The sequence below is a fragment of the Saccostrea echinata genome, unplaced genomic scaffold (assembly GCF_033153115.1).
Source record: "Saccostrea echinata isolate AGI-Se365-2 ecotype Australia unplaced genomic scaffold, CSIRO_AGI_Sech_v1 ptg000007l, whole genome shotgun sequence".
Taxonomy (NCBI): Eukaryota; Metazoa; Mollusca; class Bivalvia; order Ostreida; family Ostreidae; genus Saccostrea; species Saccostrea echinata.
In genome coordinates this window covers 623,797-767,975 of record NW_026889756.1, presented here as the reverse complement: position 1 = coordinate 767,975, position 144,179 = coordinate 623,797, and the positions used below count along the sequence as shown (strand labels likewise).

Sequence of the window (144,179 nt, the reverse complement as noted above, 5' to 3'; positions counted from 1 at the left end):
AAAATTTAACCTTCGCCGTAACTTTTCAACGGTTGGTGCTAGGGCTTTCATATTTCACAGGTATATTTCTCTAAACAAGACCTTTCTTTGGGTACCAACATTTTTGATCTCTTGACCTGGAGTTTGACTTGAATTTGAGAAAATTAACCTTCGCCATAAGCTGCCAAACAGGGGCATCAGTGTTTCACAAACACATCTTGTTTTTTTTTTCTTTTCTTTTACTTGTGCGCTTTTTATGATTTGTTTCCGAAACAGCTATATTTTTGCGACTTTAGTTCGTGCAAACAAAAAAGTATATAAATAAATAAAATAAAAAAAAAAAATAAGAAGGGGAAGAGGAAGGAAATGAAAAATTACTTTTACGTTAGAATAGTTCTTATTCATTTCATGCTGATTTCTTCAATTTATGCTATGGACTGCTTTATCGTTTGGTAATATTTATAGACCTGACTCCATAACCCTGCTCATATCCAATAAATCGGCTGAAGTAATGTGTAAGTATAACAAATTTTAATGATAAAATTAAAATTTTTAATATTTTTTCTTTCAAAATTCAAATGTCTTTGCTAACATAGATACCTCTCTGACTGAAGAAATGATATCAGTTAACTAATTAAACTACTTTACGAAATATGATACATCAAATTCTACATTTCTCGTGTGCAAGTGTGTAAAATAATAATATTGGTCACTGGGGTTTACTGGGGTTGAAATTTGTAATCAAGTGATACAAACAAAAATGAGGTTTTCCTATGTGAAATCTAAGTTTCCAAGGTTAGGAAAGTGCATACCATGAGTCTACCATATCTACTAAAATCTACTCATATTCCTGCATTACGCAAGAAAGCTTTATTGCAATATTTATTGAATTTTTACAATATTTTTTTTTTGTCATTTGAGACTTTTAAATTCTGAAAAAAAAAAAAAAAACATTCCACAGAAAAAAAAGAAGTTATAAAGAGGAAAATCCAAAATCTTAAAAATTCAATCTTAACTATCTTTGTTTGAAAAATTAAAAAAAATATATATATATAATAAGATAGCCAGTCCCGTTTCGTATTCTGAGTTAAGTGCTATACAGTAATTTATCGTCCTCCTCTTTTGCATCTTTTTCAGGAAATTTGAAATCCTTGTCATATTTTTCACCCTCGTTTATCAGATTTTGGTCCTGTAAAACATTTCTTCCTTTGATTGTGTATGTGTCTTTTGCTAATATGACAGGTGACAAGCTTTTCTTCCTCACAAGAACACCTATTGACAAAGTTTTATTGGATTGTAAGGAAGCATTGCTTAATCGACTATCGGCCCACTTCCGATTCCATTCCTTGCGTATTTCCTGCTGAACCTAAGAAAAAGTAAATAAATAATTTAAAGTAATTGATAAAGAGGACTTTTGAGCTTGATTACTGTTCGTTATCTCCATATTTGATGTAGCAGAAAGATATAAAAGACATATATTGCGCAATAAATCCTAAAGATAGTGATAATTTTTTGTGTTCAGTAAATACTTTTTTTTTAAAAAAAATTATTTTCAGTTTCATTCCAGTTATAATTATATTTTAAATCAAAATAAGACTTTTGAAATAATACGAAAAACAAATCAATTGATCAAAAAAAAAAACAAAACAAAACAAAACAAAACATATACCATGTATGAAATCTTCATTAAATTTTAAAGGGCAAGGTTCTCTTAGGGCTTTTTTTGGCCCTGTGAATTTCTGAAAAATCAAATCTGCTTAGTTTTAGTTGAAAATGCAATAAATATCACTTGGACACTTGGTGACTGCATATCAATTGAAAATGACGTAATTTTCTCACTAGTCAATATATTATGACGTCACAAAATGGACCATTTTTCCCATATCATTTCTTCAAAAATGGCCAAAAGATGATGAAGGTTTAAATATTTCATCCAAAATGTGCAATTATAAAATAAAAGAACTGCATCTGAAGATTATAAAACATATTTTATTTTCTGGATCGAGGGGTGTGCTCATATTTTAAATCTTAGGTACTCAAATACACCTTTTTTTCTGCAAAATTCAAGAACATTGCAATTTCACACGGTCCGTTTTCCAATATCTGGACTCTTAGAGGATACTTTTTGCCAGGAAATGAAAGCACTTAGTATCTACTTTATATTTAATTATGTTGAAAATGGACATCGGTTGTTAGTCAGTTAAATGGTATATCTCCGGGGTCATTTTATGCTTAAAGTGAACCTAGCTCGTTGCTGGGTCGTTTTCTACTTGTATTTTAAATCAAAGAATTAAAAATGATGTTCAAGATCTGTATTATCAGAAACACTGTGTTCACAAGGGAGATTGCAATGAAGAAAATAAGAAAATAACTCATTTAAGGATAAAGTCTAGTTTTTTTTTCAAACTACGCGTAATCTAAATATAATATTTGACATGATTTTTGTGTGCATAAAAAGATGAATCAGATATTGTAAGAGAGGCAGTCTTTGAACAAAAGGCATTAAGGAAAGACTTTTCAGCGTTTCATGAGTTTTGGTTATTAATCCTCTAAAAATGGTTAATATGACGAAACAGACTAATATAATTATGAAAGATTATTCAATATTCAAACAAGTATAAGATTACTTACTTCTCCATTAAGAAAGCAGAAAAGTAGTGCAACAAGGAACCCCTGCGATAAAAAATTAATTCTATAATGGTAATGTTTCATGTATATAAATCAGATAGCTACCTGATTTAAGATTGCACCACTTTCTTACATACAACTAGACAATCTCTCTACTGGAATCAAAACACTCTGGATATCTATCTGAAATGAGTTGAATCCACTCTTTACAAACCACAAGACAACTACACCACTTTTTCCCATACATACGTGATACCTACTTCATATACATACAACCAAAAAAATTCCACATTCGAGTCATATACCCTGAATTCTTACCTGAAATGAATTAACTCCACTCTCAACATACAACCACACAAGTTCCACACTTGGGTCCATGCATTCTGGCATGACAACAGATATCATATAGTACACACCAAACAGAGGTATAAGAACCAGTGTGGAGCGTGCCAGTTTTCTATACAAACAAGAAACAATTGAAGATGTAATTTATTTGTGGAAAAATACCTCAGTATATAATCATATATTTATAATTTTAATTCTGATTACTGTAGAACTGAATAAAGCATTCTACGTCCGAAATCTTGCAACAACTTGAAAAGAGAATTAAAGGGAAAAACATATCGCAGGAATTTAACAGCTCAGATTTTTTTACGCATGGTTCATACCAAATAAAATCTGCATCGTTCTATTACATTCTTATAGTAGAATGAACTATAATTTGAATACATGTTTAATCACAGAAACAAAAACAAACCTTGAATTTTATATTTTGAGTTTTGATATTTATCAAATGATATTTATCAATATTTTTTTTTCTGATTCAATCTTGTTGGTGAGACAATGATCTGAATGCCTGGTAGAATAACCTACAAATGTTACATGTAACGATTGAATAACATACAAATGTTACCTGTAACGAAAGAATAACCTACAAATGTTACCTGTAACGATTGCCATCATTCACATGAGTTGCTCTCAGCTTCGTGAAAATTACTCGTATAATGTTGATGAAGAACATAAAATTAATCTGCAATAAATACTTTTTTTTGAATATCAATATGTTAAGATTTGTCGAGACATTAAACATAAATATAATGCAAAGATTTTGCTTTAAAAGCATCTTATTCTTCCATGAATTTGATCAAACAACTGGCATGAAGAACTCCAACTCTTCTGAATATTTTTGTAAAAAAATAAAAAAAAAATAAAAAAAAAAAAAAGAAAAAAGATGTGTTGAAATCAAACTTTCAACATTCCTAAATAATAAGAATCAAACTTTACCACAATGGTGGCTACAATGGGTCCCCTTATTAACCAAACAAACTTGTTCTCGGCTGTGTGAGTGCTCCAGCACCTGCAAAGATCATATATTAGTCAATATAGTGCAAAAGTAATAAAATTGCAATTGTGTATTTAAAAAAAAATGTATTGCAAATATTTCAAAAAGGAACCCAGGTCTATAATGACACTCCCTTGTTCATTTTTGGAGAGCTCTAACTTCTTTTCTTCCCAAGTGGATTGTTTTTAATCGTACATTTTTTTATGTTTTTGTACATACAAACACTATCAATTATCATAGTTCTTACTAAGTTACAAATGATAAATGAACTTGTGTTGAAAAACGTAATGGTAGTATTTGTCGTTATTTGTGAATCATGCAATCTTCAATGTTAGTTATTAACACAGATTTTATATTTTGTATCACGGGACCATCGTTAAGTGTAATAATAGAATACATAACTTCCTGAAGCCTATGAAAAGATTCCATATATGAAAGCAACATACCTTCTTCAACTTCAACAAATTATTTTATAAACTTTTAAACAATGAAGATAACATATTGACATTAGGAAACAAAGGGGTTCTTTTTCTGTTAGGAATTTGAAGTAAAATGTATGAAGCGTTAAAAATGCTCTTACATTGTATCCTCTAGAAATCTTCTGACCAGTATCCAAGGTATCACAAAAATTACTGGTAACACTTCAAAAAATAATGAATTAATTAAAAGGTTTCATGAATGGAAAGCTAAAAGCACATGGAGGCGTCATTAACTGTATGTTAACACGTTATGACAAAATGTCTTTAGTAATTCTATGGAAATGTCAGGAAGTTTTGAAGCTATTTCTTATACTCATAAATTGCTTATTCCCCGTAAAGAATTAATTCATGTGTTCTAACCAGATAACTCGACAGAACTTGCTGCTAATGAAATACGAGGTCAAAATGAGATTTGTTTAAATGATTTATGATGCTCAGGGAGAATATAAAACTGCCAAGGAATTTGTATTCAACTGATATTACCAAAACATTGCTAACGTTATGGCCTTAATCTTTTACGAAATTCACATCTGAGATAAAAAAAAAATCGTGGCCTTGCTAATTTCGCAATAAGAGTGGGCTTTATTACAAATTATGTAATTTATAATGACTTTAAACATCCAACAGTGAAATCGGTAACATCACGGAGTCTGTTATTTGATTTCCGCATTTATTTGAGCTATTGTCCATGTAAGGACATTGAAAAGTGCCCTTCTTTCTTTAAATCTGATTTCCGCAGTGAATTGTTGGCCTTCTATTTTATTAGTTTTATACTGTACTTATAATTAATTAAATGACAACAAAATTGCGGAAAACAAACAATACTTACGCCATCCTGCAAGTATGTACAGATAAAATCTTTTGCTTTTTTTGAAAGTGGACAGAAAGATGAGAATGTTGAGATATAATCCTTCTATGAAGATCCACATGTAGTTGGCCAAGATGATGTAGTTGAAGAATGTGAACACCAGTTTACAGTACCAGTTCTACTGAATACATGAGGACGTTAGCAAGATCATGAAAAATGGAAAATCGAATTTCTCTTCTTAAAACAATTTTTAAAATATTAAGTGTTCAGAATGAATGGCAGATATGATAAATTTAGGTTCTGGAAATGTTTAGAATGTTTAAACAAGAAAAACACCTATATTTAAGTAAATATAATTAAAAATCTATGCCTTTTTAAAGGAAATTTGAACTTGGCTTAAAATTAAAGAGTTGAAAAAAGGTATACAGAGGAGACTGCACTGAAGTGTGATCTGATGAAATAATACTACCAAATTAATTAGCAATGGATACTCTTTATTATGCCCCCGTAATAAAAGATTCGGGGGCATATAGTTTTTGCCCTGTCCGTCCGTCTGTCTATCCACAAAAACTTTAATATTGCCCATAACTGTTGATCGTTTGGAGCTATGGCTTTCAAATTTCACATGTGTATTCCGTGTGACAAGACCTTCCTTCGGGTGCCAACATATTTGATCTCTTGACCTTGGAGATTGACCCACTTTTGCCAAAAAATTACCCAACTTTAACCTTGGCAATCACTATTGAACAGTTGGTGCTAGGGCTCTTATTTTTCACATGCGTACGTATTCATTTTGTTCATGGGTGTAAATATTTTTGACCTTTTGACCTTGATCCCTTTTTAAAAAAACTTTAATCTTCGCCATTACTTTTGAACAGTTGGTGCTAGGGCATTTGTATTTTGCATGTGTATTTCTTATGACAAGATCTTCACCTGCATATCAATAATTCTGACCCTTTGACTTGGAGTTTGACCCACTTTAGAAAATATTAACCTTAACCATAACCTCTGAATGGTCTGTCCTTGGGCTTTCATATTTACCAGGTATATCCATTGACACACGTCCTTTCTTTGGATAACAACATTTTTGATCTCTTGACCTTGATGTTGGAGTTTGAATTGCATTTGAGAAACTTAAACCTTCGCCATAAGCTGCCATACGGGGGTATCAGTGTGTCATGATCACAAGCACATCTTCTTGATATTTATGCAGATTGTGCATTTTTTTTTTTTTTTTTTTTTTTTTTGAAAGGGAGATTCTTAGATCTTCTCAACGGATTTTTCTATATTATGCTATTATTGTGTTGCTTTATCATTAGATCCCTAATTATAAATCTGTGAACAAATAAAAATTCTTAGACGTTTACCATGCTTACATACGATTGGTATTAAATACATGCCTTTTATTATGATAGACATATTTAATACAAATTGTTAGGATTTTGTTTTAATACTTAATTTAATTATAGAATATTCCCTCTACCTGATCAATATACAGGGCACGCGGCAGGTGTGACCGGTTGACAAGGGTGCCTTAAATTCTCCATCTAGGCACCTTTATCCTACCTCTGGAATTTCAGTTGGTCCTTGTTTTATGACCTGTTCACAGATTTGTATTGTTTGTAGATTTTTTGAGATCGATCACTGTTCGTTATATTCACCTTTTTCTTTTCATTGTTCAGAAAATGTGTATCAAAAGTATCAGGAAAAGCTTTCATCATTCTATTTTTATATATTTTGTTCCTGTTATATACTAGTAGTAGTGATGGTTTCGAAATATTGAAATAAATCAATATGGAAAAAAAAAATCAGAATTCAATGACTTTACAGCTGTATAACATTTGTTATAGATCAATAATTCACCGATCCTTGTGGAGTGAGAGTCGCCTTGTTGTTTATTACGGATGAACGTCCTTTCGGTGTATGGAACACATCCTTAACGAGACAAATTATGGATCGCAGAATAAACGAAACGAATAAGTTGATATGAATCAGGTTTCTTTGGCAATGCAATCTCCTGAAAGTAACATTATAATCAACTTCTTAACACTTACCACATACAACATAGAGCAATATATAAAAATTAGTAATGAAATCCTGTTGGTGATTATTAACGTCTCCTTCTTTGATTGAAGGAATCAGTCTATTATCGAGTTGGTGGGAAATATTTCTTATTTTTAATTTCTCTCTAAATCCGTAAGGAAGAAATATTAAACTGCTGATCTCTTTATGAATTGTCATACTTATGCATTTTATTAAGAATATTGATTAATATAATCCATCTTCTCTTGTTTCCTTCTCATGCCTCATGGCATTATTATATATCTCCATATACACGTATATTCTATGAGTAGGTATGAAAAACAAGGTGTTAATATAAATTAGGCCATTCCAAGTTTTTCTATGTTTAGCGTCCGCGTGATTTTTGACACCCCATATAAGAAAAAAACATACAAAATCAGGAGTCCTGAAATCAAATGTTATGATTGAAATCACTGAATTATGTCAATTTCTCTAGAAATATTTGTCTACAATATGTCATATTAGAATATTGTAAGCAACAAATACCTTGAATAGTTTTTTTTTCTACAATAAAAGTAGATTAATGAAATCAAATCCTTTGAATGGCTGTATTTTTATTACTTTAAAGTCTGTGTTTTATTTTTTGGTTTGTGTGTTTTTTGCAAATAGGTAGGTAGGTTTTTGATAGATTGGTGGACGCTAAACAAAACACAAGAAAAAACTAGGAATGGCCTTACTAGGAAAAGTTCAAAAGGATAGTTCCATTTTACCCTTATTTTTTTACTGGAGAATATCATGTAACGTTAACAAGTAAATTATATTGATAAACACTCACTTTGTAATCGAAGAAAATATAACTGTTCAATTGTGAACAGTACATAATTGTATATTTCATGAACAAACACAAATTAAATATTAAAAACAGAAAGAACATTAATGCTCACCTGAATCCTATCAAAAAAGCAACAGCGACAAGAAGACATACCAGAGACACGCTATACCCTACGAATGAGATCGTGTCTATCACCGGAAGATGTCGCTGTATTAACAAAAAATATATAAAAAAGAAAGAATCATAATAAAACTTTTAAAATGATAACATTTTTATAGATTCAGTCATTGTTGCTACTACGTATTGATCGATAAAGAACAGAATCTTAGGCTTGCTTTAAGAGTAAAAACTAAAAAAAAAAGGTTTAATAGCATAGTCATTTATCTTGTAACAACATGAATGTGAGTACCATTAGAGTACCGTTAGTACCACGTGGATCTTCCTTAATCTGACAGTTTGTAAAGTCCGTCCATGTCTGGTTGTAGTCGGGGTGTACGTACCATTGTCCATTAGGTAAACACTCCCGTTTTGCCTTAGCTGAAGGGGAAAAAATGAAATATTATATACTATGTATTCCTTTTCCGAGAGTTCTAGACCAAAGGTTTATACTTGCAGTTTTTAACAACTTTGTCTTTTCATTTGCTTATCTTTAGTCTTATAGTTTTTAATAAATTCCTTTCTTTGTATGTTTCGTTATGAAATTGATTTTACAATAACTAACTATAGTTAAATAATATTTGGATAACGTCATTGATCTATGCATATCTTATTTTAGATCTTCAATTCAACAATTAGATGTAACGTTTTATTTATTAACAATATCCATTTTCATTCCCACGTTGATTCGGTATATCCAACTGACCACGAAATAGAAAACACCACAGAGACTGATAGTACTATTTCATATTTGAATAAGACATATATATAATAAATTAACAAATAAACTTTTTTATATGACTGCAACTTCTCTATCGTCAACTTCCTCTATCTATTTACATGTAGTAATGAGCCATATCACTTGCATATGGAGTTGATGTATCCCAGCTGATTCAACAGGCAAGAACATGTGCAAAAATTAGGCAGCCTTTTGACAAATCAGTTGATGATACAAGGATATAAAAAATCTCAATTTAAAGTCAGTTGAATGCTGACTGACGTCTGCCATACAAATTGACAATTTTTCTCACTAATTGTTAGGCCACTATTTTCACACTGAATTGTCTACGAATTTTTCTGTTTATCCGATCATGACAAGGGTGTGAACGGTCTACAGGGGATGTTGAAATAAATAAATATGCACTTTCTTCTTGGTAAAACGGATAATTTTTGTAGTAAGTGGTATTTCTAGACTACACATACGAAACTTATGTTTTCCACAAGTCTCCTGCAAGTATGCAGCAAAAAATTATTCGCAGGGAAAAACTTTCATGTTTGCAGATCATTGCCAAAACATAACAGCAATTGCTTCAAGCTTAAGCTTGCAACGAATTGGAAAGAACTCAACAGGTTCGCAGGAATACTGAATGTAATATACATATGCAAATCTGTTGTTCGAAACAATGTTGAATGAGGTTCGGAAGAAAATAGTACATAAATGGAATCCGCCAGTGAAATGCAGAATGTCCTCAGGTCAACACAATCCGCCATTTTGATTTTTTTGAATGAATTGTAGATATGTGAGTGATGTAAAAGAGAAATGTACATGTACTATTTTGAATGTGAACAAGTCTAGTTCTTCCCTGCAAGTACGTACATGTATTTTGTTATACAGAGCAACTGAAGATCATTAGATTTGGACTTTTTTTATGTTTAAAACTTGGAACATTGCTCTTTTTAAATATGTCAAATAAACTGATACAGATCTTAGCCATTTATACGTTTTAATTTATAGTGAATTCTTACATTTTTACGTTTCTTTGATGCATGACAGGTTCCTAATCAATTATATTAAATGTCAATACAGGGATTTTTTTTCACATTAATAGGTAATGGTTTTAATACAGTCATAAGCTGAAGATTAAACATTTTCTGTTTCATTTTCCCCCATTACCACTATGTCTGCCATCACTACTAGTGATTTTTTTTTTGTTTTCATATATTTTAGTAAAACTTATTTCTATGTTACATTGGACTACATAACATGTTTTGAGAGTGTTTAGTGCAGTAACAATGTACAGATAGTTTTACAAAAATAAGCAAAATGGAGAAGAAAAGGTCCATGGAATGTCTATTAACAATGAAATGATTAAAGATCTCGAGTTGGAGGAAACTCGGTAACTAAATTACAAAGTTTTGGAACCTATGCCTTAATATGAAAAATGTGTGAACATTGTCTGGAAGCGTATAGATTGTGATATTACTCTTTATACCCTTCCAGACAATATTCTCATATTCTTGGATTGTGATATTACACTTCAAGAACTTCCATCGTGTCACATGCTACATTCAAACATGTGAAATGCGTCATCTATCTAATGTGCAATATTTCTACATTCATTTCAAAAGTGTTCTAAACTAATTTTATTTACCTCTTGTGTCAAAGTTGTTAATGTAGTTTGGACAGTTCTGTTCTGCCGTAGTTCCCGCCCTTGTGTCAGGCCAGCAGACGACATTATCAAACGTCTGATTGCAGTAAAGACCTTAATTCAAAGAAACACTATTTTAAAAGGAAATTATTTTGGAATGCAATGAGGAAAAGCAGTTTGTAATACTGGTCGTGTATGATAAAGATAAAGCAAATGTTTTATTAAGGACGGATTATACAACCTTTTTTTAATCTAAAAATAATAACTTGTCATGTTCATATAAATAAAATGAATAACTTAACCGCATAGAATTTCATTTTTCGTTCAAGGTGTCACAATAATGTTTTATTAAGTGATAAAAAGTTATATAGTTTTATAAGAGTGATTGCAGAAAGATAGGTTTTTGCTGAACATCATAAGAAGTCTACAATTTCTAAAAATATTTTTTCTGATTTTGATATTTGCATCATTAACAATCAAAAAAGTCCTAATATATGTACCAATTTTATTTTTCTTGCTTTTTTGTCATCTGCCCTTTAATTTCAGGAAGTGGAAATATTTTGAAATGCACAAGGCAAAGCGTGCCTTTTTACCTGATTTTGATTGATTCATGTTGAAAATTTCCAGGAGACATGTTTCCTTTGCTTTCAGTAGAAGCCTCTGTTGCTTTTCCAAACTTAATGTCACAATGTACACCCTCTGAGATTAAATATAAAATTGTATTTGAAATTTCGTTACATTTCTTTCTTTGGATGTTCGTATTTTTGATTGTTTCTAGTTGTTTATCTTGTTACTTTGTCCCTTCAATGAAAACGCGTTATTTTTAGTTAGATCGAAAGGCTTTGGAAAAAAAGAATCGAAATAGCGGTTTGTACTACTAAGATTAATTGTTTCTTTAATCAAAACTATCTGAAAGAAATAAAACAGCAATCATTGACAGTTTCCCTTTTTGTTTATCTATATTATTGATTACAACAAATATTTCTCATATCAACATTCTGACGCCAATCCCGTCCATTAATAATCAACGAAATAAAATACACTTTGACGTAACTAAAAAAATAATCTTACACTTTTTGGTGTAAGATGTATAAAACCCTGTTTTAACATCAGTATATATAGACATAATGATATAAGAAGAAACATATCAGATGAATTTTAATCTAAACCCCCCACCCCCACCTCCCACAAACACACACACACACACACACACAAAAACATTAAAAATTAAAAAAAAAATAAGGAAATATATAAGGGGAACTTACCGGATCTTGATAACATCCTCTACCAGAAACTGTGTGCAATAATAAAAGGATAGTCCATAAAGCGACGTGACAGAATAAGACGTCCATTTTTGACCATCTGAAGTCAGTATGTCCTCTTTAAAATCATTATCACCGAAATTATCCTACTGGTAAATTCTGGAGGAAATACCGATGTCTCTGTCCTCTTATTTGTGTGTCTTAAACCATTTATATACCATGTATACGCCGGATGGGCTTAATTCCTTAGTAGAGACCTAATAATAAGCCATAATAAATTATCGAACTGCGGAGTCAAGAAATCCTTATATAATTAAATAATTATAATCACATGCGGTTCTATCTCAATGTCATTCGGATAATTCCCTATCTTAAACACGCACGATACAATGACATAATCCGATTTCAATTACACTATCTGAAATATTTGTTTGGCTATCAATACATTTTTGTTTCAGGTCTATCTACATGACAAATGGTTGTAAGCATATTTTAAATGCCAAATCCTTATTGTAGCATCGATCAAACCGGAAATAAAACATCTACTTACCTATTTTTTTTATACAGTTAGCGCCTGTCAGCATCATCTACATTAATTTACCAGCACAGTGTAAATTGATTAATTAGAAACATTTGTCGGCATGCAGATAATTTATTCCTTGCATCAACGTAGATGTAAAATGCATTGAAAGTTATCTGTAATATCAAGAGTTTTAATTTTCATTTATACGTGTTTCAATTTTTTTCACTTTTGACAATTCCTTATTTTTACCGGGTTGTCCAAGTTTTAGTAAGTGGCGTTGAGGTTGTCCGTGTTAATTTGTGATGGTAATTGATTTAATCCTTAGTCACTTGTTTATATCTATAGGAGCCACTAAAAATGTGAAAGTTTCATCTGCATTATATATATATATATATATATATATATATATATATATATATATATATATATATATATATATATATATATATATATATATATATATATATATATATATATATATATATATATATATATATATATATTTATAGGTAGATAGATAGATAGATAGATAGATAGATAGATAGATAGATAGATACAAATGTATATATATGTATATTGTGGCTCGTTACTCGTAAAAGAATAGCGGGCTTTTGTCAAGGTGTTCAACTGGATGTGCTTAACCTTCACACTCAAATTAAATTTTCGCTAAGAAATATAGTGCGTACTCTGAACCTCTGTTGAGACTGCTCAAACACAAAATCAAACAATGTAAAGTAAGTGAATAAAAAACATTGATTTTCATATATTTATCCTGTTCTCAATTGATTTATTATTGCTTAAAATTTGCAAAATGTTTTCACCCCCCCCCCCGGCCTATATGCGTCACAGTCTATCAATTGTTGTTGTGTGCTTGGAGGACGTGACTTGACTTGATTTACAACTTCCTGCAAAACTTACCGCTGAATCCTCATCTGTACCAGTCACGGTAGCCTAGTGGTAGGGCGCTCGCTTCGTGATCAGGAGGCCCGGGTTCGATCCTTGTTCACCACGCCACGTTAAACCTAAGACGAAAACATAGGTAGTGAGTGTTCTTTAGACGAGCGCCCGGCATTAGAAGTGAAGTCACTGGCCTTTCGGATGAGACATTAAAAACCGAAGTCCCGTGTCACGGTTGGCGCTGGCAAGATAAAGAACCCTAACTGTTCAAAGGCCCTAAGTGCCGAGTATAGATCTAAATTTTAAGCACTTCACCGGCATACGATGACGTCTCCATATGAGTGAAAAATTCACGAATGGGACGTAAAACAACATACAATAAATCAATCATTTGACCTTTCAGCATCAAACTTTGTATGACCCCAGAATGTTGCATCTGATATATTGATTACGCTGTTAAAGTCTAAATTTTATTTCAGTCTTTTATTTATGTTATTTGCCATAGAAATATCTTTCTTTGTGTTCTATGTTATTCCAATTTCTGAGCTTCTTGTTAATTTCATCTGTTATTACAAATAATTTGTACAAGGTTCCTTTGCGTGCATATAAACTTTGGTGTCCGGTACACCGCATGCTTAAAGATAAATTAATTAACCCTAGATAATGTGTAAAAGTACATTGCATTCGACAATGACAACAGATTGCCAAGCCCCTAGAATCATGGTACCGATGATAAGGATAATTGCCTGACAGTGTTATTCTCTGAAGACCAAATTTATATTCTTCATAACATACATGATGAACTGATATTAATATATTTTTCGTTGTTTGTGTTGTATATAACTATTGATCCTTAATTTATTTCTTTTCTAGCTTTTAAGGTCACCTGAACCAAAGGTTCAGATTAACTCTCTTATCATATGTTGGCTACAAAATCAAAATCTTATTTTTTTTTTCTTCTGAAGATTCTCAGGACCAGACGTTGGATATCTTATTTTTTCTTCACATATTGAAAATTCAAGCCTGTTTAAGCCATTGACCAAAGGAAAAGAATAAAACCACAAAAAATATTAATCAAAACTTAATTAAAATACATAAGAATAAAAGAATAATAAAAAACAAATCTTTTCAATGGCATCAACGAATGTAGAGTAGATTCTGGTAGAAAAATGAAGTGAAGCTATTTGAAGTTAACATTGACGATGGTATAATGTACCAAAATTCTCAGATAGTAAAAATCATGAAAATTATATTTTGTCCTTAGAAAAATATCTGGAGTTAGGATTTGGCTACTATAATTGTTTTAGTTTTACAAGGAAATCGAAGGGTAAATACTCTTTTAAACAATCTTTAAAAAAAGCAAGTTCATAAGTTCAAATTGTTGCCGACGACAATATGTGCCGATGTGTGACTGTACATTTTGTCCTTTTCTGCAGGAGGAAAAGGGCTCGCCTCAGCACATATTGTCGTCGATGACAATATGTACCGATGGAAGACAATATAAGCAGTGAGGGTCTGTACATATCGTTGTCGGCGACAATATGTACAGAATGACAATATGTACCGTCGCAGATCATCCTTATGTAACGCTGATTCAAGTTTGTTCAAATCACCTATATCCCTGAGGGATGGGGTGTGTAATTATGCCACTACAGATCAGATTTTAATTCATGGATAGATATATCCATATAAGAGTAGCAAGGAACGCTAAATCATACAAATATTCTTGCACTAACAGAATGAATAGATTCTTTTCATTTAAAACGCTAGGTTGGAGCCTTTTTTTAATAAATAGTTAGTGTTTTCAAGGTAAACAATACCTTCCAAATTGCATTTCAGTTACGAAATGCTATAAAATAAAATGAATGCCATTAAATACAGCATTGGCTTTCACTTCTGAAAGAAATAGAAAAGGCTATTTAATTTATAGACTTATGATTTCCAATATGAATTTAATCAACTTGTTGCCATTTTCGTCATTCGTGGGTAAATGCGACAAAATATGGAACACGTCTAGACTCTGAAACATATGTTCAAAATGAATAGAGTTGAGCAACTCGATATAACTTGACATCAAGTTTTGATAAAATATGAAGTCTTGAGACCCTTAGAAGATTCATATTACCTAGTCGTATCCTTGGTTTATCCATGTAAAACTCAGGAAAGGAAAAACACTTCTTCCCGACTACACATCCTGAAGGGCCACTTTAGTTTTCCACAAAAAGAAGCATCTCAGATATCTATGACCTTCTTAAAACAATGAAAATTTAAAAGTATACGGTTCATGATAAAGCCAGAATTGTCGATTTGGAAGGTAAACGTGTAGTGTTTTTATCATTCAAAAAATCAAAGTAATGGAACCTTAGTGCAAGAGATTCCATATGTTCTTACAAAGAACAGCAGAGTGAACACATACAAAAATACCAAACAGTTGAAAATATTTCACAATATGGACAATAGAAAACTATTAAGTGATATCTTCTAAGGTGACGAAGCTCGAGTGCATTTTGTCTGAAGAAAGAAATTTAAAATAATAGTATGGATTCGAAAACATGAAAAGAGCAACCATTATCAGAAGAAACGTGACACTAAAGAAAGCTTTGTACTCTAAAAGTGATTCAATATCCAGTTCGAGATTTCGAAAAGAATTATCTAAAACATATTCTTCAATTCACTTCCACATTTACCAAATAGACGTCCGAATTCCAAACTCAGGGGCATTAAATTTCTCCAGGACAACGCTCCAGTCCATAATGCAAAAGGCATTTAACACTATGTGTGGCGTCACAAAGTTCTTCTGCTCCCCATATTTTGTAAATCCATACGATCTTTCTACTGTGACTTTTTCCTATTTCTGAACCTTAAAGAAGAACTATCTGGTAGAAGATTTGAATAGCAGTCAGGACTGGGATATTTTTGCAGTATATCAGGGGAGTGAATGGCCAAAATTTATTAAACGATTAAAAAAAATTGAAGGCTTCATATTCGTGTAAAATACAAGGAATATTGTGAAGTATATATGTGTTATAAAAATAAAACAAATTTTCAATTTTTGTTTTGTACTGTTGTAACCAGTGTAAGTAATTCAATGTTTTAACTATTTTTCTTGTGTGTGTTTACGTTTGTGTTGCCCATCTATGAATGTCCACGTGTGAGTGTTTATGTACTTGTTGTGACGTACTTGACCATTTCTGGTTTGACCAATTCTATTTCTATCAATAACTTTTTACTAACCTTCCTGCAACTAAATGATTTCCATGCGCACTCGGCGCTACACGCTTTACGGGTATTTATGATTTATTACAAATCAGTAGCGGATTTACAGTGGTGCTTGGTAAATATACTGATTTTATATACATATTTCTTGTTATCTTTATAATTAAATGTAAAGTCATCAAGTATTCATAAATGTTCATTAATTATTATGACTTTATTTCAGGTTTTTCTTGTATAAAACAACCATAATTAAAATCTTGGTCAAACCTTACAACTGATTTATGTCTTTGATGGACCCGTTATCTACCGACATGGTCTACTCTGTGATACCACATATACAAGAAATATTGAAAACTCCCTCTATAATGTTCATAATGCTGAAAAGAGGAAGATTAACTACAATTTAAAAACAAAATAAACTTTGCATTTCTACAATTCGGTAAAGGGCTACAGATTTACAGGGACACTTGTTTGTTGAAGAGTTCAATATTTTACATTCTTTTACATTGATATTCATGCGTAGAGAAACCAATTTCTTTTCCTATTGCTAAATCAAATAATGAAGTCAAAGAACTGATTGTATTGTACGATATTATCAACAATATTATTTATATGCAAAACGAGGCCTGTTTGCCCAATAGTTTGTATAACCTAAACTATGAATAGAGTTTGCAAGGACACATTCATATTTGTAACGATTTTATTTAATTACAAGAGTTTTACACGTATATATTTGAGTGTACAATAAGCTTCGCTGAATGACTTTATAAATATGACTGCTTTTTCAGCGGTTTATATTTACATGCTTATACATAATTATGGAGTGCTTTGCAGGGAAAAAATATCACTAAATAATTAAATAAATATTCAAATTATAAACAAATTTGACTTTAGATGCACTGAGTTAATGTTTGATTTATTTGTGCCATTTAATGTTTTTGTCAGACAGAAGTTAATTTTTTCCCTTCCTTTTTTTGACTGATTGCCTAAAACTTGCATATGATGTGCTAATTGAATAACTTACCAGAAAATATTGAAAACATGCTCGGCTGATTGATTAAAAATTAATTTAGTACAATAAATTCAATTTTGATACACAAAACTTTACTTAGAGGCTCTTTAAAAAAATCACAAACATCTATAATGAGGAATAGAAACAGATAAAACAAGATGTGTTTGTGAAACACTATGCCCCCGAGGGTAACACGGTTCTTGAGTGGGACGTAGAATACAGTGCAATAGTTATGGCCAATGTTAAAGTTTTTTCAAATGTAGGTCAAAGGTCACAGTTGAGGTCACATGATAAAAAATTTCTGTACCAATGGAAAGGTCTTGTCATAATGAACACTCATGTCAAATATTAAAGCCTTACCCTTGACAGCGCAATAGTTATGGGCTAGGTTAAAGTTGACAACAGACAGACAGGACAAAAACAATATACCCCCGGGATCTTTCGATCCAGGGGCATAAAAAATCTTTCCAACAAATCTGGTGATCAATTCACAATACATTATTCTTAGTGTTTCAAAAGCTAATTCTCATATTCATGTTTCTAACATCGTTTTCTTTATTTTGAACAATCCTGATGTTCAAAATGTATATTTTCTAAATATATATTATATTGAGCATCGCGATTTGCAATCGCGAAACGTGTTGCGATACCATACGTATTGACATTACTTATGAACAAATTATATAAATACATGTATATGCTGGAAATCAGTTTTTTCTATCAAATTTCTATCAGTGAAACCAGACACAGAATCTGAACAAAATGTTTATTTTTCACATTAATAACTTAAGAGACAAAAGATTGGTGACGTGATTTTCAAAGTCGTGTTGGAATTGAGTTTGTTGCAAATGACGTCGTCAAACACGTAAGCGGCGCACGGGGATTTAATGAAATTGTTTCAAATGTGCTTTATCCACTTCAGGGACTGATAAAAAATGCAGAAGTGATATTACATACTTGGACGCTAGCAGAGAAGTTGTTTTCATGGTATTAGAGATTCAAGGACAGTTTCCGAAAAAAAAAAAATACGACTGTAAGAAGTAGAGTACTTTATGTTAAATTCAAACGGTGAGGAACATTATTGGTCACGATCGACGTCAAACTTTGGTCCATGTGTATCTCCTGCTACGTACAATGTAAGGCGACCTTTCGAGGACTGAAATTCCAATCTGATGAAAAGAAAAAAAGCTATGGACAATGGTGAATATTAATGAGTTACTCAGTCAAGAGTGGTTTTCCATTTTTTTAAAAAAAGGTAATGAGACGCTTAAGAGACCCTTGCTAAGCACATGTGAAAGTACATAAAAAATGACCACGACGTAAGGAGAAGTAAAATTACGTTTGCTTTCCTGCCTACGATGTACACTTACATGCTTCATTCATTATAACAATAATTTCTTATTAAGTTTGTTATTATCATGAAACGTGAAATTTATGATTAAAAATGTTGCATTTTACTATGACAATCAGTTGTGAGTTTTAAAAATGATGCAAAACCAAATAATACTGACTTGTGATCGTACGTTTTTTGTAACAAATGCATGTTCTTACTTGAATATTAAAGGAAATGCAAATTTTCAATTTGAAAAAAAGAAGTGCCAAAATATACTCTTTGATCTGAGAGGTCAAACGTTAAATTTTAGTTTATGTAAAAATAGTTGCTGTTTTAACGTATACTTAAGATTCTTACTTCTTCATCTTTTAACATTTTAGGAATTTAAAAAAAAAAAAAAAAAAAAAAAAAAAAAAAAAAAAAAAAAACGCTGATTCAACCAGCCCAGGTTTTGGTCCTCTGCATTTATTGCATTATTTTTTTTTTTTACTTGGAGAGTGTATCGTGTCAAATTACCTTTTGAATTTTTAACAAAAAAGACATTACACTTAATCAGCATTATGTCGGACTTATCAGCTATAATACTGCACCGACGCTAAATTAATGCCTTCCGGTCTTTTGTTTCTGTTTACTCATATTACATCACTGGTGCATTAAGTAATGAATCTACATGTATAAACCATTTTTTTAGTTGTTGACATGTTCTAAAAGTACATTCAATTTTCAGAATATCTGTTTGCTTTCAATATCTTCCGGCCATTATGTAACGAACAATCAAATCTCCACCGGATTAATGAAGCTTTTATCTTTCTCTTCATTATTGGTAATGTTTATCTTTCTGTAAACGATATAAAAATATTTCAATGCACTTCTGCAAAGCGTTTGAAAATAAAACTCGCAAGGGAATCCAAGATCCCGATTGATATATGGAATATGAAATTGAGAAAGCATTTGAAAGAAATATAAAGTGTTTTCAGTGAAAAGTCTGAAAGACAAGCAGAAAACTGTTTTCTTGCAGATGCCTGCAGTCACAACTACTATGAGGGCTTAAATAATTGGTATGTAATGTATTCATCTTTAGCTATTTCATCATTGTTTTCAATTCTGTTGAAGACGTAATAAACCAGTGCAATTGCCTAAAAATAACAACCTTTTAAAAAATATATCAAGGAAAACATGCTGCGAAATGAGGGATTTACTCCATCAACACGTCTCCACGCATACTGAAGCATTCCACCCCTCTTAATTGGGTCTATAACAAAATTACCTGATGTTGTTGAGTTATCTCTCGAGAATTTTACACTCATATGTAGACGCCACTACTTGCCGGTGAAGGGATGCAAATTTATACTTGCCACTTAGGTCCATTGAGCAGTGAAGTATCTTTTTCGTGCCAGAAAGTAGAAAACTTCTCAGGTACCTGTAAGATCCCCAACCCTAGCGGAGTGGTTTGAGCTTTTGCTCTAGAGTCGCAATGTAAGGAGTTGATCCTTACTTCGCTGGTTCGAATCCACTGCGGGACGTACAGATCGGTCCTTCGGATGAGACCGTATAAACCGAGGTTCCGTGTCGCAGTAAATCCGTAGAAATATTGATATGAAGTTATCGTACATGTATAATAAGAAATCTAAATCCAGACATTGGGCATTTCAAAGATAGATATATATTTTACTTTACATTTCTTTTCTTCATTTTTTTTTACCACAAATCAAGTAAATATAACTAGAATAGTTCATGCAGTAGGAAATAAGCAAATTTAAAAAAACAAAACAAAACTCTATATCGCTTCCCGTTATATTTTTATATATCTTGTTTGACATATCAACCCTGCAGGATAACCAACAAAATCGTCTGGTCTTTCGTATAAAGATACTGTAAACGTATTACATTTGGCTGTGTATTCTAATTAGCGCCCTTTTGTGAATAGCAACTTCCGATGATAAAGACCATTGCTCAATGCCCTTTGTTTGTTATGCAATACACTCTGATACATACAAAGTCCCAAGATAATGTGATAATACACTAGTACTTTAATTAATCTGATAATGTTTAACTAAATACATTATTTGACATTGTTTGCACGGATCATTTTGCTCTTGCATCAATTATATTATGATTCAGAAAGCGTCAAATCATGTCTTCACTAACTTGCTGAATAATAAATTGCCGTCAAAATACACATGCTAAATATAATACATTCATTATGACTTTTGAGCTTGAATACTGTTCGTTATCTCCATATATTTCATTCACAAAATTACAATAATGTTTTGAATGACGGTGGATAAAGATGCAGGTTGAGAAATAGATGTAAAAAAAAAAACTTCCTGTTACCTTTATAAATGCACGGTTGCATTGATAAGTCAGTTCGTTTGGAGTTCTAGAAGAAATCTTGTCAAGGCCGATGGTGTGAAAAAAGTGCGAATGGATTAATATTTGGATCTTCAGAGCATACACCGACAATGAATGTCAGTGATTCTGAGCATTGATCCATCATGGAACACAGGAGTATGAAAAATTTCCTCTCAGTGGTGAGTTGTATATTTCTATTATAATTGGCTCTCTGGGTTGCCACCATTGTAGGTTTTAATGAAGCAATAAGGCAGAGAATCTTGTTTATAAACATTGTATTTCTTAATTGACGAGTTTACAGCTTCCAGCTTACAGTTAACAAAATAAATTTAAATTACGTTTATTACTTAAACCCGAATAAATCTTGCTTGGAACTAGGTTAGTTTTGTTGAATACCGTAAATCACATATACAGTAAATCACATATCTTCGGGGGTCATATATTTTTTTTTTTTTTTTTTTTTTTTTTTTGATGGAGGATTTAATTTCTTGGTTGAAGTGCTCAGCTGATCCCCCCCTCCCAAAAAAAAAATATATATTAATAAATTAAAAAATAGATACATTTCCTGAAGGAAATGAATTCATAGGTATTATCCTGACTCGGAAACTGCGAAAATTGAACCCCATGAAAAAAGTGATTACACAGTATAATTTTATCGTCCAGAGGCAAGACGTTCAAGATTTTACATATGAAAATCGAACTAGAGATTCCAAACTATCAATAGCTTTTATAAATTCGCAGGATGACCAGAAAATTTCAGATCTTCTAGAGAATTAATTTTCTACGACAAAAGACATCAATGGACATTTCTGGTGAATTAAGCACCAAGCTAGAAATATATCTTAACAGACGGAAACCCAAGTACAATGATTTCTCTTGTTACAAAAAATGAAATTTCCTACAGTTGAACTTCAATTTCATTAAGCCTTGAGTGATTTTTTCATACGGAATTATTCAATGACGTATCTATTAAATATTCTCATCGAATAATCTTATTTACGTCAAGTACAACTTTAGTAATTGATAAAATATGAAAATAAAGGGATTTGGGCATCATAAGGATTTAGCAACGTACCTAGAGAAACCTAACAGTAAATCAAATCAAATAAAGGAAATTCACCTCAGACTATCTTTATCTTATTTGAAACATCAAAACATCACCATTTTTGACGGGAGTCTACAAAAATAACATTCAAATATTCCTATACCCCGAAGAGATCTTTGATTAGATGAGAAACATAAAACTAGGGGTTGTTTACAACATTATATAACCTTATGAATACAATCATTATCCAACCAGACATGATTTTTACAAATTTGTTGGAAGAATGTTTATTTCAATCATGCTAACGAGTCACTTTGTCATGGTCTTCCATAAAGAAGATTTTCACATTATATTGTGTCTAGCTCATCCCTGGGTTCTTAGCCCTTGAACTTAGGGACCTTAATTTCTCACTTTTAGGAAAAGGCTAACTATTCATTGAAATCTTGCAGTGTTTAATTTATGAACCTGGTACAACGGTTCAAGCCCTAAGGAGGGAATAAGTTAGTCATTATTGATATTAAAATTGCAAAACGTTTGCGATCTTTAGTCATGGACATCAAGCAAGCATATTGTTTGCATGGGTGTAATAAAGGTCAGGCCAGAAGATATTAAGGCTAAGTTGTACATACCTTTAAATTTATTATGCAGCGTACTTTATCTCTTTCACTCCTGATTTTCGACACATATGCTCGGATAAAATATGGATATAACGAACAGTAATCAAGCTCAAAAGTCCAAAGGAACAGCAGAAATTTGGGGCGGAGCAAACATTGGCCTCTTAAAGCATAAAGAGTGGGATCAAACGCGATGTAGTGAGTTGTTAAACGGTCATATCCACCCTGTGCTCCTTGTCATGATCAGGCAAATGGAAAACTCCGTAGAAAATTCAGTGTTACAATAATGGATTAATAATTTGTATTAAAAAAGATCAGTTAACATTCGGCTTAACAATTGATTGTATTTACTAACTAGTTCAATGTATCGATTTTATGTTACGTAGGTGTAGAGTCCAGTCAGATCCCAAAGATTTTTTTTATATTCTATTAAATATTCAATTTTGAGTCATAATCTTTAACCCTTGTAGGAGGAACATATACATTTCACACTTTTGATAAAGGGCCCACTGTTTCCTGTAACCATTCATATTCAGGGATTTGTAGCTTGATATCCATGAGGAAAATGATGTATTTGAAAGATGTTTTGTATATTCAACTTTTCCCGACACTTCTCCATTCTCGGAAAAAAAATCTTGGACACAAGGATCACGATTTTCCCAGTTAAATTATTGGTAAAGTAAGAAAAAAAAGGTGCAGTGTGCATGCTGGAATCTGAACCAATAACCAAGAGAACATAATTTCACTGTTGTTCATGAATACCCTAAATCTTTACACTTTTGCCACGTAAACATATATATTACGAAATTTAGAATACTAAAATCCTGGAGAGAATCTCAATTAGTGAAACGAATTTCATTTTGTGAAACGAATTTCATTTTTTTTAAAAACCTTTAAATAAGTCTTTCTCGTATAATAAAGGGTGTTGTAAAGATAATATCTGATAATAAACAGGATTTAAACCAGAAGTCTCTGATGAGACTGTAGCTCTACTGGTTTGTACTTATAACAAAAAGAAAAAGTAAAAGTAGCACTTGGACCTGAAACTATGCAACAGCAAGAAGGAACATAATGATTCTTGGTGTGATCTCTTTTTGTGGCAAAAATTATTGCAATCAGAGTAATTTGTAGGAGGAATAGCCTTTTGAAAGAATGTTTAAGAAATTTCTGTTTTTAGTAACCATAGCAGCACTGTTCATCGAAATCCAAAAAAAGAAAGATAAGAAAATTATGTATCTTAGTAAAGTCCACCTGTGTGCTAAGTTATATTGAAGTCAGACCAGAACTGTAGGAAGAGTAGCGTTTTATAAGAATTTCAGAAAAATTCCTAGATTTAGTAACAATGTCATCATTATTCATTGAAATCAAAAATTGATTCTCAGAATTATGTATCTTAGTGAAATCTATTTGTGTACCAAGTTGTATCAAATTCAGATCAAAACTGTATGAGGAGTAGCGTTTTGAAAGAATTTAACAGAAATTTCTACTTTTAATAACCATGGGAACAAGGTTCATAGGAATAAAAAAAAGACAATAAACAGAGGGTTATATTTAAATCAAACCAAACCTGTAGGAGAAGTATCATTTTGAAAAAAAAAAGTTCTCTGACCGACAGACAGACAGGCCGACGACGGACACCTTGCTATTGCATAATCTCTTCTGGTCTCTGACAAGTAGAGCTAAATATATCAAAACCTTTTCAAATGGAGTAAAGCTGCAAATAAACTTTGACATAATGGTTAAATCCAAAGAGAATCTTTGATTTTAATTAAATTTATTCGGTAATGTTAAATAAATGTGACAGGAAAGATGATTTCTGCAATTGACAGGACTTAGACAACCTTAGTCTAATAAAAAAATCTCCTTACTTATATTTTTACATGATATATCATTAAAATATATATTTAAGGTAGTCCAATCGTCAGGCTCTGAAAATCAGGAGTTTATGTAATTGAAAATGTTTACAGAATCTCTTAATTCTCAAAGAAATATGGTATTTCTTCAAAGATCATTATTGTAGTTAATCATAATGTACGAACCTGCGAAATAAGGATCATCTCCTTACTTCGCGCCTCTAGAGCAGGCGCTCTGACCACTGCGTCACGCGGGCAACCTATTTTAAGCGTAATATTTTCATTAAATAATAATTTCAAGAGTTACCCTCCCTGGCTGGGGAGCGGATAAATATCCTGGCCTCAAGGCCGTAAAATGAGAACAAACTTACGTCAAAATTTCAAACCAATACAATTTTTGAAATAATTTTGATAATGTAAAAAACATTTCACCATATGTTTAAATTTAAATGTTATATAAAAATGCAAATTTGAAAGCAAATACATTCCATAAAACTTAAGATACTAAAAATCTAAATTTTGACTTAAGATGGTCTTGGGGCCTGAGAGAGTTTCTGGAAACACCATTTTACGTTTTTCCTGAAAGCAACAAACTTTGCTTAGTTTGATATCAAGCATGATTATAAAATGACATTGTTCCTTCAAGTCAAGGTAAAGGTTACGAATAGTGATCGATCTTAAAAAAAAATCCACAAACAATACAAATATGTGAGGAGGGCATAAAACACGAACCCCTGGAAATTCCAGAGATGGGATTAGGTGCCTAGGAGGTGTAAGCATCCCCTCACACCCGCCGTGGACCATTTGTAGTGATCAGGTAGACGGTCACCTGAGTAAATTACAACAATTTAGAAGATCCATGGAGTATAAAATAAACTGACAGATGCTTTGTTGCCCAAAAGCAAGAGAAATAGGATGATCAGAATCAATGAAATAATTAGTCTAGTATTCAGTAACAACTCATACATCAAATTCTTACTTATCCCTCATTTAGCACTATCACCATGTAGACTATCAACAAACTATTAGTTCCTCTGTACTACTTTTAACCTCACATTGTGACCTCTCACATTGGCCTCTCTTGGTCTTTGAAGAACATTTAATAAGTTATTTTTGTCCCATTTTTATCTATTTATTATTTACAATTCTATCTGATCATTAAAACTATGAAAGTACTTTTTGTATTATTCAATTATATTTTTTGCATAATTCTCTTATTCTATTAACTTTCAAATACATTATTTACAGTGATTAATTATCAAAAGTAAATGGCCAAGGGAATAACTTCTCTCAGTTGAATACAAATTAATAGAGACCTGATTAGGACCAGAAAACTTGACCAAATGGTCCTGATTTAAAAATCTGGTAAAAATATCCTTGCTTTATAAAACTTTTATTCTATTTGCCTTCGATATGCCAAGGAGCAGAGAAGAATGCATTTCCACTACAGATTCAACACACCCCTACCCTAGCACTAAAACCAATGTCCCAGGGTCATGAAATTCATAAATTTGGTAGAGGTACCCTCATCATCATAACTATGCACTTAGTTGAAGATTTTCAAAGAATTAACGGATTTTCATTTTATTAATAAATATAGCACCCCCCCTCCCCCCTGAGAAACACCAAAACCTGAAGACCACAAGTTTTAAAATTTTGTAAGAAGCACAATTGTTCATCATAACTATGCACTTTATTTATCTGCTCAACAGCAAGGAGCAGAGAGGATTATTTAACAGCATTAATGCATTTTCACTATTTTATTAATAGAGTCCCATCCTTACACCAGAACATTGACTTAGAGGTCATGTTTCATGAAGAAGCACTCTTGTTCATCATAAATGCACACTTAATTAGTTTACTTTCTAACCAGGAGCAGAAAAAGAAGATTTTCAAAGAATTAATGCACTTTCATTATATATTCAATAGAGCCCCCCCCCCCTCCCCAACCCTGGGGCCATAAGTTTCACAATTTTGTAAAAGGATCCTTGTGCATCATAACCACTTAGTTCGTTTAAATAATATCCAGGAGCAGAGAAGAAGATTTTCAAAGAATTAATGCATTTTCACCATATAATCAATAGAGCCCCCCCCCCCCCAACACCAGAACCCCTGACTCAGGGGCCATGAATTTCACAATTTTGGAAAAAGCATCCTTGTGCACCATTACCATGCACTTAGTTTGTTTAAATAATACCCAGGAACAGAGAAGAAGATTTTCAAAGAATTAATGCATTTACACTATATAATCAATAGAGCCCCCCCCCCCCCCCCCAACACCAGAACCCCCGAGCCAGGGGCCATGAACTTCACAATTTTGGAAAAAGCATCCTTGTGCACCATTACCATGCACTTAGTTTGTTTAAACAATACCCAGGAACAGAGAAGAAGATTTTCAAAGAATTAATACATTTTCACTATATAATAAAAAGACCCCCCCCCCCCCCCCACAGCCCCTGATCCAGGGGCCATAAATTTCACAATTTTGAAAAAAGCATCCTTGTGCACCATTACCATGCACTTAGATTGTTTAAATAATACCCAGGAGCAGAGAAGAAGATTTTCAAAGAATTAATGCATTTTCACTATATAATCAATAGAGCCCCGCCCTAGCACCAGAACCCCTGACCCTGGGGCCATGAATATCACAATTTAGGTAGAGGGCCCAATGTTTATTTTACAATCATGCCAACAGTTTGACTGCTTGATGTCCAGGAGTAAAGAAGAAGATTTTTAAAGATTGCATCAATTTTGGTGGTTTTAGCCCCACCCCTGGGGCCCCAGGGGGACAGGGACCATGAAATTCACAATTTGTGCTCTCCTTCACCCAAAGAAGTTATATGCCAAAATTGGTTGAAATTGGTTGAGCGGTTCTAGAGAAGAAGTTGAAAATGATCAAAAGTTAACGCACGACGGATGACGCACGACGACGGACAAAAACGGATAGCAATGGGTCACCTGAGTGACTAAGGTGACCTAAAAACAAAAGCCTAACAATTGGTATGAAACAAGTCTGTCAAAATACGAACCAATGATAGGTTATATTAATAAATCAATCTCTAGAGAGGAAACAGGATTTTTTAAATACCTAATACATGATATTTCTATGAAATTTTTATTCATTTTCATTTTTAAAAACATACAGATCATCATTTAAGGTCTCAATAGAGAGAACCAATCAAAGCTAAAAAAAAAAAAAAACCAACAGCCCTAGATTTGAGACTATAATAATTTAATACATTCATGCTCTTCATCTTTATGTTCTTCGAGATTGCAGTCAGACTGTTTACACAAATTCTTTAATTCAAAATTTTGTTTAACACCGTTTTTATTCTCTTTAGGAATGTCACTCCGAAGAATCATAGCTGGGAGATGCTTGTCTTTAAATAACACTGTTGATCCCATCGAGAGAGTTCTAGTTGATCGAGATGATGCAGTGCTGAACCGGCGTAATTTCCACTTCCGGTTCCACTTCTTACGTATTTCTTGTTGAACCTTGAATTAATGTGAAATAAAATTGTTAAAATATACATAAAGAAGGAATAAGAACATGACGAAAACATGTAAAAATATTTAAAACTAGTTATTCTTAGGCCTACATTTGTCTGAATAACGCTTTCTGAATTTTACGCTCTTCGTTTCTTCAACGTTTCAATGAAAAAATACGTTTATATGAAGATAACGAACAGTATTCAAGCTCAAAAGTCCATTAAACAATACAAAATAGGAGCATGGCAAACACGGACCTCCAAACATCAGAGGTGGGATCAGGTGCCATGGAGGAGTGAGCATCCCCTGCCGACCGGTCAGACCCGCCGTGTGCTCCTGTATTTAATTTAATAGGATCGTGGAATATAGTCCAGATTGTCACACATAAAATAAAATGTTATGCGGGTAACTTTTGAAATTATCGTTTATCATAAGTATCATGTGCGTTTAATTTCCTTACCTCTCCATTAAGAAAACAGAAAAGTAACACCACGAGAAAACCCTACAAAATATAAGCCTATATATTTAAACATGAAAAGGATTATCTTTATGTATCCAGTATAGACAAGACTCGCTTTATTCCAATGATGACATGCGTTGCTGATTTTCAAACAAAGTCTGCGAAACTCAAGATCAGGATAAAAAAAATAAAAATGGCTGAGTGTTCCTGTCACTTATATGAAATGAGTTAACCCATTTCCATAGTTACAACCAGGCAAGTTCCATACATTCCGGATACTAACCTGAAATGAGTTGACTCCACTCTCTACATACAGCCAGATAAGTTCCACACTTGGATCCATACATTCTGGCATTACAACAGATATCATGTAGTACACACCAAAAAGAGGGATTAGAACCAGGGTGGAGCGGGCTAGCTTTCTGAAGTTAAAATGAAATTTATTGAAGTGCTATTCATCAAATTTCTTTCATAAAATTATCGCAAGATACATTTTAAGAAAAAAAGATTATCAGTGTTTACGTAGAAGCGGTGCAAAGGACAAAGTTGGGTATTATGGACCCTAATTTGACATATAAATTTAAAATATATACATTACAATTGATGGGAATTTGTCATTTACAGCCAAACGTAAAGCCTAGAAAAGAGCTTAAACTCAATCCTGCTTAACTTACATGTGTAGCTTGATCTAAAAGGGTATACCTGGGTACTATGACAACATAACAAGAATTTGCTATTTCGTTTTGACTTTTAAAACAGTTACTAAATGTATGTTGCTTTGGAGGTGAAAAAACATAAGCCAATGTTTGATTTTCATTTCAAAATAGCTTGTAAAATGTAACAAATTATAATTAGGTTACTTTCTGAAGTAAAATATTATAGGAACTTAATACTGATGAAATAGTCCATAGAATGGAAAAATTGTATAACTATGCAGTTTTTTTGCTACATAAAAAAAATGGTATGTGCCTTTTCAAAAATAATTTAGTAAGCTATAGTTTACTTCAGTTTATAAATTCCGTTACAAGTTTTATCAAAGTAAATCAAAGTTCTTACCTTAGCCATGTATAAGTATTTTTAATTTGAATAAAAATTGTAATATCGGAATTTTTTCTAGGGTAGACTCCATCTTTAAACATTACATGTATGTTTGAAAAGGGGGAAAATGCCTTGTTAAAAGCAAAACATATCGAGTCAAATGAAGCGATTTTAATGACGAATCTAAAGCCGTCTGCTATACATATACTTAAATATTATTCAGCTGTGAAGACAAAAGTTCAGGAGTACTGTACGACAATATATTTGAGAGATGGTGTTAATCAGATGGAAATACTTAGAAATTCCAAGGAGCTTTTAAAATTTTGAAATCACAAAATTTTAACCAAATTAAATAAAATCAAAACATACGGATTTTCAACACATTTATCAACCATTCCCTACAATAAATTGAATTCGGGACTTTTTGACATCACTGACAGCTGCTTTCTCAATAAAAATGGAATTCTTTAATTTACTTACCTTGTCATTGGTCATTTGCAAAATTATCGTGTATAAAACATTTTGATTTTACACATAAGTACTTTGAAGTTAATATTAAAAGATGCTAGAGTTTGTGACTGACAATATATTTTTTAGAGATGAAATCTTCAAAAAATCTGTTGGAATTCCCTGGGTACTAATTGCGCCTTGTTATTTGCAGATCTATTTTAGAATTCATATGAAGCAGAATTTCTGCAAAATCTTCTACATGAAAAGAAGCCTCTTAATGTGGCCTTCAATTCAACACTTAGATATATCAACCACGTTTTATCAATTAATAATATTCATTTCCGTTCCTACGTTGATTTGACATATCACTATGCACTCGAAATAAACAGACACCACAGAGTCTGACACATCTGTTTAATATTTTGATATTTTACTAGTGAAAGACATTAATGGCAAAGTAATAAAAAATCTTTATGCTAAACGTGATGACTTCAACATTTTTATCGTCAACATTTCTATCATCAACTTATTTCCGTAGCAATATAACACTATCACCTGCATATGGAGTTTATGCTTCCCATTTGATCCGATTAAGTCCGATAAGCAAGAACATTCTCAACGTACGAGTAATTTCTAAAATGGAGAAGGATATTGACAAATAAGTTGATGATACACGGATATCAACGGTCTCGTTAAATGACGTCATTATTACAATTTCTATGGCCAATGCAAAGACTTCATCAGCAAATACAACCTGTCGTTAAATCGAATGTTGACCCAGTTTTTCATAAAAAAAATATTAGGTCATTTATTTTTTTCAATGAATTGTCTTTGGATTCTCCGTTTGCCCTCATAACAAGGAGTACACGACGGGTGTGACCGTTCAACAGGGGATGCTTACTCCTCCATGGCACCTGATCCCACCTCTGATGTTTTTAGAGGTCCGTGTTTGCTCTGCTCCGCATTTGTATTTTTTCCAATGATTTTTGAGCCCGATTACTGTTTGTTATCTATTAGACTAGGGTAGAGTGGGGTAATTTCGACCACTTTTGCTGATTTGTGGCTTTCAATCCACAAAACATGACTGTTTTCAAATGTTCTAGTTAAAAAAGATTCAAGGTAATTGAGATTGATTTTTTTCTTCAGATTTTTCTGTTTTAGGAGTTAAAAATGCATAAAAAATAATGAATTGGTTTAAAAATAAGTAAGCATGTCGCATGGGTTAATTTCAAGCGGCCTCGGGGTAATTTCGACCACAACAAACATCAAAAAGAAAGATAACTCTTGCAATGCAAGTAAACTTTACCTGTCACATTTTATTCAAAATTTATGGTCCGAGAAACTATATTGCTTATTTAGAAAATACGTGTATCTATCTCTATCTCTCTCAATAAACAGAGTAAGATGGATAAGTACTAATATCCATACAGTAAAGATATGGGCTGGGTTACATAAGCTTTTCAATGCTGTCTTATAGACATCTTTCAAAATTCTTATTCTTTATTCTAAATTCTGCTTTTAATTTGCCAACTCTATCATTTAGAATTGTGATATATAGTTATGCAAATAGATAAAATTTCTCAGATCCCACAAATAATTTCTTTGTTGATTTTTAAATTCTCCAACCCAAAAGGAATTTTATTTAATATCGTCTTTTCACAACAGAATCATTCAGATTGTATATATATGTACAAGGTTTCAGCATAACATTAGAATTGCGTATATTTCTAATTTTTACCATATACACATTCATTTGGAATGCATTGTTAATATACGTATTTTACGTGTTTTGTTAATTCTTAAGAGAGATAGATCCTGAGAAATTCGATACGTCAATTAAATAAAGATTTACAGAAGCAAAGTCCTCTGAACCCCCCCCCCCCCCCCCCCCCCCCCGAAAAAAAACCTAACCTCGAACAAATCATTTCAGTATTTCGTGTAACATCATAGTGGTTTTTTTTTTGTTTCAAGATTGTTGCAGCTCTTTTGGTGTGTTGTTCTGATATTTTGGGAACTATTTGGATTTTTTTACCTGGACTTTGTGATACGATCTTAATACGACTGGTTCGTTGGTTTTCGATAGCCTCAGTCTTATTCGTCAAAGTTTACGCATACGTAATAATAAAAAAATTGACAAAAATCTGACTTTTTTTTTTTTTTTTTTTTTTACATATATTTAATATTGCCTGCACCCTCCCTTTTGTTAATTTGACGGGTTTGGAACCTTTTGGATTATATATAGCTAGGCATGCATATGTTAATTAAATAATCTGACATATTTTTTTTAATATTAAAGGTTATGTGTAGATAATATTGTACATATACAGTATAATTATTTAAGATCTAACTCTGCATTGCTTTAAACAGCTGTTGAAGACAATTTACACGTATATTTCAGAATAAGTGGTCGAATTTACCCCGCGTCCTTAAAATCAGTAGGGGTAATTTCGACCAAAATCAAATGGACGTTTCTTGTGCATTTTGAGAGAAATCCAAGATAAATTTATAAAATTCTGCAACTTAAAGATATTCCAAGAAGAAATAAAACAATTTTAATTTAACTCGTGCTGTAGACTGTTGAACAAGGTTAAACTTAAAAAGAGGTTGTACGAGTTGTCTCTCTTGCAATTCCTTGATCAAATCAAGCGCACTGAAGACTGGGACTTCGAATGTCAAACTGGAGACATAAATGATAGTGAAAAATATTATTTATATCTCTGATCGAGCCATATTTGCAATGAACAATTATACTACGGCACACAATTTGAGGAATAGTTTTCTATAATTCCGAATAAATTAAACTTGTCTCAACACTTCCGTAGGTCTTTGTGTGGTTTTGAGTTCCTGTGGTCGAAATTAAACGGTGGTCGAAATTACCCTGACTTACCCTACCCTAAAAAAATAATAATAAATCAGATTTATTTAAAATCTTACCGATAGCGATGGCTGTCATGCATATGCGATGCTGTTAACTTTGTAAAAATAACCCGTATTATGTTGATGAAAAAAATGAAATTGACCTGTCAAAACGAAAAAAAAAACCTATTATGTATTGACAGAAACGTTTAATTTAGTCATTAATTGATAAAAATGTGTCAGGTTATTTATAAGGATAGCTCTGAGTTTTCCAGATCATGTTAAAAATATCATTTTTAAAAAAGCACATTTACCACAATGGTGGCTACTATAGGTCCTCTTATGATCCAAACAAACTTATTCTGAGCTGTGTGAGTGCTCCAACACCTACAAAAGTAAGTGGAATTGAGTAAATGAAGTACCATCTCTGACTAGATTCAGAGCTTTAACATGTTATCTATACGAAAAATGTAAAGACAGCAAATAGTAATCAAACTCAAAATGAAATCTATTCAAAATGACGATTGCATTTCAATCTTCTTTAGTTGATATAGATCACATCGATTTCAGGCTTTATGTTATTGCATTTTCTCGTTCGTACATTTTTGGATTTCTCTTTCTGGATCTCCTAGGCCAAAGGCTGAAATGAGTTTTTTGAAAGAATAAAATCCTACGTTTTCCCGTCTGCCTATTCTCTCTTTTAACTTCCTTTCAAAACTTTTCGTTTAATTTCATCCAAACGTTTATGAAATAAAGTCAATTTTGAACTTGACTATTATTGTCTCAGAACGTGTGCCATCTAATAACTTGCATTTTCATTAAATTCTCTATTAAGTTTTAGATTTATGGGTTTCTTAATGGATGCTGCAAATTTATTGGTAGTGAATAAAACAAGTTTTCACTGAAAAGAAATTCCAAACAAATTCCAAAATGAAATGGAAAACAAAATCCAAACAACAGAAATTAAACACCCTTTTTAGATTTTATTCTGAACTACTTCAGATGTTATTTTATTTTGAAATAACCCAGTCCCGTAGGAAGCAATTTCAGTTGGGGGGGGGGGGGGCACAACCATACATTTTCAGATTTTCAGTGGGGGGGGGGGGGCACTATCAAGGTCATCAGACGTTATTATTGAGGGGGCACAAGTATATAGTAGCTATGTTTTCTGTAGTATTCTATACATCGGCAAAATTATTGGGGGGACACGGGCCCCCCGTGCACCCCCCCCCCCCGGCTCCTACGGCCATCTATCCATTAGGTTTTGTCAACAATTAAGTGTATTCTTTACATCTCTTTACCTTCATCAAATCTTAACTCAGCTGTTTTCTAAAAATAGGTTTAAAAATAAAAAAAGCATCATTCAGGAGTGGCATGAATGCTCATATGTCATTCTTAAATAGGTTAATATATGTTTGTTGTTTAGAATAAGTATATATTTCCATTCTATATAGTGTATATAAATAATCAGGATAAAAATTCACCGTAACAAAGTTAAAGTGCTGCATTATTTTTGTAAACAATTGACACGATGTTTCCTCCGTTGTACAAAGATTACATCGCGTTGCCTAATTGATCTAATGAATTACAAATGCTGGATAGGGTGTCATGTAACATCTAAATTGCATTAAAACAGACATATTTGGCATTGAAACATAAATGCAATTTTGAAATCTTGAAACTAAAAACGGGCAATTATGATAAGTGATGTCTGATAATTAATTGATTCAGCTATTTTGTGAAATCAATTAAAGGACTGCACAGCGTTAAAAGCTGATAACTATCAACATGTAAATTGACGACTCACAATGTGTCTTCTAGGTAACTTCTGACCAGTATCCAGGGAATAACACAAACAACTGGTAACACTGTTAAAATATACTCAAAATAATATAGACATGTATAAAAATCTCTTCTTAGTCAAAATGCTCACTTCAGTCACCATGGCCCTGCTGTTCTTTAGATTTATTTTAATTTCTTAAAGATTTATCCCGCCTCCATTATCACGAAAAATTGAGCTTCTGTTCTGACCCCAACTAGCCCCTTAATCTAAAATGAAGTCAGAACTCCATGGTCATTATACTTGTTTGCAAATACAACCCATCGTTTGCTCGTTTTTTGCTGACGTATTATACCAGTTGTGAGATTAAGCCATTTCTTTTAGCTTTACAACATTTTTGACTACATATTATTCCCATTACCTGATAAATGCAGAGGGCTAAAAGAGGGTGTGACCAGTCGGAAGGGGATTCTTACTTTTTTTAGACACTTATCTACCATGTTTGTGCATTGTTAGGATAAGTTTTGAGTAGAAGATTTATGCGACCTTTAGCTGTTTAGCATCTTCACATTTTTTTTCATATATGAGTAATATAGTCTTATTGTCTCCATGGCACCTGATCCCACGTCTGTTTTCAGAGGTAGGTGTTGGCTCTGCTCATAATTTGGTTTACTGACTTTTGAGGATGAACATTGTTCTTTATCATCATATTTCACTTAAAAGGTAGATTTCTAAAGATTTTTTTCCCTCTATACAAGCTTTATAGAGAATTTTATACCCGATTCAGGTCCCGGTCCACAGGATCCACGGGTCCACAGGAACCATAGATTAAAAGGACCGCACAACTTCAGAATGTCTTTATGTATATTTATGCATTTAAGAGAATAAAATCATTTTCACTGCTATTACATAATGATAATATGATTTGATGTAGCCGAACTACTCTTGAATTTTTCCTCATAAAACTCTGATCCCCGAGTGTAGCCTCAAGAGACTCGGGGAATTATGATGAATCTATACTACCCAGTCATTTTCTTCTTGTTCTTGAGATGAAGATTTTTTAAGATTTCATTACATTTCCCATGTAAATCTCTGACCCTCCATTATGAACCTACCCTACCTCGAAGCCATGCTTTTAGCAAACTCGAATTTAGATTACCTTTGGAGAAAATTGCTTATTAATTTGACCAGAGATCAAAAGATCCTAAAAAAAAAAAATACTTTTAACTCAAAATAACCATTTGTAAAAATTCATTCCCTCTTGTTGTACCCATTTCACTTCTGGTGGATAGGATTTGAACAAATCTACACTATCTGGGAATCCATTTTGCTAAAATTACTATGATTTTAAATAAGTAATTTTTTTACATATAATAAGGTACAACTTTGATTTCCCAAGTTGGCTTTAACTTTTCCACCCGGGGGCCACGATTTGAACAAATTTGGATTTACGCAATGGGCTTGGAAGGAGGTGTTGTCTTTCAATTGTACAGACCTGAATTCCCTATACCCAAAGACATTTTGTGGCAAATCAGAATGAAATTGGTTTTCTGGTTCTGAAGAAGTAGTCGAAATTGTGCAATGTTTAAAGTTTACATGTGGACACACAGACGGACAAACATACTGATGACGGGGAACAGGTGATCAGAAAAGCTTTTGAACTATTTGTTCATGTGAGCTAAAAAATCAACGATTGATATTTAATATCTTAGTCTATCCAAGGTAATCTTATTCCATTAATCCTAATTTTAAAAACAAAAATAGAACTGAATTGAATATTTTTCATGTCCATAAAATCTTAGACTTTAAAAATAAACGGTTTTTGTAAGAGGTGTAATCATTTTTTTTTTTTTTTTGGGGGGGGGGGGGTTAAGATTTGACTTTAAATCAGACTCATAACAACCATGACCCTGATATTTCCCAAATGATCTTGATTTGAGAGCGGTAATACTTATTTCAATACATCAATACATTGTTACTTGATTTTCTCTTTCTGGATAAAAAAAAATATTGTACATTTAAAAAGCAGTTTGATTTTAGAAGATATGCACAAAGACCTTGAATTAAGACTTAAAAGGACGCTTTGTGACCTAGGAAATCGGGAAGTCTGGACTAAATATATCCCTCACACTTTACTTACGCCATCCTGCTAAGATGTACAAATGGAACCGTTTGCTCTTTTTGAACGTTGATATGAAAATGATGTTGTGTAGATACAATCCCTCAATAAAAATCCATATGTAGTTGGCCACAAGGATATAATTAAACGACGTAAACACAAGCTTACACGTCCAGTTCTGTCAATATAAAATGAAACAGTTAAACGACTTGAACATAAGCCTAAAAATTAAAGGACATGAACAAAAGTTTTTGCGACTTGTTCTATCAAGTAAAAATGATTTTAATAGAAAAAATTGAAAATGTCTCTTAAAAAGATGATTGTTTAATATAACCTTTATACAAAATTAACATATCAGTATATCAGTATATATTATATAAAGCATCATCATAATGTCCCATAACAAGAAAAGGAATAAAAAGAATTAAACGAAAAAAAAAAAACCATCCTCATATCCTGGTTGAAGCATGATTTGAACGAATTTAAAACTGCAAACTATTTCCGAAGGTTTTTACAGAAGATTTTCCTTACTGTCTCAATGGTTAATACGATAAAGCTTTTTAAATGACCCGATTACTTTTCCCTTCCCTATATTATTCCATTTGAATGTGTCATTACCCTTCATTGGAATAAATTTCAATTCTATTTAATCATGTTTCTGTTCCAGGTTTGGTTGAAAATGGTCCAAGGGAGGTCGAAAATGTTAAACGTTCACTGTCTCACACGAAAGCTTCTTATAATAGAGAAATATTCAGCAACACATTCCCAAATTAAAAAAAATAGACAGGTGTGCTTATTAGAGATCCTTCATATGCTACTTAAACAAACCTCGAAAAAAAAAATGAATTTAAAAAAAAAAAAACCATTACTTCTGAATTTCGTCATTAATCTCTCTGGCGTATTTCTAAATTTTGTTGATGTAAATTCATTCCTTCTTTTCACTACTGCAGCTCGGATATGGGTTATAGCCACAAACAATGTACTTAAATACTTTAATAGAATTTTATGGTGATTCGTGAAAAAGTTATCAACTGAGATTTTATAATATAGGGACCTTGCCGAGTAAATTTCAATCATGTTGCCTCCGCAAAACACTTTATCTTTTTTAATCTAACAAGAATTTATTTATTTATTTATTTATTTATTTATTTATTTATTTTTTTGCATTTGCTCCAATTATTTTCTACAAAAATCTCATAAGAATCAATCTACGGGAAAACAGAAAACCGAAAAGGGTTAAGAACGCAAAGAAAGGCATAATGATGCCAACTGAAAAGGCGTTGTTTTCAAAAAGTCGTTCTAACACCCTCTTTAAAGCATTCTAACGCCTTTTTAAAAAGGCTTTTTACAAATTTTGAACAGGCGTACTAGCGAAAATGAAAAGATTTTGTAATGCAAATTGAAAAGGTGTTATTGTATGATAATAATTATATAAAAGGTGGGATCAAAGCCATCTTATTTCATGCAATATCTAAAGAAATTTGATAAACTGCTACACATCTACATATAGCAGACAACTATTTGCAAAAAAATATTAAGAAAAGTCACAATTCTTCTTGTGAAAATCTGGGTTTTAGGCCCAAGCATCGTGGGGCTAAGCTGGTCATACCGGTATATTAATTATTATTAAACAATAAACATTTATGTTAAGATTCAAAAATCTTTTTTTTTCTTTCCACTTGGAAAGAAATCGGGCAATCTATTTGAATTGGCATCACGAATATCAGTCTTTCAACAAAATTGTGAAATCATGACTCTTTGTCCAGGTGTCAACTGGCAACAGAAGAGAATTAAAGTTGATAAACTTGAAAAATTTTACTCTCATATCGATCCAGCAGGCAAACTGTTTGTCTGATTTATATGGGTGTTTAACTCCCTTACAATAAAATAAAATAAAATAGAAATAAATAAATCAAAATTAAATAAAAGAAAATGTGAGCAATATACACACATGTGCCCCAAATAATTTTGCAGTCCTCCACCGGCAAGTGGTGGCGTCTCAATATGAGTGAAAACGTAAAACAACAAACAAACAAACAACTGCTGTGTTGGTCAACAATGGAAATCTCATAACATTTGAAAATGTAAACCTGAACATGCAAGCTGTATACCTAATACGCTAAGGTAAGCCATATGTTCTTACAATATCGACTTGAGATGAACATTATTTCGCTTTTGAAAATTATTTATTTCACATAGACGTTATAAAGCCTTTCCATTTCGCATTATTACTATGTGCAAAGGCATTATAATGCCTTTTTATAAGCCTAGTAATGTCATCTGAATAGGCGTTATAACGTCTTTATGAAAGACTTTATAACCCTATTTGAAGAGCATAATAACGTTTTTTTTTGCCCCCGTATCGAAGTTTTTGCCCTGTCCGTCCGTCTGTCTGTCTGTTTGTCTGTTTGTCCACAAAAACTTTAACATTGCTCATAACTTTTGATTGGTTGGAGCTATGGCTTTCATATTGCACATGCGTATTCCTTGTGACAAGACCTTTCTTTGGGTGCCACTATATTTGACCTTTTGACCTTGACCTTAGAGTTTGACCCAGTTTTGCAAAATTTTACCCAACTTTAACCTTGGCCATAACTTTTGAAGAATTGGTGCTAGAGCTTTCATACTTCACATGTTTAATTCTTGTGACAAGACCTTTCTTTGGATAAACAACTATAACCCTTTCACCTTGACCTTGGAGTTTGACCTACTTTTGAAAAACTTTAACATTGGTCATATCTTTTGAACGGTTGGTGCTAATGCTTTCATACTTCACACATGTATTTCTTGTGACAAGACCTTCCTTTGGAAACTAACAACTTTGACCCTTTAACCTTGGAGTCTGACCTACTTGTGAAAAACTTTAACATTGGCCATAACTTTTGAACCGTTGCAGCTAGGGCTTTCATTCTTCACATATGTTATTCTTGTGACAAGTCCTTTCTTTGGATACCAACAACTTTGACCCTTTGACCTTGACCTTGGAGTTTGACCTACTTTTGAAAAAAACTTTAACCTTGGCCATAACTTGTAAACGGTTGATGGTAGGGCTTTCATACTTCACATATGTACATGTAATCCTTGTGACAAGACCTTCCTTTGGATACCAAAATCTTTAACCCTTTGGCCTTGACCTTGGAGTTTGACCTACTTTTGAAAAACTTTAACATTGGTCATATCTATTGAACCGTTGGTGCTAGGCTTTCATACTTCACATATATATTCCTTGTGACAAGACCTTCCTTTGGATACCAACAATAGTAATCCATTGACCTTGACCTTGGAGTTTGACCTACATTTGAAAAACTTAAACCTTGGTTATAACTTTTGAACGATTGGTGCTTCATCTTTCATATTTCACCAGTATATTTCCTGTGAGAAGGCCTTTCCTTAGGACCATTAATTTTGACCATTTGACCTTGACCTGGATGTTTGACTTACTTTTGAAAATAACTTTAACCTTTTCCATATCTATTCAATGGTTGCTGCTAGGGCTCTCATATTTCATAGGTATATTCCTCGACACAAGACCTTACTTTGGGTACCAACTGTTTGATTTGCACTTGAAAAAGTTTAACCTTTGCTGTAAGTTGTCATACGGGGGCATTAGTGTTTCACAAACAGATCTTTTTTTATATTGCATTATAACACCTTTATGAAAGGCGTAATAAGGCATTATAACATCTTTCTGAAAGGCATACATTGTGTAATAACGCATTTTGAAAAAAAAGAATAACACCCTTTGAAAGGTATATTTACGCCGTTTAAAAAAATGCGTTATTACTCCTTCAATATTGCATTATCACTCCTTTCACTTTCCGTTACATGTACCTCTTTGAAAAGAGTATCAATGCCTTTTTACTTCGCATTATAACGCCTTTGGCTATAATTTCACTTTGCGTTATTACGCATTTTCGTTTTGCATTATTGCGTCTTTAGTTAAGCATTGAATCATTATTTTTTGTAAGATGCAACTGTGTTTGCATACAAATTGAGTAACGTGCGTTATAGTGTTAAGAAAATTTATTTGCACACACCGTTGACAGGGCTCGAAATAATTGATGGCCCGCTGGTCTGGGGCCAGTGAATTTTCAATCTGGGCTAGTGCATTGCAGAAGGCATGTGCCCTTTAGGTCAGCATTTTTTTTTATGCATAACAAAATTCATTCAATGTCGGGCTAGTTAACTGGACATGGGTGTGTGTTCCAACGTCTGCTGTTTCTTGTTTTGTTAAGTTGTACATCTAAGTATTACAATATAAAAAATATTACTATTATTATTATGGTTTCGGGCGAGTCTTTTTAAAATTTACTGGCCCAGTGGGACAGTGAAAGTACTAAGCTGACCAGTAAAAATTTAAGGCGATAGCCCGAGTGACCAGTAAACAAAAATAATTATTTCTAGCCCTGCCGTTGCAGTTATGACACTATATCTTTCCAAAAATAATGATTCAAAGCTTATATTTTTCATCTTTGTCAAAATCAAACGCATACTTTAACCTTTTGACCCCCTGTCCGTATAATGGTGTTTTGAATGCCGTAGCTTTCCTCACATTTTATAAACAAAATACAATTGGAATGTAATTTTTTATTTTCATAGATTGATCCTAATAAGCATTAGTAATTTTTCATTCATCATCATCTTCATTATTATATGTGCATGCATCATCATGATGGGAAATTTTGCATTCTGTATATTTTTAATATATTTTGTTTTGCTAATTAAACTTTCTCTTAGAGTATGTGCATGCATAAAAATTTAAAAAGGGGCCACACATTACCGATCCTTCTGATGTCAGTATTGCTGTGTTGTTTACGACGGATGAACGTCCTTCCGGTGTATGAAACACGTCTTTGATGAGACAAATTATGGATCGCAAAATAAACGAAACGAATAAGTTCATGTGAATCACATTTCTCTGGCAGTGCAACCTCCTGAAAACGAACAAATCTGATATTTTTGTCTGCTGTTGGCATTCATAAGATAATAATTCAAAGAGTGTTATTAAATTCCCATTAGGGTCTTTCCATTCTGCCTTTTTCGAGGGAAAAAAAATCCAATGGCATACTAGTCAACGACTATATAGATATATCAGACAGGAGTTATTTCTACTTAATTCAACAATAAAAAAAGTCTTTAACGATAGGTTTTAATAATGTCAACTGAAAAGATAATATTCTGCGTATATATACATCAGAGTTATTGAATTGCAATTGAATGAAGTCCTAAAAACACCACGAAGTACAGCTGTATAGGTATTGTGTTGAACAGGTATTTCATTCATTGTTTGGTTTCAGGTTTCTCCATTTCAATTGTGCATTCTTCTATATTGTTCACTCCAAAGTAGCCTTACTTGACCTTTTGACCTTGACCTTGGAGTGGGGTGGGGGTATTACTATATTCATACGAAAGGTTTTTAGATCTCACTATGTAATAAATGTATAGAAAGAAATTCAAGGATACCATAAATAAATTGCACTGTATTTCTCACCTCAATGTTATCATAAGTCCCATAGCGACAATCAAACATGCTAGAGATATGGAATATCCTATGAAATTGAGTTTGTCTATCCCCGGGAGGTGAAGCTTAAATAAAGGGGAAAACAAATAATCAAAACATGAAATCATATTCCAAAAGAACACGGCCAGGAACACGTTAAGTTCCTAGACAGTACCGTTGTAAGAAACTTTTAAAGTTAAGCACTGAAAATGGTTCGTTGTCATGAACATACAGGTGAGGTTATGATAAAATCCGTCCGGTGTCACGCAAAAGATACAAGAATTAATACAAAATGCCTAAATTTTAACCTTTTTGATAATTCTAAGAATAAATTTGAATTTTGGAAAACAGATACAACATTCAGTATTCCATACTAAGATTTATGTATTTGATATCCACAATACATTTTGAGGAGTTTTGGTTGACGATCACATGCTCATGTGTGAAGCCATGATCGTGAGCTGGAAAATTATAAATTTCTTATATTTAATTCCTCGAAATGGTTGTTTTATTTTAAAATATGAATAGAAACTTCATTTTCAATGTATCAGGCAACTGACAGCCTTTTGTAGCTAACATGTTTAAGAAATCGCAATTTATAAGCAAAAAGTCCGTTGTCAGTACATGTTAAGTTTATCTGGTCCGGTGTCATTTTTCTTAACATGTAAGTAAATCAATAAAATGCAACAGAAATGATCAAATATATGCTTTATTTTAAAAAATACAAAGCATATTACAAATATATTTGAATCTCGGGGTCGTCTTAAAGCAGCTCACACCAACGTGCTAACTATTCACTAATGTTTTTATTTTCAATTCATTTTCTCTTAGGAACCTGCATCCTAGCTAGTATGCAAACATATACAATTTGTTGTATATCATCAGTATAACAAAATTAAAATGTTATGCTCAGGTCACATGCCGATGGTCGGGCGACCAAATTATTTTCGTATCGTCGGCTGAAAAAACATGATCGGCCGACACTAGTATCGGGCGACGCAGAGTAGTCACATTAATTCCTAGGAACACCGATACCTTTAAAAGTAAAAATATTTATAAGTTGGCCAGCCGTCGCCCAATCATCGTTCGCTAGGCCGCAGTTTGATTTTCATCTTCGGCCGACAGTTGTACAAAAAACTCGATTCTTAAATGTCGACTGACTGACGACCGACTTTAAAAACTGTATGCCGATGGTCGGCCGATGATCGAAGGTTGGTGGACGGACTATTCAATGATTGCTTCAATTGAATCGGCCACAGACGCCGAAAATAACTTGACCCGACTGACATGCATAAAATTGGTCGGCCGGCGAAAAAAAAATCGGGCAAGACAACGGCCGATAATATGAAACTTATGTGGAAGCATCCTCAGGTAATGTAGATTCAAGTTTGTTCAAATCATAACTCCGGGGGTAGGATGGGGCCACAGTGGGTTATCAAAATTTTACATAGGATAATATAGGAGAAATCTTTAAAAATCTTCTTCTCAAGAACAGCAAAGCCATAATTGGTCATATTTATATGGAAGAATCCTCAGGTAGTGTAGATTCAAGTTTATTCAAATCAATGTTTAACATAGGAATACATACGGGAAATCATTAAAAAATCTTACTCTCAAGAAACAGCAGAAACGTGATTGGTCATCATAAAATAAAAGCATCCTCAGGTAATGTAGATTCAAATTTGTTCAAATCATGATCCCACAGAGGGGCAAAACAGGGGATCATAGTTTAACAAAGGGTTATAGGGGATATATCAATAAAAATTTCTTCTTTAGAAAACAAAGCCATTATTAGTCATATTAGTTAAAAAGCATCTTTAGGTGGTGTAGATTCAAGTTTGTTCATGCAAATCATACCCCCCCCCCCTCCGCACTTTAATATTTAAACTTTTGAATACCGAACTGATTTCTGCTATTTCCGAACCAAAGTGCTCAGGTGAGCGATGTGGCCCATGCGCCTCTTTTTTTTGGTGGATTTGTAAATGTAATTGGTGTGTAAATCACATTGACGTATCTCGTGTGCTATTCATGCAGCGTGATTGTGACGGTACATTTTGTCGCCCTGTTCATATTGTCGCCGGCGACAATGTGTACATACACTCACTGAGCATATTGTCGTCCATTAGTACATGACAATGCATGGCAATGTTTCCATATAGGTGTGACTAATCATTGCTTTGCTGTTGTTGAGAAAAAAAAATTAAAGAATTTTCCTATATATTCCTGTGTAAAACTTTGATAGCTCTTTTTGGCCCCAACCTGGGCCCGGGGGTAATGATTAAAAGAAACTTGAATCTACACTACTTGAGGATGCTTCCATATAAACATACATCGCTAATCACGGGCTTATTGCTGTTCTCAATATTTGATCCAAAAATTTCAGAACGGGGAAAGGGGGGGGGCTGTTTTTTTTTTTTTTTTTTTTTTTTTTTTTTTTGACAAGCCAAAAAAAAAAAAAAAAATCGTTTGTGTGTGAAGGAGTGTTACTGTATAAGTTAGGTATATTTTTTTGATCATGAAATTTTACCTGTGGACAAAATTGAGAGTATATACAGGTTAAAAAAACCCCAGAATTTACAAAAGCAAATAAAATGAAAAAAAAAAAAACGGAGGGGGCAGGGTGGGATAGGGATGGGGGAGGGGTAGAGGTGCGCCGGTGCTAGATCCGCCTTTGATTCTTGAGAAGATTTTTAAAGAGTTTTTGTATACCGTATATTCCAACGGAAAACTTTTATCACCAATTGTGGCCCCACCCTACCTATGGGGGTCATGATTTGAACAAAATTGATTTTGTTTTTGTTTGTTTGTTGTTTTAATATCCCACTTGCCGGTGGAGGGCCAAAAATTTAGACCTATTCTCGGAACTTAGGGCCATTGAAAAGTGTGGGATCTTTTTCGTGTCAGAATCTAAAAAAATTAAAAGTGCACTTCATGTATGCACTTTCACATAAGTAATATCTCTCCTGATCCAGAAGTTCTTGAGAAGAAAATTTTGAAAGATTCTATTAAATTTTTGATCACCTATTGTAGTCCCTTTCCCAGACATGATCTGAATGAATCTACACTTTATAATAAAGCTTTCACATAAGTTTCAACTTTTCTGACACAATGGTTCTTTAGAAAATTATATAAAGATGTTACTAAATTTTCACTAATTCTTAACTATACATGTACTTTCTTGAAAGAGGTCATGACCATTAATTTGAACAAACTTGACTCCCTCTATCCACGTTTGCTTTCTGGTAAGTTTGGTTGAAATTGAAATTGACCAATAGTTCCTGAAAAGAAGCTGAAAATGTGAAAAGTTTACCGACAGACAGACGGACGACACAAGAAATGTGATCAGAAATGCTCACTAGAGCTATCAGTTCAGGTGAGCTAAAATATTTTACCTCCTACACCAATTATATCGTCACTCGTATGAGAATTAAGCAAAAAAAAAAAAAAAAAAAAAAAAAAAAAAAAAAAGAATTCCAGATAACATTTCTACTGAACAAATAACTTTCAATCTCATATCCATGTATGTATAACGAGAAAAAAAGAATAGACTGATTTTTATCCGGATATCTCAAGAATTACGGTATTCTGACGTATCATAGTCATGTAAACCAATGCTGGACACAATTTTCTGAGCAACACCATTTCTCCCTACAGTAATGCTAAATAAATACAACTTGTTTACTTATTTATCGGCCAAACACTTTGTCTATTCTTCTGTCTGTCTCTCTCTCTCTCTCTCTCTCTCTCTCTTTCTGTGTATGTGTGTCAATCTCTCTCTCTCTCTCTCTCTCTCTCTCTCTCTCTCTCTCTCTCTCTCTCTCTTCACGACCTTAGTAAATATTCAACACAATATATCGGCGACAAAATATGCCAATGGTCACAGTACATATTGTCGCCGACGACAAAACGTGCCGATGCTTGACCGTACATTTTGTCTTCAATTACGCAGGAGGAAAAAAAGGCTCGTCTCGGTACAAATTGTCGCCGTCGACAATATGTATCGATGGACGACGATATGTGCAGTCAGGGTAGGTACATTTTGTCGCCGACGACAATATGTATAAAACGACAATATGTACCATCACACCCCTCTTTTTGATGGCATGCTTAACGATACCTAAAACAACTGAAGATCGTAGTGTATACAATACAGTAACGACAACGGACTGATGACAACGGACTGACTTTTCGTATCTTGTCATGACAACTGACAAAAATTGAAATAAATCAAAATTTTCAGTTTTAATTTGTTTTAAATTTTTCTGTAAAGGCTTACAACATGTCTTGATACTGTCTGCACCAATTGGTGTGTACATGTATATTGTATTCTATTTACGAAAAATATAACATCTCAGTAGGAAAACGAATCAAATCCTCAAGTGATTTCAACAGAGTTAATGTCGCCAACGCAAACTCTTCTTTAATTACTTGTTTTTAACGGCTGAAATTCATACAGCACCAAATAGGGTGTCAGCCCTGTTTCCCATTGCAATTTCAGACATTGTTATAGATAATTTAACTTGAAAAATGAAAAACTTCTTACAGCCTGTCTTCTCAAGTCATGACACCGGACGGATTTTATCATAACCTCACCTGTATGTTCATGACAACGAACCATGCAGTTTAAGTGCTTAACTTTAAAGGTTTCTGACAACGGTACTGTTTAGGAACTTAACGTGTTCCTGGCCGTGAAAAAGGTTTAGATTATTTAATATTAAGTCTGCTCCACAGTATCAACGACACCACTTTTTGCATTATACATGTATCCCAAAATTCATTTATCCTTTGGCTTAAGGTGATGGTTTAGTCAATAGGTTATTTTTTCCATTATCTACTTCATTAATTGTGATTTTCTGTTGCTTACCATGAATAATTTTGTACATGTTCGGAATCAAATATGAATTTAGAAAATCTTTAGAAAAAATTAAAACACTCTCTCGCGCTTCAAAGCAATGGCCAACATTCACATTGTTAATGTCGGTAGACTTTGGAAAATAATATCAAACATGTTTATTTCAATTTCATTTATCCAATCTGGCTAAAAGTGGTTTGGAAATTATGAAGCTTTTATGTTGAGTGATATTTTCTTTAAAAACAAGTCGAAGTTTATTTGATATCGTTTTGAATGTGGTGGAATGATTCATGTGGGACAGACTATAAATAGACTCCTAGAATAGAGCAAAATCATATTTAATACATATTTTTTAGCATATAAACTGAGCTTTTTTGTTATTAATACGTCGTATCTAAAAATAGGGGCAACAGAGGAAATTTTCTATACCACCAGAGGAATAGGGGAACCTTCCTTGTATTGACACTCCGTGAAGTCCGTCCATGTCTGATTGTAGTCGGGGTGTACGTACCATTGTCCATTTGCTAAGCACTCGCGACGAGCTTGTGCTGAAGGAAAAATAATATATATATGAATCTGTTATTATAACAGTCTTGTATTTTTTTTCTTATCTTTTTTTTCATGGTGTGACAAATCAGTTTGCTCACGTAATAATTTGCATACAGGCAATTATGCATAAAATTTTCACCCGAGCAAAAACTTTGTTTTATCATCATCATTACAAAAAATAAATTATCAGCGTGTTTTAATTTTCCTTATATATAACTGGTACCGATAAACGGTACCATTCCCAATGCCCAAAAACATTAATTTTTCCCAATTTTGAGACTAAAAATTCCCAATTCCACTGCCAAGCGACAGACTACGATGACATCGTATTTCTTTTTATATGAAACAATGTACAAGTTGACTAACATTGTTTTACTTCCGCTTAAATCGAAAGTAGAGACTAGTAATATGGCGCGAACTGTTGTGTAGACAGTGTCATACATTCTGACAAATTGAAAGCATGAAAATGCAAAAACGAGGGACATTGATATGCAAACAATAAATACTTGTTTATTCTTTAAAACATTGAGTAATAGGTTATGAGGTTGAAATAAACTCAAAATACGTTTCATTTGTTTAAAAGACAGAAAATTCTCCTTTGTTCTACTTCAATGCTATTTTCCCCAATTGAACCAGCACCGAACCCTTTCCCAAAGGGTAGAAAAAAATCACTGACTATTATTCCATTTATTTTCATTTTTCCCGATTCCTTGATTCAATAAAAATTGAAATTTATGTTATTTTAAGTCAATAATCAGGAATCTTAGGCTGCAGGCCCCACTCATTGTATAACTTCAGCCAAACACAGTATAGAGGCAATTCCGTCAAGTGATAAGCTATAATGGCTTTACGATGATTTCAATCTCGGATTAGGCCATTTGAAAATGTAAATACAGTATATGCTTGTAAATCCTATAATCATGATACTTTATCAGTTTATCTGGGTTTTTTTTTTCCTATATGCAAAGTTAACTTATGTTTTATATCCATACAAACATACACTCTACAGGAGCAGAATGCATGCATTCGTGTGAACTAAACAGAATTTACATTCATTCCTTATCCGGCAGATACACATAATTTCTTCTTCTCTCGCTTTATAATGTACATATCTATCTTACAAGGGGGACGACAAATACATGTCCTCATAATTTTATTTACCTCGTGTGTCGAAGTTGTTAATGTAGTTTGGACAGTTCTGTTCTGCCACAATTCCCGCCCTTGTGTCAGGCCAGCAGACGACATTATCAAATGTCTGATTACAGTAAAGACCTGTCGGACATTAAATAAGACGTTCAATATCAGTTCAAATACATGTAGGAATCATTGACGCAAGCGTCAACAATTGGGATGCAACACATATCCGAGTGTAAAATATTTTGTAGAAATCTACACTGGAATTTAATTTTTTTCTTACGTTTTGATAATAATGAAATGAATAAAAATAAATAATTTAAAGTGAATTTCCGCACTTTGTTTTAAAGCATACCAAAAACTACATGACTGTGTATCTCATATACCATTTGTTTTTACTACATAATCACAGTTCCTTTCAGTTCGAATTCTTTACATTTTTTCTTTCAAAAATCAAACACATAATGCAAAGTTTTATACCACATGATCATTGCACACACATAAAAAAAGATTGTATTGACGCAGGGGTTTAGAACTAAGATCGAACAAAGATTACAAATAAATATAGACGTTTTTCGTGAAATGACTTTTTATTAAAAAAAAAATGAAGGGCAGTTGGGAGTGCCAAAGAACGTAAACAAAAATGATATTGAGTTTCGGGTTCCTTGTGATCGATCATCCCATAAATCAGTTCAAGAGAAGGCTTATATTTAATGGCGAGGTTATTCATCATTCCTTGACTATAACTCGCTACATTATGGGCAATTTGATACAAGTACGTAACATGAATCCCTCATCCGGCGTAAAGCTGCTCTCAACGAATTTTGAAGGCATGAATCTTTGATTGAATTGCCAGAAAGCGTAGGAAATATGAACATGTATGACGGGGTGAATGGCATGGACTAATTACCTGATATCGATGTCTGGGGGCTCTTCCGTGTCGTAAGACATCTTTCCTTCGCCTTCAGTAGCAATACCAGTTGTTTTTCATAGCTTAGCTTAACAATATACACTTTCTGTAACAAAAACAAAAATCATTCATATTTAGAAGTCTTTGATTTTTACAAAGAAATAATACACTACCTCAACTCGAAATAAAATACACTACAGTGTCTCACATACATGTGTATCTGTTTCATATTTCGATGTTTTACTAAAGACTTTGATGGCAACTGACAACAAACGCGATGACTTCAACTTGTCTATCGTCAACTTCCATAATATCCTTTATCACGTTCACAAGCAGTTTACGTTTTCCATTTGATTTGATACACAAGAGCATGTTCTAGGTACGAACAATATTTCTTTAAAAGGAGGCAGGCTATTTACAAATACGTTGAGGATTCAAGGAAATCAACAATCTCGATCAAAGTCAACATTTCACATTGTATATGGTCGTCTCGATTCAATTACCTTGTTTGCAAATGCAATCCGCCCTTAAGTCGAATGTTAAATGACCTCTTTCAAACAAATTGTTTGGCCATTTTTTTTCACATTTCAATTTTCTACCGAATTTTTTTCCCATTCACCCGATCATGACAAGAAGCAGGCGGCGGGTGTGACCAGTCGAAAGAACTAACACACGGTTTATGATTAGTGAACAAACGATTTATAAATTGAACTTCAAACCCCTGTTACAGCACTGAATTCTGAATCAAGAGAAGGTGACTGACGTTTTTCACACTAATTGTTAGGCCATTATTTACACACTGAATTGTCGACGGATTTTTCCGTTATTTCCCGATCATGACAAGGAGCACACGGCGGGTGTGACCGGTCGGCAGGGGATGCTCACTCCTCTGTCTTTTATTAATTTTCAATCTAAAGTTGAAAATGATTACATGACTAATTGTCGTGTACTCATTATATGAATTTCTAATTCAATAATTAGTAAACGACACTATATCAGTTGAAACTGGTCAGTGGGAGTATTTTGCCAGTCGACTGCAACCCTCCCCCCCCCCCCAAGAGATACAATCCATCTGCGTCGAAACGGCATTAAACAGAGTAGAGGGGGCATCGACACACTTTAAGAGAGTGAACGAAGTTGGTATATACTAAATTTACAATATCATTTTTTCAAATTTAAATTCATAATGTAGCCCCCATTTAATTCCTTCTTAAGACATCGAAATAATTGTCTTGGAGTTGTACATAATTTTATGAAACGATGAGATAAGTGAAACGGATGTCTTCAGATATAACTTAGTCTCATAAACGGGCCTCAGATCTACTTAGCGTTGTTCTAATGAATAATGAAAGGTACATGTAGCCACAGACAACATACATTATTTACTCTCTCTCTCTCTTCTCTCTCTCTCTCTTCTCTCTCTCTCTCTCTCTCTCTCTCTCTCTCTCTCTCTCTCTCTCTCTCAGAAATCAGTCCTTACTATTTCTTATTCTCTTTCTCTCAGAAGAAATGAGATATTTATCAAATATAGACATAAGTTAAATATAAACACATTTTTCATGTGAATTTAACAAGTTAAATACACTAGACCGAGGTAACAAATGAAAGTCTTAACATCTGGATAATCTAAGTGCACCTGAGATTGATCTGAAAATGTTCTCAATCCGAGTAGATAATCTTTGACGAAGTTTTCCACTTTTTATGAGATATACAATTTGTAAGCTAGATATAAGTGTCAAAAGGCAAATAGTATACATATTTCTTTTGTATCGTGCATGTATATGCGATTAATTTCTTGTTTCCCTGAAATTTTTACAACACGGTATTTAGTTGAACAGTTCTACTCTCTGTAATACCGTATCTACAAAAATTAAATTTTTGCTGGTATACTTTTTTTCTCTCGCCATTAATTTTTCACAGTGTTCTCACCATTTTTTTTTTTTGGTCTAACAAGGATGCATGTGCAGCAAATTTACTTGCACTCTAATATATGTCAGTCACATTAATTATATCGACCCCCCCCCCTCCAAAAAAAAAAAAAAAAAAATGAGAGAAAATAATCTGAATCAGGAAATAGAAACTTTTTATTTAAAGTCAGATTTTCGAACAAATAACACAAGCTCTGTAAAGCTTTTGACCGACAAAAAAAATGTGAATAAAATTTGTTGTCTTCATCGCTCCTTACTCTCATTTGTTCAGGGCAATGTTGTAACCCCCCCCCCCCAACTCCTCTAGTCTAAGAAGACCGACACCAAGAAACAGATAACAGTGTCTATATTATTCTAGCGGATTTTTCTCTTCTGGGTAGAATTCCTTCATTGCAGCAAGTTGCTTGTGTTCAAGTTTTTTTTTATTGAAGAAAAGAATCTACAGTTATATTTCTCTCCACAGCTTAGATTTTGAAAAAAGTACAATAAATTAAAATACATAAACAGAATAAAGGCCCCAGGACCACAACGCTCGCCTGATTAACATAGTATTTCAGAACGTTCATACATTTAAAATTATCTTATAATCAAATATTATATTAATATATTAACCATCACAGATAAAAATGAGTATTGAAGATCCTAAAATTATACATGTATATGTACTAAAATAAGTAAAAGATTAATCCTTGACATTGTAAATTCACGGAATCCCTCTTCTGCACGCTAGATGATAATTATTCAGGGAAAATTTGTCACTAGTGGCATTTTTGTAAGGTTCAGTGTTGCAGTCTCAATGGAGTCAAAATTACGAAATGATGAATTTTCAATAAGAGAATGGCATTCAAACATTTTCTTCTGAGCTTAGAGAAGCGGAGTAACCATCGATGATAAGAGCAGGAGCATGGAACAAAGACTTAATACAGATGGAGGGTATGAAAAATGAAGGGAGGGGGGGGGAGTGAATTCGCGAACGGTCACTTTTTATCGATAAAACATAAAACCCTGCAGCTTGCAGCAAACATAGATACACGGTAGGTATAAATCAGAAGGTCATAAACATATTTACTGTTTTTTTTTTAAGGTTTTGATCCTACGCCTATTTTTACATTATTGTTTTTATAAACAATATTTTGTCTTTGATAAGATAAATCATTGTAAATTTAAAAATAGCTATGTTTATGTAAACGCATTCCGATCTATGATTGACAAGGTCCATAAATATGTAAATAATAGATGTTATGCTGTAATAATGAAAGTCGGTTAAAAAATTGTTTAAAATTCTGTGATTTGAAATATTTACGGGCTACTTAAGTGTTGTTCTACAGTAAACTCTATGTACACATTTTTAGTTATTATGATAGTGATAAACGTACTTAAAATTTAATTGCAATAGTGTATAAATCTATCTACTCGAAATGGTTTGTTTAAACGTATCGCCATGAGACACAAGGAAGAGGCACAACCGGCTATATATTTTGAAAAATAAAAATATTGGATAGCTGTTTCAAAGAAAATGTAAATTTTACTTGAAAACCATGCCTTTTCAGTAATATAATTAAACTGCATTACAAAACATTATTTGATCTGGCTACTATTTTTATATTTGTACATACTTTAATCTCCGCTACGATCATAATTTCAAAATTATTAGGGAGATTATAGCAAACAAATTACACAAGAACTGAACCAAAAAAAAGTTGGTTAGTAAAGCAGTTACTTGAAGCAATATTAATATCATTTTAATTGGATTAAATCACATACCGGATCTTGATAGCAACCTCTGCCGTAAACTGTGTGAGGAATTATTACGACAGTCCACAAAGCGACGTTACACAGTAGGAATCCCATGGCACTAAGAAGTCATTGATATTCCCAAACAAACATCCTCACACTAAATTCTTTAATTGGAACGCTGAGTCTGAAATAATGATTTCTTCTTTCTCTATCTCACGCCTCTGAAATACCAATCAATTAGGCGAGTTTAATTATATTTTCCCTATTTCTTTCGCCTCTGTAGTTGGTTGAGGTGTAACAGATCAGCGTATAATTGTAATCAACCGCGGTTGTCATTCACTAGTTGCTAATAAGGATACAATGCCGATCTTAAACACAGCCGACGTTATGATAAAACAAGGGGTGGTTGTTAAATTTAACAAATTGTTTTTTCATTCCAACTTTGAAAATACTTATGTTTCATCGACACATTATCGCTCCAAACAGAAATGCAATGTCGCTTGTAAACAGAAATATTCAAAATTCCAGACACTGTTCTTTGCATGGGGATGTCAATACCAGGGCATAGGTTTAGAATTCCATCAGTGTGCGATTTGATTCTGGTCTTTTTTGCGTAATAATGCCTTCGCCAAGGTCACATGTAGTCACCACTCTGGACTCTGGTGAAGAAATATATGTCATTCATGCAGTACTGTAGTAACCTGTAGTAGATACGGAGTGATAAAAAATATACACGTTAGAGTGACCTTCATTTTATCACACAAAAGAAGCGATTCGTCAGCCACACACAATAGATGATATTGTGTATTGCAGTGGCCAGGTAAAACATATACTCAGGCGCGGATCTAGAGGGATCTCCATTTTTAGGTGGTACAACATTGAAAAATAGAAATAGTCAAATAAAAACAAATAGCCTCTACGCTTGCAATATGAGCAAAATAGAAAAAAGCGGTGGGATGGGAGGGGATGGGGTGATCAATTACTGAATCTTGGGGCAACTTCAAATTCTATTTTGAGAGAAATTATCTAGACTGAAACCTGTGACCTCACCTGAGTTTAGGAGAAAGTCATAAACGAGAGGGTAACAGTTTAAATGATGTTATTTTTATACCACCTTACTTCAATTAATTTCTCAATAAAAACAATAAACTACGCCCTAGACCTTTATTTTTATGTAGAGTGTGTGGAGATCTTGTATAAGAAGTTCTTTATTTCGTACCACTCTGCAGTATTAGGTCAAGTGCATGGATTTGAAATTCTACTTAAAACTTCCCTGTCTCGTCTATTTTTAAATCTTAAAAAATGTGTTTACTACGGAAGCCGGTAGGTGCCAGGTAGAAAAATATTTTATCTGGCGGCCGCCAAATAATTATCTGGCGGCCGCCAAATGATTTTCTGGCGGCCGCCAGATAAAAAGATCTGGCGGCCGCCAGATAAGTTCTCTGGCGGCCGCCAGAAAGTTATCTGGCGGCCGCCAGAAATTATCTGGCGGCCGCCAAATAATTATCTGGCGGCCGCCAGATAACTTTCTGGCGGCCGCCAGATAAATATGTGGCGGCCGCCAGATAACTTATCTGGCGGCCGCCAGAAAGTTATCTGGCGGCCGCCATATAATTTCTGGCGGCCGCCAGATAATTATTTGGCGGCCGCCAGATAAGTTCTGGCGGCCGCCAGATAACTTTCTGGCGGCCGCCAGATAACTTTCTGGCGGCCGCCAGATAATTTATCTGGCGGCCGCCAGATCTTTTTATCTGGCGGCCGCCAGAAAATTATTTGGCGGCCGCCAGATAACTTTCTGGCGGCCGCCACATATTTATCTGGCGGCCGCCAGAAAGTTATCTGGCGGCCGCCAGATAAAATATTTTTTCTACCTGGCACCAACCGGCTTCCGTAGTTTACCAATGGCTCTTGATGTGTGTCAAAATATTAAATTATATTATCTGTGTGTCTTGTAAACTCCTTCAAAGTACAATGCTTCAGCTTAATTTTGAGTAATGGATATGAGTTCCTTTATAGTTCGAGGACTTTTATTGTAAGATGCTAATAAATAGACATTGGCAGACGCGGACAACTATTATGCTCTTTATTTCACCTGCACAATAAATTTAATGACAGCATTCATAAATTTTAAAACTTCTTTGTATGATAAACACCACAAATCAAATTCAGAAAGTTATTATATATACTTTAAATTAATTTATGAATATACTTACACGTATCTATATCGAATTCGAAATCTAATACAACTCTGTTCTAATTTGGATCATTTTAGTGTCTTTTTATTCAATATTTTTTAATTTATGTTCCCGCCCAAGAGAGAAAAAATCAATATTTCAAATAAAATTTAAAAAAAAAAAATCTTACCGAATTGTCGAAAAATGATCGAAACAAGGAAACTTTTCTCTTGAGCTCCGCGATGTTGTTTATATTTACAATTAAGACACACTGACACACGACACCACAATTTGTAAACAGAAAAATCACACACACACACATTACAGAAAGGAAATTTAATATTCGTCAGAGAGGAAGAAACTATTATGTAATCATTTAATGGGCTGCTTTTTGTCAAAATGAAGTAGATAAGGTTACAAGCTGCACGACAAAATTCCTGTAAAATAAAGACAGTCAAGTGAGGCAAATCCGATATAATTTCCACATAAATATACATAGAGAGCAGGGAACTGTTCACCATAAGGGAAAGAAGGACTATATTGTTAAATCAGTGAGACTGCAAATCTGAAGAAGGGCTTACAGCGTAGTTTTTTTTTCTTTTTTTTTTTTTTTTTTGTTTTGTTTTGCTTTTAAAATTAAAAAGAAATATGTGACCAATTTTCTTGTCATATTCATTTAGGGAAAAAAGGAAAAAAAAATGAATTCTCAGTTCATTACATGTAATAAAAAGATAAAACTGTCAGACGGCATTTTTCTTTCATTTCTTAATTTATATTTCTATATGGTGCATATTCATTCGCTTACTGATCATCTTCGCTAGCCATAGGTGACGATCTTTCAAGAGAAGAGGAGCGGATCGTCACTCTTTGCTAGCGAAGATGACAACCCGCTCCTCTCATCGTGAAAGAGGAGAGGAGCTGATCGTCACCCTTGGTTAGCGAAGATATATATTTACTGTTGTGAGGGTCAAGAGTTTTAACTTTTAATCTTTAACATTAGATTCGTACTGTAAGAGTTACGTCTCTTTATTGTCATCTCTCTCGAGAGATGACACATTAAGTTTGTAACCCGGATATGAAGTCCCAGTGTAAGCTGCCATTGATAAGCTGGTGGTCTGGCAAATGACACGATTTTTTAATTAGGAAGTGTAAACAAAACTGCTCAGCGATCTGTCAAACAGGCCATCTTAAAAAAGAAAAACTACACACAAATCATGGAGAGTCACAGAGACAGAATCGCTTGGGTAGTGGTGGGTCTTCAAAATACATGCAGTTATCTAATGATGGTCAGCGCGTGTGTATCAGAATGCACTAAACATGGCATCGATTAGAACGACCAAGGCGTGGATCAAAGCAAAGTGGCGGGTCTTCAAATAACATGCAGTTATCTAGGCTGTTGCGTAAATGATGGTCAGTGCGTGTGTATCAAAATACACTTTACATGGCATCGATTAGATCAGCCAAGGCTTGGATCCAAGAATTTACAGAAAAACGAAATCAAAGTAAATACTCGCATTAAAAGTTTGAATACAACTGGTGTGAATTGATGACGAAAATTTTACCTTTATGTGTACCTTAGTCATTCAATAACTTGATGCCATTTTTAAAATACTTTTTGAAACAAATAGCGAATGTTATTCAAGGAAAAAAGCAGAACTTGAAATAGAGATACAAATTAAGCAGAGACAAAAATGTTTCCGATTTAAGGAACTACTGGCATTGGAAGAACGTTTATAATCATTGTGAGTTTTCACGCATATCTGCACTATTCTTTTTTTTTTTTTTTTTTTTTTTTTTTTTTTGTTCTATAAAGATAAATGTCAAAAATACAAAATTATTACCTCTGTATAAAAGACGCAATTTCTTTACCCGACTCGTATTTTAAGAATTTATAATTAAAGCACCTGCAATCATTTTCTTTGTGTAAGTTTAAATTGCGTTATTGGTTAATGGCAAAAAAGCTATCAAATCACTTCTCTTATTCTTGAAATGAATCTAACATTATTATATAAAATGATTGTTTCCTCGAACAGCCTAGATATCAGGGTTGGTAAATTTGTACTCTTTCAGATAATTTGTAAATGCCTAATCTTAGTTTATAAAGTTTAAATTTTATTATTGACCTCTATTTAAATGCATGTGCGGGTTATTTCTTTGGATAAACCATATATTTAAAAGTGGAAAATCTTTCGAAATCAACTGAAGACCGGTGTCGTACAGTGAGACGTCTACCATGAGGCTTCCCCCGGAAGGGTGGCTATATAGTGAGATATCCCCCGGGAAGACTGGCTATATAGTTAGACTTCCCCCCGGAAGATCGACTTGCTATAGAGTGAGACCAACCCCCCCCCCCCCCCACCACTTTCATAGTGCGACTTCCCCTCAAATGTAGTTTCCGGAATATTTTTTTTTTTCATTGTAAAACAATATTTTTTTATACAAACGTTTTCAGTATATGAATAAAAGTTCTCCATTAATTAATAATTAAACATCTTAATAGCCTTTTAACAGTTTGTTAGCCAAAAATAACTTTGGGATGACATGTACATGTATTGATATAAGATAACTGAATGAAAAATGTACGTATGTACGTTATTGTTACAAGTATACATTTTTCTTTATTATATTGTATTAATTGCATTCTCCATGCAGGTTAACATAGGCAAATTCCAAGAGTCCACGAGTAATGACCCCTTAAAAGTTCAATGTATTTCTTTTGATAAGAATCATTTTGGATCAATTCAATAATTTACTGTGCACGATAAATTTTTAATGCGCAGCTTTCCCGGGGGGAGTCTTACTATACATGTATATAGCCAGACTTCCGGGGGGTGGTCTCACTATTTGAAACCTGACTAATTCAAGTTAGCGTTTTACTAATGTCCGAGTAAGCTGCTGTGAAGTAAAGTCAATGGGAACTGCGAAGGTTTTACCCATCTTCTTGTATAACAATTGTTTACAAATTTTACGAATACATTTTTTAAACACACATACAAAAAAAAAAAAAAAATATTTGAAATTACTGTTGAAAATGTTCACTGAAAGGCAACTTGCCTCCCCCTTCCCCACATTTTTGTTGCAGTATATTCATAACCCCCTCCCCCCCCCCCATGTGTTTTTCGAGAAAGTCAAAAAGTTTAAATCTTCCCTCCTCACCCCTTTTTTTCCTAGTCAAAGATTATTCAGGTAAGTTGTAATTTTTTTTTTCTGACTACTCCCCCCCCCCCCATTTTTTTTGAAAAATAAGTTCTTTTGTCTGTAATACTGAGGGAAAATGTTACATTCCACTGTTTATTCTGTGACATTAATGAAGCCAAAGGGATGACATTTCAAGCTTTCTGGAAAGCCAAACTTGTCTGTATATGCAGTCAACTCGCTGTCATAGATTTAAGGAGGAATGTCGCACCAAAATTGAATTTGATGGAATTTTAAGACGCCCCTTTTAAACTGTAGTTTCAGCATTGAAAGACCGATGAAGCTCCTAATTATTTTATAGGATCTTAACACCTGATTGCTTCTACCTGTTTCCTGAACACAGTTTAAAAGATACAGTGAAACTTAATTATAAAGGAGTTAGAAATAAGTTATAAGAAATTTTCGGTTAAAAAGATTTTTTTATGAATGCCCTACGCGACTTCTCAATTTGTTCAATACGGGTATAAAGAATTTCTGTTATAAAGAAGTAATAATCGAGGTCCCAGTGACTAAAATCACTTATAAACAAGTTAGATTTACTGTATGTTTATTCAAGAATTAAGAGTAGAAACCGATCATAATGTCATGCAAAAGCTAATCTATATAAATATCTTATATGTAGATACATTGTCTCTTCAATACTGTCTTAACAAGCATTTAAATTTTAAAAATCGAGAAATAGTTTCAGAATTTAGATTATATGATCTGAACGTAAATATAAAAAAAGGGAAGTTAACAAGTAGAGAAATAGTAGAAAATACACACTATGTAATATCTGAATGAAGGTAAAGACGAATTCCACTTTGTTTTACTGTACCTAAACAGACGAAAAATTAAGGAAGAAATGCATAAAAAAATATAATTATGCAAAGGAGAAAGGCCGGAAGCTGACCATTCTGTAAGAGAAAGTACTAATCCAGGGCCGTAGGTACAGTTTGGGGCCTCTAAATTAAAAAAAAAAATATTGTAGAAAACAGGTGTTGTATTAAAAATTGATTGTTTCAGGTAACACATAAACAATGACAAGATCCTTGTTCACAGAATGGAGAGCCACGGGTAAGCAAGGGGAGTAAATGCATTTTTTTTCTTCTTGAATATCTATTGTGTTCTTAGATGGCAAATGCCAAAAGGTCTTGGTCTAAAGAACGGACAGTCAAAGGTGGATTTGGGGGAATATCAGTATTTATACAAGTACATGTATGTAATGCTTCGAATTCAATTAATAGTTTGCTTTGTGAAGGCCTGCATGTTACCCTTCGATGGAGAGTATAACAGAATCAAAATCTAATTAATGGTATTCGGACCTGAAAAAAAAAAAGTAGAGTAATAACATTATTAGCCAAAATCCGACCTGAAAATGGATTTCTTTTCCATCAAAATATAAATGATCATATTCGAATGAAATCAAATATTACAGCAGTGTATTGATGAGGGTGCGAACAGTGTTATGAGTGTTGGATTAACCATGAGCCGAACTTCGACCTGAAAATGCACTTCCTTTTCAATAAAAAATACTGATCAAATTCAAATCAAGTCTGGAAATGTTTCAATTTTAATTATTTTTGAGAAATATAACCTGCAGCAGTGTGATATTTCTGATGCAAACTGTGTTCCGATTGTTTGATTGATACTTTAAAATCCATCTAGTGCAGCATCAATTATTTTATATCTAAACATCATTAAAGATAGAGAGTTTAGATATTCCCGGGATGTCTTACCATCGGAAAGAAAACTGAGGCAACAAGGGAAAGGGAGTTGATTCCTTGGGTCAGCATGAATAGACATCCTGTAATCCAACAATTTTCTTGGTGGAGGTTTTTCTGCCAGTCTTTTCTGTCTGATCTTAGAGTAGGAAATCCCTTTAAAGAAACATAACTCTTGTTTGTTTGTTTGTTTTATTTATAACAAACCCGAAAGCCTTGAGCAATACTGTGCATCTTAACAATTCAATGTACGTTGGTATGCAGTCCAGAACAGAGCATGTCAATATTAGATGGGGATACATCATATAGAATTAAAGGAAATTAAAAAAAAAAAGTAATTATTTCTAAGAATTTCAATTTAATTATTCATTTGATTGTTAGGGAACCATATTTTCTTTGATTACAAGATTCTATCGCAGTCTTTTACTATCATGGATGTCATTCTTTCTTTGCAGGTAAATGCATGAACTATCATGCTAATTGTATATAAATAAAAAGCTGATCACTCCTAAGATTTTTTTTTTTTTACATCTTTTATGAAGCTACAAAGCAGGCGATACATGCGTTCCTTCGAACACTCTAGTTTTTCCTTCACAGCAGTTAATATTTTTGTGAGGAGTAAAGACAGGGGCTTGGTAGAGCACTTGCTGAAACCAGCAATGTATAGGTATTTGGAAAAATCCTTTGTTCATATCTATGGACGAGATAGACTTTAAGTCCGGTATATTGTACCGAAACTCTTGCCTAACAGAATAAAGGCATCGAAAATCACAACAATGCTTATAGTGGAACAAACATTGGTCTTTAGGCTAAGTTGAGTAATTCCCCTTAGGTTTGTTTTGTTTGGATACTAACACAATTGGGCTGGTTATCGGAACATATATTCCCATTCCTGGACGGGCGCAATGATATTCCCCTTAGGTTTGTTTTGTTTGGATACTAACACAATTGGGCTAGTTATCGGAACATATATTCCCATTGCTGGACGGGCGCAATGATATTCTGTCTCAACCTATCAACGCATCACTTGTTGCAGCCCGGAGGACCGGGCTGCTCTATACATATAAGTTTAAGTTTTGGTATATGGGGATTGAGGTGGGAGAAGTTATTCAGAATTAAAGGTTTTCTAAACATTAAAAAGATTGTTAATCAGAATGTTCTTTCCCTTTATAAATTAGGAGATACACAATATATTTACTTCCATAAAGTGAATCTGTAAAAATATATATGTTTTTTTCATATTTAATAAATAAAGTTGCTTATCATTTACTATCGAAAAAACGACAGGTCCCTTTTTTCAGAACATCGAATTTTACTTATCGCATAAAAACGTAAAAATGTACTTTACACAGTTCGTGTTTTATATTCTTAAAGTGAAAGACATTTTTTAAAATAGGTGATGCATGTGTCTGGTTTCAAATTATATTTTATGCAGCCAACATTTAATTGAGGAATTGATAAAGTTTAAAAGGGTATCGTTTTTGTTCGATTTTCATCCGACTACAAGTTTTCAAAATTTTCTCGACTATCGTCTCCATCATCTAGACGCATGCCTTTTTCACATATATCGAAGCGGTTTGATGATCAAGACTCATTTCCATTGTTTACTTTATTTATTTCCCGGGCGACAATTGATGGTTACATCAATGTTTTCTTGTTTCTTATCTGATGGTAATCGGTATGGTTGATGATGTTTGGGATGTGCACCGGGCTTCCGATAAATCTGATTCTTTACGACATGTGTAAGACCTGTGTTAGGGTTTTCCTTCATTACTTTAAAATCCATCTAGTGCAGCATCAATCATTTTATATCTAAACATCGTTAAAGATAGAGAGTTTAGATATTCCCGGGATGTCTTAACATCGGAAAGAAAACTGAGGCAGCAAAGAAAAGGGAACAAAGACAAAGGAGCTGATTCCTTGAGTCAGCATGAAATAGACGTCCTGTATTCCATTAATTTTCTTGGTGGAGGTTTTTCTGTCAGCTTTCTAATTTTAGAGTAGGAAACATAACCCTTGTATTTATTTTTATCTATAACAAACCAGAAAGCCTTGAGCACTACTGTGCATCTTAACAACTCAGTGTACTTTGGTATGCGGTCCAGAATAGAACACGTCTACCTTAGATGGGGAGACATTAAATTAAAGGAAACATCGACAGGTGAAAAGTTTTTAAACATTTCTGAAAGGGCAACAATAACAAAGACAAAGGTATTGCGTGTCTTATTGCAGCCCGGAGTTTAAGTTTTGGTGTATGGGATTGAGGTAAGAGAAGTTATTCAGAATTAAAGGTTAACTATACATTAACAAAATTATACAGCAGAATGTTCTTTCCCTTTATTAATTACGAGATACACAATATATTTACTTCTATGAAATACATCTTCTAAAGAACAAATGTTTTTCATATGTAATAAACAAAGTTGCTTATCATTTACTATCGACAAAACAACAGGTACTTTTTTTTTAGAACATTAAATTTTACATATCGCATAAAAACGTATGTTACACAGTTTGTGTTTTATATTCATAAGTCAAATATATTTTTGATGATAGGTGATACATGTGTCTAATTCTAATTTATATTTTATGCAGCCAACAGTTACCTATGGAAATAAAAAAGTTTATAACGGTATCGTTTTTGTTCGATTTGCATCCACTATAGTCTCGATCATTCAGACGTATGCCTTCATCACACAAATCGAAGCGGTTTGATGATCAAGATTTTACTTCATTTATTTTCCAGGCGACAATTGATGGCAACATCAATGTTTTCTTGTTTTGTTTTTATATACACGTACTTGCAAATGATAAATTCATCGTAAGAACTGAAAATTGATTTTTTTTAAAAAGTAATCCAAGCTGCCCAGTGGAGAAGTATTCATTGTACACATATGTAGAAGAAAAAAATGCCTGAAAAAATGCTAGCCGAAGATTCACCTTTCTACATGTGCATAAATAGAAAAATGACTGGGGATTCGTTGTATGTATCAGGATACATAGGTAAAATACCATGGGAAACATGATAAAATTGATGTGTGAGGAAGCTAATCCCTAAAATATAAAGAAATCATAAGTTTTCTTTGGTGCTTAGATACGAGACTTTGTATCGCTCTCTATATAATTCTGTACAAAATTTTGCACAATTTTTTAACCTTATGACAAAATCTTATGAAATTCTCCTACTATACCTGGTAAACATTATTCAGGTTACCAATTTAAATATAAATCTTTGAGAATAATGCTGTTATCTGAAAAAAAAAGTTTCTTTTGTGTTATTTATCCTTAAAATTGATTTTTTTATTAATTAAAAACAGAGGGAGATAACATAACTCTAACTAAAATTCAAGGTCATAAATTAGGACACATCTAACACTTACATGCTAATAGTAATAAATCGGATTATGCCTCAATATTCACATTTCCTATATTTTTCTACTAAACCAACTGTGAATTTGATTTGAATGCCATTTTCGTGTATACTCACGCGTAGAAATATGCACGGAGAAACCCGCGCTAAAGTGACGTCACAATGAACAACAGAGACGTTAATAAAAATGTAACAATATAGGGCAGCAAATAATTCAAACATTGAGTATATTTTTGGTGCTTTTGAACATGTAAAATGTAAATATAAGGAATGTTTTTAAGTTTTGTTTGAATTATTGGTGTGTAAATCACACAGACTTGCACGTAGGCATATTTTTCATGAAGCGCTAGCGCGCTTCATAAAATATTTCTACGTGACAAGTCTGTGTGATTTACACACCAATAACTCACACAAAACTTAAAAACATTCCTTAAATATACTTAGTATTCAACACCTACCATCAATTTCATTGAATCTTTTGCTATTACGATGGAATACCTTAACTTCTTTATTGCTGACTCATCATCCAACTTCTATATCTACCTTCTGAAAGCCTGACTCTCCCAAAGCTTTGCCTCATATACCCTTAGGCTAGTCCATTCTAAGGGTTGTCAGTTCATTCCACTATTTGAAGTCTTCAATGCGTTTTACTCAAATGCCCCTTAACCACTACACCTATATATTCCTATGAACCTTGACCCACTGTTATGGTCCCGCCCTACCCCCAGGGCGCGGCTAGGAAAATAGCAAACTGTTCCTACTGTAGTACTTAACTTCTCTGAACTACCTAGATATGACGTCATAATAGCATTTGACGTCAAGTCACTGCATACTTGAGCTGACATGACGGGGAAAGTGTCATAACTTTTAAATTCCTTTCACATAACTTGTAAAGATTTTTTAGCATTGTTGTTTGATTCAAGTGTCTGGATTGTTCTTTAAGCTTAAGTGTGCTGTTATGATGTTGAACATTTGCAATTTAATATCGTTATTCCTTTAACTTGTCCGATATACATATATTCAAACAATAACAAAAAAAATTGACTGTGAGATTCTCCCCCTTGTCCGTGGACAGAGTTAGAATTTATAAATCGTGTATATATTTGACTGGCATAAGTGATTAATAAGGATAAATTGAAGATATTCTGTGTGAATCTACTAGAGAAGTATGTCCTCAAACTGAATTCTGCTGGGGGATTGTATGTAATTTATCGTATTTCGTATTATTTGTGATAAAGAGTGGAAAATGCCCCCTTGTCCGTAAGGTGAATTTCTCGTGGAATATTTTCTCAAGAAGTAAAATTCAGACTTCCCCCAGCACTTTATATGTACCAAAGATCACGATGAATTGACTAATGTGACAAATTATTCTCAATAATGTTGTTTTGCACTTGTGTCGATGTGCTTTTTGCGCTACATTTAGGAATTTATGTGTCCGTCAGGTGATCAACAGTCATGTGACATCACAAAAATGCTTTAATATAATACCTGATTAGACTCTATCACAAGTTGACTACAAAAATAAAGCTCAAAATGAAATGAATTTTTAATGCATATTAAGCCTTCGGACAGCCTTAACATAGCTCACGGGTCATGATCTAAACAAACTTGAATCTACACTACCTGAGGATGCTTACATATCACTAATGACTAAACAAGGTTTTGCCGTTCTTGAGAGGAAGATCTTTAAAGATTTTTTCTATATATTTCTATGGTAAACTTTGTCCCCTCCCCCTGTTGTGGCCCTTCCCTACCCCCAGGGGTCATGATCGGAACAAACTTGAATCTACACTACCTGAGGATACTTCTGTAATAATATGACTAATCATGGCTTTGCTGTTCTCGAGATGAAGATTTTTAAAGACATTTCTTATATATTACTATGTAAATCTTTGACCCCCCTCTTATGACCTCGCCCTACCCCCGGGGTTATGATATGAACAAATTTGAATTAAGAATATGTAATGAAGCTTTCACATGAGTTTCATCTTTTCTTGCCCAGTGGTTCTTGAGAAGGAGAATTTTAAAGATGCAACCAAATTATAACGAATTCTTAATTATCTCCCTTTGAAAGAGTGCGCGGCACTTTCTGTAAACAAAGTTGAACCCCTTTACCCAGGGCTGCTTTTTGGCAAGTTTGGTTGATATTGGCCCAGTGGTTCTTGAGAAGAAGTCGCAAATGTGAAAAGTTTTCAGACGACAGACGACGGACGACAGACGGACGCCGGAAACTCTTTCATCAGAAAAGCTCACTTGAGACTTTGGCTCAGGTGAGATAAAAAGCTTCTGCTTTTTAATATTCAATCAAATGATATTCAAGCCAGCTTTCTGAAAATTTCTTTGCTGTCATGCGAAATAATTAATTTTCACATAAGTCCCTGAAGCTACACAGTTACTGCACACTTGAAATCATAATTCAGATATTCTTTATAAATACAGTTTCTGATTAGAAAATACCACAGACTATAACAAAAACAAGGAAAAACCAAGCCACGGTTGCTGTATTTCGATATTGTCCATTATTTGAGGATATCGAAGAACGCGCAGCACTCTGATTAAGGCTCGGATACAAAACACGGCCTTTATATGTATTTCTCCTATGGCAATCAATTAAGCCAAAAGTTTTATTGAAGCAGAGTTGGATTTCACACAACCACAAAGGCTAAAAGAAACAAAGAAGATAACATGAATAAACTTAAAAGAACAAGTCATTTGTATTATTCAATCTAAATATTAACTAGATGTAGCAAGGTTGGAGGAAGTACATAAAAGTTAGCCACAATTAAAAAAAAATGTATAGTTCATTTACAATGTATATATTAGTTACCCTTTGTCCGACATTTTTGATAAGAATATAAGGTAGGTGTTTTGTCTCAATTCTGAAACCATCTTCTATATCTGGAATCTGATATAAATAATGTATCTTATTATTTTATCACTTTTGGCTCCAAAAATAAACTCTAAAGAGATTTTTCGACAGACAACATTGAATGGTCATCATCTTAATGATAAAATCACTTACTTGGATTTCATTTCCTTGCATTATATTTCTGCTTTTTAGAATTCTGAATAACACAAATATATTGAAATAATTTGATGACCCTTTCTTTAATAAACCTATAATATAATACAAAATATTACAAATGTCTTTAATTGCACTCACGTTGAGATATTATAACGAAGGGCCAATTCAATGGCTTTGCTAAAATACTGTGCCACTGTCTTGGTGCCGTCTACGTCAGCACATGTGCCATGTTTTTGCCACTGGTATGACCTATGTGTAAAGGACACGTGAAAACGTTTAAAATAATATCCATCGGGGATGCAGGAAGTAAATAAATGACAAGCGTCCCTTTAATAGATTTTTGAAGTGTAAATTTACGATGATTAAAAATTGACAAGAAAAAGTTTCTTTCAAATTATTTATTTTGAATTAAAGAATTCGTAATTGCGGCATCTTGATAATATATCACACGATGATCAAAGTAGCATAAAAACAATGATCTACAAAAATTAAACTATACTAGTTGAAATTGTTACTTATTTGGATTTATTTCATAAACAAATTTCAGATACAATTGGGCGAAAATTGCAAGATTATTTCCTTACGATCATTCACAATTATACTTGAAGATTCCAATTTCATTTAAATTAATACAGGCACGCTCTCGTATTAAACACGACACCAACCCACCCACCCTTTTATCCCCCTCCCCCACACAGGTTCACCAGTGTTGAGAAATAAAGACATAAGAATTAAAAATAAGATATTACCAAAAGCTGGAACTTGTACTTTTCAAAAGGTCTGGCCATATCCTCTTCATTTCATTTAAAGTTCCCTGTAAATCAAAAACAGAAATAATAAACACATAATCGGCCTCAATAAATGTTTTCAAAGAAAAATAAATATACGGCGAAAACTACCTTAAATAATGATATGACCGCTTTGAATGTAATTCAGTGTATAATGAAGCAAACCTTAGGAATACTCTCATGACCAAAACGGGAATTCGAACAATTAGATACAAGACTTCCATTTGAATTCGATGGCCTGAAAATGACATATCATGAAATACAGATTTCAATTCAGTTTCAATTTGAATTACAATATACTTCCAAAAATGATTACAAAACATTTAAGTAGAAATTTTACTTTTTGAAATTAAAAAAAAACCATGTGAGCAAATAAAAAATATTTTTGATTCTTAACAATATTGTCTAGTCTATTACTACTCACCAAAATCCATGAAGAGTCCAGTGAGCTGGTAATGGTTGGTTGCACTGCAATGAGTGTTTTCACTTATTTGTTTGTTTTTTTTTTTTTTTCAAAAGGTCAGTTAATCACAATGCAAAGAACCGTAATAAATATGTAAAAATAAATAGATTTAGCCAATTTCCATTGGTTTTAGCGCATTGACTTTTCAAAACAATTTACTTGTTTCAAAGTTACCTTTCTGGTTTTGCAAAATGTAACTGGCCATTGATGGGACAGAATGAAATGATCAAACTCCACCGCTGTTAAGGAAGTTGTATGGCTGCTCGAAAACAAACAAATGAATGGAGAGTATTAATATATATCTAACCTTTGTGACGTATTCATTATATTAAGTCAGCAACTAGCATATAAATTATATTCATAACATATTTTTAGAAAGTTTAAAAAAAAATGTTGGTCATATTCTGCAATCCAGAATTTAGATACATTTATTAATATGCATTACTAAGCCATGTGATTCTTATCTTTATTCTAGTACGATATGTACTAATATTTTTTTTATTGCATTTTTCTTTAATTGATTTTTCTTGTTTTAAAGGAATAGAAACTAAAACAGCCTATAAAGAAAAACAAGGCAGCGAAAATTAGAGCTATTAAGAACTCATCAATGCTTACCTGTTCAATGTGAGAATCCCTAATACTACAGATAGACAGAAGGAGGCCATGGTCAGGCACACCTGGACCTAGTATATGTTACATAGAAAAAAAAATACTAGTATTAAAGGCATATTTTCCAAACAAGTATTCCTTTAAAGATGATGATCAGGATGTGTAGCGTTGAGTAGTTGTCATAGTTTTGGCTTACATTATGAATTAGAAAAGTTCATTTCCTAATAAACGAATACTCTAATGTATGAGATTGACTTACCCGAAACACCAATGAACGAATAAATTAGGGTTTTTCATACTATAAAATTTTATTTAATTTTTATTTATAACTTTAACTTTCTGTTAGGGCCCTGGGCTCCATATTTAGGGTACCTATTAGGGCTTTAGGTTCCATGTATTATAGCCTAGCTTCTGCACCATCATTAGGTGTCAAGACACCTAATGTATTTAGGGCACTAATTAAGCTTCAGGATTAGGGCACTAGGAACAATCCAATGACATCAGATGATGGTCAACAGACCGATGAATATTCAGTAAGAAGAACATTCTTCGAGGTCAGTAATGATGTTTGGGATGAGCTTTTACCGCATTTTGAAAACATTGAAGAATCAAACTCATGGGGACCCTAGAAATCTCACAGAGTGTTGCTAAGAACCTTGCGAGGACATGCAGAGAGCTATGCATGTTGAATGCTTTTTACTGTACAAAGAGATTATGAAGGATAAAATGAATGAACGATTGAGACATTCTGCAATGAAAGAGAGGTATATTGCAGACACCAAATTAAGGAGACGACAAAATGGCGAGTCGCTGCGAGACTTTGGACATGCTATTAAAAATTTGTACCAAAGGACCTATCCAGGAAATTCAGATAAAGTGGAAGAAAACGCTTTAAAGTCGTTTTAGATAAGTTTGAACAATTTGAGGGATTTCGTCTTGCAGTGAAGAGGAACAGAACAAGGACACTTCAAGAATCAGTTCTTGATGTGATAAAGAAAAGTGCTTGCGGACTGGAAATAAAAAAAAAATATGATTAAAGGAGACTAAATCAGGCTACAGGCCTGTGTATGAGGTTGAAGATGGGGAATTGAATAATAAAATAGCAGCTGCGGATAATGCCAAACTTCCCAAACTTCGGGTGTCCGATACAACAGAATTCATAAAAAAACATTAGAACCCCTAGTACATTACGAAATACAACCCAATTTACGATAAGGAAAGGAAAAATTAAACCAAAAGCCAGTTCTCGAGACAAGAATATTTGTATTGAAAATGGAACTGAAAAGGATTTTTTTTTTTCTAGAGATGATTGATGTGAGGTCAGGTGTCAGTCAGTTTTAGATGGCCTATCACAAAAGGAATAAAAGCTCAAAACAGGAAAAGAAGAAGACGGAAGAGAAAATGATTAATTCAGATGAAACTGACTGGGGAATTTTTTAAAGACTCGATGCTTAAACGCCACGACCAACGTGGAGCTACAAGTGTATAATACATGAACTTCTGATTTACTCAATGACATTTTATTTGATACATTTTTATTTAAATCTGTTTAAAAAATATGCCGACTAGATATATCCCAGTGAGCTTGAAATAAAAGATATCACAGAGTCCAACACACCTGTTTCATATTAGATTTTTTTCTGATAAAAATGTTAATGGTAACCTAACGAAAAAACTTTATGATAAACGTGATGACTTCAATTTTTCTATCGTCATCTTCCCTAACTTTGTCACCTGTATATGGGGTTTATATCTCCGAGCTGATTCGATATGCAAGAGCATACTCCACGTACGAACAGTTCTAAAATGAGGCAAGCTATTTAAACAAGATATAAACAGTCTCGTTTATAGTCATCATTTCGCAAGTTCAATGGTTGATGAAAGGCCCTAACTATAATAAGTTAATAATAAATTAGTGCCCGAAAACTTTTCAGCATTATTTATAAATACCTCTTCCTTCTCAAAAACTTCCAATTCAAGCTAGTGTCTTTTTGAAAAAATGTCGAATGCAGCATCAAACGCATGACTAGTAGTATTGAGAGCAAGACTAGCTCGGAAAATTCCCCGATAGGGGGAGTCGAGAAGCAATGTTTAGGGAGATCATTTTTTTTTTTTTTTTTGAATTAATGCCGAAATAATCTTTTAATACTAACGTGTATAGACAGTTAATAAGATATAAAGAACCAGATAAGCATAAAATCATGTGAAGTTGTCTTAAAAGGATTACAATTACACGTCTGTACATTGTGTCAGTGTAATGTTTCAAAGAAACGGGGACGGGGGGTGGGGGGGGGGGGTTGCATAAGCCAAGCTATATGCTTATATAACTACGTAATAGATAAAAATTAAACATATTTATTTCTTACAAAAATCAACCTTTCATTAAATTCTGGTTATGTTTATCATTATTTGCATACAAGTATGTCAAAATCTGAATACAGTGACTGCACAATTGATTACGATTAACACACTAAAATGGCAACCCGCTCAATTTGCATGAAAAATGATATTAACTGGAGTATGCTTAAACCACATAGAGTGAGTTATCGTACCAGATATTGAGAATGAATAATGAAAGGTAAAGGAAAGATGTTTCAGTTTTACACGTGCAAAAATTTGGTATATAGACCCACTCTGTATAAAAAAATCAGTTTACTAACTTATATATATATATATATATATATATATATATATATATTATATGCACAGTATGTGTTTACGCTTAAATATACAAACAATTAAGAAGTCAATACCCTTTTTAGACTTTCGTTGGCAGAACTCACATGGTCAAGTGATTATCTTCTTTAGAATCTAGATATCATTATTTTGACAGTGCTACATGTATACACATCTAACTGCCTAGGTTAATTCGTACAACACTTCATTCCGTTATACGTACTTGCATAGCATTTTTATTGCAAAACTAGGCACTGACTTTGATTAAAAAAGTCTACACTAGCTTGTCCGAATTCGTACTTGAGTTAAATTGATATTAGAAATGATTTTAATTTCCTAATTGAGTATATTTATGTATTAAACATGGAGAATAGTGTATAAAACATCATTGTGAATTGAATCAGTAATGAATTAGTTTGGAAGCACCCTTATGTATAGAAAAATGCTAATGCAAACGCTAATATAGGTGACCTATCAGGATCGATTTCTCAGAATTCCACTTTCGTTTTTGTTTGTCTAAGACCGCACGAAATAAATCATCCATGTAAGAATTTTATGCAAGATAATGTTTATAAAATCTTTGCTTACAATGGAATTGTAGATGTTTAACAACATATTCCAATGTAGTAAATAAAATTAACCCCAACAGTGTGTATAAAAATGTGTAATAAAAAAAAACTCAGTAAAAGAATATCGATTTCCCAAATCTCTACACAACCAATTCTCGATCTTTAAGCATCCTTAAATTTGAGGTTTCTTTGTCAATCGAGTTTCGAGCCGTCGAGAGAACCTATATAAAAGGGTATAGAAAAAATGTTACTTACTTATTTAAGGCTTCAAGGAAATATATCGATACAGAAACGAAAGGTTTATCTGCGGCCACTAGGAAGTCAACGTTTGAATCTTATCACATAACAAGGTCATTTCCATGGTATTGCTTGTGACGTTGGGAAATTCCCGAAAAGGCAGTTTTTAATCTGCTTGTGGGACTTTGATATAATGAGTAAAGAATGTGACTAACCTAAAAAGTAACGGTTTTGTCACCAGAAATTTTAGAATATTAGCTGTTACAATTCCCGTCAGAGGTAAACAATTATCATGGAAACTTTTGCATTGATCCTTTCATGTTTTATTTAATAACATACTTTGAAAGTTAATTTTTTTCTGATAAGGATTTGAACAAAATACACTGTAATTTCTGGACAGTTTCAATTTTTTTTTCTTGTCACTAAAGCATATTACAACAGTTTAATTGGTGCAGGACAGCTATACCCTTCAGAAAAAAAAAATGAGAGAGAGAGATACCTTGTCAAGATTGTTTTTGTTTTAAATATCAAAGGCTCAGACAAGCTAATTTTGAATTATTATTATTGATATTCAAATTTCAATTTTAATAAGAAAAAATAGTTTTATCATTTTGATTTTATTAAAATTTTATAGTTTAAGGACATTAGAATTGCGTGATCAAGATATCACTCACTCAATATAAGTTTTTTTTTGATAATGAAAAATAACGATAATGAAAAGTAACGATAAAACTCACTCAATTTGATAAGGAGCACGTAAGAAAAGCCATCCCAAATATTTATCTTCCTATTTAAACTGTTTTCAACAAATTGCAGATAGACGACTGTTTAACCTCATTAAGATAATACTTTACAGGTGTCTGAAAGCCTGCACATGCACAAGGTATGATTTGTATCACAAAGCCTTATCTGAAAACTTTTATTTGTTTGCCTTCTCCCGACCGACTGGCTTAAAATGGCCCGACTCAAAACTTTTGTTTTAAAATCACCAGGAAACGATTATTGATTTTATAGTATTAATACCTTTAATTTTAACAGATTTTGAAAATTCAGCATCGATGTTGAAAATTTCTCTGAAAAAAAATCTGGTCTAACTTTCGACCCAATTTTTTTTTAATCCTGAGTCAAGAGGCAATTTAAAAGTTTAAATGTTGGCCTTATACAAGTATTGTAATACTTTTTTGTATTTTTAATTTTCTGTACACAACGCAAATACAAATTTAACAAGCATTCTGAGAGTATTGCATTAATTAGCAATACTAGTCCCCAATCGGCAAGTGAAATCTGGTTCCCGTTAAGAATTGAAAATGTCATAATTCCGTCAAAAATCAATGAAGCGGAACGAAATGCAATCTTGATCTGTAACTCATCAAGATACACCCACATACCAAAAATCAGCTCAATATCTGCAAGCGTTTAGGAAAAAAGTGCGGAAAACCAAGTGGGAAAGACTGACAGACAGACAGACGGACAGACAGACTGACAGACAGACGAACGGACAGACTCAGAGGAAACCTATAGTCCCCTCCGGTTTCACCGGCAGGGGACTAATAAGTTTGCAAATAAACGTACACGTACGTAACTCTTGATGGCTCTAACATCGATCTCTAGAAGTTCTTGATCGCTCGAAGTGATCGGGTCTCTGAGACAATGCCTAAATAATTATAAGTACATCTAAAAAGTAAAAAAAAATGTCTTTATCAAAAACAAATATATATACAGCTGTAAATAACACATATGATTACTGCTTAAATATTTCATATTTTGAGTACATTTGCCCGAATGTGCTACACGTTGCAGTTACCGTTGCATTATATTTATATACATAAAATATGTTACATTAATGTCATTTTTTCTGTTGTTTACGGAAGCCCGTTGATGCCAGTTCAGAGAAAGAATTTTTTTTTATTGCGTTTAAACGCAATAATTATTGCGTTTAAACGCAAAAGATTGCGTTTAATCGCAATAATCATTGCGTTTAAACGCAAAAGATTGCGATTAATCGCAATGTATATTGCGTTTAAACGCAAAAGATTGCGATTGAACGCAATACTTTTGCGATTAAACGCAATAATCGTTTTGCGTTTAAACGCAATAATATTTTTGCGTTTAAACGCAATAATTTTTGCGATTAAACGCAATACTTTTGCGATTAATCGCAATAGTGTTGCGATTAAACGCAATATTTTTTGCGATTAAACGCAATATTTTTTGCGTTTAAACGTAATAATCTTTGCGTTTAAACGCAATAATCCTTTCTTATAAGGATTTGTTTTGCATTTAAACACAATGATACTGTAGTTTCAAAATCAAACATGAATTAGTCAAAGCTTATAATTACAGGTACATGTACTAGGACCCGACACTTCAACTTTAAGAAGATTCGATTTGTTCTGTGTCTTTTTGCAAAATTTCCCAGTTTTTGAAAATTGTGGTAAAACAATGGCATCCTAAAAATCTGAATGTCTTAAATGTATTAGAACCCAAAACTCTTAATGAAGTGTCTGATCAATTGCTTACGTATATCACAACTTACAGAGAATGTTTCAGTGGCATTAATAGCACTTGTCAGTTTGATACATGTAGTGCACATCGATCAATCTGTTTTCATTTGATTTTGATTTTGATCTCATATAAATCCATCACATATGTTCTTGTGTTTACTGTATGCAACCATAGGAAGGGTTATGAATGTACATTAAAGTCTAAATACTTCATCATGTTGTACGTAATTCCAACAATAACTTACTTAATTCTTGTAATTTACACAAGAACGCAACTCTGGAAAACGAAAGCAGACAAAATACAAATGACCACGGACCTGCATATTACAATAAGCTTAAGACATGTCATTCATTTAATTTATAGCCTTTTAACACAAGGTAAGTTTCTGAAATCCAAATCTTCATGATATGAGTTATGACTCTAGAATGCGAGTGAAAAAGTCCCCTAATTGATAAATTATGTTCACTCTACTTTAAATCTGCAACGATGTTATTGTCATCTGTTACATTTATCAGTTTTTAGGTTAGAAATCAATATAACTACTATATTTCACCATTACTAAATTCTTGAGTGGAAAATCTTTAACATGTCGTCATCTACTCTTAGCAAAAAAATCTTGTTCTCGATACTTAACTCAATCTAGGACCTATAGCATCCATTGCAGATCTTATTAATAAATTTGCATAGGTTTGGTTTTATTATTATCATTATTATTATCATTATTATTATTTGTTGTTGTTGTTAGGGTGCAGTTGTTTTGAATAAAAATGAAGGACTTTTGAAGCTTTAATTAATAATATGATGGCATAGAGATTTGATTGTGTTATCTTTCTATGTATAAATCGAATGAATTTGCATTGAACTTGTGGTTGAAAGCAGGACGTTGAAATATTTATTGACGAATACAGATTTTTTTTTTTTTTTTTTTTTTTTATTCCAGACGTGTTATGAATGTTCAAACTATTACACTCCGAATACCGTTTAGTTTTCTTAAAAATAGATCTCCCCTGTGGGTTATTTACTAGATTCTCTCTCTCTCCCTCTCGTGATAAACAGAGGGTTAAATATAATTCATCTTCAACTAAATTTATATAAAATGCTCATAGTTTAAAACACTGATTTTAAACTTCTTATGTAAAAACAGAAAGTGAGGCAGAAAAAAATAAGCTGGTAATTGTACAAAGCAAATACTTTTCCACAAAAGCATTGGGAATATTTTACTGGTGGTGGAAAAAAAGTAAATGTCTCGACAAATATTATATAAAATTCTAATCATATCTATAAATTATGCAAAATAAGTAATATTATCTATTATTTATTTTCATTACATCATTTTGTTGTCTCTATTTGTGTGTGTGTGTGTTCCTTTGTTTTTTTGTTTGTTTGTTTGTTTTTTTTTTTTTTTTTTTTTTTTTTTTTGTCTTAAGGTCATGTTTGGCTTTACTTCGTACTTTTGTTTTGTTTTGTGTTTGTTTGATTTTTTTTTTATTTTTTTAATTTTCATAGGCATCCCACACAAGTTTTTCTGTTTAATGTAAAAAAAAGCGGGTTGATTAAAACAGGTATTTGACAGCATGTAGATCTTTTTCTTATTTCAACTTCAGCGATTGAAAACTCATTTTTGCTTTTGACTTTGGACCCCCCCCCCCCCCCCAAAAAAAAAAAAAAATCTATTTTTCATTGCCATGTACAATCTTATTTAATTTGCATGTGTCAAATAGTTGCAAACATATCGAGTTACGACGGGGTTGCAACTATACGGGTGCCATATTGGTTTTTATGAGAAAATATGGGACACCCTTGGCTAAACCTCTCCTGAGTTTTAATCGTTCCCGCAATCTGGTTAAAATACCTGACCAATTAATGCCTGCAATCTGCAACACCGTCCACTTTTCTCCTGTGATTGTCAACTTTGTCATTTTCTCATCAAAGAACACTGCAACGTCTTTTTTTACCCAATAAATCGCGCACGATTCGATAAAAAACATGCTATGTTTGACACACTCGTAACCCCCCTCAGAACTACATGAGTTCTAGAATATAACTCCATATGATAGACTTTAGTCTATGTAAACATTCTGCCAACTGACAATTGTGTACGTTAGCGTGCATCCAAGTAACGAAAAAAGTTGACTTTATAAATTTACTTCGCTGAAATTGTGTCTCTTGTTCCGCTATGGTCAGTATGCTAAACACGCGGGATTCTGACGTAATTTTTGTAGTTAATATTGCAATAGAAATCACAAAGTGACGTCACAATATGTGTATATTTTTCTGATCTTTTCAATGATATCAACCTCATTAATTTCCATTAAACAATAAATATTTTATCAAACAGTTCTCAGAACTTTTCAAATGCCCATGATGGTACCTATTGAATAGCAGGGTTGGCTCGGAAATGAAGGAAACTTGACATTCATTCTATTCTTACATTTCAATATATTTCTTACAATTCAATATGACAATTTTATTATAGTTTAGAATATGCATGAAAATGCCAAAATTATAGATGATTATAAACTAATCCTTCCTTAATCTAGAATGAAAACATATTTTGAAAGTTTCAATAAAAGAGAATTAAAAGAATAAACAATAACGATTTAAATTATATTTTTAACAAAAGCTTTATTGGCATTTGTTGACAGTACAATACACACAGACAGATAGACATACATCACAGTTGTCCAGTGATTCCAGTTAAGATGGGGAGGAAGCAAACTAAAGCGAACAGAGATGACGCCCTACCCTGTGATGACCGGTACTGTGCACTCGTCTCTTTGGACTTCTGAATTAATAGTCTTGGGTATAAAACACCGCCCATGCATGGTAAGTTTTTCTTTCCACAATCAATTTGGCTGAAGGTTGTATTGAAGCATAATCGGATTTCAGATAACCAGCAAGGCTACAACGGTAGATCAAAAATACATATAGTAAACAACGGGCAAATAACAACAGGCAAGGGCATCTGAAAACTGTGATATATATACTACATGTATATTGTCTATATACACATGACTTTTCATAAACAAAGTCTGAGTTTTAAATTAAGTATGAAATAGTTTCACTTTGTGTGTTGATCATTTTACCTTCTGTCCTCTTGTAACTTGTATGAAAGGTTTGTAGTTTGTTTTATTTTTTACCCCGTCTTCTATTACCTTTATCTACAATAAATAAGAAATCATAGGGATAGATCTTATATAAGAATTTTAAAACTAATAAATAAAATAAATTAAGTAATCAAACGACAGGGAAGAGAGATTTATACACTGCAGTTATCTTTCCCTTTTCTATGTACCTACTTGAAAAGAATTCCCTTTCGTTACGTTATAGTCTGTTAGAATTCTGAAATATCAACTATACATATGTTACAAGGATTCAAACGGTTATTTATCGCCAATTCTTTTCTATTGATATAATAAAAAGGAAGGTAAAAACTATTTATCTTACTTAGAAATATTGTACACCTTGGCCAGATCGATAGTTTTTGTGAAGTATTCTGACACGTTCCTTGTTCCTGTTACATTAGCACACGTGCCGTGTTTTCGCCACTGCTGTGACCTTTGTAATAATATATTATTGGTCAGTTTAGCTAAATACTTAGAAATGTCAAAATCAGATTTGAAGAACATAAATTATGCATATTTTCCTCTCAATTTGAATACAAGTGTACAAAATTAAATCGGACATTGTTTGGTTGCCAGAATATGCAAAAAAATGTATACCAAAAATCTTCGTTGCTTTTTGCGTCCAACAGATTCGGCCATATCTTATCCATGGATTCTAGAGTTTTCTGAAAGCGAAATGAGAACAATGTTTTTCGGTGAGTGTTCAATCTTCGTTATCGTTACCTTTTTTCATTTAAGAAATAAATAACAAGTTTAAAAACTTCAATGGGAATTGAAGTGGGTCTTCTCAGGCCTTCTCAGAAGATTTGATCACGTACCGACCCACTTCAATTCCCATTGAAGTTTTTAAACTTGTTATTTATTACTTATATATACATTTGAGACGGACAATCGAATGTAATCGAATATAAATATTGCACTAACTGCACGTCGTAGATTTTGACTAATTACGCTAGGTGTAAATCGGCTTGAAAAGCGGTTACGCTTCAAATTCATCTGGCAAAGGATTCTGCTTTGAAGGGAATATTCTGTGAAAGGCTACTTGTGATCAATTATAGTGAGCGTATTGGTGTCTTGGAATTTTTGTATTCATGAGAACCCATATTCGATGTTTAAAAACACAAGAAACACGTCCGATGTTTGATAATAAAAAGTTGGAGGAATTGCGGTCGGAAAGGGATGGATGGAGACACTTGTCCGGACCAGATAACTTGAAATCAAGTACAAAATTTGATCAAAAACATAAAATCTACGATTTCAGTAAGGCATATTTATTAATTTATGATGTTGACATGGAGACACTGGCGACAGCTTACATTGTTCAGACAACGTCACAACGATCTCGATGATGGAGGTGTGCCTACCGAACTTCCAAAGTGCAGTGTTTGTCAGCTGTTTGTGGCGTGATTGCACTACATTGATATTTTTCAACAGATTTTCAAATTTATTGTGAGTAAAGTTTAATGAAAAAAAATTATAGCATTCAGAGGTCTGCGAGAAAAATAAGGGTAAACGTAGAGACTATGCAGCTCAGACATGAAACTTATAACACGTAGTTTTCTATTCTCTATGTAAAATCGATCAAGAACTGTATTAAATACTCGTTTACATTGTAAATAAAATGATTATTATTTTACTTGCGTATTTTGTACATTTTTATGTATGAAAAACATGCTATATTGCTTAGTGGAGTAAGTCTTTTTATGTAGATATTAATTACTGCGCTGTGTGATTAGGTCATGTAATGACCTATGACCTTCGAAAAACTTCATACAGGTATGAAGATATTAACTCTCTGCATGTTTATATAATAGAGAGATACCACAAATGTATATATTAAAAAGTCAAGTATCTGATATTTTATAAAAACAAAGGGAAAAAATTGAAAAAAGACTACTTCTTTTAGATATAGCCCTTTTCTACATCTGGAAAATATGTCATTTCGTACATCAGCATTAGTATTTTTTTTCTATTTACAACCATTAAAAAATGTACATACCTGTGGAATAAAATTTTTAACAAATGGAATGTTTGAACAGTAAGCTACTTGTTTCCCATTAAAATTCGATGGCCTGAAAAGGTTATATTTTTTTTATATATCAAAATAACTTGTAATTGAAATTTATTAGTATTTTTACCTTACAGAATAAATAGCTGTCAGATTCAACACGTTAATTTTCAATTCATGATTATTATTTTGACATTGATGACAGAGAATAATGATTACTTACCAAAATCCATGGATGGTCCAGAAGTCGGGAAGCGGCTTTACACACTGTATATAATTTAGGGATTTAAAGCTTATGGTTTATTCTAACATCACTGAGTATAGATCTTTTGAATGAATAAAAATAAATGCTCACTCATTTTACTTACCCGTTTGTTTTCACAAAATGTCACCGGCCATTGGAAAACCAAAACGAAATGATCAAATCCAATTGCCGCTACGTTACTGCTGTCACTGTGCACATACATGTATCAAGATATAGGAAGTTAAAATCACAAACTTACGGAAGTAGTACAGGCACTTTACCGTCAGTACAAACAAACTGGTGAAGTGATGCAATTTGAGAAAGTACAGAGCTGGGTCTTAAATTTCAATTGTCTTTTACCACAAATATATTATAAATGACTTTAAAAAATCAAACTACATAAGTAGGTGTCCGTTTTGTCTATATCAATCTTCCGTATAATTGAAAATGGAAACACATACCTTTTCCACGCAACCATTGCAAATAACAAGAAGAAATGAGGAGGGGAGAACAAAGTAGTCATACCTACCAGAGGTGTAAATTTTCTCAACAATTTTTTTTTCCAAGCCAATATGAGTAAATATCTGGAGAAGATATATACATCAATTTTCATTCATGTCAATTCTCATTAAGCAATGATTATATTAATTGCTCTCAACTGAGATTCTTTTTAATGTTCTTATCCAAAACTTTATCAACATTATTTTGAACGTTTATGCTTTGGTGCTACATTGACATGTAGTTTAAGAGGTCACATTAACATTTGGAAAAAAGTATAATGAAAAAGATATTGTACTTCGTTAAATTAAAACTTTACTTACCTCTCCTGATTGTAAAGTAGATCTGATATAATATAAGCTGATATAAAGTGCATGATAAAATCACGTGAAAGCAATAAGAACAATACGTCATAAACGACATTATATTATTTTTATAAATAAGGCAATTTTCCAAAAATCACTATTGACTTCCGAACAAGTCTTAGTGCACTGGATATCAATAGACTTAAAGTGACGACAGTTTTTTTTTTTTTTTTTTTAATTTAGTTTGATTTAAGTTTCTCAGAGAGAGAGAGAGAGAGAGAGAGAGAGAGAGAGAGAGAGGGAGAGAGAGACCTGGTTTTTTAAATGAATTAATGTTACTCATGTTATTTGCATTATCTTCACAGTTTTGACTGTACACATGTATAATGTATATTAAAGCATTTTTTTGCCTTAGCTTCACTAGTTTTATATAAATGACAAAAGTCATGAAAATTTAATGGATAATTTTTGATATCATCATCATCATCATCATCATCCATATTTCTGTAACTCTAATGGTGGAGCGACAACATTTGCAATGAGGGTAGGCAAATTTTATAGCCAGCGACAATACGTACTTGTTTAAATTTGCAGTCTTCGAGAATATGTTCCGATGAACGACTATATAATTATATATTTATCACATGTTTACTCCTTTATGCAGTGAATATAGCTCATAGGATATCGTTTTCATATCCACGGTTGTGACGTCACAATGTTTTATGCGTGAATTTGATCAAGTCAAATATTGTGGATTTATATATATAAAACAGAGTAAAACATGTGATAGCTATGTGTAAAACATGTGATAAAAGGAATTTCCATGGTTTGTGAAAAGATATATTTTTTTTCAACGCGTTGTGTATTTTTATCCCCTTGCCAAGGCTCTGGGATAATACCACTCAACTCGTTTGATAAAAAATAATATCCAACCACAATCCACGGGAGATCCTATATGTAATCCATATTGCTGTAAGCCTAAGGGGTTAGACAACAATTTGTGCAGTGAAGCTAGGTACATATTGTCTCAGACGACAATATGTACATGACGACAATATACTAGTATGTACCGTCACAATCGCTCTGCATAAAATAGCCTACGAGATACGTCATCGTGATTTACAAACCAATTACATTCACAAAGCTTTAAAATAAGATCTTGAAGCATCCCTAACTGTTGGAAGACAATATCTACAGTTCTGTTATGCTCATAATGTCGCCAGCAACAATATGTACATGTATAATTTTTCAGCCGGCGACAATATGTTTCGATGGACGACAATATGTGCAATGAGGATGGGTACATAAGAAGTAGGACACATGTCCCATGACTCAAGGAATACAACATAGTCTCTGTTAATGTAGATGGTAAAAAGTTAAGAAACCATCAGTAGTTGTGTAATTTCTGGAAAAAAAAAAAAAAAAGAAAAAAAAAAAAAAAACTTTAGCTAATAATTTAACATATTCAAAAGATTTGAAAATTATGCCGATATTTACAAATTGTTGTCGTAGTCTAAAGGCTATGTAAGAGATCACTTTGCTATATTAAAAAAAAAAAACTACAGTGCTGCTATCCCACAAGTTGACATGGGATGGGTTTGGATAGGATTCAGGATTGAGGATTCACGATAGAAACACATAGTAGTTAATCCAATCCAATCCTATCCTATCCTATCCTGTATCCTATACAGCCAATCAGATTCGAGTAAAGGTTGATTCATATTTCAGAATTAATTACAAAAACAGAATATGTTTTAAAACGTTTACAAAAGAAATATTTATAAAATTACGATAGAAAATAAACATATTTTGTTTATTTTAACAAAAATTAATAATTAACTTCGAGTGACATTGCGTACGATTTAACCGTGAACGATTACCGGAAGAATCTTCACATGTAAACAACAAAGAGTTCGGACATCAAGAGATCTTATTATCTTCAGCATGTTTAGTGCAAGAACATGTAAGTATACTACACACTGTACATGTGTGCATGTTTATACATTTCCCCCCTTTTAACAATGTTATAATGACTTGAGCTATCAAAATTTTATTCTATTATAACATAGACAAAAATCGGGTGTGGAAAAATAGGTAGTGTAGGAAGGGGAGAGGGTTAAAAATTTACAAATTCTCTGTCATGATTCAATGTGTCCTAAAACAATAAGATGTATTATGCCTTTTTCAGTTTGTTATTACTTTTTTTTTTTATTTGAGTGCAATTATAATAAAATAAAGACAGAATCATATCTTATGCTACTGTTTAAATTGTATTATAAGCCAACTCAGCACTTACATGTACATTGTATGTATGACCTATTCTGGGTTATGAATTATATATTAATCATTCATTATTCTTCATTGCAGAGAATGATACTTGGTTTTGCCTGCCCTCATCAAAATATTTTGTGAGGAAAAAAGGATTTTACATTTGAAAAGTAGGTATGATTATTAACATGTGTTTATGCTTGGGTATCAGTATAATACATACATATCATTATCAGAGTTGAGATGAAGTTTCTGTGTAGATTCTTTGAATAAGTGATTTTTCTTCTTTAAAAAAAAAGAGTAAAACTGAAAACAGTTTGTTATTGTTCTGGTCATCTGACATGGTCATCATCATGTTATATGTATTTTCATAATTTTTTCTTATTCAAATTTTTAGCAAAGAAGAAAACAAACAAAAAAGCATAAATAGATTAATACTAGCATTAGAATTCAAAATAGAGAAAAAAAACAAACAAACAAACAAATGTACTCATACTAGTTAACAAGTTGACAAGATGAAATGAATTACAATTTACAAGTAAACTATGATTGTTTAATTAAGATATGACTATGAAGTTGCAGTATAAGATTTGAGTTTGCTTGATTTCTTTAAATGCTTTACTCTGGGAGAGAAAAAAGGTAAAATTCAGCCAGTCGTACATGAAATGAGAAAGATAATCACAATTAAATACAGTTTTAATGTATAATGTATATGACAAAAATGCACAATCTACATGCATATATTGTTATAATCATGATAATAATTGGGTTTTTTTTAGGACGATCCTGCATATTTGCTGCTGTACATATTGCAGTTCATCTCATCTGCTGCTGGAACAAATATGAAAGATGTTCAAACCACTAAACAAGAGCCCCCTAGAGTCTGAAATCATGATGATTTTATTAAGGAGATCAGTGTGTGAAGTATTTGTTTTCTGTGCATTGTTGACAATTTTGAAACTGTTCGGTTACTTATGACTAGCTCTTTGACACAAACTTTGACATTTGAAATTCAATTTGAGCGATGGACAAGGAGGCGAAATCATATGCATGTAAAACATCATACGATTGGAAAAAGACAATGATAAACTTAAATTTAAAAAGATTTCATGTACATGTATCTGTGAGCTTGGCATTGAAATACATGTATACTTCTGATGAATTTGTCTCATAATGGAACATTCAATTGTTATACATTGTAGATAAAAAAAAAAAATTGTAGATGAGATTTATTTGGCCCAAAATATATATATTTAACACTGAAGAGGCAATTATCCTGAATAAATATTGTCAACTTGGTCAAGCATTTTTGTTCCTCATTTAGACCCTGAATAACATTCAAGATCAAATGTCAAGGTCAAAAACAAAATTTACTTAAATATGGCTTATAGATACTGAAACTACTGTGAATTCATATACATGTTTTACAAGAAAGAATTTGAAGGAATATGTGTGTGTTCACTGCAATAATTATTGCTGTCAATCTATCTATGAAGATTTATGAAAATGTTTTCTGTTAAACATAAATTAAATTCTCACACATAAAAATATGGTTATTGAAATACATTTGCATGACACTGAACTGACCATAAACTAAAAACAAAGTGAAGTAAAATAAGAAAATTTAACATTTTGAATATCTTGATTTTTATTTAGCAAACATGATAAAGTTTTTGCATATTTGTAAAATATTCAAATTCAAACAATGCTGAACTGAACATCTCAAACAAGAATAACTTTAAACAATGAATATAAAACAAATTTTAATCATACATTTAAATAATTTTTACATGTTTAATGAATAAAAGTCATGATATTCTAAATGTCTGTTCTCGGTTTATGGTCTTGTCATACATGTATCTTCTTTCTGGATCTACATGAGTATGAAGGTATACACATTAATAGTCTGATTCTCATAATTAAAGAGCTTAAATTTTGTTCGTTTAGTCTACTTATTAATAATCATAACATTAGAAAAGTATCTGAAGTCTTAGTTGTTGTCCCCCCCCCTTTTTCCACGATTTCTTCTCTCTAACTTTAACTCCATTTATTTATCAAAGTGTATAAATTCGAAAAGAAATCGCAAATACCGTGACGTCTCTCGATCATTGTTAGTATGTGAAATTAAATTAAAAAAAGTCGGATTATAATTTTTTTTTCTATAAATTTTTTGAAAGCTTACTTTCTTTACACGTTCGCTAGATCAGTACTTGCCTTTGTTTTATTACAGTCCCTTTGTTTACATTTTAACTCGGTACTCGAATATTAATTCGTGCGGGGTGTCGGGAATTAATGGATGTTGATCTCGATTATTTTTTATCATTAAAACATATTAAATAAAATCCATAATTATAACTGATTTTTATATAATGGTCATTTTATTGTTTTTTTTTATTTATTATTTTTTTTTTCGTTTTGTCAAATTAACTCCTAAATATTAAAAAACTGAAAGTAGCAGGATAGGATAGGATAGGATTAGACTGAAATCACAGGATAGGATTGTGGATGCAGGATTCACGATAGGATAGGATAGGATTGTCAACTTATAGGATAGCAGCACTGTAACTAAACATGCCGCATGTAAAAGACTAGTCCGAAATATCTGATGTTTTCAAGTTTTTTTTTAAATGACTATGAAAATACAAATGTATTTTTTTTTCGGAATTAAAAAAAAAAAACAAAACAAAAAAACTTTTAAAAGAACCTCCGCTATACTTCAGCTTAACCAGAAAGGTGAAATAGGTACGCCCCAAAAAATTAGACTTTTTCAGTTGACCACCAGTTAACAAAACAATATAAATGAATACAAAACAAATATCGCCCTTTTATTTTCACACTCTTTTCTATCGTTGAGATATTTACAGCGAACTGATTACACTGTTCATGTGTATTGTGTGTGTGGCTTCACAAGACACTCTAATAATAAAGCTAATCAAAATAGGAGCAAAGGTAACTTTTGGTAGGTACGTAAAGGATGTTACATTCCTTAAATAATAAATAAAATATTCAGACTTGAAAAACTTTCCTGATATAATTTGAACCAATCATTGATTCTTTTTAAAGAATTTAATGTTGAATCTTTTTGGTTGGAATGTGTGATTGTGTAAGAGGCATCAGCTGAACCCCCTCCCTCCCTCTCAAAGTCCAAGTTCAATTTACTCACTCAAACCAAAGTATTGGTAAGTAAGATACAAAATTAGTAACATACTAACGTTATATACAGTAGTAAGAGGTACATATATACAATACTACAAAATGCCGAAATGAAAAGAAATAAGGAAGAAAAAAATCAAGGAGGAAAGACATATATATTTTTTCGTAATAAAAATAAACAGTTTTCTTTTTTTTTTCGGTTTGGAGCGACATAAGTTCCATAACTGAGATAAGGACGTTAACCGAGACTTCCACTTGTAGAAGTAAACATATGTAGAAGACCGAATCTTGTGGACCACTTCATTCAGTACTTAAAATTCTGAGTTCTAGACAATTAAGATTTACCATTTCAAATTATTCAACACGTTAACATGTATGTTTGAAATAAGTTGAATCTCTTGACGAACGCTTATAATTAGAACTCATGCAAATAATATTTAAAACTACTCGTTCATATTACTGAAAAGAGGGTATCTACGCAGCGCCAAGTCAAAAGAGCCTCTAGCATGCTGGAGTACTGATATGTTGTATACCCCAGATCTTTACAGTAACACAAGTGCATGAAAGATCTAATTTCAAATTGTAAAAATTCCTGCTTTCTTAGAATTTAATAGCTAAAACTTTTTGTTTAGATAAATACATTGATTTGAATTACGTTTAATCTTTGATATTCAAAAATCACTATTTATATTTATTATTAAAAAAACTTTAATTATATATGGCATTCTGTAAACACATGAATCTCCGTGTTTGCAAAGTATAGTTAAATGATAGTTTATGTAGTTATTCAATATAAGTTATCATTTGTACACAATATTTACTGTTTACTGGGTATCCTTTTATTTTGTTAATTAATTAATAATCATTCATTCATTATAGATGACTATTTCAAAAAAAAAAAAAAAAATCTATATTCATTTCGTGTCGCTGGAAATGTCATTGTTAGTCACGATTTTCATCAGAACGCTGCTAGGTTAAGGACTCCCATATCTACTTCAGCCTATGGAGAGGTACGGGAAAACGATTATGACGTCACGTTAAAACAATTCAAATGAATCTCTATAAATAAATATTATATGTTCTTTTTAAAACACACTAAAATACTTTCGTTTCTTATAAATTTTATCAAGATAAATGAATGTACATCTTATCTTGCCAAAATAGCACTTTGGGTGTGTAGAATGAAAGTCAGCTTGATCTCGCTGTATTTACTGAGATTTCTTAGTTTGACACGCAGTTACTCTGTACTTGAGGAGTGGAACAAGGTATTATCGTAGCTCGTAAAAATAAAAGTAAATACGAAACAAGCTTAATTGGACCAAAAATAAATACATATTCTAAAATAAATTTATCCATATTTGATTGTCAAACTAAATTGATAATGTGTGGAACTTATATATAGCCGAAGGGCGCACATTTGTACAGTAATGTGCTAGAATGAGGGGTCCAGTCCCTCAAAAATACCAAAAGTTCAACAATATCCGCTTCACTATAAATTCTGAATTTTTAAACACGTGAAGCTATTATTCCTACTACTCTGAAAAGTGCTGGGAGCTGGTTGTGCATTGTTTATTTATTCCGTAATGTAACATTATTCAAGTGCACATTACATATATGTTTGGAGTTTATAGAAGGACGGCTAAATTTTATACAATTCCCAAGCATGAGGAAGTTACTCCCAGCACTTGTCATGTTAAGAAATTTGTCTTTAACAAAAGTGAATAAATTTTATAGCGGAAAGATACCCGTATATAGTTGAACTTTTACGATCTTTGTAGTAGTACATATATACTGTAGATTCCTTATTTTTCGCAAGTACTTATTATCACGAAATTGCTCTTTAACATCAAAAGCGCAAGAACAATAATTTGCGAGTGGGCGGTTGATCAAGATATTTTACATAGATTTCAGTACCATAAAAATAAAAGCGAGTAATTTTATTTCGCGAGTGGTGCTTCTCGCGAAATTACTCGATAATTAATTCCTCGCGTATATTTAGGAATCTACAGCATTCTAATTTTAAACCTGTCACGGGACAAACAGCTGATGTAAGCGATGTCGCTTTGGCCGAACTCAGCAGAGATCCGATATATACAAGTGCAAATACCACAATGCATATTCATAAAAAAAACTAATGCTGTTAAAAATAAATTTAAAATTGTATTCATTTTCTCTGAGTATATAAGGCGTATATTTTATGGGCGTCCTTAACCTAGCTGCGAAAGTCAATTGGAAATCGGACGCCATCCGATTTTCAATCAACTTTCAGATTTTGCTTTCGACTTTTTTGTGGCGGCGGCTAGAAAAGTTTCTGAGGGTCGCCAGGTATTTATGTGGCGGCCGCCAGAACGCTATTTGGCAGCCGTCAGAAATATTTATTTTGAAGACTCCAGGTATATGTTTCGGGTGGCCACCGAATAATAATGTGGCGGCTGCCAGATAAAATATATTTTTTTCTTACTTGGCCCCTTCGGGTTTCGTAGCAATATGATGTTTTTAAATAAACTTTATTATTTATTTATCCATAAATAGCTTTATTTTTTTTTTAATTCGTTTTGATTTTTAAAACAGAAGCTGGACGTCATAAAGTGGCGACAACCGTTTAACTAAGCGAGCAGTTAGGTAATCTTATGACCTAGGCTGGGAAATTGTTCAAGTTTATTAAAAGAGTTAATTCCGTGACCTTTTGCAAACGTTAATAACATGAAATATCTGAGATGGATAACTTGGTTACGAAAAGAGAATTAGATACAGTGTCGAATTTATGCTTAAATCGAATTTTATCACACGCAGCTAGTTTAAGGACTCCCATTCTTATATCAGTCTATGCAGAGGTTTGGGAAAACGATTATGACGTCACGTTAAAACTATACAAAAGAATCTCATCGATTAAAGACTAATTTTCTTTTCATACACATTCATACAGAGTCTTTTCTCATAATATGATATAAATATAAATCGAGGTCTAACTTATTTCGCAATAATAACACTATTTGAATGTAGAATTAAAGCCTCCTTGATTTCCCTGTACTGAGTGAGATGACGTCACTGACTAGTTTGACAAGCAGTTTCTCTATACTTGAGGAGTGGATAAAACTATTATTGTAGCTTGTAAATATGAAAATAAAAATAAAACGAGTGTGATCTGACCAGAATGGAGACACATTCTTGAATGTATAAATCAATATTTTATGGTCTTATTATAATGGAAATGTGTAAATGTCAAATAAAGACACAGCAAGGTACACTAGTACAGCGACGTATTAGACTGACGGGCACAGCCCCAGAAAATCTCAAAAGTTCAACGATATCCACTTCACTATAAATTATAAGTTTTCAAACACGTATAGCTATTACTCCTACTATTTTGAAAAGTGCTGGGAGCTGGTTGTGCGCTGTTGCTTTATTCCATAATTTAACATGATTTCAATGCATATTATGTCAATGTAGGAAGTTTATCGAAAGATGGCTAAATTTCACATAATTCCCGTGTATGAGGAAGTTGCTCCCACCACTTTTCATGTTAAGAAATTTGTCTTAAAGAAAATACAATCAATTTCATAGCGAAAAGATATCCGTTTATCGTTAAACTTTTACTAATTTTATTTTGAACTTGTAGCCGTACATATTTTTTCTAATTTTAAAGATGTCACGTGACAAACAGCTGATGTAAGTGAAATCGCTTTGGCCAAACTAAGCAGAGACCCGATAATTACATATGCAAATAGTAGAATTCCCAATCATCAAAAGTCATGCTGTTTAAAAAATTATCAACACTATATTCATTTTCTGGGAATATTTTAAGGCGTGTTTCCTTTGGGCGTCCCTAACCTATCTGCGGAGTCACTATTCTATATTAAATTCACAAACGCCAAGAGTTACCTTTTGACGTCGTGAGTGTTGCGCCGACAGATATTTTGTAAGATTCATTTACCTGAGAGAAAAATCTTATTTATAGATATATTTGAATGATTTTTTTATGCATTATCCAAAAATTGTTGATTATGGTGTATGCCAATTTTTAACTTTATAGTATTTAGTAAAACAAAAGATATTGAAAATGTTCGCGTTTTTCTTGGACAACCCTCGTATATCTTTTCATTTGCATTGTTCGTACGGGTAAATGTTATATATTCATTATAAAGTTTATCTCTAAATTGTCGATTGATTATGATTTTTAAACCTTCCGTATATGTTTACGTTTTATACATTAAATTCATTCTCTTTAAAATAAAAGTAATGATTAGAAGACCAGAAAAATATTCGCATAAAATAAATACCATATCCTGTAAGAAAAATAATAATAAATTGGTTCATTTTTGCCTGTCCTATTTCATTACGAGTTTGATGTTATGAAAAAGTCCACGTTCCCCTTAATAAAATGTCTACTCTAAAAATATAGGAAAAGGGGTATACTTTAATTTTCAACTATAACTTGACCGGAAAAAGAGGAACAGAAATATTTCATATTTGTTGGAAGATGAGAAATTTATCTACAAATATCAAAATTCCATTATATTTCGTGATGGGTCGAAAAACTGCCTTATTGAAACTCCCACTTTCAGTTTTGAAAACAATTATTCAAATGAAAGACTTAAGTTAATTTACTATCGTTAATTTTAAATTCATCATGGATTTTTTAAATTGATTTCTTTGTAGTTAAATATTCTGAACTTCTTGAAGAGGTACATATTCTCCTGCATATTTTTTATCGTGCTTAAAAACTATCACCTTGGACTCAATAATGGATCAGTAAACATGAGGAATCGAAAGGCGTGCAGAGCAACATTTTTGTACCGATATTTCTTAAATTGTTTTTTTTTTCTTTTAAATCTGACGACAGAAGTATTTTATGATATGTTGGGCACACTAAATTTTAAATATATAAATGTGAAAAAAAAATTGACTCTTTTTTTTTCAATTTAAGTGCTCTTCCTTAATATTTTGATAATGCAAAAGGAACTTAACTATTAAAAAGCATTTATATCTGTTTCCCCTTCATTGTTTTCTAAAATAGTTTGATTGAAAGTTGATATCCATCACATATTAGCCAGTGCCGTAACATAGAAACGGACAATGCTTGAAAACACAATATTATATACCCCTATAAGAGAAATATCAAAATATTACGAATGGACGTAACAAGACAATTCACGAAAAAGGGATCGTTCATTGTATTCACGGTTGCATACATGTAATTTACTTCTTCGATCTTATGGAGATTTCAATAGATAATATCCCCAGAGAAACCTCAAATCCACTTCTCGTCTTAATCACAACCGTGGCGCTACAATACAATTCAGTGAACCGAAGGGGTTCCCACAAGGGTATAGAATATGGGATATTGAAGGATTCACTCATTGATTCAGTCTGACGGAACGAAGGATAAGGGAGATATCAAAAATAAACTTATAAATAGATTCACAGTTCACACTTCTGTCATTACACAAAAAAATTAACAGATAAGCTATTATTACTAATATATGTATTTTTTTAAGTGATTGGATAGTACAAAATTTCAGATTTTTGAAAATCCATATTTTCATACAGATAAATTAGGTGTCGATAATGAAAGGAGTGGAAAAAAAACCCCTAAATGTTGATCAATATAAGTACAGTTTTTCCCTATATACTAAAGAGCCCCCCCCCCCCCCCCCCCGCCTTTTTTTCAAAACACTTCGTGAAAAAAAAATAATGTTGTCATAGAGTGGTGGGGACGTGGACAAGACTAGAAGAAAACAGTAGGTTTCAAGATAATTACCGGTATTTCAAGATATTGTTATAATTCACAAAAACTTGTAAACAATAACTACTCCCGATACGGGAATAGTGCCGCTATATGGAAAGTAAAGGCGAGTTACCTTCGTTCTTAAGATGTAAGTATTTCTATATAGATTAGAGATTAAAGAAACTGAGTGCAACAGACTTGTCCATGCTTCAAAATAAATGACACTGTATACATTGACACACAGTAAACGATGAAAGAAATCATTGCACCTGACCTACTTCGTCTTGGGTATTTAAATATGTTACAAATCAATAACATCGACTGTTAAGTCTCATTTACATGTAGCACTGCTACTAAGTTTTGAATTTCCACCGTTGATTATGGACGTTTCTTTGTACGTGGAAAACTTGCTAAGCAGCAAAAGAAGAGGCAAGTGGATTTTATTCACAGTAGATTTAAGGATAAATATGATAATTGTAAAGTAGCTAACTAATTCTGTCCTTAATGTGCTTCTGGAATATGTATAATACAAAGTCTTTTGTACCTTAACAGTTATTTGTGATGTGCTTCTTTTGCTAGATAGAGATGAGTAAGATAAAAGAAAAGTCGAGGCGTCCACGGTCGAAGCCGTATGATCGTCCAGTGGGATCTTCCTCAATAAAGCAACATGGTGATACTGCAAAAGACCGATATCCTAGTGATGGCAAAACTTCATATTCTCCTGAAAAAGAAATTTAAATTTGATATTTGTGCATTCTTTAATAAGAAGCGGGATAAAGAATATAATAGAGAGGAACCTGAAGCATCAAAAATAAAAAAAGGATATAATAGACAAATTGACAGAAGGATCACCCACAAATAAAGATAAAAACAATTATGATAAAAATCAACAAATAAGGGGATCTGTTGCGCTGAAAGCTGGTGGAAATATAGATTGCTTGAGCAGTTCTTCAAAAATTATTGATGCATTAAATGCTGAGTCGAAGAAGAGGCTGACACGTCCAGATCCACCTAAACCTGAAAATAAGAATTGTTAATGAGATTTACTCTTGCAAAATTTCATAGAATGTCAAATAAGCTGAAATGTATTTTTTATTTGATTTTCATGCTGTATCTTAAATTGTTCATTATAATGATATGGATTAAAAATCCTGAGGTACACAACATTAGTAATATTGTTATTTCTGATTTGTTCCTTGTACAATAAAAGAACAATTCAACCTGAAGTTATCTCTTTTTCTTGTAATGAAAATTACCCTACCCCCTACTCAAGCATTAATAGTAATGTTTCTCTAAGGACAATGATAAAAAAAGTAGTAGCCTATGTATTTCCTAATGTTAAGCATCTATTTGTTCATAAAATTTATTATGAATAAAAATACAGGGTGAACAGAAATTTGAGAAGGTGCGTTAATATCATTTATATCACATATGTTAAAACATAGAAAACTAAACTACGAGTTTTAGTTATTTCTTAAGTAATATGTACATGTTCGTTTATGGTAGATGCAGGCTAGCTTTTCTTGGTGGCGGTGGGGGGTGGGGGGGGGGTGGGGGGGGGGTGTAATTAACCATTCCTTGTCAAAGAACAAAAAAAATTCTCTATGAGTTTTACATTCCTTTCTTTTTTTTCTGCATAAGTTTAAGCTTCGGTAGTAAACTTGCGTTTCTCTCTGTTTTTTGTAACCAGTGAAAAATCCTTTTGCTTTGTATTTATAAAAAATCAAGCTATTCCTCAAACGATGAATAAGTAAAAGACAAATTTGCCTCATTTGCAACAAAATCAAGAGATAGTAAAATGTTTTGATCTGAAGTAATGTGCAGGTTCATAAAAACTAAACGTGTAGATATAATTGATATTGCTCTCACGAAAAAAAATGATGGTAACATCTCTAATACATACCAATCCAAAATTAAAATAACAGACACCAATATTAGTAACCTTTGTTATTATTATTTATTCATCTATTTATTTATTTTTTTGCTTTTGTTTTTATCAATTAAATTAATGAAATCCAGATTGCTTCTTATTTATTGAAGCATAAATTCGATAACGTTACACATTTACATTTAGACTTCTGTTTTCTGAGAGACTGTAGACAGTTTAGATACATTTCCCATGTTTCATAAGGACATATTTCTATATTTATAAAGTTAAACGCTCCGAAATTCTACATAAACACAACAGGGAATCTTTTATAAAGAAATCTACTGTCAAATGAACCAGTTTAGATTTAAATAAGAAACAATCTTTTCTATTGTTTTTATTATTATTATTATTATTATTATTATTATTACTATTATTTATATTAATGAATTTGAAATTGTGACTTTTAGTTCTACTTATAAAGACATTGCATGAAATATATGGAGATAACGAACAGTATTCAAGCTCAAAAGTCGATTAAACAATACAAAATAGGAGCAGATCAAACACGGACCTCTGAACATCAGAGGTGGGAAAAAGTGCCATGGAGGAGTGAGCATCCCCTGCCGACCGGTCACACCCGCCCTGTGCTCCTTGTCATGATCGGGAAATAACGGAAAAATCCGTCGACAATTCAGTGTGTAAATAATGACCTAACAGTTAGTTTGAAAAACGTCAGTCAGCATTTGACTCAATGATAAATTGTATTTGCTGACAAGGTCATTGTATCGACCATAGAACTTACGAAAGGATGACTTTAAACGAGACAGCTGATATTTTTGTTTCATCAACTTGTTTGTCAATAATTTACCTCGTTTTAGAAATTGTACATACGTAGAGCATGCTCTTGCGTATCGAATCAACTGAGAGATATATACCCCGTGTGCAGGTGATGAAGGTATATTGCTGCATAAGTAAGGGAAGTTGACGATTGAAAAGTTAAAGTCATCACGTTTATCATAAAGCTTGGTTGTTAGATTACCATTAACGTCTTTTTCAAGTAAATTATGCAAATATGAAACAGATGTGTCAGACTCTGCGGTATCTTTTATCTCAAGCTCACCAGGATATATGATTTCCAAGCATTGTATAAAATAGATATATTTTGATACCAGAGTCGTTATGGGGTTACGTTTTGTTCAGAACCTGAAACATTATTTACTTATAAATCTTCATGAAAAGGCTTTTCGAATTCCTCGTACACTGAAAATTGTATTTTTTGAAAAAAGATTCCGCGTTCTGCTCACTGGATTGGATTTAGACATTGGATTTTAATTGAGTTATGATACATGGTCAGTAAATTAGATAAAACGTATTCTCACCACACCAAAGACGATAATTGATTTTAAATCAAATATATTGTTTTCCACATTTCCATTTTTCCTTCTTCCCGAACTAAGTAGATAAAGCAATATGGTGCTATCTTGTACCATTCATTATTATTTTTTAAACGACGTAAATTTATGTATTCAAAATTCAGCCAGAATTTTTATTAGTTTATATATAACAAAATCTTACATAGTTTTCATAAAACATCCATTGTTTATCGGCATCCTGAACTAGCGAGCGCAACTTATCAAATTTAGTTTCAAAATCATCTCACGTAAAACGTCCAAATAATGGATACGTCTGAGCGGCTTAATAAAAGACTTTTACGAAAACAAGTAATCGAATAAATATTCATAGTGACATTGAACAGAAATTTTATATGTCGTTTTTTTTTTGTTTATTCGATAACAAAATTCCTTGATGTACATGTATATTTTTGCTGAATACATTAAACTAGAGAAATTGTTGAGAAGTTTGGTCTATTTTTTTTTTTCTTTATTACTTATTTCAGTTCTGTTCTCTCTAGTAGTTTTCGTCCGACTGTCTTCCATTTATTAACCTTCAATTTGTTTTCCTACATGATTGGACGGACATCAGTATATTAACATTTTTTCTCATTTTTAATTGAATTCAGCCCGTCCATTTCGTGGTTTGTGCACTGTGATCCATCAATAGACAAAGAGCGAGGAGAAAATAATTATTTTTATCAGATTTAGATATCAATTTTCTTTTTTTCCGCTTAATCTTCCTTGTTTTGATCCATTTTCCCGCCATATTTTCCTTTTTTGATAACCAGTTTTCCTTACATTATCTTTCATTGATATTCCCTTTAAATCAATTTTCTGAGAGTGGTCATTTCTAAAATTAAAAAAAAAAAAAATCCTAAGCATACAAGAACAAACAAGGATATGTTAAAGCCTCAGCATTTATTACATAGCTCATACGAGTGAGAATCATCAATTCTAAGTAACACTTTCATAGAATTCTCAACTTAATGAAATTCAATTTTCTCAATTCTCAATTCTTTCAATTTTTTTCTCTCTCAATTATACAATTTTAATTTTCATTTTCGTGTTGTCTCACACGTCTGTAATCGACACTGGAGATCTATAGCTCGCTGGTCTTATAAAATATGGGTTTTATTTATAGTGTTGGTGTTTTTTTTTTTTACGAAGTATGAAATAAAAATAATAATACATTAAGAAAAATATTACTATTTTATTATTCAAACGCTCTTCCGTTTTTTTAGCTGAGTCTTCAATAAAAGTTTACGATTTTCTTGTTATATAGAAGCTTGTTATTAGAAAATGTTATGCCTGCACATGTTGGTTTTACTTCTTATTAAAGGTTTGCCTATTGAACCAGGTATATAGCATCAGGGCATTTATGTTAAATATTAAAATGGAATAATAAAATTAAATTGATTATATAATAAAATCTCCCAAAAAAATTAAAACACACAAGTTCATTAAACATTCCAGCCGTAAAAAATGTACCATTATACAGTAAAACAGATAAAGATTGAAATACACAATTGTCAGAAATGAAAAGATCATTAAATAGCATTGAGAAATGAAAGGAAGTCGTTAATGATTTTTTCAATTATTTTATCAATTACTTATAAAAGCAGCACATATTTTTTTTAGCTTTGAATCTTTCAAAATCTGTTACGGTTTTTATTTCATTTGTTTTTTTTTTTTTTTTTTTAATTTTTTTTGGACGATGCTGACTTGTTCACTTGACACTCTGCTAGGTGAAGCAAACTAGGAGACCGCTCCCTGTGTGCGCTACTGAAATCGGGGTTCTCTTTCTGTGGTCAGTTTGAGTCCACTTGGGGAGCGTTTTTGGTGCAGTCCGGCTAAGCTCGATGTAAGCTCTAACAAAAGGAACCCGAGCAAACCCGGAAAGCGAACCCCTGGTTCTTTTGGGTTCCGCTTTCTGCTAGGTTGTGTCTGGTTGATACTGCACATCTCCATGTACATACGGAAAATAAAAAATAAATTTCAATCGCCTTTTTTATGTGGTCATATTCTCATATTTATCAGAATGCTCTCTTCATTCATCGGTCTCCTTATAATGCTGTGTTCTACGCATTCACAACCTTTATATTCAAGTTCAATAGATGGTTTTCTCCGTGAATTATCCACTGAGGAGAATATACAGGAATTACAAACCTTTGAAATAAACATGGAAACACAAATCACTACATTGAAAAAAGAAATATCTTTCATCAAAGGTAAGTTATGATGTTCGTTATTGAAGAAGTAAACCATTGCAAAAACGAACTCTTGAGTTTTCAAGTATGAAGGATAAAATCCTTTAAGTTATAATGTTAATTAATTATTAATGACTTAAAAAGTATTAAATTCTGCAATCAACAATTTCTTCCAAATGTTTGGAACAGTGGAATATAAAACGTTGAAGGTCCTTTTGAAAAATAATCTTTCGTAGAACTGCGAACATATGGATTTGAGAAAAAAATAATAATACATAAATTTAAGTTTACTTAAAATTTTTTATTGTAATCAATAAGTGTCCTCCTTGAATGTTCAAGTCTGAAATATTGTACAGTGATGTATTATAATGGACATGGGTCTGAACTTTCCCTAGTGCGGTAAAGTCAGTGGCGTTTTCAGACCCATTTTCATGATTTTTCTGTTAAGTCTAAGTTGTAATTACTGGAAATTTGGATTATCTCCCTTTACAAAATTGGTTTATTTCTCATATTTATATTTTGTGTCTACTAAAATTATATGCCATTGTTAATAATACTTTTGAGAATTTCAAACAAATTATTAAACGTCACAAAGGTGGCAACACACGACAAACTGTTTTACAGACTTTTTATTCATTGAAGGAGGATAAGATATGGTGTTCTAGTGATGAGAGGATTATGAAAAGAAATAAGCAATTTAATGTGTAACTGGGCTATCAAAATACTTCTTGCATTAATATAAATGTACTTTATATTAAAACAACTGAGGTATTTTGTTTGCCATTATGACATTATTAAAATTAATACATGTATTATTATATCCGTTTAAATACGGTGGCTAGTATATTCATAGTGAAATAGTATAGGGGGTATGCTCTTCACAAAATTTACGCATATGTGGGAACTTTATATTTTTATCATCTTGTAAAATATTATATCGCAGATTCTGTGAAAAAAAAAATTGTGGAAAACGATTGTTATTCATATAAAGCAAAGGTATCAAACAGCAAGAGAAAGACTGGGAACCTGTTCTCGTTTCATTTGACATCTTTATTTGGAGTTTGTTTCGAAATTCAAATATACTTCTTAATAGTTTAATATATTTTCCATTTTTTTTTTTAATGATATTCATTATATGTATAACTTATATGTTTTTAAATGTAATCAGTATATAAATTTAATATATATATATATATATATATATATATATATATATATATATATATATATATATATATATATATATATATATATATATATATATATATATATATATATATATATATATATATATATATATATATATTTACGTCATCTTTTAGAGCAAAACGCAAAACTTCTACAAATATTAGAGAGAATTCAAACTGAACTCACAAAACTGGAAAATAAAATAACAAATACAACCAAAGGTAATTATGACATGATTCATAAATAAAAATGAGAGTTACATATAATCAAGAGCATTTATTGGGTTTTTGTTATGAAGGTTTAATCTGTTTTTTTTAATATTAAGATATGTCCCCAAAGTTATGTTCACCAAATTGGATATTGTTCAACTTTTCTTGTTACAAAATCGTAGCACAGAAGAAATCGTGGGACAACGCAGCTGTAAGCATTATTTATTATGACTACTAACATAAGCATTAGTTAAATATAAGTCGAATCTACGTGGAAACAGTTGTCTTTCTTATATGAAATTTGCAGATGAAATGCTTACAATATGGCGCAAAATTGGTCGAGATAGAGTCGAATGAAGAAAACGGCTTTCTGAAGCAAAGAATCAGCATCTATAGTAAATATGGTATGTATTTAATAATTCGAATTCATGAAGTATCAACATTTTTTTCTTGTATTATCGTAATCGAATCTAATATTCTATTTATCTTACCCGATAGATCATTTTTGGATCGGGGGTACAGATGAAATCATAGAGGGAAGGTTTGTTTGGGCCTCTACCGGAAGTTCCCTGACGTTCACGGACTGGAACATAGGGGAACCAAATAACGATAAAAGCAATGAAGACTGCATTGAAATCACACATAAACCAAGAAGAAGTGAAATGTGGAATGACAACAACTGCGCTTCTGAGTTTTACTTTATATGTGAGAAAACCCGTTGATATCTGAATTAGAAAAACCCCGTTGTTATTGCATCATAACTTGTAAACAAGTGCATACAAAATACTGTATGTCCTCCATCAAAATAGTTTCAACTTCAGAGGATGGTTTTGTTGAAGTAAAATCAAAATTCAATGTTGGGCTATTTCTTTCTTTTTGTATACATTACAGGGGACGTTTTATACTAATTACAACTACAATATATCTATATTTACTTATGTCCATTCACTTTCATAGTTAATAAAAACATTGCTTGATCTTTTTTCTTTTAAATAAAACGAAACATTACCTAAAAATAAAACGAACTAGATGCTGTCATGAGACAGTAATACCCGCACTAAGGTGTTTGCCTCTAAATGCGCATTCCTTCATATTAGGCTCACCAAGGAAAAAGTCAAAATAATTCTATAAATTACACAGTGCATATACATGTATTCGTCAATTTGAGCATAAAATGCTCAGGTGAGCCTCTTATTGGTATTTCATTTACATACTTTATTAACTAACAGAATTTAATTAATGATGTAAATTAGGTTTTGATAAAAGGGGGATATAAGTTTTTGACCCATAATTGGAACTTTTTAAATTTATTTTCTCAACAACAAATAATATTGTATTTTAGTAATAGCGTTTTTGATGAATTTTTAAAAACGTGCAAACTTTTTTTTAGTATTTGATTAGGCAAAAACCTCCTTGAAAAGCTATACCCAATCAATTTTGTCACCCCCCTCCCTAACACACACACACACACACACACACACACACACACACACACACAAATTGCTTGTTTTTGGAAATAGGCCTAGATGGCAAAGTTACGTTTAAACATCGCTTGTTATGATAATTTAAAATTTGTTCTTGTACTGTACATGTATGTGTACAACTTTTTGAAAATTTCTACGTCACATTTGGCTTGCGTCACCCTACTAGTACATGTACTAGTACTAGTTTTACCATTATCATTTTAACATTGCACATGGTGCAGCGTGGTGTAAGCATCATTACATGTATATTAGTAGAAATTAATTCATTTTGTGTTTTAATTGGATTATATTTCATGAAGTTGACAGGACCTATGACAGTCGGTAAGTACAAGTTTAAGTATTGATTGTGGTAAAATAACCGAAATGCAAATGGTTAGGTAAAAGTTTTAAAAAGTTCAAAGATCATCGGAGGCCACAATAGACGAATTCCACATTCTGGAGTGTTATCTCCCGTTGTGGACATTACATCCAGTTACAGGCACAGATCCAGATTTTTTTCCGGGAAAAAAAAACAAACAAATAAACAAAATAAACAATGACGATGGGGTCCATATTTTTAAAAGGGGGGATGGCGTCTAAAGTCATTTTTTATTTGCTTCTGTAAATCAGTATACATAGTCCTATTTAAATAACTCTGCACATTCCCGGGGGTGGGGTGGGGGGTTCCAATTTCCCTAGCCGCTCCCTGTTCCTGAAATGACAAATGATCATGTGACTCCAAAATAGTAGAAAACTTTTCCATATGACTATACATAATTTTGTTTCTTGTGTTAGTATGCTATGTACATCTAATACTTTAAGGTTATGAACCCCTGGAGGTCATCCCTACTCTCTTAATGAACTGGAAATGTTCACAATATGACTACAATTGTACATCAAATAAAATAAAAGTGCATCAATGATAAGATTGCTTGACATTTCATTCATGAATTTGGGTCAACCTGTGTACACTCCTAGAATTAGGAATGAAAATCATTCAAAAAGATGGACCATTAAACTTTTTGTATATATTCACATTTTATTATGTCAAAAAAAAGTATTAGTAACATGAACAAACAAGGGAAGGGGCGAGGGGAAGGAGTTATCTCTTTACGTCTTAATTGTTGAAAACTCCCATAATGAATCTTTACCTCAAATCCGACTTGTACGTCTTCATTATTCTTAAGTGGTGACAGGTGTCTCCATATGAGTTAAAAATTCCTGAGAGGAACATTTAACAACAAACAAACATTAATGACTTAAAAAACACAATATACATGTACATGTTTATTAGTCAACGGATATGCTTCTGGTCATATCTCTAGTTCTCCCTTGAATCAGAAATGAATGATATAATTATAAATATTTTAAGAATGATTAAGAGTTGAAAAGGTTTTGCATTTTCAAATTGCCTAAGCTCTCTGATTGAATTAGCTATACCAGTTTAGCTTTTTTTGCTACTCAAAGCACCTTGATTAACTATTTTTAATCATACTGTTTTCTGAAATGTGAAGTTTTTTTCAACATGGATACAAGTCATACCTTTTCAGCTTCTGAAAACAATGCATAAAAAAGCTGCTTTTTAAATACTGTAACTCTTACCAAGTACGTGTGATCATAAGTTTTTAGCTCACTTGAGTTTTTCTGGTTTACTGATCACATTTTGTCTGTCAGGGATCCATCTGTCCGCCTGTAAACTTTTCACATTTTTGTCTTCTTCACTAGAACCGCTGGGCCAATTTCAACCAACCCTGCCACAAAGCATCTTCGGGTAAAGGGGATTCAATTTTGTTCAAGTGAAGGGTCACATCCCCTATCAAGGGGGATAATCAAGAATTAGTGAAAAATTGGAGATATCATTTAAAAAAGTCTTATCAAGAACCACTGACTGGGCCCAAAAAGTTGAAACTTTCTTTACATAGACTTAGTGTAGATTCAAATTTATTCAAATCATAACCCACTGGGGTAGGGTGGGGCCACATATGGAGATCCAATGATGTACATACATGTAGAAAAATGCAGTGGATTTTTTCCATCATAAATCTTCTTCTCAAGAACAGCAAGGGCATTATTGTCATCCGTTTTCGCGAAAGGGACCTAGGGGACATTAAATCTCATTTGTCTGTCAGTTTGTCCGTTTGTCAGTCTATCTGTCTGTCACAATGAATTCAACCTTGGTCATAACTTTTGAATAATAAGAGATAGGGCTTTCATATATCACATGTACATTACCTACAAAAACTTTCTCAACATACAACGATTTTTGAACAAATGACCTTGACCTTGAAGTCTGACCTACTTTAAAAAAAAAAAACATTATTTTAAATTGAGCATTTTGAAAGAGAAAAGATAGGGCATTCATATTATACATGTATATCACCTGTGACAAGACCTTTCTAAGTATATCAGGACTGTCGACTTTATGACATTGACCTTCAAAATGTTCTATTTCCTTATAACTTTTGATTGAGAAGAGATATGACTTTCAAATTTGACATGCACATTACCTGTAACAATTTGTTTCTGAGCATGCTATGATTTTTTACCCCTTGACCTTGATGTTTTACCTAATTTTCAAAAATTTTAACTTTGGTGATAACTTTTGAATGACATATGATAGGGCGTGCATATTTGAAACAATATGTCATAAATAATGGCATCCCATCCACTAGGACACGGAAAGCAGGGGACCACAATTTTTTGAATTTGCTTGTTAGTCATTTTGATATGGAAACATCCTCATATAGTGTAGATTCAAGTTTATTTATGCCCTGCCATAAATATTGCCAAGGCATATAGTGTTTGTCATGTCCGACTTCAATCAAACGCCATATGCTGATACATACTGATGTAAGCTTTTCAACTGCATCAACCTTTTTGACTTTGACCCCACTTTTCTTAAATTAGTGTCTATATCAGTTTTGAATAAACAATTCAAGATATATTTATCAAACTTCATATGCTGATATATACTGCTGAGAGCTATCAATTGCATCAACTTTTTTTTTACCTTGACTTTTCCCTTGAATAGTGCAGAATAGTATTTGCAAATCTTAGATAGACCATTAATACAGATGTGAAACTTTTGTTTAGTGCCATTATTTATAAACTATCTAGAAAAAGTATTGAATTAATTCTACCGTGTTTTTGTGTACAAGGTTTGAATGTTTCACTCCGAGGTGCCTCATTAAATCGCCTTCTCGCAAGTGCATATACTTAATAGATCTTGATCGTCTTTTGAATAAACATAACAGAAATACTCCTTAACTTGAAAAATGTTGCTGCTATCCTGAAGTTGAGACCATCACCTAAAAATCACAAAGCACTTGGTAAAGGTCAATTATTTCGACTAGAGCTAAATAACTTGAAATTTAAACGAACAAAATGCGTATATTATTTAAAGCAGCAGCAGTTTCCATAAACTACAAGCTATGAAGAAAAATTTATCACCTAAATATTCAATTTTAACTAGGGTATATCCTTGCGATATTGAAATTTGTTGACATACATACAGTACACATTACAAGCATTTATCACATGACTGTCAAATAACGTGACCAAACCAAATTCAGTACTTGTGTCATGGTGCGGTACTTTTTTCCTGATGTTAGCCATACTTTAAATCAGATAAAAAACCTTTGGCTGAATTCCAACGTACTATAACTTCTAGGGGGCGGAGCTTAGCCGTACAATAACTTCCAATGTACTGTACAATAACTTCCAAAAGAACTCAATACTTTTTGATTTTTTTTCTTCAATCTCTGTAAGCATATACTACCTATCCAGAGGAAAAAATGAGAAACCTCACAAAATTCACTTCCCCCCTTTTCAATCTGAAAATGCATACGTGAAAACCATTTTCATGAAGATTACATGTAAACTCATTAGTTAACTAATTTACACAAAAATTTTAAAAATACACAGACTTTCTTGAAATACATGTATTCAAATTAAAACAGATAAATGAAATCCAACAAGATACTGAAAACGCACAGTTCGATAATTCCCTTAATAGCAACTGTTTTCTGAGTTGCAAACTGATACATGTTCGTATATACATGTATCTGGACTATTTCACACTACATTCCATAATTTTGATTCCTGTGGCTACAGTACTTGACTTGGACTTCCTTGGGACGTGCAAGCGTATCCCTAGTAACAGTAATGTAGCGGGTCATAGTGCGGGCGGATGCAGGTTTCCAGTATTGTGCCTGTATTTGTTATGGTTTTTGAAATACTCATACTGCTTAAATTAATCCACCAAATGCAATTGCACACTCGTTTAACATTGCTTGATGTCGCGTGCAGTTTGGTGCTGAAGGAGTGACTATGCAAATGACCATGACATAAGACATTTACAGACACTTTCTTTCGTTTGTACAGAGAGGCGTGACAGTCTCGTCGCTGCGCGATTCGACTGCCACGCCTCTCTGTACAATAAATCCCTTACAAACGAAAGAAAGTACTGTAATTGATATTAAAGACACGTGATAATAAAGTAGCTTTACAAAAATAAATTCAGTTTAAAAAGGTGTATAATTTTTCACATTTATATTCATATTCATTTATATATTGATTTCTGCGTAGTACGCCGTCGCCCGCGTGGCGCAGTGGTTAGAGCGTCTGCTCTAGAGTCGCGGAGTAAGGAGTTGATCCTTACGTCGCGGGTTCGATTCCCACTGTGGGACGTGGAGACCGGTCCTTCGAAGGATGAGACCGTATAAACCGAGGTCCCGTGTCGCAGTAGGTGCTGGCACGAAAAAGATCCCTCACTGCTCAATGGCCGTAAGTGCCGAGTATAGGTCAGAATTTGTAGCCCTCCATCGGCAAGTGGTGGCGCCTCCATATGAGTGAAAAATTCTCGAGAGGGACGTTAAACAACAAACAATCAATCAATCGTAGTACACCTTAACAGTGCTGCGGGATGAGGCCATAATGATGGAATCCAGGAGGTTCACTGACATCCTAGAGGAAAGAATGACCTTGACGGTCGAGGCTTACCGGTGTAAATCTGTTCCACGCTTATTGAAGGAATTTAGCAGTGTGGTGCATTAGGCCTATCTCGGAAGTAGATTGTGTATGCCAGACTCGGGAGTAGAGATGGTGGAGGACTCCTTCCTGGATTCTGCCATTTAGGATATCGTAGCTGCAGCTCTATCCCCAAGACCAGCCCAACCTTCTGTGACAGAGGCTGCCTATGGTCAAGTTTCTTGGGGATTACCGAGTTATGTAGACCCAGGCCCAACCCCGGAGGCAGATTTAGATGAGGTCGCAAAGGACCATGTTGCGGAAGGGACATCCCCGTATGATTCTGGCAGTCCCTGGTCATCTGTCAGTTCGACGCCAGAGGAAAAAAGCCCCTGTCGTTTGTACAAGCCAAGGCGTAGGCGTGGGCGACGCCAGAGGGCGAGCTTGCCCTCAAAAGCCTGATGGTGTGACAGGTGTCACAGTTTCTCAGTAGTGAGTGGGCTTGCCTACCTTGGTCCACTCTGTGAATGTTGGACGAAGGAAGGTCGTCTGGGAATTATTCTGGACGTACCACCTGGTTCGGAGTAATCCAGAATTTGTGTACCTATGAATAATCCATGGTGTGATTTTGCCTGGAGTTCTAAATTTCATCATTTTTTTTTCAAATTTCCAACTTTGATTTTTAAAAAAACAACAATTGCATTAGATTCAAATCGAAAACAGCTTGAAATATGAAGCGTTGCTTACTTTTTCAGAGATGAATATTATGTCTAAGCATGGTATGAAAGAAATTTGAGACATAGAAGAGAAATATCAATATTTTTTTTCATCTCAACATTAAACATTTCAGGTAGGTATAGAAATGATATTCATTGTCATACCTATTTAATTCATTTTAGAAAACATAATGAAGCGTTGCTTTTTAAATCAGCACATCACATTGGTTTCTGTGTTTGTAAAATAGTCAAAGCACTCTGAGTACTGATAGATGGGGCATGAATAATGTTGTTTGTTTAAAGTCCCTCTCAAGATTTTTCCATTCATATTGAGACATCATCATTGCCTTTGTAGGGCTGCAAATTTAGATCTACATTCAACACTCAGGGCAATTGAGCAATGAGGGATCTTTTTTCTGGCCAGTACCTAATGCAGGAATGAATTAAATGAAATAAAATGATATAGAAATTATGAAATTTTATTGCAATTTTCACAATACATGTATTTAATAAGTAAATTTAGGTTTCTGTAGTATGATGAGGACATGTATTAATTGAAGTTGTTAAACAATTTATTGCATGGAATTATCTACGTATAGTTTTATAATAAAATAAGGTTTGAAGAAAAAAAATGTGCTGAAATGCCAGACACTAAAGTTCGATCAGTCTTTTTGACATATGTACTAATATGGTGTACAATCCTAATAAATGATTGCGTATTTAAAATGAAACATAATTGAGGATGATGGACAGATTGAAATTGTATATTCAAATAATGAACTATTGGATCCTCATGTTTATTTTTTTTTTCATTTAATAATCCTTAAAACGTTTCAAAGCCAGGTTACCCTAAATGTTAAACCAAGGGTATTAAAGGTCGTAATATATTCATGTAGTGAAAGAACATATTTTTTAAAGATGCATGTGTGGTTCCATTTAGACACTCTTGCAAGTCAGATGTACGCTTGTTTTTCAATACTTTCTATTTCCATTACTGGAACTCTTCAAATTAGAGGCGCGTTTGGTCGTCTGATTGGGACAACAATGACGTAGCGGAGAATACAAAACATGCAGATCTCAATCCAATTTTGAAAGTTATATAAATTTGTCATTCCAATTAAAGAACACTAATCGACATATGTGAGATTGCGAAAGCCCAGAATTTATCGTCCACTGATAAATATTACAACGTTACCAAGGCATGCACATTGTATTTAGAGACGAACTGTCAACACTAAGTCTAGTCAACAACTTCCTGTGGTGAAAAAATTGAAGTTAGAGATACTGACTTTATAATTTCAAATGTTATAATCATCCAATATATATAAAAAAAATTAATAAATGAATAAATAAAATTTAAAAAAAAGAAAGAAAATATAAATAATTGTTCGTAACTTATTGGAAAAGTTTTTGAAATTTGAAGTAAAATTGAACCTACAATATATATATTTTTTTGAAATCAAAAACTAACTTTTCATAAAATATATACTAAGGGAAATTATGAATAACTTTTGGCCATGCACTGCAAATCGTGCGACATAAATCATATGCTGAAAGATAATGAAATACACTTTATCCTTGTATTCCCTTCTTTGCCAAATTTCCTGAAATTTGCTTAATTCTAAAAGGTTGAAAGACTTCCAAAATTGTACAGAAGTCTTACTTTTTTGTTTCATATATTCTGTTCGAAGAAAAAAAAAAACAACAACAGAAGAATAGAATAACAAAATATTTTTCAGCCTATTTTTCTTATACGTAATCTTAATATGCATTGACCCTGCTAGCCATTGCGCAATACAAAGGTTAATTTGTAAACACATGCAGGAGAAGAGTGACCTTAATTAAGCCCACTGAATTCGCAAGAAATTCCTAATATTTCATGTACCGATACATGCATTTATTTTTCTTCCATTTTAAAGGGTAGATCAATTTTTTAAAGACAAATGAAATGTATGGGTGATTTATGTCCGTCACAGTCTTTGCAATTATGGCTTTTGATAAATTAGCATCCGCTCAGTACTTTTTGTGTCCGAGATAATTAAGCAATGTCTTTTTTTTTTAGACCATGTTGTAATTTTAGAAATGAAGAAATTTGGAGATAGATGCTTTCCAAGCATGGAGTAGCTCGTAATTAGGGAATATCAAATTGGGAACATTTCGTAATTAGCGTTTGTCGCATATCCAATCAACTGTCATGTGTACGATCTGACTTTTCACATTTGTGTCATGTTCACAAAAACGAAAATAAATGTGTACGAACTGACATCGGTGGTTTGTATACGATTGACACCTTATTGTCATCTCTCTCTAGAGATGGCATGTTATGATTGAATGTCGGAAGTCGGATCCTGATGTAGGCTGCCATTATTGACTGGTGGTCTAGCGATCGTAAAGTTCTAGTTATAAGCTGGTGGTCTGGCAATGAAGAACTGACGATGACGCGATTTCTATATATAGAATTGTTCGTTGATAAAAAAAAAAAAAATTATCGATTTATGAAACAATGTCTAAGTAAATTATACTAAGGACAAGTAGCGCGTGTATGTTTATGCTAATATTCTTGACAGATTATATTAGAATATCAAATAATAGAAAAAATAATTGTAAATGCATATTTGTCTCACAAGCACTTCGTCTCCGGAAAAAAAAAAAAAAAAAAAAAAAAAAAAAAAAAAAAAAAAAAAAAAAAAAAAAAACGGTGGTTCACGCTTTAATAATATTTGTATATCTTTTACTTTTTTTTAAATAACTTATTTAATTTTTAGTCAGGCAGAAAACTTTACTTTTATATGTAGTACTGTTGTCTTTCAATAACCAGATAATTTTCCAGTGTAAAGTATATAACTTAAACGCTAGAGTAACTGTTGTATATCCCCGGTGCTTGTTTAAAGAAAGCGTTTGATCAGGGATGTCTGCACTGTCGTTTTTTTTTTTTTTTTTGTTTTTGTTTCTTTTTTCTTTCTTTTTTTTTTTTTGGGGGGGGGTTTGTTTCGTTTTAGTTTTTTTCTTTTATTACTATTATTATCGTAAAAAAAACTGCATGTCAATTCCAGCAAGTTATTAGAATGTTACCACTGAATAAACAAGCTATTATTTCATTTAAATAGTATTCTGAACTTAGACTTTAAGAAATAATTAGAACCTTTGCTTAAAATTTCCAATATTTCTCCTGAAAAAAATCTTATTAAATAGATAATCTGCCTTGCAAAAGCTTAAAATTTCAATCAACATTTTATTATCAAAATTGAAGACTTTAGTTCACTGACTATCATTAATTCTAAAATAGTCTTTGAAGGACTTTATTCAAATGATTTTTTGTTGTTTAATATTAAATATATTACAATTTGAAGGGGTGAAGATCCTTATACATATTTTAGCGTGCTTGAAAACTCCCACTGTGGACCTAATAGTGGATCCTTAAATATGAAAAAAAACTCATACCAAGCAATATTGGTGTGCTGACAATTCTTAGGTAAATCAACATATCTGAGAAACTATTTTACGATATATATATGTTTCAAATTCATTATAAAAAATGTAAAAAACTTACATATTTTTCCATGGTCCTTATTAATTTCATAATGTACAAGAAACCGAACTCAAACTTTTACCGGTTTCCCCTTCTATGTTTTCAAAAATGCTTATATTTAAAGTCAAAATCCATTGCAAAATAAACAGTTACGTATCATGGAAATAGACAATTTTTTAGCATACAAAATTATGAATCCCTATAGAAACAGACTACATATTAAGTACGTGTACAAAATTTAAATGACATTGATAACAGTGTTATACAGTAAACAATGAAATAAAACTTTGCGCTTGACCTACTTCTTCTTGGGTATTTAAATATGTTAGAAATCAATAACATAGAGTGTTCAGTATTAATTCACAACTGGAATTTCGGTGTCGATCCAAGACGGTTATGTAAGTTGATGACTTCCTAAACAGCATACGAACAGGCAAGTCTTTTTATTTATTGTAGATTTGGGGATAAATATGATAATTGTAAATAAGTGTAGCGATTCTTGTCCTAATATGCTATAAAACTAATACTCCAACTGGTTTTTTGTACCCTAAACTTGTTTAACAGTTTTTTTTTTTGTACTATATTTCTTGTTTTAGATATCGATGAGTAAGATAAAAGAAAAGTCGGTGCGTTCACCACGGTCGAAGCCGTTTGATCGTCCACTGGGGTCTGGTTCAGCAAGGAAACATGGCAACGATACAAGAGATCAATACCCGTGCGATAGCAAAACCCTAGACTCTCCGGAAAGACAGTTATTTAAATTCAGTGTTTGTGCTTTATTCAATAAACGGCAGCATAAAGAAAGTAATAGAGAGGAATCTGAAGAATCAAAGGCAATAAATATAGTAGACAGATTGACCGGAGGATCACCCACAAATAGTGACAGTGACAGTGATGATGTTGAAGAAAAAAAGGAATATATTTGGCGGAAAGCTGGTGGTAATACAGATTGTTTAAGCAGCTCTACTTCAAAAGTTATTGATGCATTAAATGCTGAGTCAAAGAAAAGACTGACACGCCCGGATGCCCCTAAGCCTGAAAATAAAAATTGTTGATATGAAGAGTTCCTGCATAATTATTAAATGTATATGCTACCTGTAGGATGACTATCATTCAAAACAATTCTGGAAATGTCGAGTAAAATATAACTTATTCTATTTGAATTCCCTTTCCTTGTCCTTTTTTGACTTATTTATTAAAGTGATATGATTTATAAATCTTAATATTAATTGTTGTAATATCTGATGTTTTCTTCATTGTACTATAAATGGAGCAAACAAAACGAACATTACGCCACCCCTACTTCAGCAATAAAAGTAATGTTTCTTTAAGAGGATTGAGAAAGTTAGTATACAGTCTATATCATAGTCTACCACCATTGATATCTTATTATAATCTATAAATTCTATATAAATTAATATTTAAACAGCTGTTTTCTGACAGATTAGAGGTAATTTGGATATATTTCCTTTGTTTTAAGAGAGGACCCCCCCCCCACTGTATATTAATATCTGAATAAACTCCCCGTTTCTCTCGACACGGGGTTTCTTTTGTAGAAATAAAGTATTGTTTTACTGTCAGATGAATTAATATAGATTTGACAAATTACCTATAAATTACAAATACCTTATAAAAGAAATATATTCTAACACCTGATTCGAAAGTATTAAAAACGTTCTTGTGCAGAGCCTGAAATTATTAACTAAAATTTCGGACAGTGTCACAGGGCTGTACGAATTCTCGGTCCTTATCATACCTTTGATTAGATTTCATTACCTAGGCGAAGGCGTAGTCACAGACATCGGTCATATGGTGATATATTTACATTACCTGTAACTGTTTCCATAAAGAAAGATGATTTCAAAATAAAAAAAATGAAGGCAATACAATTTCAGAAATCGACAAGTTTTTTTTTATTCATTTTCCTGATTGAATAGATTAAGAATTGGTGTGATCACCATTTTTTATGTTAAAACATATCAATAATGTATCGGTATTCTATATTAACAGTCAAATTATTGGTGAATCCACCAATTTGAATTATCAAATATCTTCAAATAAAGATTGATCTTAGTGGGTCCACCATGAAAACAAGAGTGAATTTCACCATACATAAATCTTCAATTCATTCAATGAACTGGTGAACTTACAAACAAGACAACTTAAATATCTTCATGAAAACTTGGTGATTCTACCAAACATACAATTGGACATTTCAGCTTAGATTTATAAAAGCAATCTTTTGAAATCCCCAATTACTTTTTAATAATGATGATACTTTAAAAAATGACGTTGGTGAATCCATCAGTTTTAAGACACTGAAACAACCCATTAAAAGAAAATGAGTGGTGGAACCACCCACCAAAATAAAACTGCAACTAAAAATTGTCCTTAATACAGAGTCGGTGGACTCGCCAAATTGCAAAAATTTCTCAATTTCACTTAAAAATACAAACAGGAATACACAAGAATACTGGAATGATATACTGTGTATTTATCAATAGTGGGCAGTTTGGTGGATCCACCAAAAGCATTAATATCAAAAAGCATTTATAATTTTCCTTTATAATGACTTTGCGACACTTCCTTAATACATTTATGTACACAAGGACAAAAAGCTGGTGGATCCACCAGAAAAGCCGAAAAAATCTACATGTAATCCAAAGTTCAACTAAATTTTCCTTAAATACAGAGAGGAGTTTGGTAGACTCACCAAACTGTAAAAAAAATCAAATAATAAATAAGACATTCTCAATTTCACATACAAATACTTAGTGGAACCACCTGCAAACAGGAATACACAAGAATATTTGAATGATATACTGTCAACATTGCCTGTATATTTATTAAAAGTAGGGAGTTTGGTGGATCCACCAAAAGCATTAAAATCAAAAATCATTCATAGTTTTCCTTTACAATGACTCTTTTTTATACATAAGGACAAAAAGCTGGTGGATTCATCAGAAAGGTTGAAAACCTACATTTAACCCCCTCTTTGCTTTATGTTGCTACATTCGCAATTCAACAATAAGTGGACATACCAACATGTGATCAAAATAAATATGAAATACAATGTCAAAGAATTGTATACAATTTCAAAAACAAACGTGCATCCTCTAATTAAGGCACAATATAATATAAACAATATATAAAAATATCCTTCCATGTACTGTTTTATAGCTGACTGAAACACTTCTTTAGCTCATTTTTTATAAACGAAAAAATACTTTTGTTTGTTTCTTTAACGTCCCTTTGCAATTGGAGAATTTTTCCGTGCCTGCACCTACGTCCTGCAGTGATGTGCGAACCCACGACGTAACGATTAACACTTAACTGCATGACTCTCGAGCAAACGCTCCAACTATTTCGCCATAGGAACTCCAAAAATCATCTCGATCTAAACATTTCAATTCATACACTCCCCTGATGAAATCTTTGGGTGAAGTTATCAAAATACATTAACTTAGTATTCTCATATACATATATTGAAAACATTAGGAATAATACTGCGCATGTAAAAGGGGCTATGAGCTGTGAGGATAATCACCAATTTAAATAATGAACACAGCACACACTTTAAAAAAAATAGACCATGTACATGTATTAGTCTTCTATAGATTATAAAGTCATTCCAAATAAGATTAAAATTATACATGCAAGTCCAACACAATCACAATATGCAAGAGCTGATATGCATTTTTTATCCCTAAGATTGATGGAAATGCATTTGTATCTTCTTTCACAACTTTGACATGCTTTGCGAAAGTCAAGGTCCAAATTACTGATATTGACAAATTACTGACTGTTCTAAATTCTGTTTGCGAGGTGGGTTTCCTGGTTCTAGTTCGTTGGTAACATTGTGATAAAATTCCAATGGTTGGACCTTGATCTGTATCACTTGACTTCTAATATGAATTTTCACTTACACGTTTTTAGCAATCTTTCCACAAAGAACTGTTGAGTACTTCTCTCTGATGTTTCTTGAATGAAAGAACCTCTATTGTTTAACCCTTTTGACGTTAAAACCGCCATCAGAATATTATACCGATGATTTCTTGTTTAATACTGTTCTCTGGTCTCTTTATAAAATATAAACGTATCTTTTAGACATCTATGTGTTTTCTGTTTGTACTCCTCAGACATTTTGGAGGCTGCAGTTTTTTACCCCCATTTTATGGCCTGTGATAAAAGTGCATGTACAAAGAAATTTAAATGACTCTTATTTTCTGTTGTTTGTTTTTTTTTAATTTCATATAAAATCTAAAATTTTAAACAAGTAATTAAATTCATTTTAAGTAAACAGAATTTTAAAAAGAGGCCCATAGGCCACATCTCTGAAATCGATTAACTAAATACAAAAGTTGTCCCGACATTTAATCTCCATTACATTGCATTGCATTGCCCTACCCCCGAGCAGATGCTTTGAACACATTTGTATCTACATCACCTGAGGAAGCTTCTCAATAAATTTTACAAATTATGGCTTTCCTATTTTTGGATTTTTTAAAATTTATCCCTCACATTCCATTGGCATTTGATCAACTGTTGTGACAATACACTACCGGCAGGGGTCATGATTTAACAAACTTGATTCTACTTTACCTAATGATGCTTCCATAAAAATATTACCATGATGAAGTGTCGTGATTTTGATTGTATTAGATGTGTATTCGATACGCAAGAGCATGCTCTACGTATATACAATTTCTAAAACGAGGTAAATTATTGACAAACAAGTTGATGAAACAAGAATATCAGCTGTATCGTTTAAAGTCATCATTTCGTAAGTTCTATGGTCGATACAATGACCTTGTCAGCAAATACAATTTATCATTGAGTCAAATGCTGACTGACGTTTTTCATACAAATTGTTAGGCCATTATTTACACACTGAATTGTCGACGGTTTTTTCCGTTATTTCCCGTTCATGACAAGGAGCACACGGCGGTTAGTGACCGATGGGCAGGGGATGCTCACTCCTCCATGGCACCTGACCCCACCTCTGATGTTTGGAGGTCCGTGTTTGCTCTGCTCCTATTTTGTATTGGTTGATGGACTTTTGAGCTTGAATACTGTTCGTTATCTTCATATATTTCATGTGTATCATATATTTGTAAATCTTTTACAAGTAATATACGAAAGCTTTTTATTCAAGATGACGGAAGATTTTGTAACCAAATACTGTATGTATACATAAATTAATGCATTTAAATCGTACATTTGTGTGTTTGTTGTGGGGGAGGTGGCTACAAAATTATCTTTACAAAATGACACTGCTTGATAACACAGTTTTAACAATTTTGTAATTTGATTTATTTTGTTCTTTTTAATATGAGAACACTAAGAAAAATCTTATTGGCCTGCCTGCAAAAGGTTTGTTCTCCGATTCTAAAAACTGAGTTCTTGATTTTAATGTTCATGTCGTTGTAGTAAAATATGGAACAGTGCAATAACTTGGGTGAGACTGGTCAACATGCTTACTTCTCCAAGGCGCATTTCCAGAATTGTGAATTTCAAGGAATAATAAAAGTCGTATTGCTGCAGATTTATTGCGTCATTTTTCTTTGGTCGAATCAGAAACACATAATTTTCGTTTTTAAAAGTGGGAGGGGGTGAGGGATCCAGAGAAGAAAATTCAACTTACCTGAAAAAACTCTGAAAAGAAAAAAAAAAACAACAAAAAAAAAAAAAAAAAAATAATAATAATAAACGAAACAAAACAAAAAACAGGAGGGGGATTGTTAAACTCGAAAATCCTATTATATGGGGGGGGGGGGGGTTTCCAACTTTTTTACCGAACAAAATTTTCTTTACACATTATCATACTACATGTAATCTAATTTGGCTGATACCACGTGTCGGAATTTACTCAACGACGCTGCATTCATATACATAGGGATAACTTAGGCCAACTTCTGTTCAGCTGATTTGCATTACATTTTAATTTGTAAAAACTAAATATTTTGAATTAAATGAGCATGAGTTTCAGTTGCAAAACAATCCTCATAATGCCTCAGAAATGCCTATTGAATAATTTTCTATGCAGATATTGTCATAGGTGTTTATTCCTCGTAATGGCTAAGAAATACTTGTTCGAAATACTATATTCTGCGAAAAATTAAACCCGTTTCAATGTTCATGCATCAATCCGGGGGAACAATGCCCGTTCGTAATTTTTCGATTGATAAAGCTTCTTCTTAGATATCTTCATATGCCAATAAGAAACGTAAGCTAATAGAACTAAAATTATTGTCAAAAACACAATTCACTAAACTGATTTTTTTATTTAAAAAAAAGATGTATTTACAAAATAATATTAACAAAACATCATCTGGTGCTCACGATCGATCAAAATTGGTTGAAGTTACATTACTGTACACTATAAAATCAGTTTAAAAATTCTAATAAATAAAAACCCAACTGTTTAACTGTAAATTTTATAATTACTTATACAAAGTTTAGCCAGTAGGATGAACATTAAGGCCATCATTTTATGTTTATTTTTTACCCCTCCCTCGCCCTCTTTTCAGTACGACAGAATCTTTGACTTCATGCTTCAAAATAAGACATTTTTCATTTTCCTTTCATTTCCCTTTTCGAAACCCCTTTGCTCGTTTAAATGTCCATTGAAATGAATTGTAGCGTCACGGTAGCAACTATGACAAGAAGTAGTTTTGAGGTATCTTGCGGGGACTTTATCAATAACAATAACATTGAAGAATTCAATAATACAGCTAATACAGCTATGAATACAATAAACGATCTTTTTTCTTTCGTAAGATGTCGGTATTTCTCTAATGAGAAGAACACAACTGTCATTTGGACATAATTCAGCATAAGTCTCAGCTACCAAACCACAGTCCCCCCGTTGATCTTGAGTGATGTATTAGAATCGTTTATGAGGCTAATTATTGTTGTAGAGCAGCTTCCTGGCGTATGAGACCCCAGAACATTTACATTTTAGATATAGGGGGAAACAACATACTAGTAGTCATAGGGTAACAATTTATTTAGTTGAACTGGCTTTTTGGCTATAGTGTTAGGTGGTACACATACTGTCTCTGTGTCCGGAATCGAGAGCCTGGGTGCCCTTAATGTGGATCGGATATCAAATTTATAGGAAATTTCCTGTCCTCGAGAAACAGCACACCCTTCTTAATGTTGATGATCCTGTGGTTGGTGTCCAGAAAGTTTTGTCTTATAATCATGTCATCGTCCATTAATAAGGCACAGCAGTCCGGTCCCAAGCTCCATGAAAGTCATTGATTTTGAAAGGAACATTCTTGAGCAATCTACCATGCACTATTTGGGTACCCAGCCCCTTTAGCTTTATGAGCTCAGCTGCACCTATTTCATCGTCTGGCATTATTTTCTCATTGACAATAGTTATCATAGCAGCTCTGTCAATAATTACATTTATAAGTTTCTCTCCTATGGTGACATTAATATTTCCTAAAGTCCTTTTAATAGTAACGACTTTATCTTCTATGCCACTGTCATCAGGGATCAAGTGTGGACTTAGTGGCTTTCAAGACCCTTTTCTGATTAAATTACCATTTACTGGGCTCTTTACATCATTTGAGGTATAGTGGACTCTTTTGTTTGGAGAAGAAAAGCGCTGGCCTCTGGTTGGTAATGAACTTGGAGTTTGAGACCTATCTAGGAAATGTTCTTTCGATAGTGGTTGTAATATCTTTGAAACAACACCGGAATATATTTCATATATTTTATTAATATGCAAAAATATGTGTAGTCAGACTGCATTGAATATCAGTTAGCAAGTGTCTTTGTACCAAAATCATTGTATATTTTAAAGTCTTCAGAGCCTGTGAAAATGGAATATAGATGATTCACTTTCAGATTAATGTCAGTAGGTTACTGAACTCTTGGAGAGTCAGAGTGCTAACTTTGCTTACCTGTCAAATCAAATATAAAAAGATTGTGTAATGATTCTATTAAATTCTAAACCATTACAATCTTCCCCCTTTGAATATATACTTTACAGATGGACATCAAATAGTTTTAACTTGAGGTTAAATATTTTCCCAAGAGTCACGTGCTTAAGCTACAGGAACAAATGTTTGAATAATAGGTGACTCACTTTCAGATTAATGTCAGTAGGTTACTGAACTCTGGGAGAGTTAGAGAGCTAACTTTGTTTACCTGTCAAATCAATAATAAAGAAATTGTGTAACGATTCTAGTAAATTCTAAATCATGACAGTGGTGAACTACTCTGATTTCTACAATAAGATTGTTGAACTGATGTTGTCAATTTCTCACTTTGTAAGATTCGAGATTTGCTTTACAGTAACACTTTACGAAAGTAGTTCAAAATCACAATCAAGTCCTGTTAACAATAATATAATACCCTGTACATGGTAACAAACGAATGGTACAAAAATCAACAATACGTTCAATTAACAATAATCGATGGTTACATAAAAAGTACAACATAAACATGGATTAAAGTTAACATTAATATAGTACATGGTTACACTTATTGTACATAAAACACTATAAAGTTCGACAACAATATTGTGGAATGTGGTAACACAAAGTGTACAAAAATCAGCATGTAGTCCAGATTACAAAAATAATTGAATAAGTATACAAAAATGGTACAGAAATGAAACTTCAAGTCCAGTTCACAATAAAATACATAATGATATAGAAATCATTATAAAGCCCTGAGTTTAGAATAACCTTAATATGGATAAACACGTTACAAAATAAAAAAAACACATAAAATTTAAATTTCACAACCACCTTTAACTCCAAACTTAGCGGCTGTCTGCTCCTTTTAATGGCCTTTAACACATAACAACCTTTTCATCTAAAAACAAAATATATATATTTTTTTTAATACACACGTTGCAAAATCCACTTTTTTCTTTGTTTAAAGACGTTTATTGGCTGCATGACAAGAATTACTACAAAAAGATCACAAAGTTATTCTTTTACTAAGAAAGCAAAATTTTGAATAATTAGCTAATTTTGTTTAATAATTAACAAGTATACATGACTGCACTAAGGAAGAGGAGTGTAAATTCGAGTTAGATTCAAAGTTTACATGTGAACGTATAGAAAAACCTTAAGACACATCTACAGGACTCAACCAAACATCTTCCAATATTGATAATTAAGGCTACTGCGTAAAATTTAAGAGGAGTTCTGGGAACCAGGGGCTTATTGTACATGTATTAAAAATGCCATTTTTCGACCCCCATTTGATCCCCATGATGGGAATAAAAATTCGAAACCTTATTCATGTTAATGCACATTCACAGGACACCACCAGTAATCTTCCCAAAAATGATCAGTCAAATGCGTTTGACCTCAAGGGTAAAAATAAAAAATCCGAAACTTTATTGCACATCTACAAGACATCATCAACCAACTTCCATTATTAACCTACTGTTTAAATGAATGAGAAGTTCTGGGAATCAGGTTTTTGTAGAAATTAATGTCATTTTTGCCCCAATTTTGCCTTTAGAGCAAAACTGAAAATTCCACAATCTTATTGCATATCTACAGGACACCAAATATCAAATTCCAAAAGAATAAAGGTTACTGTTTAGAATAAAAGAGGAGTATTAGGGAAAAGAAATGTGTGACGGATGTACGGACGGACAGGCAGACCAGAGTACAAAGAATTTACCTGAATTTTATTTAGAAAGTGCGGGTATAAAGATATGAAAAAATGTCCTCAGACGAATTATTGTCATTACCCATTTGGAAAAACACTTCTAACAAACTGGATAAAATCGGGTGTTTATACAAAAGATTTTTTATGTACACGGAATATTTCAAGATATCTAATAAATGAAAGAATATTCTATGAGTATTTCACAGTGAAATCACTGTTTCATATTATATGTATTAAGATTACTCACAAGATACGTGTTTCTATGTTTTCGTTGTCCTCTTTCAAAAAGAGATTCCAAGAACCATAGACAAGAAAGATACCAACACCAAGAATCACTAATACTACATACAATATACCAACACTCTGTAGAATTCCTGACAGTTGAGACATGCCATTTGTATCAGTTTCTTTTTCTTTTGAATTGGTTGCTTTGGTTGCTTTGCTTGGTTTGTTTCTTGATTTGAGCAAAACGCAAAGGATATATCATTAATTAATGGCATTCTTCTAATCAGTAGATAAAATGTACAGCTTTTAGAAACAATGGTCATCGTTTTTATTAATGTATAAAAATGTTGGTTTCATCTACAGAAGACCTTGTCTATCAGTCATTTAGTAATAACATAGGCTGGCGCATGTAATGAAAGTAATGAAAAAACACTTTTCATATATATTTAATCTAACCCTACTTCTATCTCAATTGCATCAGGATTTAAGATTAGAGATTAATTTATATATATATATATATATATATATATATATATATATATATATATATATATATATATATATATATATATATATATATATATATATATATATATATATATATATATATATATATATATATATATATATATATATATATTAATTTATCTATCTATTAATATATATATATATATATATATATATATATATATATATATATATATATATATATATATATATATATATATATATATATATATATATATATATATATATATATATATATATATATATATAACGACGTCGGTATATCTGATGTATTATTTTTCTCTTATATACGTTTTTGAACAGATTTGCTTCAGAGGAATATAAAGAGAGGCAGCAAAAGATTTTGTCTATTTTATAACGATTTCAGAGTGCTTGAATATAAAATTAGAAATATTTTTTTACAAACTAATTTTGTTGATAACAAATAAAAAGATATGAAAATTTATAACTTCAGTTTTAACTATAGTGAGGAATGGTTGCACAAATCGTAGGAAGTCATTTTATGTAAAGTTTATAGGCTGAAAGAAAGACAGCTAGATGGATGGACGTAGATCTTCCAATAGGTGATCAGTAAACTCACTTGGGCTTATAGTTCATGTGATCGAAAATCTCTCTTTCTCTCTCTCTCTCTCCTTTCACAAAACCATTTCAAAATATTTTTATTGCGACCAGATGTGCAAATTGCCAGTGCATATTTTGTCACCAACAATAATATGGGCCAATGTGTAAAGTACGTTTTGATGCCTATTCCACAAAGTAGAAATGATCCTCCTTTTGACACATATTTTCTTCGGTGTCATTATGTGCTTATAGAAGATAGTGTATGCTATGAGAGTATTTAGCGATATATTGTTGCTGTTGGCAATATAGACAAAGAGACAAAATGTATCATCTCTATCCCAATGAGTATATTTCTATGATTAATATTTTTTTTATATAAAATAAAAAAAAAAAAACTTAATGTTGATCAAGGGGAGGGCAATAAGGAGCTTCAAATTAACACCTCCTTTGAGTGTTTATTTCAAGACATTTTGAATCTAAACATACAGAACATATAATTTACATTTTTATTGTCATATTTAAATATTAAATATTGTCATATAACATATATTCCGATGTACCACATACTTTAGAAGCACATTTTTTTCGTGGAAATAAAATTTCGCTAATATGTCTTCTAAAAAGGTTTTCGTGGGAATTGAATTTCATTGTTTCGAAAGTAACCATACCTGATATAAATCATGTAAGAATGTCGTGAGGAATTTAGTTTCTTTGATGATTATTAACAACCAAATAGATTAAATTTAATCTCCAACTAAAATTCCTGCTTTACATTAATATTAGTATTTCACTTTTTAGAAACTATACATTGCAAATACGGCAAGAGAAATAGACTGTGAATGAATTGAAAAGGGAGAGAAAAAAATTCCTTATAATTGCTTAAGCGCAAATATTGTGTCAGAGAAATTACATTTCAAATTACAAGGTTGGCATTTGCAAATGAAAGATAAAAACTTAAAAACTCAAACGATAATTCAATACAGAGGGAAAAATACAATCTTAAATTCTAGATTTACTTTAAGACATACTTACGAAGATATATATCGCTGCTGAAGTAAGGTTGCTTTGGACAACCTTTTATGAATGTTGTACAGTCTGCTTGATTAAGTATTCTAGAGTTTGATAGATGTAAACAGTTCCCTATAGAATATATATAAACATCCTATATAACGAGGGTACGTAGAATATATGCAAAATATGAGAAGACAAATGTAAAAATAATGGTACCAAAACATTTCCTTTTTGTGATTTATTCAAAACATCTATTCTAAACTTATGAAAAGAACGTCATAATTGTTTCGAATTTCCAAAGTGATGAACTTTCAAAAAAATTCTTTTGTCAATTCGGAAAATCGGAAAATACATACGTAACTTTTAAGTTGTTGCAAGCAAAGGTTAAAATGTATCCTCTCTATTCCAGCTGTGGTTGATTGAGAAGAGAACATATATTCTGTTGCTCATTAAAATATTAACAAATGCGGTTAAAGCATAGGCAGAAATTGATCTTTGATCAGATCTCTCAATACCTATCTGAAGCTAACGTAACATTTATTGTATATTGTTGATTGAAATTGCAATAGATACAAGTATTTTCTTTGGTGTAACATGAATAAGTACATAAGAGGTGCAATTGTTTAGGAGTGTGACACTATATTTGATCAAGCAACCATGTGCAGGAAAGCACCATACGGGGATTCCAGACGTGACTTGAGACGAATACAATTAGTAGCTTTGACTATTTTTTTCAATTATTTAATTGCAACTCTACAATAATCACCTTTTTCATATAAACCCATAATGCGGTCATAGCAGAACTCTAATAGAGCTGTTTTATGCCTGTTAGGAATGCACTGGTACTGGAATCTCCCTTTGACATCATAGGAGCAGTTCATGTTAAAGCCAACTCTGTGCCACGTTTCTTCAGTTTTTGGACAGGAATCTACCTCATGCACAGGAAATCGATATTGTTGCTGATTCTACAGTGATAAGGATTTTGAAAAATAATTGAGACAAATAATTGAGACAAATCTGACTGTTCACACAAATATATTACTTCATTCCTACTTTCTATTGTTATTATACTTCTTGGAGATGATCATGAATATCAATTATTCATAAATAGCCATGAATAATTAATGACTTTTCCTTGAATAATTCATGAATTTTATTCATGAAGCGTTCAAGAAATGTTCATGAAGATGCTATGAACTTATTATTGGACATTTTAAAATCATGAATTTCTGCTCATAGGAGAAAACTGATAAATATTCATGATTTTTTTCCCATATATAATTATACATGAAGATTCATCATTATAAAGAATTGTCTAATAAATAGTTCAATGCATGTTAATGAACTATTTATGAGTATATATATTGATTTCATTCAGGAATGTTCATGATTGAATAACTCATGAATATTCATGAATTTTGATAATTTTTAGTACACAATAGAAATGATACACTAGTAATAATATTCACTTTTATTCATGAAAATGCAAGAGGTCTAATCAGACAAATCAACCACTGCAACAATGTTTAAGTAAACAAATTTGATGACCATAATTACATACAATATCTTAATTTACGCTTATTGAATTTAATAAATATAGTTTCAAATGCCATGTCATATGACATTTTCCCTGAATGAAGTATGATTGAGAATCCTTGATACATGTATTTGATGAACAGAGCAGGAAAATTTTTCTCTTAGAAACACTGTTCTAAAAGCTAAAAAATCACCGTGTCCGCATATATTACTGTGCATTTATAGGAATTTTACAGACCCAACCTTCTGTCTTGGTATCTTCTTCATTTATTAATTAATGATACCATTCAATTTTTGATTAGATTAGCTAATTTAAGCTCCTATTATATTTGTATATACATGTACGTGTGTTACTAAATCAAATGTGGCCACATTACCTGTTCGGTAAAGGTCATCAAAAGGACTGAAATGAATGTAGTGTATGTATGTGAGGACGTCATCTGAAAAAAGAAATGAAAAAAAAAAAAAAAAACAAAAAACAATGAAATGAAAACACCAAAATATTGTTTGAAGTCAATGTAATAGAATAAAATGTTCCGATACAACGTTCCATTCGGGTCATGGCAGTGTGACTTAATTATCGATTAACCATGAACACACCGCCGTGGATGTTTTATAACAGACAAACCTAAATGTTCGTTGAGTTTTGCAGTAAACAATGCTATGCATGATTGTGATGTGCAGGGTATCATGTGTAGCTTGAGCATTGTAGTTTTCATTATTCAGGTAAGAATGGCGGATAACAGTATATTTAATATCTACCACAATCTAATTTAATCAATGTAAGATACATGTACACTACTGAGCATAAGAAGCATTAAGATTTAGATGAGGAACTATTTTTAAAGTCACATATACAGAAGCTTGAATTAGATTGACAATAATTTTCATGTTTATTTATATTTGAAAGGTCACGGTGACGTGACCCTGAATGGAATGTTGGTAGATGTTTGAACATCTAATTTAGATTAGTTTGGTTATTAGTGAGACATGACTTAAGAATATATGTGAACCTTTTCGACCTTACCCTATTTATAAAACCATATTAAGTCACTGTTTGTAACGAAAGTGTTTTGTTTACTGGTCTGATCTTCTTCCTTAAACTATTAGTTCTAAAGATCTATACTCTACACTCATGTTAGACTTTTTTTTAAAAAATACCAACTTGATACTTATAAAAAGATATGACTCGCAAGAACACATTTCAAACTTTTGACCTTTACCGTATTTATAAATACCAAACTTAATGTTTAAAACGAAAGTGTTTTGTTCCCTGGTCCTATTTCAAAAAATATATCTTTTAAATTATTTCAGATATATAAACGTTACAGATTTATAATAATATTTAACAACAAACATCACATTTGGTACATGTACATTTTAGAACTAGAATTATAAATCTAAATGCTCACCATTTGTTAAAGCCTTTGAACCAAGGCTATTGAGATATGGAACAATAAAAGTGCTAAAATTTAATGGTTATATATATATATATATATATAGAGAGAGAGAGAGAGAGAGAGAGAGAGAGAGAGAGAGAGAGAGAGATTTATTTCATTTGTATTTATATACTTTTTGTTGTTTGTTGTTAAATTGGTATATAAAAGATTTTTGTCACAGTGGTGACATTTTTTAAAATACAATTCCCTCTAAAACGCCATTGTTACACTTGAAAAAAGTTTGGAAAAATTCGCTTCCGGTTCCAAGTTATGGATATTTTTTTCTGATTTTAAAGTGAAACTTAGTCTGTGCGGGATCTAAAAAAAGGCTAAAGATATGAACTGGAGATATGTAGAAGAGCATGACTTCTTTATATGTAGAATCTCCTATGGCTACCGGAAACGAATAAAAAAAGTCGAATTTTCAGCTTTCTTGTTTTTCAATGATTTTCTTTGATTTTACTATGGTTAATAGAGACTCTTTTTAAAATGCGAAATATATAATTTGTTTTAAAATTGATAAATCAAAACTCTAATAATTACTCTTACTTTTAGTCAAATTTTGTGCACGTGTTATTTAGAGAACTTTACAGTAGGTTTTGTTGCAAAACGCTCCATTCTCGTTATAAAATGTGTAAACTAAACGGAATAATCCGCTTTTTAGGTAAAAAAGGAAAATAAATTATGTAGGAAAACATTGCAAATGAAATGCTTTAGTGTTACTTGCCCATGTACGATATTTATAATTCCATAAATGTACATTCTAAAGCTAGAACATCAGGCTATAACAGCATTATTTTTTATTTTTTTATTGAAGCCAGGACACCCATTCAATAGAACACAATAAAAAAAGGCGCAAAGATTTACTCGTGATGTTTGGCGTGAAATAATGTATCGTTCCTGCCTTTAATAGTAGATAAATTGACTTAAGTTCAGAGAAGGATTACACGGATACGTCTTTATTTGGAATTGCATGATAAAAAGTTGAAGAATAAAGAACGTAAAGACATCAGTAGTTACAATCAGAAACAGACTATTTCTTTTACTAAAAGTTATTGTTAAAACTCATGAAGTGGTTTCCATATTAAATTTCCATGAGATGATTTGTGTTGTATCCTTCCCAATCCATTTTTCTCCATTTTATTTTTTCATCTTTGTATATTATGTTTCTTTTTTGTGTAAATTTTTGTGTAAAATGTTACTTTAAATGCCAATAATATCACACAAAAAAATAGTTTTTCGGACGGAAGACCTCTCGTTGCTCACATTGTTCTGTATGTATCGCAGCTGATGGTTCATTACATTGTAAATGATTAAACCGATACATCCCTGGTGTTCTTTTAATTAGAGTGTAGATTTCTTAACAATAATACATACACGATTAATACACGATAATCTTTATGCCAAATCATTCTTAACGAGGGTTGTCCCAGAAAAAAGCGAACTTTTTAAATATTTCATGAAGTATCTGATCATTTTTTTCATTTTTGCACAATGTTGGAAAGTTATATTTTTGTTATTTTTGACATAATATTATGAAATTTTCATTTTATTTGTATATGGAAATCACATTCAAAGACAATCAAAAAAAGTGGTCGGCGCACCGCAGTTTTTTTATTGCATTGTCAGCGATGTTTTGTTTATTACCAGATTATATGGAAATATATTGTGACAAATTTACATTGATAAAAAAATTTGTATGATCTGTGGTATTATTGTGTGAAAATTCATTTGTTTGACATTAAAAATGGCAATTTTTTGATGCACTTTACGTTAGATATTGTCAAAACTGGCGACGTCGGAGCACCAACTTATCATTCAGTAACGTGTGAAGCGGGGAATTACGTTGGAAAAGTTGGAATGACATAAGCTTATCTCAGACACTGGTTTTTACTTTTTAAAAGAGGTTCAAGGATGGCTTGACTGGTTATCCGATGGAAGAAAAGCTTGGTAATCAACAAAAATGACGAGAAACTGAAAAGTAAGAGGCATGACGTCATATGTGAGACAAAATTCTCGAGAAAGGAATCTAGGTTTCCCCTGTCTAGATGTCTTACTATCAAGTAAATGCAGTCTCCATATATAGTGTTCGGTTATCATTATTATTATTATTATTATCATTATTATTCACACGAGCAGATACATGTACTGAGGACAATTTTGGTATGTGGGTCTTCCTTGATGAAAACAGATCAAGTTTTGCTTCCATGATTTCTAATTGTTTGTGTCTTTGAAAAATATACATTTTTGTATTTCTTGCTGTAGTGTCACAAATGAAAAAATGGGTAATCCTTTGTCAACCGGTTACCCCCACCATGAGACCTATGAATTGATCTGATAGTAGGGATATTCTCTTATCAAATTCAGTATAAAAAACAAAGACCGAACAATTATCATGAAACGCATCAGCCAAAAGAACACCCAGTGATAGGTTATGTTTGATAGATAGGTCATTATAACGACCATAGAATCTACGAAATCGTGACTTTTAAAGAAGTTGTTGAAATCACTTTAACATCAACTTACCTGTCATTAGCCTGCCTGAATTAAAAAAAAACTAATCGTACTCTGATCATGCACTTGAATATCGAATAAGTTTTGAGACCAAAAAATATATATATATATATATATATGCAGGTGATAGCGTAATATTTCTAAATAAATAAGGAATATGTCAAAGGAAAATCTGAAGTTATCTCTTTTGTCAAACAATTTAGTTGTTAATTTGCAATTATCGTCCATAGTCAGTAAAACATCTCAGTAAAAAATTGAAACAAATGTGTCAGACTCAGTCTGTGATATCTTTTGTATAGAGTTCACTCGAATATATCGAGTCGATATATTAATGTAAGTAAATATTGTAAATTGATAATACGGATCAATATATTTGAATGTCTAGTTGAAGGCCATTTCAACTACTTTCTTCTTCTCATGTAGAAGTTATGAATAAATTCAGCTTCATAGGAAAATGAAAACAAATAGGTTCATAAAGAGTAAAATCGGGTCTGCATGATCAGAGAACAATGAAATATGAAGATAGCGAACGAAAAATCAAGCTCAAAAGTCCATTGAAAAAATATAAATAGGGAGTTGAGCAGAGGAGGGATCAGGGGCCACGGAGGAGTGAGCACCCCTTGTCGACCGGGCACACCCGCCGTGTGCTCATTGTCATGATCGGGCAAACGAAAAATCCCGTAGACTTTTCGGTCTAAAAATAATAGCCCAGCAATTTGTTTGAAAAGCGCCAGTCATATATAGATATATATATAGATATATATATATATATATATATATATATATATATATATATATATATATATATATATATATATATATATATATATATATATATATATATATATATATATCATCGCTAAATACTTTATTTCGTCTCTTGTTTATTTTGTTTTGCTTTTTTTTTTCAATAGAAATAAAAATGAAAAAAATTTAAAAAAAATTCTAAGGACTGCCGTGATCGATTAGGTTATTCCTATAATCGTTTCAAATCCATTCCGCTTAGTACTAATTAAAACAGTAGTATCAAGAACGTAGTAGATGGGAAAAGTTACAAAGCTTTGACTTTCTGGGAAGGAAACAAACAATAAGACGGGGGGGGGGTGTATATACCTATACTGAAGTCACACAAACTCGGTTGCTTTATATCAAGGAAACAGGAAGAATAACTAAAAAAAAATGTATATCTTTTGTTTTGTGGAGAGGGGTGATGGTGTAGGATAAAGGGGTGCTTAGTTCAAGCAAGAAACTTGTCAAGGAAAATAGTTGATTGGGTTAGCTAAATCATTGTTCTATCTAATTCATTTAGAAGTGTTATGTAGCCCCTAACCTCTCCCCCAAGGGTCTCCCCCTTTCTAGTTCAAGTTTTTGTTGCAAATTGAAGTAAGCTGACACAGACTTAAGATTACTCATACTGACATTCTTTTTACTGTATATGATACGGATTTGAAGATAGGGTGGGTATCTCAAACACGGGTAAGATTAGGTAAATAAGATGAGTAGGCATTTCTTGTCGTCCGGGAAATCCCTCCGTGATCCCCCTCTATCGATCAGGTAGGCGAAGGTATTTAAATTCAAAGTAAGGTTGAAAAAAAACGACCTAATATTTGCATTACAAAATTTTGCTATTTATTCTGTCTAAGAATAGGTTATGTAGCTAAGGAAGTCATAACAACAAGCATTGAAATTACTAAAATGCAGAATGTAAGCAGGATTTTGAAGCCTATAATATTAATTCAACTCTTTCAGTTAAAAAATTCCCTCGTATTCGTAACTTGTTCTCGGGTATGACATCTGAAACACAGTCATCCATTGCATGGTAAGGGGAATTTTCTTATAGAATATAGAAATAAATCTATACATGCTACATTATGTTGTATATCATATTCCTTGAGCAGTTCTTCAATCCATCTATTTATAGGTAAAACAATTCTTATTATTAAAATTAGCTATTTAATTTTGTAAAGTATCGATATTTGGGCATTAGCGCGATTGGGTTATATTGAAGAAAATTTAATATGAAACAGAGATTTCTAGGTTTTATAATTTTTCTACTGAATTAGTATATTTAATCCAGAAAATGACTGGTAATCTGACAAAATGCTCATACTTTTAATTTTCCTTTATCGATATTTTGGAACACCTTTTAATAGGCCTATTTTCCTAAAATAAGCTTAAGATTATTTTCCTCCAAGTAAATCCACTGTTAAATAAAACCTTGCAGGAATGCAGCATGATTCATCGTTCATCTTGTGTATATACTGCCTTGAGAACCCCAAAAGCAGATATTTTCTTTCCTACAGAAATACAGAATTTTCAATTTTTCCGGTTCAAAAGTGGGTTATTTTTGTCCAATTCATTTCTTTTTAAATACTGCATATTTTATCGTGAGGAAAAACCATTTTGCGAATTAATAATAGAGCTGACGTCATGATTCGGAAAGCACGTGATCTGGTTTACAAATTCTGAAATTCAGTGTTAGTGTCGGTTTGCAATAAAAATATTGTCATGAAAATTAACGAGGAATATACTGCCGATCAAAATCCACCGCAAAGTTTACTGCTGAGTTGTTTACGATTACTTATCCAAAGTTTATCGCTTTTATTCTTGAACACAACTAGGTGTAGGATATTCCAATGAAAGCTGAGCAAGCCATTACCTACTGAGAATTACTTGTTGACAAGGTAGGGTAAATTAAATATTTAAGCATACACCACTCATATAAAGAAAGATAAACGAATTGTAAAAAGCTTCATTGTTTGTTCAAACTCCCTTCCGAGAATTTTTCACTTACCGAGACGCCACCACTTGCCATTGGAGGGATCTATACTCTGCACTCAGGGCAAATTGAAGTGCGACACGGGACCTCAGTTTATATGGTCTCCTTGGAGGTCTCCACCTCCTGCAGTGGGGATTCGAACCCGATACGTAAGTAAGGATCGACTCCATAATCTGCGACTCTAGAGCAATATCTCAAATTACTGCACCACGCGGGCGACTTGTCAAAGGTTTAGCAGATGTCTGAGCAATGAAGAAAACAATATGCGGAGTGAATGCAGTTCCTTTCTCTTATATATTATAATTACTGCCATTAACAAATCCTTAAAAAATAACAATAACATATTTTTTTAGATGCTGCCATCCGGTCTATGCCTATTCGTTTGCTTTCTCTTGGGGATGAGTAATCCTGTAAAGCAAGTAATTGACTCTTTTTTTATCTGGTATCATATTCAAGTTTGAGAGGAAAAGAAACTTATTTTTAGAAATCTGCAATATATATTTTTAATTTTTATGTATGTATGAATCGTTCAGGAATTTTAAAAAAAAAAATATGGTAAATAAGCTGTATTTTTATTGTAAAATTTTTGATCTCTGTAACCAACCTTTTCCTCCTTGTTTTTTATTATTATTATTATTATTATTAATAAATTTTACAGGCTAGTGTAGGTCTTGATTGGCGAAAATACTTTGCTTTATTTTTTTTTTGTTATTATATATCATGTTTCAGTACCGATTTCCGGTGATTGAGGTAGATTCCTGTCCCACTACAAATCAATCCTGGTATCGAGCTGGTGTTCAATTAAACTGTTCTTACGACAAAAACAACAGATTCCAGTACCTGTGTATTCCAAACCAAAACAAAACTGCTCTTCTCGAATTCTGTTATGATAAAATCATTCGTTTGTATGAAAAAGGTATTTCAGTGTAATTAATTTTTGGATGAAAAGAGAAATTATTATGAGGTTTTCACATATGCACTTATTTCCATGTGTAAAGAACATGATACTAATGGACGGAAATGTAGGGTTTCAGTTGAGCAAAAGGTTCACGTGGGGTTTTTTTTCTGATCTTTTGGCGTCCGTCGTCTGTCTTATTTTTCCGTTTGTTAACTTGTCACTTTTTGACTTCTTTCTTTAGAACCGCTCCTCGAAACTTCCTACAAGCATCCTTTGTCAAAGGGGATTAAAGTTTATTCCAACAAGAGGTTCATGGGCCACATCGCTCACCTGAGCACACTGGCTAGGAAGACGCAGAAATCAGTTCAGTATATTGAAAAGTTTTAAAGGGGGGGGGGGGCAAACTTCAATTTACACCACCTCAGGATGCTTTTATATCAATATTTCTAATCATGGCTTTGCTGTTCTTAAACAGAAGAATTTTAAAGATTTTTTTTCCCTATGCATTCCTATGTAAATGCTTTGTCATTGTGGTCCCACCCTACCCACCGTAAATTTGAACAAATTTGAATCTACACTACCTGTGGATGCTCCTATAATAATATGACTAATCATGGCTTTGCTGTTCTTGAACAGCAGATTTTTTCAAGATGATTCGTATACATTTTGATGCAAAAATTTGACCCTCTGTTGTGCCCCAACCCCTGGGGGGGGGGGGGTCATGATTTTAACAAACTTGACTCTTCCAAACCTAAGGTTGCTTCTGTATATATATAACTACAAATGGTTTAGTTGCTCTTGAGAAAGGATTTCAAAGGTATTTCCTATGTAACGTGTATGATCAGGTTTTTACAAGGGATATATAGGTTTTCCTTTTACTCTGTCTGAGTTAATGATTGGACAGCTATGTCTGAGGGTATATTACATAGTACGTGCTTCTCTCCTAGGTTCCCATTGATAGATAAGAACCAGTTGTCTCAATCTTCTTCAGATTTACTACATTCAGAACTTAAGTACTTAACAAAGATTGCATTGAAGTCTATTGATCAATTTTTTTTTAAAAATAAAAATTCAAATAGTAAGAACTTCAATAAATACTGCAGTGAAAAAATGCACTAAATCACATAATAAATAGAATGACGATTGAAAATGATTTTTTTACCAGGTAAGATTTTTAAAATTGATGTTTTTTTATCAATTAAAAACAGAGGGAGATAACTCTTACCAAAATTCAAGGTCATAAATTACATGTAGGATACATCCCACCCTTACATGCTACATGTAATAGTAATAAATTGGAATTATGTCTAAATATACTGAATATTCAACACCTACACATCTGCTAAGTATTCAATTTCATTGAATCTTTTGTTATTAGGATGAAATACCTTAACTTCTTTATTGCTGATTCATCATCCAACTTCTTCAGCTACCTTCTGATTGCCTGACTTTCCCAAAGCTTTGCCTTATATACCCTTAGGCTAGTCCTTTAAATGGGTTGTCAGGTCATTCCACTTTGAAGTCTACAATGCGTTTTACTCCAATGCCCCTTAACCATTACGCCTATATATTCATATGTAAACCTTGACCAACTGTTGTGGCCCCGCCCGACCCCCTGGGGTCATGATTTGAACAAACTTGAATCTACACTACCTGAGGATACTTCTGTATTAATATGTCTAATAATGGCTTAGCTGTTCTTGAGGAAAAGATTTTCAAAGACATTTTTTTATATATTCCTATGGTAAACTTTGATAACCCTGTTGTGGCCTTACCCTACCCCCGGGGATTTTGATATGAACAAATTTTAATCTAGAGTATGTAATGAAGCTTTCACATGAGGTTCATCTTTTCTTGCCCAGTGGTTCTTGAGAAGATTTTTAAAACATTCCACCAAATTTTTACAAATTCTTAATTATTTCCCCCTTGAAAGAGGGCGCGGCACTTCCTGTGAACAAACTTGAATCCCCTTCCCCAAGGATGCTTTGTGGCAAGTTTGGTTGAAATTGGCCCAGTAGTTCTTGAGAAGAAGTCGAAAATGTGGAAAGTTTACAGAAGACAGACGACAGACGGAGGGCAGACACTCTTTGATCAGAAAAGCTCACATGAGCCTTAGGCTCTGGTGAGCTAAAAAGGGCCGCATACTCTTTCAAGAGCATATTAAAGAATCAGTGATGATATAATGTCAACTTTTGGAAAATCTTCAAAAGTGTTAGTGTGCAAGAAAAGATGAGACTTACAAAGAAGAGAACTAATTTTATTACATGAATTAGCATCACCATAAGCAATGTAAACAACAGAATGCAGATAGCAAATGAACCTGCAATTACATATATTTATAAAACAGCAATCACAGAATTAGCATCAGTAAGCAAAGGATAGAACTAGCATCAATAGCCTTGTCGTACTTAATATCATCATTGGTCTGTACTAGTATCAGAACACCAGTGAAATCTTTATTTTCAGCAAAAAAAAAAAAAAAATAAATAAATAAATAATAATAATAATAATAAAAAAAATAAAAAATAAAAATGAATAAATAAAAATAAAAATAAAAAAAAAAAATAAAAATAAAAAAAAAAAAAAAAAAAATAAATAAATAAAATATTTTGAAAAATAGAGAAATAAAAATGCATGGTAAATAATTCAAAATTTTGAAGTATAATTAGATATATCGTGATCCTATCGTGATCGTGATCCGTTCGTGATCCGTTTTTGTCAAAATGAATGGTTCAAGATATACTTTTTGTATACCAAAATAGTTGTTATAAAAATCAGTCAAAATAGTTTGGATTTCATTGTTTGAACTTAAAATGTTTTGCAAAAATCGCGGTCACTAAAGATCGCCGACGACCCAGGTTTAAAATGCCATACATTTTTGAATTTGAATGAAGCGTTTTGACTAAACTAATTATTTTCTTTATAAAACAAGTCAAATCTTATTAAAAATTAAATGTGTCGCAAATTAAGCGGCTATCGTCATTTTCTGATATCTTTAGTATCGCTTACTAAATAGATTGTGAAAATATTAAGCGAAAACCGCAAGATTTATAATTCAATAATTGACAGAAAAAGCGACGTCGGCCATCCGAACGGAAAGGAACAGAACAGCGTCCAATAATACAATTATTTCTTAATATGGTTGAAACGACGTTAGATACAAATATTTATTCAAACAACTTGAAAATATTGCAACATATTTAGTTCATTGATTTGTAATTGGTGTATACGATTTTTCATCGGCGTGTAAAATTTCGGAGACATTACAAAAAGTGGAAAACCACAGATATTTGATGAAAATAGGATACCACTATTTTCGACGTTGGACTGGGCTGTGCAGTCTGTGTATACGAAGTGTTTATGTTTATTACGATCGTATATTATCATGTACTGTCTTGAATTTTAGAATTAAATCATTTATGGTCTATACATAAATATTATTGCCAACAGTTGGCAGTGTAAGTATTATTTAGAGAACGAGACAGGTACTGTATCGTAGATACAAATTTGGGGTGGACGAGTGCGTAGCACAAATTTGTATCTACGATACAGAACCTGTCGAGTTCTCTAAATGAAATGTGACACGATCAATCAAAAAAAAAAAAAAAAAAAAAAAGCACCGCCCACTTCATACCCGTGCAGCATCCAAACTTCCGCCAGAGTTTTTTTTTTCTGTAGATGAGGCCTCGACGGGGAGTATACATCCGCAGTATATATATATTTTCACGGACAACGTAAGATTTAGTCAGATTAGTTTTGACAACGGGGTAGACGTAACAGACTCGAAGTCAGTCTTAATTGATAAGGTGGACGATTTAACCTTGTTGTAAATGGAGATTGATCCGAATTTATTTCAGGGGTCTTAAAATCTCAGTTAACTATAGATACACATACAGGCGATACAGACAATTTTTCGATGGACTTTGATGTTAGGGATTTTTATTTTCTTATTGAAATGCGACATTAAAAACGAAGTGAAAGAGATGTGCGGCAGTCGTCAGCGATAAGGATTTAAGATGAAATTAAAAAAAAAAAAAATCCTGAAAAATAGACTTGATTGAGTTTACACGAGAAGAGTGGAAAGTGGGCGGAGGTGGAGTGCGAATTTCACGTAATGTATGCTGCATCCGCGAACCCATTGGCTTTACTATTTTGAAGGGGACACAATAAGCAGGGAAAGCAAACAGGTTTTCAGGAATTTCTCCAACATAGGATGTTTTCCATAATTGCGACTTTTCCTTTTCGTTTGGATCGAAATAACGTGTAGATTCTGTGTGGAATAATTTTTTTAAAAGTGATTGAGAAATTTTGACATTTTTCATTCCTAAGGAAATTTTTTTTTTTCAAATTAATAATAGGAAAAAATCAGCATTTACTATTTGAACGTGCTTTTGATAAATTGAATCAGATTTATTTTTAGACCGTGCTGTATTTTAGATACAGAACAGTTGGCTAATACAAGACAGTATACAGAGCTAATACAGAACGGAAAGTAGCTCTGCCCACTGTATTTCCGTTCTGTATTGCTAATACAGAACAGCAAACTTCAAAGAAAAACACCGCAATCGTGTCAAAACATGATAAAGAAAATTAGCGTGTGTCCATGAACATGTGATAGAAAAATCAAAATCCAAATTTTGACGTTATCATGAAATTAGCGTTACGTCAGACGGGGCCGTGCAGCTTGCATATACATGTACAAAGTATTTACACCTATAACTTCATAAAATAGTGTGTTTTGTTATATATATATATATATATATATATATATATATATATATATATATATATATATATATATATATATATATATATATATATATATATATATATTAATAAATCGTGGTCTATATTAAGATATTATCGTACACATATGCCACTGCGGACTTTATTCATTAAAATTAAGCATTTGTCCAAGAATTTTTGCACAAACCTTGTAAATCATGTTTGATAGAATCATCCTCAGGTTTTTTAAATTTTTTTTGTATGTTGTTTAACGTCCCTCTCGAGAATTTTTCACTCATATGGAGACGCCACGTTTTGCCAGTGGAGAGCTGCAAATTTTGTCCTATGCTTGGCACTTACAGCCATTGAGCAGTTAGGGATCTTTTTCGTGCCAGCACCTACTGCGACACGGGACCCGGGACCTCGGTTCATACTGTCTCATCCGAAGGACCGGTCTCCACATCCCACAGTGGGATTCGAACCCGCGACGTAAAGATCAACTCCTTACTTCGCGGCTCTAGAGCAGACGCTCTAACTACTGTGCCACGCGGGAGACTCATCCTCAGGTAGAATATATTGAAGTTTTTCTTTTTCCAAGTCAAGGCCCCGAGAAATTGTATAGCAATGATGGGCGATCATCATTTTACGCAGAAATATATAAGAAGGAGTTTCAAAAACAGCAAAGCCATGATTATTAAGCTTATACAGAATCATCCCCAGGCCTTTTAGAGTTAAAGTTGTCGAAATCATGACCTCCGGAGGTACATGTAGGATTGGGCCACAATGAGTGATGAAATATTCAGTGTAGATTCAATTTTGTTCGACAAATGACCTTAGATGAAAGGATGGGGACTAAATATGCAAACAACATTTTACATATAATATTTAGGTTATATAGGGTTATACTGGAAAAATCTATTTCTCCCTCTAGAATGACAAACTCAATGATATGTCATATTTATATGAAAAACATTTACAGTTTTTTTTAATTAATATATATCATGATACCCGGGGGTAGGGTTTGACAACAAAAGCTGTACATCGGAGCGAATTTAAATAATTAATATTTTTTAAAAAAAATAAAGTTTTACATGAAAAACAATGTTGTCTGTATATTTATAGGCAACTGTTTACATCTTTCGAATTCCGGGACAGTGGATGAAGACAGTTGTGAAAGCTTTAAGGAGGGCTGTCCATATCGGCCTTATTTAAGTAGCAACATTTTCCTTTGTGAGTATTATCTTTAACAATCTTATGAAAAGATTGTTTTCTTAAATTAGTATTTACTGCTGTGAAAATCATCAATGTTCGAGGGAGTTCAATGTTCGTGGAATTTCTTTGATGGCTAATACCCAAGAATCAACGTCGTAACGAACATTGAAGCACAAATAAAATTTGTTTATTTATCGTAATAAAATATGCAAGTTACTTACGAAATTACGAACTAGTCACATGACTTAATTCTTATTAATCACATGACTAAAGAAGCCCAGCCAATAGTATAAAATTAATGTAAATGTGCACTAAAAGCCATAAGGCAAGTAAACATGCTGTCTTCTGTAAATTGAAATGTTTCTGTACAATCGTCATAATATAGGATGCGCTTTATATTAAATTGTCTGATTTCATGTATTTTAGATCAAAGATGTCTCAGCATTAACACACAGCTAGGATGCTTCATAGAAGATCCTGACTGTCTTCTAGTGAATCAAAGGTATATCTACATAAATTTGTGATTAATAGAATCATTCATTACTACGAGTGGGGGATAGTGAAATTCCACCGAGGGGACAAGATTCACGATCTAGGACGAGGCTCTGCCAAGTCCTAGACTGTGAATCTTGGCCCTGAGGTTGAATTTCACTATCCCACACGAGTATGTAATGAATGATTATTTTCCTCGCATTATTTTATCCAAAATAACGAAATGCCATCGCCATTGAAAAATTTATATTTTTTAATTTAGTATCCAATCAAAAATCTGAATCCACACCAAAGAAATCGTACCTGAAAATGGTTTACACAGTATGTGTAAACTCAGAAAATGAATTTCAGTCCACTTAAATCATTCGGAATTAAATAAACTGGATTAAAAAAAAAAAAAAAAAAAAAAAAAAAAAAAAAAAAAAAAAAAAAAAGATAGCGTAACTTATAGAAGAATCCTTCCGCGACCTACAAATAGTGCCATTTAGAAAGTGAAAATACGATAATCTTTTGAATGAAAATAAGTTTGATTAAATAAATAAAACAACAACATTTTAAGAATATGTGATTTTTTTAGACATTGTTAGAAGTATTATATAAAAAGGAATGTTTACGTTACTGTTCGCAGCGTAGTAATACGCAGTGTAAGATAGAAAAATCTCACACTGCTGTCTCACACTGGACAGATCAATCTAACACCGGTGATTATGCGAGAAAATTATATATTTTTTTTTCTTTCAAACATGAGATGATATACTTAGAAAAACCCAAAATGAGAGACATTTCAGGAGGCAGATACATTTTTTTTTTCTTTTTTTTCCCCCATGCATTTGTTTTATTTTACTGCAGCATGTAGAGTGTGTTTAGCTTTCGAAAAATGCTGTTTAGTTATAATCATGAAGCGAAAGATTCGTAACATTTTCCCCTTCTTAATTGAATTATACACGTGTTTAAACTTGACATTTATTTTTGGATGTGACCATGCCTTGTATTCACATCAAAGAAAGGTAATTGAAACGTATAAAGTTTCAAATCTATCTCAGTTTTACTTTTGGACTGGTTGCTTCGTTTGTACGAACTGGATTTTCTGAATATTCCGATAGCCTTGGTTATGTGTATCAATGAGGTAAAAAAAAATATTCGCATGTCTGATGTTAATTCATTATTTTTTATGCCCCCATAATCGAATATTCGAGGCATATAGTTTTGCACCGTCAATTTGTCTGTCTGTTTATCTGTTAATCTGTTTGACTGTTCGTCCGCAAAAGCAATAATCTTGCTGATAAATTTTGATCGGTTGATCATTTGAAGATATGGCTAATTTCACATGTATATTCGTTGTGTCCTTTCTTATGTACAAACATATTTGACGTATTGACCTTAATGTTTGACCCACTTATGCAAACCTTGGTCATAACTTTGAACGGTTGGAGCTTGGAATTTTATAGTTCGTATGTGTATTTATTGTGATGAGACTTTTCCTTATTAACCTATATTTTTTTGTTCTTTTTGTTCTTTTGAAACTTACCTTTGAGATCGACCTACCTTTGAAGAACCTTAACTTTGGCCATGCGTTTTAAATTATTGGAGCTGGAGCGTTCATATTACACGTGTATTTTTTAGTTAAGCCTTTTCTTGAAGTTCCAACAATTTTTACTACTTGGCGTTCACCCTAGAGTTTGACCTTCTTTTGAAAAAAAAGACTTTAACCTTAACAGTAACTTTTGAATGGTAAAGGCTAGGGTTTATACATTTCACAGTTGTATTTTCTGTGACAAGACCATCACAAAGGTGAAACCAATTTTAACCCTTTGACCTTTACCTTTGAGCTTGACCTACTTTTGAAAAATTTTAACCTTGGTCATCACTTTTGAACTTTTTTTAATACTATGGCTATCATATTTCACAGGAGTATTTCTTGTATCAAGACCTTCCCTTGAGTACCCACAGTGTTGACTCTTTTATCTTGACCTATTTTTAAAAAAAAAATCTTAACATTGTAATCACTTTAGAATGGATAATGCTAGGACTTTCATACTTCTCATGTACATTCCTTGTGAAAGACCTTTCCCTGGTTACCAATATTTTTTTTAATCTTTTTACCTTGACATTGGAATTTGACCTATTCATCCTTTGCCATAGCTTATGAATGTTCGGTGCTAGGGCCTTCATACTTATTTTGACCCTTTATCGTTGACCAAAATTTAAAAAAAATCAACCTTTGCATTACTTTTGGATGATTGATGCTAGGGCTTCCATATTTCATAGATGAATTTCATGTGACAAGACTTTTTTACCCTTTGACCTTGGAGTTTACTTTTGAAGAAAAAAATATCCTTGGCCACAATTTTCGAATGGTTGGTGTTTTCGTTTTCCTACTTCACAGGCGTATTCCTTGTGTAAAAGACCTTTCTTTTGGTACCAATATTTTTAATCTCTACACTTTCGCCTTGGAGTTTGACTTGCATTTAAGAAACTTATACATTCACCATGAGCTGTTCATTTAGCACATCCCATTTTATCGTCATATATATAATAATATAAGATACAAAGTTTAATTTTATTTTTATTACAATCAATTCCTGTGTTATTTAATCAGTGGATTATCAGTAGATTTATGCTCTGTTGCTTAAATTGAAAACGTATTGTCAAAATAAGAAAGTTAAAAACCGGTAGTGTTGAATCCATATCATGAATGCTAAGAAATAATTTGAGTTCCTATATCCATCGGTTATTGTATGAAAACAATCTGTCAAGCATGGCGTATTGCATTTCATTAAACAATATTCGTTTGAAAAGTCTAATGGACTTTCAGCATATTCCATGCCATCTAAAATGTGAAGACATTTAACACATGTAAGCACATTGATGGATTCAGCAATTCATACGGGTTGGGGTGAGACTTCGGAGTCAGAAATGCCAGGAAGGTATAGAAGGGGATGCCCCTTCCATCAAATGGGATAGTGACAACCCCTGAAAGTGAAAAAAAATAATGGTTCAAAATGGTGTCTTTCCATTATTTTAGACCCAATAGGTTGTACTCACAGGATGAAACTGCCATTCTGCCATAATTGAACGTTAACTGAAAGTCTACTGGACTGAATGGCAAAGTTCTGCCATTCAGTATCCATCCCAGGCCTTTCAGTAACCATGCAATTGACTGAATGCTGTTGATTCATTCCATGATTTTCCTTTCAACTGAGAGGGTTTCTACTAAAATTTCATGTTTTATTGTTCATTACACATAGTTATAATCGTTAAATAGGTGTTACCATAATTCAATTCATAGTATTTTTTGGTTTTTCAGATATTTTGCTTTTAAAAGGTTTATCGCATTGTTACTTCAATCTACACAAGGAATACTATTGATTGCATTTTGATAGTATGTTAGCTTTACCCTTCTGCTCCATGTCACAACGACAAACCGTCACTATCCCCAAGGTGAAGAGAACCAATAGTGACCAATCTCATAAATTCAGTAAACAAAACAAATCCTGAAAAGGATAAAACACGGACCAATGATTGATTGATTGATTGTATGTTGTTTTATGTCCCATTCGAGAATGTTTCATTCATGTAGAGACGTCACCATATACCGGTGAAGGGCTTCAAATTTTGACCTTTACTCGGCACTCAGGGCCATTGAGCAGTGAGGGTTCTTTTTCGTGCCAACGCCTGCTGTGACTCGGGGCCTCGGTTTTTAAGGTCTCATCCGAAAGACCCGCAACTTTCACTTCATAGTGTCGAGCGCATGGCAAAAGAACAGAAGCCACCCATTTTTTTTTTTATCGACAGTCAGTCGCGGCCGAGATTCGAACTCATGAGCCCCCGATCACGAAGCGAGCGCTCTTCCGACTGAGCTACAGTGAACGGTCGGACCAATGAAAACACCTGAAAGTTGGGTACTAGCATCCCCTGTTGACCAGTGGCACTCGCTGTGAGCCCTACATATCGATTAAATATACGTAGTATTCCGTAATTTAGTCTTAAAGCAATGAACTAAACAAATAGTTAGAAACATTTCAGCGAAAAACGACCTAGCAATAGGTTGTATTAACAAACATGGTCATTTTAACGACCGCAGAATTTGCGAGAAGCTGACTTTGAAAGGGGTTGTTAAAATCAGATGATGGGAAAAAACATCATATGCAGGCGATGTTGGAATATTACTCAATAAATAAAGGACGTTGACGATAAAAAATTCTGCTTGTGATACAGTTCAGTTATAAGTTGGCCATTATTGTCTATAGTGAGTAAAACATCCAAATTTAAAACAGATCGATGTAATCATAACAAACTGTGTAGTGTCTTGTATTTCGAGTTCACTGAGATATATCGAGTAAACCTATGGGTAAAAGTGATTATTGTTAATTGATAAATGTCATCAAATTATCTAATACTGAGTTTTAGACCGCAGCAAGAGATATACTCTTCTCTTGTAGAAGTTGTTGAATAAATTCTTTTTCATAAGAATATAAAACATGTCTACTGTAAAAGAGCACAATTAGTGCCAGCAAAATTTCAATAGATTGTTGGAAGACATAGCCTCAAAAGACTACTTAGATATTTTCAAAAAGGAACTCAAGCATCTTTTAAATATTAACTTCTGAGTACTTGTTCATAAAATCAGAATGGTTTTTAAGAAACTAGTATTGAAAGATATGAAACTTAACGAATTTAGCGACAGAACTTTTCTTCATTACAAAGTAAAATTGAATAAAACATTATGGACTTGTTTGTTAATGTGTGCAGTTCATTTTATTTTTTTTATTTTTTTGTTTTTTTCTAGCATCATGACACAAAATCCAAGGAATATTACAGAATCGGAACCCATCGACAACAATTTCAGTATTCCACTAGTAGTGACAGCTTTGTCTTCAATAGCTGCTGGATCGCTTTTAATCGGCATATATATATTACTACGTAGCCCTCGTTTAAGGCAGAGAGTACGTCAATGCTTCTCCCAATTGCTCCGGAAAGATAAGCAAGACAGACATGTTGGTATGTTAAAAGTATTACATTACATTTAAGGAGGGATTCTTTTCATATTTCTTGTATTCAAATATTAATGAAATTTCCATAGATTCAAGAAAACCTGATCATTAAGTGATGGAATCAATAAAATTAAAATTGACAGTTTTATTTTTAAAAGCAAGGTCAAGTCAAAGTCATTGTCTTTTTTCTTGGCCTTAAGAATAAAAAATATTGTTGCCAATCATACAATGCCTACTTCTATTTCAAAGGATTGAATGTTTTTCTTTGTGCATAAAAGATGTAACCATAAAGGGTCTATCAGATGATACTACCAAATTGACATAAATAATTTAACTAAAATAGATATTGGCTAATCCGAATTTCCTCTATTTTTTCTTAGATTCTTAGGATAAATTAGCTATTTTTATATGCTTCGTATATTTAAGTTTTTCTTATTTTGACATATATTAAAGTAGGCATATAAAGATACAAATTGATACAAAAACAAAAAGTTTTGACCGTTTATAAGAAAGGAAAACACATTTTACGGATTTTTGGCTAAAATCTGAACTTAGATTGGAAACTTTTAAAAGTTAACAAAATTGTAGTTTGTTTGGAAAATCATAATTATTTTATATATTTTAAAACTTCAGTCCATTATTATTAATTTTAGTTACATTTGAAATTTTCTTAAGTCTTTCATTGTTTAAAAATTTTAATTAAATTCATTGTTCTATATAGTAATTTTAAGAAGCAGAAAAGGAGATATTTACACATGCCGCCATTCCGCCAAAAATATAGTCCTTGCTAGATTTCAAATTCAGTTTACCATTTCTATTTAAAGTTGTGCAGTAATGTTGAGGAAAAAAAAATATTATCTTTTAAATCCCTTACATCTAAATATATAAGACATATAATGAAACGCAAAAGAATCGCAACAAGCAGTAATCTACAAGTATTTGAATTTTTTATCAAATGATTTTCAAAACTGAATACAGTAAGGTTAAACTCGATTTAAAAACATCAGAGATTAGATAAAAATGTTAAATGATTATCTTTTAACTTTAGAAAGGAACTCATAACTGTTAAAACACCCCAACGGCCATTCAATAACAGCGTGCAAGACTGCCATGCACAACAATTGCAGCTTGATTTCTACGATGCAATAGGTTAATCAATCTCGAGATCTGAGCAAATGAAATATTCTTTGCCATTTTTAAATGCCTGTTTTTAAGATGACGAGGTCGAATTTCCGCTAGCCTAGCGCAGTATAGTAACCTTTGGACTTCCGGTCCAAGGACTGTCGTTCATGCTAATGATACGCAAGAGCCTCTTGAGGCTTGATGTATTGCATATTTGCATCTGCAACTCTCCATCACCTTTATTTTGAGATTTTCCAGCTAGAGCAATATATTTATTGTTTGATTGTATGTTGTGTAACGTCTCTCTCGAGAAATTTTCACTCAAATGGAGACGCCACCACTTGCCGGTGGAGAGCTGCAAATTTTGTCGTATACTCGGCACTTACGGCCATTGAGCAGTGAGGGATCTTTTTCGTGCCAGCACCTACTGCGACACGGAACCTCGGTTCATACGGTCTCATCCAAAGGACCGGTCTCCACGTCCCACAGTGGGATTCGAACCCGCAACGTAAGGATCAACTCCTTACTTCGCACCTCTAGAGCATACGCTCTAACCACTACGCCACGCTGGCGACACGCTAGTGCAATGGAAATGGGTACTTAAGTCATTTTTATGAAGCCTTGGCATAGTTTACGGAAAAGAAAGGATAATCTATTTTTCGGAATAATGCTGCATTACTTATGATGAACAGATACAAACCATTAAAACCCCATATTATTGCCAAATGTTTTGTTAAACATGCAATTTTTGATTTCTGTTAAGCGGACTCAAACTTAACTTCCG

The 144,179-nt window shown here is 32.6% G+C and overlaps 3 protein-coding genes and 2 long non-coding RNA genes across 7 annotated transcripts; all 5 read right to left on the bottom strand.

Annotated features, from left to right (window-relative positions):
• Nucleotides 1–517: 517 nt before the first annotated feature.
• Nucleotides 518–12,377, bottom strand: LOC133180706 (secretin receptor-like). Of its 3 annotated transcripts, XM_061315175.1 has the most exons (14): nt 11,881–12,377; nt 11,209–11,314; nt 10,619–10,729; nt 8,500–8,627; nt 8,203–8,297; nt 7,100–7,253; nt 5,258–5,414; nt 4,530–4,590; nt 3,892–3,964; nt 3,552–3,637; nt 2,926–3,064; nt 2,611–2,652; nt 1,649–1,718; nt 1,201–1,345 (listed from the first exon to the last, which is right to left on the bottom strand). In XM_061315175.1, exons 1-14 carry the CDS (start codon nt 11,965–11,967, stop codon nt 1,299–1,301), a joined length of 1,356 nt encoding a protein of 451 aa, XP_061171159.1. In that variant the 5' UTR covers nt 11,968–12,377; the 3' UTR covers nt 1,201–1,298. The 3 variants fall into 3 exon arrangements, with proteins under 3 accessions (XP_061171158.1, XP_061171159.1, XP_061171160.1); XM_061315174.1 differs by lacking the exon at nt 1,649–1,718 and having other exon boundaries at nt 518–1,345; nt 11,881–12,375; XM_061315176.1 differs by lacking the exons at nt 1,649–1,718; nt 2,926–3,064.
• A 15,441-nt stretch (nt 12,378–27,818) lies between these two features.
• On the bottom strand, nt 27,819–55,969 carry LOC133180707 (corticotropin-releasing factor receptor 2-like). Its single transcript, XM_061315177.1, has 14 exons — nt 55,889–55,969; nt 53,552–54,225; nt 49,860–49,965; nt 48,977–49,087; nt 47,696–47,814; nt 42,406–42,500; nt 41,695–41,848; nt 36,936–37,092; nt 34,823–34,883; nt 33,330–33,402; nt 33,094–33,179; nt 28,955–29,093; nt 28,672–28,713; nt 27,819–28,217 (listed from the first exon to the last, which is right to left on the bottom strand). The coding sequence occupies exons 2-14, from the start codon at nt 53,636–53,638 to the stop codon at nt 27,945–27,947; spliced, it is 1,503 nt and encodes a 500-aa protein (XP_061171161.1). The 5' UTR covers nt 53,639–54,225; nt 55,889–55,969; the 3' UTR covers nt 27,819–27,944.
• A 12,233-nt stretch (nt 55,970–68,202) lies between these two features.
• LOC133180815 (uncharacterized) lies at nt 68,203–68,928 on the bottom strand. The gene is made up of 3 exons (XR_009720393.1): nt 68,858–68,928; nt 68,417–68,501; nt 68,203–68,247 (listed from the first exon to the last, which is right to left on the bottom strand). It is a non-coding gene; the product is annotated as an uncharacterized LOC133180815 (long non-coding RNA).
• Nucleotides 68,929–77,443: 8,515 nt separating this feature from the next.
• On the bottom strand, nt 77,444–80,420 carry LOC133180814 (ribonuclease Oy-like). The gene is made up of 8 exons (XM_061315275.1): nt 80,340–80,420; nt 80,195–80,238; nt 79,963–80,035; nt 78,561–78,628; nt 78,286–78,396; nt 78,138–78,180; nt 77,925–77,999; nt 77,444–77,740 (listed from the first exon to the last, which is right to left on the bottom strand). Exons 4-8 carry the CDS (start codon nt 78,611–78,613, stop codon nt 77,513–77,515), a joined length of 510 nt encoding a protein of 169 aa, XP_061171259.1. The 5' UTR covers nt 78,614–78,628; nt 79,963–80,035; nt 80,195–80,238; nt 80,340–80,420; the 3' UTR covers nt 77,444–77,512.
• A 40,653-nt stretch (nt 80,421–121,073) lies between these two features.
• LOC133180813 (uncharacterized) lies at nt 121,074–122,643 on the bottom strand. Its single transcript, XR_009720391.1, has 3 exons — nt 122,451–122,643; nt 121,706–121,813; nt 121,074–121,149 (listed from the first exon to the last, which is right to left on the bottom strand). It is a non-coding gene; the product is annotated as an uncharacterized LOC133180813 (long non-coding RNA).
• Between the last annotated feature and the right edge of the window lie 21,536 nt (nt 122,644–144,179).

What these genes read in the sequence shown, in the direction of transcription:
- LOC133180706 (XM_061315174.1), bottom strand. Translation starts at nt 11,967, where the DNA reads ATGGACGTCTTATTCTGTCACGTCGCTTTATGGACTATCCTTTTATTA. An exon ending in TAACAACTTTGACACAAGAG is followed by an intron (nt 8,628 to 10,618) that starts GTAAATAAAATT and finishes TTTCCCCTTCAG; the next exon opens with CTAAGGCAAAACGGGAGTGT. An exon ending in AATGATGGCAATCGTTACAG is followed by an intron (nt 3,065 to 3,551) that starts GTAACATTTGTA and finishes TTGTTTGTATAG; the next exon opens with AAAACTGGCACGCTCCACAC.
- LOC133180707 (XM_061315177.1), bottom strand. Translation starts at nt 53,638, where the DNA reads ATGGGATTCCTACTGTGTAACGTCGCTTTGTGGACTGTCGTAATAATT. An exon ending in CTATAGTAGCCACCATTGTG is followed by an intron (nt 33,180 to 33,329) that starts GTAAATGTGCTT and finishes TCGTTTTGACAG; the next exon opens with GTCAATTTCATTTTTTTCAT. An exon ending in CATGACAGCCATCGCTATCG is followed by an intron (nt 29,094 to 33,093) that starts GTAAGATTTTAA and finishes TTTTAACTTCAG; the next exon opens with AAAGCTAGCCCGCTCCACCC.
- LOC133180814 (XM_061315275.1), bottom strand. Translation starts at nt 78,613, where the DNA reads ATGGATAAGATATGGCCGAATCTGTTGGACGCAAAAAGCAACGAAGAT. An exon ending in AAGGTGTACAATATTTCTAA is followed by an intron (nt 78,181 to 78,285) that starts GTAAGATAAATA and finishes TTGATATTTCAG; the next exon opens with AATTCTAACAGACTATAACG. An exon ending in AAGTTACAAGAGGACAGAAG is followed by an intron (nt 77,741 to 77,924) that starts GTAAAATGATCA and finishes CTACCGTTGTAG; the next exon opens with CCTTGCTGGTTATCTGAAAT.